Here is a 136,216-nt window from a genome sequence, read left to right as displayed (position 1 = left end):
GGACCCTGGAAGGACGCCCTTAAAATCAGGTTTAGGCTGCAGGGTGTAAAGGGTTAAGGCGCTGCTAGTCAACCCGCATTTCTGTGGCGCGTTTTACAAGCGGTGGAATTCCTGGGGCCACCTATTTTGACCCTCGAGGAAAATACAAATCGAGACACAGGGCGAGCCGCTGTCCTTCTTGCATTTTGACTGGATTTAAATATTTCGCTAAAGTATTTGGTTAATGGATGCGTTGTCTCTCGGCGGGAGACAGGCACAAAGGAGGAAGATGGCCAGAGGCTATAAGGGGGCGCTCTGTTTTCCAGTTGTCTATGTAGTGTTGCTTTTAGAGCAGGGAGAGCTGGTTACAGAGCACAGTAGAACTCGAACTTTAAAACAAAAGTTTAATAGTTTATCAACAACCTTTCCTTTGTGAAATAGCACATTCCTACAACTGGTGGGAGGGGCTGGAATAGATTATCAATTCATTCCGGGAGCTCCCAGGAGAAGGTGAGGGAATAACAGAGTCTAGAGATGGTCACTTTACTACTGGCTTTTGGTCTCAGGAGCACCTCCTCCTCCATCCAGCTCAATGATTTTTAACACTCTCCTGAATACTTTAGGCTGAGTCTGTTGGATAAACAGGCAATGACAAAATGTCCTAAAAATAGACCTCTGGCCCTTGGCCCAGGGTACTTTTATGTTCAGTCTTTGGCCGCCTGCTGCTCAAACCCCTCTTCTGATGTGGGGGGATTCTTATTGCAGAGTTTGGGGGCCAGGGAAGGGTGAGGAACCTTGGGGAACATTCTTAAAAGAGCTGAGTATTTCCAAAATGTCTCCAAGTTCAGTGGACAGAACACCCAGAACAGGAGGGGGAAGTGTGTGTGTGTGTGTGTGTGTGTGTGTGTGTGTTATGCTTGGAATGTCAAGGTTAGTGCTTCTAATGCACTCTGGGATTGTCATCTGCCTGCAAAATCTTTTTCAGCATTTTCTTACAAGCTGCAAGCACTTATTAATATAAGGATCATTTATTATATTTGTTTGTCTTCTGAACATGATTATTTCACCCCGGGGCTTCTTTTAATGACTCTTGTCCACTCGCAGGACTAGCATGTTCTACAGTCCTAACCCGCCATCTCACTCATGTACCACACTGAATTTTACACACACACACACACACACACACACACACACACACACGTGCACACATGCATACATGCATACACATACACACATAAACACACAACACACACACACACACACACACACATCATTAGTTCCTAATTATGTGTTTAGTCTCCGGGTCTCAGGAAAGGCAATCCGTCCCAGAATCCTCCCTGACACCCTAGGGAAGGAGTGGAATGGCTAAAGCCCATCAGGTCTTGAATTCTAGAAAGACAGAAATTTAGACTTAAGACGTTTGTCCAAAGCCGGAGTGCTGGGAAGGCTCTTTAAGTAATTCAATGTTGGAAAAACCCTTTCCCCATTGGCACTGGATAAGGAAGTGAATGTGTGCTTTGTCTGGGGTCTGGATTAATAAAAAGCAGTGGTATAAACCTATAATCCCTGGAAGTCTGAGATCATGAGGTCAAAGCCATCCTGGATCAGATAGGGAGGATACACACAACAAGATCTTTTTTCAAACTATAACAAAGACAAACCAACAAAAATATTGTCTATGTGCTGGTTAGTTTTATGTCAACTGTCTGACTAGCAAACTAGCGTCATCTGAGAGGAAGGAATTTCAACCGAGAAAATGTCTCCATAAGATCCAGCTGCAGACAAGGGAAATTTCTTAATTAGTGATTGATAGGGAAGGGCTGGGTCATTGTGTGTGTGTGTGTGGTGCTATCTCTTGGCTGGTTCTGGGTTCTATGAGAAAGCAGGCAGAGCAAACTCCTCCATGGCCTCTGTATTGGTTCCTGCCTCAAGGTTCCTGCCCTGTTTGAGTCCCTGTTCTGAGTTCCTTCAATGGTGAACTACAATGCAAAGTGTAAGCCAAATAAATAAATCCCTCCTCAATGTATTTTGGTCACAATGTTTCATTATGGCAAAAGTAACTCTAGAACAGTCTCCATGTAAATCAAACACCTTATGCCTTGTAAAGTTGTGTGGTATACACACACACACACACACACACACACATACATACACATACATACATACACACACATACTGATGGGTTTGTTCCTGGGTTTCGGCACTAATAAAGGGGGCATAAAAAGAGAGAGGGGGGTTTAGGGAGTGTGGCAAGGCAGTGTGGGGGAAGGGGGTGCCTAGGTGGGCCCATGCCCAGGTACCTCTTCCCCCTGAGGGACCACACGCACACAGACATGGTATAGAATAGAGTTTAATCAGGGCAGAGGATGGCAGAGAGGATGGCAGGTTAGAGAGGCGGAGATAGAGTAGAGAGTAGAGAAGTGGTGGCCAGCCATGACCACGTGGAGAGAGGGGGGTGGGGAGGAAAGCCCAAGAGGGGCAGAGAAGTGAGAGTGCCAAGAGGCAAGAGCATGAGAGAGAGAGAGAGAGGAGGGGCAAGTAGCCCCTTTTATAGTGGGCCAGGTCTATGGGGCGGGGCATACCTGGCTCTTGCCAGGTAAGTGTGGGGTGTAGCTTAGACAGAATACTAACACACACACACACACACACACACACACACACACACACACACACTTATGAGAGAGAGAGAGAGTCCTGAAATTAATAATATAAAAGCTGGTTTCAAAGTACTGAATTTCCTTAGTCTGTCACTTGCAAATGTAAAACTCAATTGTTCATTCTGATATTTAGCAAAATAAACAATGTCCACTGCAGATGAGCTTAAGAAGACAGAACCCAGGCAGACCAAGTGGTTCAAGTTTTTAATTCTAGGAGGATGGCAAGTTCAAGGCCTACCTGGGCTACAAGGTGAGTTCAGGCCAGGCCTGGTAACTTAATCAAGACTATTTCTCAAAATAAGTTCTTTTTGAGGTGGTGGTGGTATGTAGTTTAATGGCCTTATATCCAATACCCAGAACCACACTCACATAAAAATAATAAGTTTTAAAAAGATAAAAGAATTATAAACCAAATTAGAAAACGAATCACACAAACTTTATTTTTGTAGACCCATAAGTGGAAGCATCAGCCCTGTAAGTCCCTGAGAGGACAGAATACCTTGGAAAAGTTCAGTGTTACAGCTGCAGGGAGCTAGAGCTAAGTAGCAGAGCATCTTCCCAGAGCCGTGGTTAGATCTCTAGTCCTGGGGGAGGGGCTGCAATAGTCAGAATGTAAAGGAAAGGACAGTAAATTTGACAAGCTACAAAGACTCGAGAGAATTCAGTATTTATACTTAAAACTGCTAGTGATAGAATGATTTCCTGTTAGGTCAGTGGGATATGTTGAAAGAGCACAACCCTTGGTTGTCTAAAGCCAAATGTTAATTATGTAAATCCATAGATACAAACAATAACAATAATGAAAGAAGAGGCCATGGTTTTTCAGGAAAGTGGGCAGGGATATATGGGAGAAGTTGGAGGGAGGAAAGGAAAAGGAGAAATGTTAAAATCATATTATAATCTCAAGAAACCCAAAAGTATAAAAATGACATGAAAATGAAATAATTCGCAAAAAAAGGGAAAGAAAGAAAAGTGATAATTTCTCTTATGGGTTCTGGATCAGAAATCTTAAACTAGAGCTGGAGAGATGGCTTCTGCCATTAAGAGAACTGGCTGCCTTTCTAAAGGACCCAGGTTCACTTCCCAGAATTGATATGGAAGCTCACAACTGTCTGTAACTCCGGGTCCAGAGGATCCAATGCCCTATACTGGCTTTCCTGGGGGCCAAGCCACCTCAGGGCAGTCACACATGCTTGCAGAAACACTCACATACATAAGATAAAATAAAATTAAATAATAAATCTTAAAAAGGACATCAGCAAACAGAATCGCAGGAGCTTACAGCACAAACGGATCAGGAGAGAACAGAAAACCAATCATTACAACATATACCGAATCATCTTTAGAATTCAGTGTCCAAAGATAAACAATTACAATAAACAGTGTGAGTCAAGCCAAGGGTGAGGTTTAGCCCCAAACCATTGCTAGAAATCCTGATGATAAATGCCAAATGGGAATACCTTCCTTCCTCCCTCCTTTCTGCCCTCCCTCCATCCCTCCTTCCTGCTGTGTAGGGAGGCTGGAACTGAGAACCCTCTCCCCACAGCCTTTTGAGGACTAGAATTTTAGGCCCAAGTCACCACATACAGGCTTTAAAACAGGTCTCAACATGTGGGTTGGGACCCTGTTGAGGGTCAAACAACCCTCACAGAGGTCACCTGAGACCATCGATATTACAATTCATAACAGTGGCAAAATTACAGTTATGAAGCAGCAGCAAAAAAAGTATATTAAAAGGTTGCAGGCAAGGCAGTGGTGGCACACGCCTTTAATCCCAGCACTTGGGAGGCAGAGGCAGGCAGATTTCTGAGTTCAAGGCCAGCCTGGTCTACAGAGTGAGTTCCAGGACAGCCAGGGCTACACAGAGAAACCCTGTCTCTAAAACAAACAAACAAACAAAAACCAAAAAACAAAAAACCCAAACAAACAAACAAAGGTTGCAGAGTTAATAAGGTTGAGAACCATTGCTCTGGAGGGGGTAGGGAGGTAAGAGTGCTTGCTTCAGCATCATGAGAAGCAGAGTGAGGGCACATATGTGTACACACCAGAACACCTGAGCGAGCATGCATGCACAGGCACACACACACACACACACACACACACACATGTACACACAGGCACACACACATGCACACACACATGCACACACACACATGAACCTGCACACACATGCACACACATGCACCTGCACACACATGCACCCACACAAACATGCATACACATGCACACACACATGCATACACACGCACGCACACAAACACACACATACACATACACACACAAACATGGACAGGTATGCACACACTCACTTACACATACACACACACACACACAAATGGGTCCACACTCTCACACACGAATGCATGCATAGTAGGATGGTGAGGAGTTTAAATCCTGATTCTACATATGAGAGAGAAAATGTGGCATTTTTTTCTTTCTGCACCTGGCTTATTTCACTTAACATGCTGATTTCCAGCCACACCCAGTTTTCCTGCAAACGTTAGGATTTGTATTTCTTTAAGGCTTCATAGAACCTACGTGCATGCGCATACCACTCTCTGTCCATTGATCTGTTGATGGGCATCTAAACTTGGCCTGTGTCTAGGCTATTGTGAAGAGAGTGGTGAAATCCAAGTGTGTGCAAGCAGTTTGCTCTGAGGGAGCCTTTGGGTGTATTCCCTGGACACATCATCAATACTGGCCATTGTTACATCTTTATTTGTGAACATCCAGTTACAGCTTTGCCTAGTGTTCTGGTGTGTGCACGTGTATAAGCTTTTTGTGCCCCCTAGATGCTACACGAAGCCCCAAATTCCACCGTGAAAGGTGACTTGTGACAAACACTGGGCCAACTTCACTTCACATTGCAAAGTCAAGATCACTGGAAATTTTAAATAATTGAATACATGGGGACAGACTTCCTGTTCACCCCCAGCTGTGATGATCCCAAAATGTGGAGTAAAAGGCACAACAACGGGAGAGTCAGGAAGCCAGTGCGAGCTGCTACGGGCCCCTGGGGGTGAAAGGGCACTTGGCATGATGTTCTCAGTCCCTCACCTCCCTGGATTTCACCCTGCCTGGAATTTTGAGAGATAACAGTATGTTCACGGACAGGATGTCTCCCTGGGACATGCTGTTTTGCTGAGACCTCAAAGGTGTCAGTCGGGTGAGATGGATGGCGTGTGTTTGACTGTTTCTTTCCTGAACGTCAGCTCTGACAAACCATTCCCATAGTTTTCAAGACTGCCTGCTGGGCCACAGGGCTGGAGAAGCTGTCGGGACTCAAGGCTACACTGCTGCTTAGACATTAGTGAATAGTTTGGCTCCACACTGGGCATTGTTCTTAGCTCACAGTGACCATCAAATTCTCATAAGAAGCCCATGTAGTAGATAACATGAGATTTTGATTTAACAGTTGAGGAAATGAAGGCCCAGAGTGATTAACTGACTTAAGGTCTCACGGCTAGTAAGAGGGAAAACAAGGCAGAAGCTTGGGCGCCTAAATCTTGTCCTGTATTGCTGCTACATTGTATCTTTTTGTTGAAGTTGCATTGGATTTGTCTCAGTTACTTTTCTATTGCTGTGATAAAATATTATGACCAAGGCAACTTATAGAAGAAAATATTTTATTTGAGGCTACAGTTTCAGTGAATCAGTGTCCATGATCATCATGGCAGGGATTATGGCAGCAGGTGGGCGGGTGGGCAGGCGGGAGGGAAGGTGGGAGGGCAGGCAGGCAGGAGGGCAGGTGGGCAGGCGGGCAGGGTAGTGGAGCAGTAGCTAAGAGCTTACACCTTAAGACACAACCATGAAGCGGAAAGAGTTAACTGGGATCTGGGGTGGGCTTTTGAAACCTCAAAGCCTGCCTCCAGTGACACACCTCCTCCGGCCTCCTGATCCTTCCCAAACAGTTCCCCCAAAGGAAGACCAAGAGTCAAACCCATGAGCCTATGGAGTTATTCTTATTCAAACCAATGTAAGAATGTGCCTTTTCCCCTCTAAATACACATCTGCACTTAACTTCCACAAGAATCAGTTTCTAATAGGTAGATGAAGAGTGGTCAAACTTAAAAGTTTGTTTTTTTTTTTAAACTTTACAGCTCAGTGCATTCCTCAAGGTAAGTATGTTATAATTGAAAAAACAAACAAACAAACAAACAAACAACAACAACAACAAAAATCCCCCAAACAAAAAACCAGGAGTTTTAAAAGACTTTGCTCTATGTGTTTTGTTCATTTTGGTTTTGCTTCGATTTTCATCTTTTTGTTTTTAGGTTTCTTTTTCTTTTTCTTTTTTTTTTTGGAGAAGCTGCTGATTTGATTTACTTGGTGATTTTGGCATCATGTGTGCTAGATAAGAATTCTACAGTGAGTTATAACAACATTCCTCTTCTGTTTTTCTTATTATTTTTAATTTTCATTATATATTTTAGTTGTATACACTAATTCACATCCAGCCCCCATTCCTGCCCCCACTGCTCCCTGACCCCACCTAGATATCTCCCTTCAGGCTCCATTCTTCCACTTCCTTCTTTCCCTTCTCTTCTTTGTAACCCATGGCGTCCACTTAGCACTGCCTGTATGTGCATGTATGCAGCCATCCACTGAAGCTTGGACAACCTACCATGGGCCACAGCGCTGAAGAACTCGGCAGCCTTCACCTGCCAAAGGCTCATCAGTTGGGGTGGGGCCCTGAGCCTCTCCCTTGTCCATGACTGAGTGTCACCTGGCTTAATCTGGTACAGATCTGCGCAGGCAACCAGAGCTGCTGCGCACCAGCTGCACCATGTTTAGAAGACAGTTTCGCCCAGTCTCTAACCCTTGACTCTTATAATCTTTCTATCACCCTTTCCATATGTTCTCTGAGGCTTTTAAAAGGAAGAGGGGATGATTTAGGTGTTGAGAGCCCTCCATTTTTTTTTTTAAGTGCTAGCCATGAATCAAGATCCACTCTTTGAAAAAACTTTAGAAGAAACTACCTTTCTAGCTCACACTTCTGTTATAGAAGTGTTCTGGCTTGTATGTTGTTAGCTTTCTATAACATTGTAGTATACTCTGCTTGGAGCAAGAAAGAACTGATGGGTGGATTCCATCAAGATTATTCTCCTTCACGAATTGGTATGTTGGAAATTAAGGAAAACCTTCATTCCCTCATTCATTCTTCAATCCATTCATTTCACAGATAGCAAATAGTCTATGCTCAGCATTGTGCTAAGTCAGGAATTAGATGGCCGACCCGACTCATAGTATCTCTTGTTTTTATACACATACTCTTACGGGCTCACAGCCATATCATTCCTTGCATGCTGCCCACGGCTCCTGTATAACAGTGGTCTCTGAGCACTTGCTACAGAGGCCGCATGGCTCTTCATTCGTCAGTTTTCACTGAGCACCTATGCTGTATTCACCTTCTAAGCAAGACAGAACTGCTTCTTACCTTCAATAAGATGGACACAGAAATGAAATGTTTATTATATCGAAATATTGATACTTCGGTTGGTGTCTGTGATGCTTTGTATATGCTTGGCCCAGGGAGTGGTACTATTAGGAGGTGTGGTCTTATTGGAGTAGGTGTGCCACTGTGGGTGTGGGTTTAAGACCCTCATCCTAGCTGCCTGGAAGCCAGTCTTTTCCTAGCTACCTTCAGATGAAGATATAGAACTCTCCGCTGTCCAATGCCTGCCAGGACGCTGCCATGCTCCCACCTTGATAATGGACTGAACCTCAGCCCCAACTAAATGTCCTTATAGGACTTGCCTTGGTCATGGTGTCTGTTCACAGCAGTAAAGCCTTAACTAAGACAGTGTCCTAGGATGTACTTGAGCATGGTTTTGTTACCTACCTTAAAATTCTTAAGTCGGGCCAGGCGGCACATGGCTGTAATTTCAGCACTTACAGAGACGAGTCAAGAAGACTGTGAGCTGGGGGCTACACAATAGATCTGAGGTCAGCCTGAGGAACAGAGGGAAACCCTGTTTCAACCACACTTAGATGTTTATGTTAGAATAGCTTTCCACTTTCCTCAACATTAATCTCTAAGGAGTAATTAAGGTGCCTGAATGTATAAGATAATCCTACTTCCCATTCATTTGTCTCCTGTGCATTGAAGGGTTGGGGGTGGGGTGGGGGGATATAACAAGGTGGAAATAAATGCCCAGCTACGGCCAATGCATGGACACAGATCATCAGGTCTCCTAGTTGCACATGGGAAGGGTGGCTAAGTGGGAAGACTTCTTGGAGGTAGTGACAGAAGTCTCTCCCTCTCTCCCTCCCCTTCCTTTTTCCATCCTTCTCTCTCTCCTCCTTTACCATCCTTCCTTCCTCTTTCTTTCTGACAGGGGTCTCCCTAGGTAGCCCAGACCCACCTTAAGTCCCTACTTCCTGCCTCAGTCTCTACTTACTGGAATTTCAGGTTTGGTCACCATGTCCAGATTCAGGACTGTGTACTGAAAACTACTAAGTGGGTGGTGACACGGTTCAGTGGTAGAGTGCTTGCTTAGTATGCCCAAGGCCCTTGGTTAGAGTCCCTAGCATAAGTACGAATAAATAATTGATTAGCTGGACAATGAAGGCAGCGTGGGAACTGTCATAAACAGGGTTTCAATGGCTGTGGTGACCGGAGAGCAAGCTGGGGAGGAAAGGATTTATTCGGATCACACTTTCATAGCTCCGTTTATCACCGAAGGAAGTCAGGGCAGGATCTGAAGCAGGGCAGGAACCTGGAGGCAGGACCTGATGCAGAGGCCATGGAGGAGTGCTGTTTACTGGCTTGCTCAGCCTGCTTTCTTATAGAACCCAGAACCACCAGCCCAGGGGTGGCACCACCCACAACAGGCTTGGTCCTCCCACATTAGTCAACTGAGAAAATGCCTTTACAGATGGATCTCATGGAGGCATGTTTTCAATCGAGTTTCCTTCTTCTCTGATGTCTCTAGCTTGTGCCAAGTTGATATAAAACCAGCCAGGACAAGATCTATCTATGTAAATCCTGAAGGGGTTTGAAAGTCCTTTCAGCAGATAGCTGGAATTGAACCATCATCAAAAGTATTCATGTTTGAATATAACTTTTCTTTTTTTAAAAAAAAGATTTATTTATTTTATGTGAATACACTGTAGCTGTCTTCAGATACATCAAAAGAGGCCTTCAGATTTCATTATGGATGGTTATGAGCCACCATGTGGTTGCTGGGATTTGAACTCAGGACCTCCAGAAGAGCAGTGAGTGCTCTTAACTACTGAGCTATCTCTCCAGCCCCAAGTATTCATGTTTTAACTTAAAAATGTTGCTTATTTACTTACAGTGGGTATTTTTTGTGGGGTGCCAACCTGGTCAGCCACAGACTTGGTTTGTGTGAGTCCTCTGTTCTCAAGAAATAGAGCCAAGGCTGGGCAGTGGTGGCACACGCCTTTAATCCCAGCACATGGGAGGCAGAGGCAGGTGGATTTCTGAGTTTGAGGCCTCGCTGCTCTACAGAGTGAGTTCCAGGACAGCCAGGGCTATAGAGAGAAACCCTGTCTCGAAAAGCCAAACCAAAAAAAAAAAAAAAAAAAAAAAAAGAATAGCGCCTATAACTTTGGCTTCTTGAGCAAGACAAATGCACCTGAATAAGCTGGCCTAACCAGTTGTACTCCAGAGTTACCTCACTTGAGGGAGAACAGCTGCTGAGCAGCTAGCTGCATTCCAGACAGGTGACATGTCCTGGTTCCAAGACTACTCTCTCCTCCTCTGGGGCTAGGGAGAGCTATTTTTTTTTTTCAGGGTAAAAATGATCAGGCTCAGTGGCTGCTTCCACACTCCTGCCGCCTGCCTCCTGACCTTCCCGTCTTCCCCATATATCTGTCTGAGCCTCACTGCTTCCTTAGGTAGCAAGCGGGGAGTTTGTCTGCGGACCCTTTGGGAACTGATGTCCGACTCGCAAAGGATGTTCTGTTAGGTTAGGTCTGCAGCGGGCTGGAAAGGAGGAGATTAAAGAAATAAAATACACCACGCACAGTTTTGGAGAGCACTAGCCAGCTGGGATTTGCCTCTGTCATCTAAGGTGACCAAAGGGTTGGCTGATAAATGATAACAATTTTCTGTAACACATGGGCTTTTAATCTTCCCAATAGCCTGGAGGAAAAATGTTAGGCATGGCAACCGGAGCAGTTCTTACCGTGTCACCGAGGGCCCAAATGTAGCTTTGGATTCCACAGACAGTAAATCCAGCAATTTGGGAAGAATGCCTGTGTAAACAGGACCCGTGACAGTCAGTGCTTGTCTTTTGGAGGGTGGATCATGAGTCTAGGCAATGAAACTCTCTCCATTTAGCTGAAACAAAGAAAGCAATATTGTTGGGGCATCTAACACATCAACAGAACCCAGGAAAGCAGGTATCGCAGGGCCTCCCTGGGACCTGCTGCCAGGAATTGAAGAGTTGCCTCTCCCATCAGCTCTGTGGAACCTGTGGCTCCTCCTCCCCCTTCCTCTCCGTTTTGGGTGTTTTGTTTGTCTGTTTTGTTGTTGGTCGAAGTTACTTGTCTAAAGGAGACGTGGACTGTGTAGACGCTACTCTAATGGCCTGCAGGACTTGTGCGATCCACTGAAGAGTGAGTTCCAGGGGCACGCCATGGCTTTGCCTTTCAGGCCAGAAAGCTGCAAGAGCCTCTGCTCTTCTACAGGTTTATTTTCTTGTCTCAATGGGTGTCACGGATGAGGTCAGCACCCTCCATCATGATAAATACTGCCATTGCAGCTGTGCTATGCACACAGCTGAGCCATCCGTCCGTCCGTGGAGGGCGCTATGAAGAGGCTGTTGTATTCGGGTTTAAGCAAGGTGCTTTGCAGAGGGATTACATCCTGTGTCCACATCTGAGTTATCCTGCAGAACAAACAAGTCTCTAGTCCTAGAGTCTGTGGCAATTTCTCTGCTATTCTCCCACAGCTCTCTACCATTCACCCCTACCCTCTAACAAACAGTGTCTGCTGGTTCCTGATAGGAGCCTTACCTTCTTCTTTTAAAAATTATTTATTTTATTATTTATTTATTCGTGTATGTGTGTGTGTGTCCACATGTGTCCTAGAGTCCATGGAGGTCAGAGGCCTCAGATCCCCTGCAGCTGTAGCTATAGGTGGTTGTGCTCCTCCTGATGTGGGTGCTGGGAACCAAGTTGGTCTTCTGACAAAGCACAGGGTCTTAAGCATTGAGCCGCCTCCGAGTCTAAGATCCCATCCTTTTCGCAGGAGGCTTTTTGCAGCTTTGTCTTGCCACGTGTCCATGCTACTTCCCATGTTTGGATTCCTTCTATGGCCCCACTTCCATGTCTCTGTCCGTATTCTTTAAGTTAGACCTCAGCTCCCATTCCTCAGACCTCAGCTCCCATTCCTCTCAGTATCCTTCACTTGCATTTCTGAGAACTCACCGCCATTCACTCGATACTTGCACTGCTGCGTTCTGATGCTTACTTACCCAGCAGTTGCTGGATACATTGTTTGCCAGAGCTACCTGTCTCTCACCCTAGTCAGCTGGGAATTGGCTTTGTTGTCTAAGAGATCAATGGGCCCATATATCAGACTGCCTAAAAACCAGGAATTTGTTTCTTCATAATACTGAAGATTAGAAGTCTAAAATAAAGGTGTCAGCAAGTTTGCTGTCTCTCGTGGACTCTTTCTTGGTTTTCCTGTATGTACTTGCTCCTGCTTGTATAGCCAGATTGCTTCACAACTTCAAGGGCCCCACCTCTAAATGCAATCTTGTTCTTAACTATAAGGTATTAGAGTGTCAACATGATCTTGTGTGTGTGTGTGTGTGTGTGTGTGTGTGTGATAATTCAGCCCATAAACCCAACCCAACTGAGTATGAACCTAGCAAGGTCTCCATGATAATCTTTGTCCTTCAGATGTTCAACTGCCTTGTGAGGAAGATGGGCATTAGCCATTCACACGATCAGATCATCTGTTACCACTATGAGATAGTCTAAGAAGTAGAACGCAGGGGATGGGAATTCTTGCCAGGAGAGAATTCACTGTGGATGTGAGATCTGAAGGAAGGAGGTGTTGGAACACACTAGCTTGGGATTGGGGTGGTCCCAAATTCTAGGCAGAGAAACACCGAGAGTTCCGCACTTCACATCTTCAAGGAACTAAGGTCAAAGGTCCAAGGCACACAGGGCCCTGGCGTCCTTGTTCCATGTTTACTAGACCTACTCTTGACGGTTCTGAAGAACCTTTTGGGAAGGAAGATGGACATGCATTTAGATTTTCATTGTGTTCAATTGGGGAACTTTGGTTCCTTTTGTATTTTTTTTCTTTCCCCATATGCAGTATAGGGCTGGGCACACAGTAGGTGTTCAGGAAATAAGTATGCACAAGGAGGAATGAGATTAGTACCCGTGCTCCTTTGGGTGCTGGTCCTCCCGGCTGTGACCGGTGAGGACTCTCTGTAGTACGATGCCATCTAGTGGTCTCTTTGTTATTGCAACAACTCGGGGGAGTAGTGACTCCAGTTCCCAGGTCAGAAAACGGGAAATAATTTCATTCTATCATTGTAAACAGAATTGTTCAAACGTCCATTCATCCATCCATTATCCATTTTCCCACCCATGTTGATGTTCGTTTGGATCTCACGTTATGATCTGAACACAGCACATGTCCTTCTACCGCATGGGAATCCCTGACTGACCACTTTGTTTTCCCCAGATCATAAATCATGTTGTCAGAGTAACATGCCTACAGCCCCCGGAGTCCCTACTGTTCTTTCTGTGAGTGTGGTGTGCCTGAAATCAGGACTTCTTAAAAATTTCTACTCATAACCCCAAGAAAAATTTATAAATCCCTTGGTATGTAAGTGTAAAAACTAGGTGTACCTGTCAAACATTTACTGACAATGAGTCAAAAAGAAATTCATTTAAAAATATTTCTGAAGTGTGCTTTTAGTTTTACCATATTTTAAAGGCAAAAACAAAATTGCATGCTTTTTTATTTTTTGCTAAATTTGACTAACATTTGATACTGGGAAGGATATAAACCACCTTCAGTGTTTGTCAGAGTTGATTAATATTCTGGTCTTATTAATCACCAATACCTAGAATGCTTCTAAACATACATTTGAAGTTTTTAAAATGCCAAAATTTTGTTATAAGCCACTTAGAACATTGCTGGGCAATTCTGTCCTAATCCCAAGTCAAAATTTACTTAATAATTTTAAAAATGAAACTCAGGTGGGCAACTCATATAGCAATTTTAAAAACCAGACATTCTAACACAAAGAAACATTAATGTGATACTTACATGCTGAGAAATGCTGACAGGGAAACATTAAAATTATTTCCCATAATTATATCATTATGTTTCTTTAAGAATGGAAAACCTTGTGGCCAGGTAGGTGTGTGGTGAGCATCTTTAGTTCCAGCTCTCAAGACAGAGGGAGGTGGATCTCTAGGTTGGAGCTCAGCCAGGTTTACAGAATGAGTTGGAGACCAGTCAGAAATTCACAAAGAAAAACAAACAAGCCTTGAAAAACAAACAAACAAAACAAACAAACAAAATACACTAAAAACAAAACAAAAAAGAATAGAAACCTTCCATGTATAGTAGAAATCCTGCAGTGACGTATAATAATTTTGAGTCTGAGCAGATATGCCTGAAGTGGAAACTTCAGCGTTCTTTGGCAAGTCAGTCGGATGGTGTTTTGCTGGGGCAAACACGTGAAGGAATATTTAGCTGAAGTGGACACAGGCGAAAGGCTAAGGCAGGCTTGTGAAGGAATGTTTCGCTGAAGCAGGCACAGGAGAGAGGATGTTCTGCTAAAGCACGCATGCGAAAGGACACGTGATGAAGGCTTCTTTGTTAACGATGTACATGTATTGATCCGCCTTACATTGCATAGTTGAACTGCATTTGTTGGGACTCCATAGAGAGAAACACACCAAAAAAATACTTCTGGTGGTGTGCTGCAGTTTCTTGCTGCTTCCGTGGACTTGGACTGATTGGCAGAGTGATGCCCTCTGAGACAGACACATGTGCTGAGGCTGGACAGGTAGAGGACACGTGACAGCTGGAGGGTAGACATAGGTCTTGATAGACAGTGATAGAGGCTGAGCTAGGCTTGCTTATAGAGCACAACGCTTGTGGGTCTCATGTCTCCGATGGTCTTTGATTTGCTGAGAGAGGCACAGCTGGGAACGTCTGGCATTCCTCCTGGTCCTTCCTGCTGACTCGAGCTGAGGCCAGGCTGTCTCTCTTAGGCCGTGCCTCTGATGATGATGATTCCTGGTGTTTGCTATCCCAGCTCTACCAAACTGGACCGCTGGTGTATCCATGAAGTGTTTGCAAGTGGATCGAGCTACCACTGCTGACCTGTGAACTGAGCTGCCGATTTCTAGACAACACAGACAGGAGTTGCTCCCAAGAACCTTTCTAAACAGGTCCACGTCCTCTGTATCCATTCTTTCCCACCTCCCCTGGTGGGTGGTGGACTAGCAGGGAGGTCAAAGCATTTAAGAACCATCATCAAAAGTAGGTTTTTTAAAAATTAAAGTTCCACATGCCTCATGCTCTGTGCTTTTGCACTTCATTGATGCGGTGGCATCAATCATTCATTTAGAACCAAGGCAGCAGCGAAGCACGTGAAGCAACCCAGGTAAACGTTGCCAGAAGCAACTCAGTCCGTCACACGTTTGCGGACGGGTTTATTTTTGGCAGTGTGCATTTGAAACCTTTTACGGTTGCTGAGATGTTGTTCAGTTCGACACACGAGCGTTCACATTGTACTCAGAGTAGCTGAGCCTGCTCACTTCCGTCCCTTTTCCAGTGCCAGGCTGGCAGGTTTGAGAACTGCAAGCAAGAAGGAGGTAACTTGGCGAGGCGTATAGAGCAAACTGATGGAGGAAAGAACAAACAGACAAGTAAATAGAAGGGGTGAAAGGGTAAAGAGCTAAGCATCGACAGTTAGGACTACGGTTCCATGAACAAAAATAAAAGAGCGATTTTCAGCCTTTGACGGTAGGCTCCTGTCTGGGCTACATAAAGACGCACTGTGAATCAAAACGAAGAAGGAAAAGACATAGAAAAGTGGGGAAGATACAAATCTCATCACATAACCAAAGTCGATGTGAATGCTCAGTGGACTTTCATCACTCCTACCCACCCTGTCCCCCCACCCCTACCCCCTCCCACTCTGCAATCTAGATGGGCCTCAAACTCCAGTGCTTCTGTCCCAGTCTCTTGAAAGTGCAGTGATTATAGACACGTACCTCCATTCTCCATGCCCTCTCCAGCATCTTTAAAAACTGTTAAAAATTTATTTTTAGTCTGCGATGGTTTTGCCTGTGTATATGTATGTGTACCATATGTACACTGCTTCTGGTCTTTTAAAAATTATCTTAATGTGCGTGAATGTTTACTCACATGGATATCTGTGCACTGTGTACATGCCTGGCACTCTCAAGGACCAGAGAGGTACCAGATTCCTGTAGCTGGAGTTACAGATGGTTGTGAGTCGCAGTGTGGGTTCTGGAAATTAAACTCGAGTTTTCTGGAAGAGCAGCCAGTGCTGTTAACCTGAGCCTTCTCTCCAGCACAACTCAATGGTTCTTTTCAAGACTGACTGAAAGAACGAAATACTGTGGTTTAACATTTTAAGTGCGTGTCTGTGTGCGAGAGCACAGTAGCAGATGCAGACATGTGGAGGAGGTCAGAGGGCAGTGTAGGGAGTGAGTTCTCCCTTTCAACTCAATGGGATTTTGAAGATATTCTTAAGTTATCTGGCTTGGCAGCAAGTACCTTTACACACTGACCAATCTCACTAGCCACAGAGCCAAAGTAGCAAACAAACCCTTTTAGGCAGATGCAAATGGAGAATTTTTACAATTCAAAAGGTGTTATGCAAATGAGTTTTACCCTCTTGATTGACATAGATTTCTAAATATTACTATAAAAATACTGTATTGGCTGGTTTTGTGTCAACTTGACACAAGCTGGAGCTATCACAGAGAAGGGAGCTTCAGGTGAGGAAGTGCCTCCATGAGATCCAGCTGTAAGGCATTTTTTCAATTAGTGATCAAGCAGGGAGGGTCCATTGTGGGTGGTGCCATCCCTGGGCTGGTGGTCTTGGATTCTATAAGAGAGCAGGCTGAGCAAGCCAGGGGAAGCAAGCCAGTAAGAAACATCCTTCCATGGCCTCTGCATCAGCTCCTGCTTCCTGACCTGCTTGAGTTCCAGTCCTGATTTCTTTTGGTGATCATGTGGAAGCTGAATAAACCCTTTCCTCCCCAAGTTGCTTCTTGGTCATGATGTTTGTGCAGGAATAGACACCCGACTAAGACAAATATGCATTACTATAAAACTTAAAAAAAAATCCTACTTTAAGTATCCCCCAAATGAATGTTTATTGAAACATCCAAATAAAGAAAAGTAATTTTTCTATGCTATTTTATTATTTTTATTCTTTTAATTTTCAATAAATATGTAAAGGGAAAATGTTGACAAAGGTGATGAACAGGCAACTCACAGAAAGGAAGCCCAAAGTGCCTCATGTACATATGAAGAAATGCTCAATTTCTTTAGTGGAAGAAACTACAGTAAAAGCAAAACGTGCCTCTGCTTCTTCCAGCCCATTGGCAGAATTAGAAAATTGCCTAATTAGACGAACTAATGTTTGTATAGCCCTTGCTTGGTGCTCAGTAAACGCCGGATGGGTGCTGTACCTGGGACATACACTGTGGTACAACATACTTTAGAACAGAGGCGTCCAGTGACTGCCTTCCACTAGATTAGCACGGACTCCACCTTTGCAGTTGGAAAGCGGAGTCCACTTTCAGTCAGGTTAGCGAGGAAAAGGTACAGTCTTCGGATAGTCACGTGCTCACCGCGTCCCAGGTTCACGAGTTCGCTACGGAGCAGAGCTTTTACCTATGTATAGTTGGCCACGTGGAAGAATACATCTTACAATAGGGACGTGCAAAGGGAGAGGAGAGATTGTCTTAGCCCCAGTGGCCCTTCTTTTGCAGGACACACATGTATGTTCTATTATGATGTCTCCAGATTCTCCTATGCACAACCTCGCTCATCAATATCCCCTTCAGGGGAATTTACATATAGGTCCGTAAAGTACGCATCAGACAGCAATGGCCATGGTGGTGATTGGTGAACTGGAGGCAACCTTGTTATTCAACATTTGAGGAAGAAAAGGACGTGTCTTCAGTTTGAAATGCCAAGCAGACATTTGAAGTAATGGGCACAAATGCAATAAAAATAGACCCTAGGAAAGAACGCCGAGTGAGAATAGAATATACAAGATGATTTTTAATGTTCATTAGCATATTAAATTAAAAAACACACGAGAAAATGGGATTGATTTAAAAAAAAACACATCTGAGCACACAATCACTTCTTAACAATCTTTGTGGCTGAATTTGAGGGTTAGGAATGGGGCTAGCGATAAAGAGAAAGAAATAAAACCACAGTTCACGAACAAGACTAATTATCCCAGCTCAATGCATTCGCAATGCATTGTTTTCTTCTCCCAGGTCTGGAGATTCTGCTACGCCTCTCAGGGGCGCGGTTCCTTGGCTCCACCCACTTCAGGATATATTTGCATTTTCCTCTGTGGACCACTGCCCGGGTACTGACCTACGGGGCTCCGCCCCTTTCGAACTTGTGCCTTGCATCAGCAGCAGGGGGCGTGACGGTTGCCAGGCGACCGAAGACGCGCCGAGCGCCGGATTTCGGCGCCGGGGCTGGCAATCAGAAAAACGTGTCGCCCTTTTAGACACTGGGGGCAGTGCACAGCCCCTTCTCCAGACTCCAGCCCAGTTTTCTGATCTCCTCGGCAGCCTTTGAGGCCGCCTTCAAAGAGCGTCAGGATGACGGAGGTCAGGAGTCAGCGCCCCTCTTTTCTCCTTGTTCCTCTCCCTGTCACCTCTTTCCTGCTGGAACTCATCCTTTGTTACACTCACTAATTCTGATCCTCCCTCGCCAGCACCCTCGCTATATGCATCCTCACGCTTTTCTCCTGTGGCTCTGTCCCACCTCCCCTCTCTTCATGGATTCTTAGACCGTGACTTGCAGTCTGAACTGCAGACGATGCCTCTGCAGAGATGTTATTGAAAATGTCTCATCGTCACCTTCCTCACTAACCTGTCCACCTGTCACGCTCTGATCCCCTAACACATAATTACCAGCTGTCACACTTTCATCAGGGTCCTCCAGCCCATCGCCATTGCCCTGTGTTCTCATTGACCCTGTGTTAACATCCCGCAGCCCCGTCTCTCTGCCGTATTGCAGGACACTTCATCTTCAGCTGCACTGATGAGGGCTCACTTCTGCGTCCTTCAGGAACCTGTCTGTTCATTAGTCCTCTCATCTATAACCTCGACAGCCCTACATCCTTGCCATCACTTGACATGCAGAATCTTCATTTATCCCCGTCTTACTTAAATTCTTCACTGATCTATCAGAGCGCACCCCCACCTTACCTATTATATACAATTTCCAGCCAGTATCAGCTGCATAATTTGTGAGTTCCAGAGTAAAGTGAAAAGCTTTTTAAAATTACTAAGACTTTTAAGATGTGACAGTAGAGAATTTAACCAAGATAGATGTCTTCTGAAAAGTACTAAGTCTTGTATGACTGAATGGGCCCACACCCGTGAAACCAGCCCTGGTCCCAGCATCTCCTAGCGCCACCGTGCCCCACCCAATTGCTTCTTGTCTTCTCTACACCTCTGCATCTCCTCACCATCCCACCTTCTCCACACCAGGTCTCCCTTCGTAAGTTCCACCCCCATGGTTCCTGTACCGCTCCCCCACCATCCTTGCTCCCAGGTTCTTGGGGCCACATCGCTGCTCCCCACTACCTGGTCTCTTTCGTGCCTCTTCCCTTCCCGTCTTCTCTTCTTGGTCCTGCTAGCTCTCATACCCTTCATTCTTTTGCTTTGCTTTGTGCTGTCTCCGGTTCTCAGTGTCTCTTAGTTCATTGTTCTTCACTCTCCATGAATAGCTTTTCCTCCTTACAAGCTGATGACCCACAGAGCCCAGAGCACTGCACTGCATGTGGTAGACACTCTGGGTAGAGGAACGGTGGAATGCACTTCTTGCTGATCTCTCTGTAAATACCCACCGCTACACTTGGCCACAATGTAGAAGATACCAACTAACCAATAGCTTTGCCTTCAATAGAATACTTTTTGAAGCAACAGCAGCAAAATACATCTCTTTTGTTCACAAAAGTTTCTTTAAAACGTTTCTTTGAAATTTTTCCATTCCTGTACTGTGTGCCAGGTGTACAGGGAGAACTGGGTGCAAACAAACCATTAGGCTGCTGATCAAGTGTTGACATTAATACCACTTTCCAGGCTAGAGCGCAGCACACTGTTGCAATGAATTCGTACTTGTGACTCAGGTTTTGTATCAATGAGAAGGAGCAGCAGCAGCACCACATTTGCTTAATAGGATTTTTCTTGCGTTTGTTGAATCATGTTCTGCGCAATAATCTGCTTTTAGGAAGGAAAACTCTGTTGGGTTTAAAATAGCTCTAAAGCTGTTACGCCAAGTGTTACAGGCACCATGCCTATTTAAAACTCTAAAAGCCATGTTTTGCTTGCGCGTCATGTGTAGGGATTTAATTAACAGTGCAAGATTTTTTTCTTTTAAACTGAGATTATATAAAGTTTCTTCATACTGAGCACGCTATGCTTGTCGGGAGAAGAGGCAAACTAGTCTACTTAGAATCCTCAGGGCGGATTAGAATTTATTATTATTGGGATGAAAGATCATCTTATTTGGTTTCATTGATGAGCAGTGGGTGGCTGTCATTAAGGCCTTTCCGGTGTAGGCTATCAAAGTATAATGAGGAAAGCGTAAATAAAGTCTGCAAATCCTATCTACTCTCAGAAGCTCTGAGAGCATGCATCCACTCCCCTCAGCCCCGCATTCCGTCCCTCTAGGCTGTCTCTGCCTCTTCTCCTTGTCACTGACTCTCACTCTCACGTGTGGGCATTTCAGGCACTTGCGTGGCGGTGAGTTTATTATCCTTGGGCATTGCCAGCCGCAGGGAGTGATCTCTTCTCCAGGGCCACCCGTGAGAATCCTTTTCTTCCTTCTAGTGCTCTGAGTACCACTTCTTTCACCAAGTGTCCTTTATTCTTGAAGCTGGGAGGAAGTCTCCTTTTATGTGTTCTTAAAACACACAGAATGCATTTTTATGGCAGGGACTGAATCCTCTATTTCCGTGACCGCAGAACATACTCCACCAGGTAGTAAAACAGATACATCCCCTGGATGGGATGTTTGTTCTTTATCTTGGTTGCCTTTACAGGCGCCATCACCCTATAGAAGGTGGTGAATAAACGTTCCTTGGATGGATGAATGAGCGCCTTAGCCACACCTTTATCCTCATTAGTGCTGCTGTGCAGTACCTGATAAGTGGGTGCTCATTTTCCAGAACATCTGTAACCAAGTACCACAAACCAGGTGGCTTAAAAAAGAAATTTTTTTGTCTCCTGGTTCTCAATACTGAAAGTCTAAAGTCAAGATGTTGGCAGGGTCATGCTCCCTTTGAGGCTGTGATTAAATCTGTCTCTTCCTTGTCTCGGTTATGGCCAACAATGTTTAGCCTTCCTTGTATTGCAACTGCACCGGTCCTAGTCATCCTTACAGTCTCACTGTGTATCTCTTTGTCTTTGCTAAAATCTGCTAAGTATGCCCATCTTATTGGAGTTAAGGCTTACCTCACTTGGGTATAATAACCTCATATCAACTAATTATACCATATATGTATGCATATGTACTATGTAAGTCCTTCAGAGGTTGAGAGAACCTTCTCAACATATAGTTTCAATATTTCTGCTAGCTGGTGGCTTTTGCTTTGTGTGTTGTGTGTTCTGGGGTACCATCAGCCATGCACACGAGAGTCTTTCATTTGGGGGCACCAGCAACTATGTGTGTGTGTGTGTGTGTGTGTGTGTGTGTGTGTGTGTGTTTTATCCTGGGACACCAGCAGCCAATTCTTGAGGTAATGGAGCAACACCCCCATTCTTTCTTGCAGGAAAAGGCTGAAAAATTAGTGCCGGAGGAAACTGCATTTGAAGAAATTGAGAAAGATTTTCAGGAGGTTCTCAGTGAACTTTCAGGAGACAAAAGTCTGGAAAAATTCAGGATTGAATATGAGAAGCTCCACGCCATCATGAGAAAGTCTTATGACAATGAGAAACGTCTCATGGCCAAATGCAGAGAGCTGAACGCAGAGATTGTGGTGAACTCCGCCAAGGTTGCCACAGCCCTGAAGCTCTCTCAGGACGACCAGACCACAATCGCATCTCTTAAGAAGGTCAGTGATCTAGAAACATGCACTCGCATTTCAGACATCACTTAGCCATTATACTGACAGCCCTCTGGCTGGCTGGCAAGGCATGAGCTATTAGATAAAATGCATGTGATATAGATATTCATTAAGCCTAGGGAACAGTATTCTTTTAGAAAGAAAGTAGTTCACCCTGGTGAGGTTTACCATGCTGAAAGCAAATGGAGAATGTTACAACATTTTGCTGCCTAGTTTCTGTAAAATAATGGCTTAGCCAAAAGATTTAGAGCTACGGCTCAAAGTTCGGAGCCTCGTGTTGTTCTCTCTGATGCAAGATGAGTACACACCTGACACCACTCTGTGTGTGTGTGTGTGTGTGTGTGTGCATGCGTGCACATGCATGCATGTGCACAGATGCATGTATGTGTGCACATGTGTGTGTACAATCATGTATGTACTCATTTGGAGGTCGATGGTTTACTGTTGTTTCTCAGATGCTGTCCACCTTGTTTTTAGTAATAGGGCTACTCTTCAGCTTGGTGCTTCCATATTAGACTAGACTGGTTGGCCCGTTTAGAGCCACAGGTCCACCTGTCTCTGCCTCCCCAGCACTGGATTGAAGTTCTGCTGTCAGTAGAATCTGGGAGCATAACTTAGGTCATTGTCCTTTTGTGGCAAGTGATTTATCCACTGAGCCATCTATCATCCTGATATCCTGTTAAAAGTATATTTTACAGCTCTACTTTTCCTCTTGCTCTAGGAGAGATTGTTTTGAGAGTTCTCAGGGAGTTATTTTCATGACCACTCTTCTCAGTGCCCTTTTCCATGTCTCTTTGTCTCCCTAAATGCTCTTGTAGGAGAGCCAGGGACCCAGTGTGGGGATCTGGAGCAAGCCTACCTTTGTTCTACGCTGTGGTTCTCATCCTTAAGAGTGTTGCGTTTTTTTGAAGATAAAACATCAGTGTTCCCTGTTGATCTCAAAGTCATAAGAGGTTGAGATATATCAATTTATAATTAAATCTCTAGCTCTGAGAAACGATTTGTGAATGTTTTAGGTAATTTCCTTGAAAGCAAGAAATCAGATGTCACCCAATTTAAATTAACTTCCAAGACCGGTACAAGATAGGGTTGACCCGCTTTCTTAGAAACTACTCTCCTGTAGCATGACTTTCCTCTACTGTCATTTTCTTCTTTTTGCTGGAGACGTAATATAAGGAAACTGTAATTCATTTTTTTAATTGGAAAAACACTTTTCATTATAAACTTTAACACTGGAAATGAAAGTCACAGACTGATGAAAATCTAATTAGTGAAATTGGTTTGGCTAAAACATTATGCAATCATATTCTCAATTTAGATATCCTCACTTGTTTTGCCCGGATGTGCGTGCGGCCACTCCACCAGGAGGGAGCCCACAAATTGACGTTTTGCTTTGAGTCACTAAGGGGCGGGCTGTGGTTACACAAGAGGACTCTCTGTGTGTTAGAAGAGCAACCTTGAGTTTGTTCTTCTCCATCCATTTTCTTCCTTGTCTACGTAAAAGCTAAATATTTTCACCTAAACTTTGCAGGTTTTATTTATATAAGGAATCCAAAGTTCTATTTGATAAAAATGTTTCAAGATAGTGAAGTGGCAGGACAAACTCAAGGTTGTTGGAGACAAATGCGCAGGACATTCCTCTACTCAAACAGCAGTGATTCACCTCTACGTGTGTGTGTGTGTGTGTGTGTGTGTAAATAGTCTGTGCGGCATTCACAACAGTAAGGATGTCAGGGCCAGATAAGTCATAAGTCCATTCCTGGCTATGGGGTTTATTTTCCATCATGAGCATCTGTTTCTAAGAAAACAAGCTATCCTGAGACACACGGTGAGATTTTTTTCGAAATAAGCCAAGGACCAAAGCACTCGCCTAACATGCATTTGGTGAGGGTCTGGGCTTGCTCTTCTGAAGATGGGAAGCGCTAAGATTGCTGTGTATACCCTGGTACCAGCAAGGAGAAGTGACCCTACGCAAAGTTCTAAAGCTGACCTTGCAGTTCAGGTGCTCCTCAGGGTCCTGAGGACAAAACACATGGGTGAACACACATATACATACAAACAAAAACATGCGCACCCACCCACACACACATATGTAATAGAATATGTGTGTGTATATAATATATAATATGTGTGTACGTTTGTTATGTTAATGTGTATATATGTATATGTGTATGTATGTATACATATATAAAATGTTTCTAAGCTGGCCTTGAACTTGCTACGTAGCCCAGGTTGGTCTCAAACTCACGATCCTCCTGCCTTTACCTTCCTGGTGCTAGGATTACAGGCAGGTGTCATCGTGCCCCACTAAAATATATTTTTTACTTGAAAAATAATTAAGAATTTTTCTATTAATTTAAGGATCGGATCATCTTACAGAATGAAGCCATTTTAAATATTTGTTAGACATATAAGCACTCAGTTTATAAGAAATAATCCCTTGCACAAGGAAAACCACGCCTTGAACTTTGCTTGCTCCTCCTTGTTGGCTACTCATGCTAAACAATTCAGTTAGTCCAAACTCCCTCATACTGCATAAAACATACCATTCTTTTCCGGTAAGTGACTGTCAACTGTAGTCACAGGGCTATTCCCTGTGCTAGTTCTTTGTGCATCTGGAATCCCATTTGTTTTTTGTTTGTTTGTTTTTGTTTTTGTTTTTATTTTTGTTTTTTTGTCTCACTGATGTTCTCTGGCCCATCAGGAAATTGAAAAGGCCTGGAAGATGGTGGACTCGGCGTACGATAAAGAGCAAAAGGCCAAGGAGACAATTCTTGCCCTGAAAGAGGAAATAGTGAACCTGACCAAACTAGTTGAGCAGGGGTCTGGACTGTCAATGGATCAGGACAGCAAGTAGGTCAAAATCTTCTTGATAGTGTGTGAACTTACCTCTGCCTTTGCAGTGTGCCTCAACCTGGTGCAGGCTGGCACCGTTAGCTGGGATTAAAGGCATGTGCCCCCTGCTGCCCGACTCCTGTCTTTACTTATATTTAAAATTTTATTCGTATAGGTGTTTTGTCTGAATGAATGTCCGTGCACCGCTTACATGCCTGGTGCCCATGGAATCTAGAAGATGGCATCAGATTCCCTGGGAATGGAGGAATGGGTGGTTGTGAGCCACCATGTGGGTGCTAGGAATCAAAGCCAGGTCTTCTGGAGGAGCAGCCAGTGCTCGTGACCACTGAGCCACCTCCCTACCTTTTCTTTTTAAGACTCCCTTTGTCCTCCCCAAAGAGTTTATTACATTTCTTTCTTGAAAAGAATTGCTACCACAGTTTTTGAGTAAGAGGTTTTAGGCTTATCTTTCTGTTATTTTATCCTCTTACTCTTCAAATATTGACATTACACACACACACACACACACACACACACACACACACATTTATAGATGTAACCTGCTGAGTTCACTTAGTGTTGCTTATATGTATATGTGTTTAGGGCTGAGCACTTGGCATCGGATAACCTATCAAGAGGCGTCTACCAGAAGATTGATTCTCTCAGCAACCACTGATCACCTGCAGATCTTCATCTAGGGGCGGGGCCTTGTGAGATTTTCCCCATCTATGATAGCACGGCTCAGGGCGCTGTCATTTTTAGGACTCGACTAGGCAGACGTATTGCTGGTAATTCATGGGTACAGCTTCCCTCTCACATACAGAAGACACTATTTTGGCGCAGACATCCTAGACCTCTGGCTCTTAGACTCTTTCTGCCTGCTCTTCTGCAAGCTTTCTTGGCTGGTCCTTCAGGATAGAGTGGAGTTGTAGATGTGTCAGTCGGAATTGGAACCCCCGTGGCCAGGTGTTCTTTGCCTTTTGTCCGGTGGTGTCCTTCTGTACTGGACTCCCTCTGCTACAGACAAAGTGTCACCGACGAGGGGCGAGAGCTACACTTACCTGCAGTGCAAGGAGAAGAAACCTAGAATGCAGTCTCTTAAACTTGTATAGAGTGGAACATTGGCCTCTCTGCCCCCTGCCAGCACTCTCACCCATCCTCCATGATAAATCCCCATCTTTCGTACCTGCTAAGATCACAGGCAGGCACGGGATGCTCTTCCCCCTGCCTCTTCTTCATCCCTTAAGCTTTGTCTTGTTGATGACTTGGCTTCCAGTGGCTGGTGCTGCTGCCCGGCCCGCACCCCCACTCTCTGCTGGCGCCGTCTACAGCAATACTCTCTCTCTCTCTCTCTCTCTCCATCCTTGCAACCTGAGGCATGTTTCTGAAGCACACAGGTAGCCATTGCCCCCCATTCCTGCTTGTCTACCTATACGAAGAGGAGAGAGGACAGATTCCTTAACATTCCCTTCATGATGGACTGCAACCTGAGGGGTTTCTACCCACAAGTTGCTTTTAGTCACGGTCGTTATCACGGCGACAGAAGAATAAACTAGAACAACATCTTTACCTACTTAAGCTTTGAGATCCCGAAAGAAGAGAACTTTAGAAGCCTTGCAAGAATCTACCTAGCAGGACATGCAAATTCTCACACCAGAAGCAGGTGCATGTCCTTGGCCCTCTTAACAAAACCTAATGTCGCTTGCTCAGTTTCTTACATTTTCTTGCTCTACTGGTCTAACTTTGATGTGGTATGTACAGGCATTGGGGGAAGGAATCGGGAAAACAACCATATGGTCTCTGTAACGATGACTCATGGAAGATCCACTGATGAGCCCTGTGAGGGAACTGATGGAGACAGAAGTGGAAGAGGGTGAGGACTGTGGTGTGTGGAGCAGGTGCCGCTTGGCGTACGAGCCTCAACAGTGCGCTCAGTGGAGGCTCGCTCTCTTCAAATCAGCCTTAAGGGTTGGCGTTTCATTTCTGCTGATGCATATGGCATAGGTTTGAAGGTTCCTTACGAAACACTTACGTCATAGCAAGGGAACCGGTAAAATGAGTGCTGTCAAATTCTTGTGTTTTGAACCATCACCTGATGACCATCAGCTGCAAGACTGCGGGGCACGGTCTTAGCTCGCTGCTGCCGCCCTTCCGGTTTGCCCTGCTGCAGAAGCCCCTTCAGAGGCAGAGTATCACACTCAACAAGCATTCATTCCATGGGAAGCCATGGCCAGTCAGATAGAATGGCTTTTGTAACGTGGAGCTATTTGGCTTACAATTCAAATCAAGGAGTATTATCACAGGCTCTTCAAAGGCTGTCAGCATGCCTGATTTTCTAGTTTGTTCTGGGGAATATTTTTTCTGGGCTTCACCCCTTGGGATAAATTAATTTTGTTGGGTGGATTGGAAGAAAGCAGGCGATGCATATAATTTATATTATATATAAATTATATATATATATTAATATAATATCTGTGCTTTATTTTACACATTTTTATCTGTCACCATAGCCCCCAGTGGGTACATGAGATAACTAATTCCCTAAGTTGACATCTCTGCAGGACTCATTGTAAGAGTTGACAATAGCAACATGGTCTTATTGTAACAGATCCAGGTAACACAGAGGTACAGGAAGAACCCACACTCCCAACATTTCTACCCGGAATTCCTGATTCTCAGAGATAATTGATAACATGATTAGTATCTGTCTTTTTAGAAGTGTCTATAACACACACACACACACACACACACACACCCCACAGTAGCAGACAGTATACGTTACTAAAAACAAAAAAAGATCTTATCGTATTTATTATTTTTTTCATTTCTTTTTAGCAAACACTTCACCACCAGCTGCCATTCTTGTCTCTTAAGGCGTGAACAGTAGCGTGCACCACGGACCTCCCAGGAAGCCAGACAAGGGGACAACGGGATGGACCCCTAAACAAATGGCTACTTAGTCTGACTCCTGTGTTCTTCTTGTTCAGCATCCGAGATTTACTGAAGTTCAAAGAAGAGGTGACAAAGGAGCGCGACCAGCTCTTGACAGAAGTGGTGAAATTGCGGGAGAACCTAGCTCAGACCATCGAAAAGCAGCAGGCAGCAGAGCGCGCCAAGGAGGAAGCAGAACTAGCCATCAGTCAGGTCTGCATACCACTTCCGCTTCCGGAGGCGTCGGTCTTTCCTGCCTCTTTTCCCATCTAGTGCTCTCTCAGAAATAACCCCTTAAGTCCAAACCAAGTGTTCTCTGTCCCGACTTGTTTCTCTGGCCCGGTCTCTTGATCACTTTATGCCCAGGTTTCTGTCTGAGCAGTCATTAAGGGCGCGCGTGGCTCTGCTTAAGGTTTGGGCTCAGGCGGTGTCCCCGCACCAGACACAGAGCAAAAAATTCCTTGACTTTCCCGTATATAACTTACAAGATAAATCACAAGAGCAAACTCTTACAAGAAAAGACATTCTTGAGTACAAAATAACAAAAAGGGCTTTCCCAGGGCTGGAGAGATGATGGCTCAGTGGTTGGGAGCTCTGGAAGGTCTTCCAGAGGTCCCAAGTTCGATTCCCAGCAACCACATGGACCATCTATAATGGGATCTGATGCCCTCTCCAGCACGCAGGTCACAGGTGTACATGCAGAGAGAGTATGCATGCATATGCAGTAAATAAAATAAACCTCTTTTTAAAAAGAAAAGAAAAGGGCTTTTCATAGGTTTTGAACATCAAGGTATAACCACAGTGCTTGGTTTAACAACACCCGTGGTCAAGTTACACAATTTTTTGTTTCTAGTAACTGGCCCCTCCTAATGCAAAGCTGGATAGCCTTCTTATATTTAACATCCTTAGGACTGAGTGTTCTGCATTTGGTTGATATTTATAATACCATCAGCGAATTTGTTGCCTGCAGCCAGGGTAGCCCTTTTAGTGTCAAGGTCCTGAAAACCAACACAGAACATCTCTGAACCTGTGAGCTTTGGCCCCAGCATGCCTGTCCCGCAGAGGCTGTACAGTAGAAGCATGCTGCAGGCCAGATGCTGCGGATGCAGGGCGTGTCTGATGGAGACCCGCTGTACAGTAGAAGCATGCTGCGGGCCAGATGCTGCGGATGGGATGCAGGGCGTGTCTGATGGACGTGTCTGATGGAGACCCGCCAGAGGGAGGGTTCATCTCTTCTTTCCCTCTCCCTGCCTTTTCGCGCAGTTCCAACAAGAAATTCAGCATCGTCAGAACGAGGCTTCTAGAGAGTCTCGGAAGAAGGAGAAGCTGGAGAAAGAGCTCAAGCAGATCCAGACGGACATGGACGGGCGGCAGTCGGAGATCAAGGCCATGCAGCAATACATGCACAAGAGCAAGGAGGAGCTGCAGCGGCTGGAGCAGCAGCTCAAGGAGCAGAAGGTGATGTGGCCTCCTTTCTCCCCTCCTCTCCTCTGCTCTCCTCCCCCACTCCCATGCTCCTTCCCTCTCCTCTCTTCCCCCTCCCTCCTTTCTTCCCATTTCTCCCCTTCCCCTTCCTTCCCCTCCCCTCCCTTTCCTTCCCCTCCCCTTCCCTCCCCTTCCCTCCCCTCCCCTTTCCTTCCCTTCCTTCCCTTTCCCTCCCCTTCCTTTCCCTTCCCTTCCCTCCTCTTCCCTTCCCTTCCCTCCTCTTCCCTTCCTTTCCCTTCCCTTCCCTCCTCTTCCCTCTCCTTCTCTCCTCTTCCCTTCCCTTCTCCTCCCCTTCCCTTCCCTCCCCTTCCCCTCCCTCCCCTCCCCTTCCCTTCCCTCCTCTTCCCTTCCTTTCCCTTCCCTCCTCTTCCCTTCCCTCCTCTTCCCTTCCTTTCCCTTCCCTCCTCTTCCCTTCCCTTCCCTCCTCTTCCCTTCCTTTCCCTTCCCTCCTCTTCCCTTCCTTTCCCTTCCCTCCTCTTCCCTTCCCTTCCCTCCTCTTCCCTTCCTTTCCCTTCCCTCCTCTTCCCTTCCTTTCCCTTCCCTCCTCTTCCCTTCCTTTCCCTTCCCTCCTCTTCCCTTCCCTTCCCTCCTCTTCCCTTCCCTTCCCTCCTCTTCCCTTCCTTTCCCTTCCCTTCCCTCCTCTTCCTTTCCCTTCCCTTTCCCTTCCCTCCTCTTCCCTTCCCTGCCCTCCTTTTCCCTTCCCTTTCCTCCTCTTCCCTCCCCTTCCCTTCCCTCCCCTTCCCTTTCCTTCCCCTCCCCTTCCCTTTCCCTTCCCTCCCCTCCCCTTTCCCTTCCCTCTTCTTCCCTCCCCTCCCCTCCCCTCCCCTTCCCTCCCCTTCTCTTCCCTTTCCCCCTCCCCTCCACTCCCCTTCCACTTCCTTCCCCTTCCCCTCCTTTCCTCTTCCCTCCCCTCTCCTCCCCTTCCCTCCCCTCCCATCTCCTTCCCCTTCTCCTCCCCTTCCTCCCCTCCCCGCCCCTCCCCTCCCATCTCCTTCCTCTTCCATCCCTTTCCTTCCCTTCCCCCTCTCTTTCTTTCTGCTAGGTTCTCATGTAGCACAGGCTGGATTCATTATGAAGCTTAGACTGGCCTTGAACTTCTGATCCTCCTGACTCCCAACTCCAAGTGCTAGGATTACTGGCATGCACCATCACACCTAGTAAGTTTGATGCTGGGACAGACCTTAGGCCTTCTTGTATGCTAGGCAAATCCTCTACCTACTGAACTGCAGCCCAAAGCCTACATTTTTTTTGTGTGTGTGTGATTTTTTTTTTCCTTCCTGGAAAATAGGTACAATTTAGTGGTCATGATAGTTGCTGCTTATTGGTGTAACTGAGCTTTGAACAACAAGTTTTGTGCTTGTGAATGTTTTGCTCACATGTATGTCTGCATGCCACATGCATGCCTAGTGCCCTCAGAGGCCTCAGAGAGTGCGAGATCTAAGAGTGGAGTTACCTAAAGCCCTGAGCTGCCATGGGTTGTAGGAACCAACCTGGTTCCTCTGGGGAACAGCCTGTGCTCTCTAGTCGCAGAGGCAGCCTCTCTCCAGTCTCGATGAGATGCTTCCAATGGGACGTTTATGGACCATTTGCTTGCTCCCAACCCCCACAGGTATTCACGGATGGCCTTTTCCCTTCTCCTTTTTGAATTCTGGGGACTGAGGATAGGAGTTTATGCACAGCAGCCAAGCACTCTGCCAATGAGCTGTCTCCCACCCTTCATTTTTTTCTATTGTCATTTCTTATTTTGAGACAAGGGGTCTCCCCAGGCTGTTGTTGATCTTGGACTTACCATTCCCCTGCCCCTTGCCTACTGAGTAGCTGGGGCTAGAGATCTAGATCACCATGCCTGGCTTTATATTAGTTCCCTTGAAACCTTTCATGGATGGACAGTGTACACACACGTAGACCAGCATGTCTGTACAAGTAGGCACCTGCACGGTCCTGCCTTGTTCACTTGGAGTCAGCTCAAGAAACTGATCTCCCAAAGCCCCCAGGCCTCTCTCCTCCTCTGCTTTACCATCTCTGAAGCTCTGAGCAAGTAAGGGGTTTGCCTGAGACAAACCCCAACCTGGGCACATCCTCCGTCTTGCTTGGGCGACATCCTGTTGGTTACGTGGTCGCGGTGTAGCGATGGGCCTGAGGTGTCCATTGGGGAAACCATCAAAGCACACGGACTGTTCACATTCACTACTAAATGTAAGTCCTCTTTGTGCCAGGGTCGTGTTCGGTGCTCCGTGTGCCCTGTGGGGACAGTATCAGCTCAGACAGATAAGCCTGACATTATACCTTCATGGTTCCCATGGACCGTTAGTCCTCAATGCTGTGGGATGAGTGGACGGATATACAGCGTTCCTTCCTTCCTTCATTCATTCAAGTTGAGAAAGCCGCCCTTAATCTTTATGCATTCGAAATAGAGTCATGTTTCTAATGTCCTCCCTCTTGTGGCCCTTTAAGACTATACAGATATTAATGATTTTAATCTGTCTTTTCTCTTTTTCTTCTCCCTCCCTCAAGACACAGCTTAGCCTAGGCTAGCCTTGAACTTGCAATTCTTCTGACCCATCCTTCCAAGTCCTGAGATTAGTCCTGTATCCCCTCCTTTTTCATTCCTTAAAGAGACAATACATTTAGTTAAAAGAGTCTGCCTAAAAGTATTTTTTCTCTTACGAAGTTGTTTCTTAAGGACTTGCCAGGTCACACAACACTTTTCTACTTAAAAAGAAGATATTAGAATACATTTCTTTGTCATTTGTGCCTTATTAATTTTATATAAAGCCTGAATTCAAATGGATAATACACAGTGCACAGTCTTCAGGAGGGAAAAATCTACAAGCCTTCTTTGAATATGAAATTTAAAAAAGAAGAAAAAAATCCAACTTTGGGCGTCTAGGTAAAACAAAGGTTTTATATAATAGTGTCTAGGAGCACATAAAACAAAATTTCATCTTTAGCAAGGTGGCGCCATTTTGTTTTGTTCCCAGGGATAGGGGATTGGATGTCTCTTTCTGTAAGTTGTTTTCACACACAAGGAAGGGATATTTAAAGCAAGTGCCTGGTTTCTCCCGTCTTGCTTCTCGTTTGTTATCCTTCACATCCTTAGAATTTCCCCAGCAGAAATTGCGTTTTCAGATAGAATCCTTTGTTGTTTTAAACCGCGCCTGCGCAGAGCAGGCGCCAGGCCCTGCAGCACTCCACCGTTGCGCCCGGTTGGATTAGAGGGGACTTGTCCCTGGGTTGGTGTTGGGGACCCTTTCTGCTCAGGAAAATGATGAAGGCATGTTAATGCAGGATTTGCTTCTGAGGCCGCAGCTTCAGAGCCCCAGAGCTGACAAAACCCATTGAGTCTCTAGCTCATTTGCAATGATTATTGAAATTGTTGCGTATGCAAAGCCTGCCAAACCGCAAACAGACATTAAAATATTTATCCACCACCTGTGAACAAGACTTTCCAAAGGCTCGCAGGAAAAAAAAAAACAAAACATGATCACTGTGTTATTCATTAGAAGCCATCAGGTTTCCTTAGTCACTTAACATTCATTATATTTGAGTGTGTCAGTGCTTTCACTGGGCTAAAGAAATTTTCCTGTAAGACGAAAAGGACCGTGGTTGGTATCTTCTCAGGAGGTTGTGGGGCCTCCCGTGTGCGTTTGCAGACACAGTCATCAGGTTAAGAGGCATTAACCAGCTCCCTCCCTCCCCGCCTTTCAGATACTGAACGAGAGAGCCGCGAAGGAGGTGGAACAGTTTCAGATGCGGAACGCGAAACTCCAGCAAGAGAATGAACAGCACACGCTGACTTGTGAGCAGCTGTCCCAGGAAAACCAGCAGAAGGCCCTGGAACTCAAAGTAAACCCCACGCGCATTCCGGTCCCTAGCGCTTCTGTTCTCAGTATCTGTGAATGAGAGTTTGCCTTGGCCATTGGAACCCGTACATTTAGCCCGAGGGGAGCCTCGGTTCAGAGAGACACTTGCAAGCCCACAGTGATCACCTCAGGCCTGGAAACCTGCAGTCTGATGACTTCCTCTCTTACAGAATTGATCATATGCGCATGTAAAAGGGTTCTCAAGCAAGCTCAGATGCTCACCTCTGTAATTAGCCCTGCAAGAAACCAGTTGCCCAGAGCTAGGATCCGTTCACTGCTTGCACAATAGAGAACTCAGCTTAGAGTTTATTGTTTGTAAAGAGAAGGTAGCCTGGGAGAGCTGGGCCAGAGGCTGGCACTGTTGGGTATTCCAGCAATGTAGAATCATGTTTGTTTTTGTTTTAAACTACTGTCTAATGCATATTTCAAGCAGTTTTCCTGTTCTCCTTTCTTTCAGTAACGAGTGCTTGCACATGAACTTTGCATACACATTTGACACTAAGGTCTGTATCACGTGCCTTTGTGATTAACAGATAGCTCTACATTTTTCATTTCCGTTCTGAAAGGAAAATCAATATTCCCTATTTTTATTATATCTGGACATTGGGCATAAAATAAATGGCCTACTAAGAATAGCTAGTGTATAAATGTGAGAAATGAGCCAGACCATTTTTTATATTATAGTCTCTGTGGAGAATCTAAAGAGGACACACACACACACACACACACACACACACACCATGGATCTTGTTTTAAGTGTATATCCCAAAGAAGAGATTTTTTCCCCCCAGGATTTTCTGAAGTGTAACTGTGGAGTCTGGATTAGTGGCTATATAATTAGAACACCACACCATTGAAACAGCTTAAAGAGCAGCCAACTTGAGCCTTCTAGGGTCCAAGGCAAAGAACATTTCGAAGAGTCTATATAGTGAGTAGATTTGAAGTTTGGTCTTTATGACGCTGTAGTAAGTTGGAGCAGACCTGAGATGGCCACTTTAGTCAGAACAATGTTAGTTTCTGAGGTGAAATTATAGTAAGAAAAAAATGATTTCAATAGTTCTGTTCTTTGATAACATGAATGAGACATCTGGAAAGGTGGACTACTTTTGTTACATCCTGAAATTAATGGAATTATGTTTCTAGTAATAACCCAGAGGTAACATGAGTAGCTGAATTCTCTCTTCCTTCTCGAGAGTTAAGGTGATTGCTGTAGAAACCTGAACTGCCTTTATCATCATTTTCCTAGTTATTTAAAATGGGAAAAAAAACTTTTAAAAATGATATTTTCTCTGCATGTATGTCTGTGTACCACATGCATGTCTGATACCTACAGAGGCCAGAAGAGGATGTTGAATTCCTGGGACTGGAGTTTCCCTGTGGGTGTTCAGAATCAAACCTGGGTCCTCCGGAAGAGCAGCACGCGCTCTTAACCACTGAGCCATCTCTCCAGCCCTTGATAGCAATGCTTCTTTATACAGTGGATTTAATTTTAAAGAAGAAAAAGCTCCCAACCCTGGAGAGTTCCTTCGCTATGGTTCTCTCCTGACATCTCTTACCAATGTGTTGATTTCCTTATCCGTGCTACCGATCCTGGCCACTGGTCTGTTTGCACACCTATAGACAAACACACTCTGAGTAAGGACCCTGTGGGTCCAAAAGAATGTTTAAATATTTTATAGCAATTTAATAACCTTCTCAGAGAAATCACTTTGTAAGCTCATGAAAACTGTCAGTCAAATCCAGCCTTTGCATGCAGAACTCATATATCTGTGTGCACATAACTCGGTATTCTTGCTTAATTTTATAAATAGGTGGCAACTTAAAACATCAAGTCTTTTTAAATTAGCCTTTTCATTATTTTTATTTTATACACCACGTACTTTAGTCATAGAACAGGGGCCTTTAATTTCTCTAGAAACTGAACAATGTGTATACTTTGATCCAGTTCCATGGACCAACTACACTGATACAGAAATCTCTTCCTATTGGCTCCGAATTTAGTCTGTCACTGGCTCTCCTTTTGTTCCGCATCCCCGCTAACTCTCTCCCCCAACACAGGCGAAGGAGGACGAAATCCACCAGATGCGCCTTGACCTTGGGAAGCTTAACAAAATCAGAGAGCAGATCCACAAGAAACTGCACCTGATCGAAGACCAAAAGGCAGAAGTGGAACAGCAGAAGGAGACCCTGAAGAATCAGATCCTGGGGCTAGAGAGAGGTAACCAACTAAGCATGTAGTTATCAGTATCTCATCGGTGACTACACAATTCACAACCCGGGACTCTGTGCAAGGGAGGGCGATTCTCGCCACGTGACATCAGACGTCGTTCCAACTGGAACCCAACCCCACCCCCATCCATCCATTCCCCCTCCCCTTCCCTCTCCCCCTCCAGTCTCCAATACCTTATTCTTCCTTTACTTACCAAATCCTTCCGTAGGTTCTGTTGGCACCATGTGGGTCTAACCTAAAGTAGCGTTCAATATTTGCCACTGAAATAACATCTAAACTCTTAGGTCTTTCCGTAGAAGACGAGGAATGTGTTGAAATGAATGTCCTTGATAAATAAGATCTCGGGTTGCTTGTCCTTCAGAGGTATCCAGCACAGAGTTAAGAGCTTACTAGACGCTTCACGTTACCTTTCTGAACAACAATTAAAAAATGTGGGACACTGGTCAAATCCCGTGTGGCAGAAACAGCTCTGGAACCGTAGAAAGAGACTCTGCGTGTGCATTCTGACTGTGTGATGTAGGAACACAAGTTTTTTTTTTTTTTTTTTTTTTTTAAACACATGTGTCTTTAATTTCTTTACAGGGTGTTGTGTGCCACGGATAGCTGAAAGATACTCACAAAAGCATGCTTTGCCTTGTTGCGGGAAATATTTAAAAATGAGAGTTGGCCTAAACCCGTAATTGTGCGGGCATGGCAACCGGAGAGTCTCAGAGCTCACGCTGCCCAGACCACACCTGTGTGTCTCACTCAGGGGTCCCTCCCTCCCATCAACTCTCTGGCCCTGTGGGGCAACAGGACCCCCACTGGGCCATCTCATTCGGTGGCTCTCTACAACCATCTCTCCAGCATGTGTGCAGGGGCGAGTTTATCTAGATACCAGGCAACGTCCGCACACCCCAGGATCAGCCATGTCACCACCTAATTTCCCAAAAGAATCAAGACTCTTAATGCTTAATTAACCAATCAGATTTATGTATAAATAATACTACAATTTATAAGATGTCAACACAATAATATTAGAGCCAATTGATAATGATAAAAGCTTTATCCTAATATTTCATCGGAAGCCATCTTGGCTATCCCCTCCCTCCACGCTCCTTCTCTCTACCACTCTTAGTTCCGCCCCATTTTCCTGTCCAATCACAGACCTTCTCTGCACTAACGTAATTAGACAGGGAAAATCCTGTGACATTGCCTCTCTGCAAGTTATAAAAAAAAAAATCTAGATCTTTAGATATTGCTATTAGACGTACTTGTCAAGTGAGCTTTAGGGAATTCAGTTACTTTTTCCTTCCAAGACAGTGGGAGGTGATATTTCATTGAGTTGTAGCTGCAGGTTAGCTCAGCAACTTCTCCATGCATCTATTCTGTAAACTGGGACAGACCATGAGCCAACACTGGGCATGTGGAAGACCTTACTTACAGGATGCTCACAGGGTAATGAGGATTTACAGCCTAAAGTCTTCCATGGCAGAAATGAAGAGTAATGGAACCTTTAGAGCACACAATTGGCCAAATGAGACCAAAACAGTTCCATGTTTTAATTTTCCTATTTTTTCCTTGCCGTAATTGAAAGCTTTGAGTTCATTCTATTGTTCTGTCTCTGTTTCTGTCTCTGTCTCTCTCCCTCCCTTTCCCCGATTTGACTATATGTATATACTCAGTTATTTAATGTTTGTGTTTTACTTGAATGTCTGTATACCATGTGGATATCTGGTACCCTCAAAGGCCAGAAGAGAGCATTGGATCTCTAGGACTGGAGTTACTGACAGCTGTGAGCTGCCATGTAGGTGCTGGGACTTGAACCTGGGTCCTCTGAAAGAAAAGCAAATACTCTTAACCACTCAGCCATCTTTTCAGTTCCCCCAGAGATATTTTTAATCTATTGAGCATTGGATCAAATTCTTTCTCCATTTATGAAATCCAGTATGTTTCCCTTTTTGGTTATTTCATATGTACTATTGAGAATATCCTATCTTGGGGACTTTTTGTTTCCTATAACATCTTGCCCAGGAGAGTCTTGAATTTCTGGCTGAAGCAGGTCTCCAACACGCAGCCTCCCAAATAGATTACCGGCGTGTCCCTGTGAGACCTGTCTCTTTTGATGCACCTAATCAAAGAGCAGTGTTAGCTATATTGGTTAGGAGCATGGGCCAATTCTATTTTAGGATTTCCTACAATAACATCCGAGAAATGATCTGCAAACTTTCTAGAATTAATAAGAGATTTCAATTAGGTAGTAGGCTATAAAATATATGTAGCTGCCAGTAGCATTTTATATATAAAAAATTAGCTAGACTCTTCTTCCACAGCAGTAACTAAAGTAATAAAATATCTATAAACAAAGTTACAAATGTGTCTATAAGACCTATATATAAAAAGCTACAGAATTCCACCGAGGGGCATAAAGGAAGACTTGGCAAATGGAGAGATGTAACAAGTTCTAGGTAGTTACATTTTATAATTCTACCTACAGATATAAGGAAAAAAGATCTAAACAGCTCAAAGATTTTCTGCAGCCTGCTGGCTCAGGCTTTTAATCTCACCCTTGCTAACCCTTGGCCCTGTGGCTGGCTTAATCTCTTTCAGTTTCCTTTCCCATCTCTTTAGTGGGACCAGAAGATTCTCATCCTTGAGCTAGAGTGAAGGTCACCTGTCACTCAACTCAGAGTTGCCCAGCTACAGCTGAACGCACCAAATGATTTTTTTTTTTTTAAATCACTTTAGCTTAGTTTCATTCTCCCTTGGAGCCACTCTAAATTCATTACTGTTTTCCTGCCTGGCAATTTAGAGGTGGAGTCTTCAAAGAAGCAAGCAGAGCTTGATAAGAAGGCAATGGAGGAGCTTCTGAGAGAGAGGGACATATTGAACAAGGTAAGCTTGTTTCCGCAGTGCTGTAAACGGCGCCTTCCTCTGGGTTCCGGATCCGTGCAGAGTTGTCAGGGAAAGCCTCTCTGGAGCAAATAGCAACGGGCTAGAATAAATAATGCCGCTTCAGTTTTCCTCTGGACAGCTGCTTGCATCCCTCCGTTGTTTGGCCTGAATTGAAGCTGCATTATCACCGCCCAGCACAAAAGGGCTCTGGAGAATTAGCATATACACCGGCAGGCATTTCAGGGTGGTTTTGGATTCACTTCTCATTGCTGCCGTGTTTCTTGGCATTCTAAATTTCTTAATTTAATATCTATAATCTAAAATCTGACTAATCCGCAAATTACAGGTGTGAGTGTTAATTGTAATATGCCTTTGAGGTATTAGGTGAGAAAATGACTGAACAAGGTAAGTGTAGCCTTCCTTCTGCCTGTCTTTTCAAAATTCTACAAACTTATGCCTAGGAAAATACTCCACTGGATTTAGGCCCCCACTTCCGCCTTTCTTGTGGATCAAGTGATTGAACCCCCAGGGTTTCATATACTACATAGGATTTGGTTTGTTTTCTCACCCTTGTCTTCTGTTCCCATGAGTTCATGGAAGTTTGAAGCTGGGGCGTGTGTAGGGGATTGGGGAAGGTTTTGCAGACTTCGAATTTCCCCACAAAGGCAGATTTTCTCTGCTACCTTCCTTCCAGAGCGTTCCTTCTTCCTGTGACAGACTTGTGAGGGTTTTATCTCAGAAGGGAGACGTCACAGGCCAGGATGGAAGGGCCAGACTACTTTCAGATAACAGGATGGATGGATTTAGCTCAGGGACATGCGTCCATGTGTTCTCAGAGAAGAATAAGTTTTAACAAATGAGCTACATTTTCACTTGACGTAGACTACAGAATCTTCCGGAATGGACAGAGTAGATGTTTCTAAGGAAAAACATTCAGTAAGAAAATTATTGAAGTCTCTTCCCGATAGGCCTATAAACTATCCTTTATCCTGCAGACTCCTGTCTAGGAGAATATCCCATTGGATTTAGTCACCCTTCCCACCTTTCTCCTTTCTTACAGTGCTGGAAATGGAACTCAGGAAATGGAATTGAGCTGTGCAAATGCTCTACCACCAAGCCACATTTCCAGCTCTAGATTTAGTTTTTAAATTTATCTTTATCTCTCACACTGTGCATATCTTTATAAATAGCTAGTAGGTTTTCTGTCACAACGGGGCATGTGGCACAAAGGTCATTCCACATTTCTTCACTTCGCTCGATTCACAGCCCCTTCTTCAGGGCAGGGTTTACGGTTCAGGATTTTCCCAGACCAGTGCCTGCATGGGGCCCAGTGGGCATGCAATCAACTTTATTGATTAATGAATTCTTTCCTCACTGACTTGAAATGCCAGTCTTCATGGAGAGAGAGAGAGTGAGATTGTTTGGATGGTCAGCATGGAGCATCTATCAGTTGAGTGTTGTGTGAAGCGACATTTATAAATAAATGCCTCACCCAAGTGCTGGAAAACCCACCTGACCTTGTGTGTTCTCTACATCATTGCCCAGCTAATGTTTCGTGAGCATTTTACATGTTCTAGTCCAGTGCTTATTCAGACATAATTGCACCTTGGGTTCCTTTAGGGATTAGAGAGGACACTGTCAGGCACATCCTGGAAGCCCTATCCGGCTCCCAGAAGGTATGAGGGAGCTGCTGGGTGTTCTCGGGATGGAGGCTTCTTTGCCCACCAAGCTCTCATGCTGGCCTTTGCACTGGGGCCCTGGTGACTTCAGGGAAACTTTAGGCTGGCTGCCCAGTTTTCATTGATAGACTGTGAATAGATCTTCTATAACACTTTTGCTTTTATTAAAGTAAAGGCTTATTTTACTATTAACTTCCATGTAATAAATTACATATCTTACTCCAGATACAGAGGGATGCTTTGTCCATCCATACATTGCCCTATAATCAAGGCAGGGCGATTAACGTGCTTACCATGTTAATGTTAACATTAATTATCTCTTTTGTAGCAAGAATGTTCATATTATTCTCTTAGTATTCTCTCTGTGCTTCCATTTCTTTTAGCAGTGATGTAAGAGTAGATTTGATTGGTCATTAGTTAGTCAAGGCATTTGCATATTATTTGTTTATTTATTTTGTTCTTGTTGTTCTTGGGCTTTTCCAGTGCTCTGGATACATTGAGCAAGCACTGTATCATTTAACCATGTCCCTAGTCCTTGCATTTTCCTTTGGAGACAGGGTCTCACATAACCTACACCAGCCTCCTGGAGCTCTCTGCCTCTGAAGTCATGATCTTCCCTCCTCTGCCTCCTGCCCGGAGCTCTGGGGTCACAGGTCTATGTCAGTACTGGGCTCAACTCTGCACTCTTAGCGAGATAGTTTTATTCTACATTTGTGGTCAAAACCCAGTTTAGGTGCTTAGGTCTGGTGGTTCAGTCTTCACAACATAAAGGTCAGAGTTGGAATGGAGGTGGGTCCCAATCTTAGCTCTGCCACTTCCCTGTGGTGTGAGCTCCCTGCCACATACCTTTATCCTTCGGCTCTCTGTCTCTCACTGCTACACAGGGAACAGCGCCGAATACATTTGGGGTGTGATGGTTTGTTAGTGCCTGAAAATGTGCCTTATGCAAAATTCACAGAATGAACTCTTTATAATCACAGTGCAATGGATACATATATAGATAAATGGATAGATAGATAGATAGACAGACAGACGGACAGATCGATGGATGGGTGGATGGATGGATGGACAGACAGACAGACAGAGCGATAATTTTGATTCATACCAAAAGCAAGGCATCTGGTTTTCTCAGAGATCGGGGCTGGGATAACCCGAACCCCAGGTTCTCATACAGGTGAGTGAGGTGCCCGCTCTTTCGCCATTTTCTTTAGAATATGCTGAAGGCAGTCAGTGCGACTCAGAAGCAGGTGGACCTGGTGAAGCTCCATGAGCAAGCCAAGAGGAACCTGGAGGAGGAAATCCAGAACTACAAGGACGAGGCCCAGAAGCAGAGGAAGATCATCTTTCAGCTGGAAAAGGAACGGGATCGGTACATCAACGAGGCCAGTGACCTCACCCAGAGGGTAAGCCACACAGTGGTGAGCTGCTGCGCTGTTCTGCATTTCTGGTCACCTCGGTCTGTGGTGGGACGGTTTGTTCAAATGTTAGCCTACGGTTTGCATTCAGATTTAGGTCTTGCTCCAGAGCTGATCCTGGGCCAAATTGTGGAATGCACCATGCTCCTGTTCTCTCTCGTTTGCCTTTGCCCTTTGTCCTCTCTCCTTGCGGTTTCCTTGTGGCTCTGCTGTGTAGAAATCTAGTCTCCCCACTGCCCCGCCCCATCCCTGCCTCTCCCCCTCTGGCTCTCTCCCTCTCCCCCCCCCCCCCATAGCAGCATCACGTTTCTGGCATTGTCTTAATTAGGGTTTTCTCTCTGTGAAGAGAAACCAAGACCACAGCAGCTCTTACAAAGGACAACATTTAATTGGCGCTAACTTACAGTTTCAGAGGTTCAGTCCATTATCGTCATGTCCGGCAATATGGTGGCACGCCGGCAGACATGATGCTAAAGTAGGAGCTGAGAGTTCTACATCGTGATCTGCAGGCAAGAATAGGAGACTGTGTACCACACTGGAGGTAGCTTGAAACCTCAATGCGCGCCCCCACAGAGGCGTGCTCTCTCCAACAAGGCCACACCAGCTTCTAATAGCATCATTCTCTGTAGGCTAAGCATTCAAACACATGAGTCTATAAGGGTCTTACTTATTAAAATCACCACAGGCACCAATATTTTTCAACCCTCTAGTCTCACCCTGTGTCTGTCTGTGATATACTTTGTCTCATTAGAACATAGAGGCTGAGCATATTAGGAGAAAGACACCTAATTACCCAATGTCAAACTAAGTCGTGAGTCCCTCTTGTCCTCAGCGCCCCCAAGTCACATCTTCAAAAACCCATTTTGATTTTAGAGGGAGGGTGAACCTCTAACTCTACTGGTGGAGTAGCCGGCTTCTAGATGTCTCCTTGTGAACCAACTAGAGGTAGAAGGACATATCAACACAAAGCATCAGAGATTTGGGCTTTGTTTTCTTAGCACATAGCTGGCATCAGATAAGGCCAGTTAAGCAGTGGCTGTCTGCAGTGTACTCTCTGGTGAATGGCCTAGAGCAGAGGTTCTTAAATTATTTACCCTCGCAAAACCTCTTTGCCCAAGAATTTTTTCTTGAACCCAGCTACATAGAAATATAAATAAGTATGTAAACCAAATATTGACTGATAGTAAATCATGAGTGCATTTCAAAGCAGTTCATTGGTATACATGGATTGTTACCATTTCTTAAAGGTGAAAGCCAATTTGCATGCTAATGAGATGGATGTACTTGCTTAGTTTAACATACAGAATGAAATCTTAGTTGAGTATTTAATACTGTAGAACATAAAGCATCCTTAATTTTTTTTCAAAGTTGGTTGCTATTTTGATTTTCATAATTGTCAAAGCTGGAAATGCCACCTCACATAAATATGTCATATAAAATGGCAGAAATATGTGTAAGGTCATTTCAGAAATCGTTGGAAACTCTGTCCTAATCCTAAATCGAAATTCATGTAATGATTATTTTTAATGAAATTCAGGTCAGCCACTCAAACAGTAATGTAAAAAACAAAAACCAAGCATTCTTACAGTTCACAGATGTATTGCTGCTTACATGTTGAAGAGTATAGAAAAATATCAAAACTCTTTGTTTTCCATAATTAAAAGCATTCTTTTTTCTGTAAGGCTAGAAAAGTTTGTGTGCACTACACAGCAAAAGCTGCTGGGGGCAGCCTGGGCAGGGTCAAGCACTGAGATGGGATGCAGTGTCTGGTGAAGGTCAAAGGCTGGTGACCTCTGGCTTTTAAGTCTCTCTCAACTGTTCTGGGGGCCAGAAGCTGATGACTTTTGGTAATTTCACAGAGAAAGAAGAAGGAAAGAAAGAAAGGCACACACACACACACACACACACAGACATAGACACATACACACAGACATACACACAGGCACACGCACAGATACACACACATACACACAGAGAGAGAGAGAGATACACACAGACACACACCACACACATTTGGTGGATGGACACAGCCCCAATGGCCACACTTTATTTCTCCTCTCAGCTTTTTTATATTTTCTTAGACAAAAGTTCTTTATAAAATTACCTCACAGATAAAATGTTACACAAAAGAGGAGCTACAGAAGGGTTTTGATAGTAAGTTCACAGCAGTGTTTCATTCTACAAGCTTATTATAAGTTCAAAGCAACAGTTTTACACAGCCTGGCTTTATCATCGCGCACACCTGTGGCCTCATTCTTGGACCTGACCTAGAATGAATGTTTCTCCATGATCACCAATTTTTCACAAGCCTATTTATCTTCTTATTGTAGTTTATGAAAGCTCATTTCATTCCTCATTATGTATCCTTTACTTACTACTCTACGAGGAAGGGGTACATTCTATTCTTATTTATTTATTTATTTATTTATTTATTTATTTATTTATTTATATGAGTACATTGTAGCTGTCTTCAGACACACCTTCAGAAGAGGGCATCAGATCCCATTACAGATAGTTATGAGCTATCATGTGGTTGATGGGAATTGAAGTCAGGACCTCTGGAAGAGCAGCCAGTGCTCTTAACCACTGAGCCATCTCTCCAGCCCCACATTCTATTCAGGATTCTAACTTGACTACATCATTCTGGCAAAACAACTGATACCATCTCCTTACACTTTCTTCCTAAAATTTTTTTGAGTTCTCTAGGGTCATTAAATCATCTGAACAGCATTAATTCATAAAGGTTGATCTTCACGTTGATCTATAGGAAATTTGCCCAATAGGGAGGGCTGGTGCCCAGGAATCCTTAGACTATGAAATAGTGGCAGGAAAGGAACATCAGCAGCAGGAAGCAATCTTCCTCACGAAGTCTCTGGGGCTGTGCCTCTCCAGAGTATACAGCTATGCAAATGGTGAGACATCTCCAGGAAACTTGCCTGCCATAGCCTTCTTGATAGCTTCTGTCAAAAAGCTCTGCAATTTGTGGCACATCAAGGTTTCAGATCTGAGCGAAGAGGCGCCAATCAGTGTTCACTGGTGCTGAGGGCCCCCCCCCCCCACATGCACAGTGCAGAGTGCGCATGCTCAGAACTAAGCCTCCAGCGAAGCTACAAGATGCGTCATCACAGGCAAGCGCTACCCGAAGCACCCAAAGCCGTGCCTTTGATTGCTAATTACTTTTTAAAAAAAAAAAGATTTATTTTATGTGTGTTTTGTCTGCACGAATGAGTGTACCATGCCTGTGCCTGATGCCTGTGAGGCCAGAAGAGGGCATTGGATCTGCTCAAACTGCAGTTATGGATGGTTGTGAGCCACCGTGTGCATGCTGGGAACTGAACCTGGGTCTTCCGCAAGAGCCACACGTGTTTGAAACCACTGAACCCTGGGTTTCCCCATACCCCTCTAATAATTTTGGTTATTGTGCTCTCGGAAACCTTTTGTTGTATTGTTGTGTTACTCCCCTTCCTCTGCTATCCCCCTGCCTCCGAATTCCATACGAGTTTGACCCACAGTTTTGCAAGACTGTCTGGAACAGAGGCCCAGGGACGGGGCAGGAGCTCAGAAAGATGCTATGATACTAAGAAGAAAATTTGGGGAAAACATTCATTTAATCTTTTTCCCCTCCCCCCAGCAAAATGTTGCCTTCTATAGAAATGCTAGCCCGTTTTCCCGCTTGTCAGTCAAATCCACTGAGAATTCTACAGTGTTGACCAAAGTGCTTGAATGTTTAAGCTTTGTGTTGTTTGCTGTTTGAGTGAACTCTTAGAGACGGTAGAAGGACAACAGCTGACGCGTGAATTGCATACACAGAGGGGGAAACAAGCACTGGAAATAGAAAATCAATTTTCCCCATGGAGAACAAATGGAGATTTGCAGAGGCAAGTCGAGGAGTACCAGTGTAGTTGTGGCCAGCCCCGGCAGGCGCCCAAAGGACACTCACACTCCTGAGCTGGGGTCTTTGGAGTAGAGCACGCATCATTTCTGACTAATGGTTGGTCCGTTTACCTACCCTGCGCAGAAACATCGCCTGTTGAGAGGTGGGAATCGCACAGTGTAGGCTCCGTGTTTCCATTTGTTTCCATCTGCCCCCACACACTACGGCAAATCACCCCTGCCAGTCTGCTCCGCAGCAACAGAGATCTGCTCTTCAGTGAACTCTGCGAGGGTCAGCCTCAGCCCTGCACCGCAGGAGGATCCTGTAGGGATTCTCTGGCCTCTCAACCCAGTAGACCCCTGGAATTCTCTCCAGCTTAGGCTGCCAAGGGTGGGGGTGGGGTCTGCCCATTGGAGCGGGAGCTGGGTTGCACCGAAGGGAGGCCCTGTGGGATGAGGCAGTGCCCAGACTTGAACATGAGAGATCAAGGATCACAATTCTTCCTTTGTGGAAAGCTCTCTCTCTCTGCTCCAGGCTGTCACCACCACCCCTGATCAGAGCTAACTCTGAGTTCCTCCATGACTTCAAAAAATATTTTTAAAATCTTGAGACAGGGTCTTACTGTTCTTTACTTCCAACACCAGGGCATAGAGGGAGCACTAAGCAAGTTTTAAATGGGTACGTGGTGAGTTTTCTTTTTCTTTTTCTTTTCTATTTTTTAAAAATTTACTATGGTTTCCATATAGGGTGGCATGTTTTTTCTTGGCTCCCCTGAAAAGGAGGATTGTTGGTACTGAGATTTGCTGTCAGCTGTTTTTCACAGTTTCTGGTGTTTGAAGTAGATGGAGTTACACGAGATCTCACCCCAGCAATTTCAGTACAAATTCTTAAAATGCTGCTTACCGACTACAAGCTTTGTGTGTCTAGCTTTATTTGTCTTCCAACACATACGGACACATAGCATTATACACCCTCACTGACAAACACGAGGCTCTCTTCCATGCATTCTGTTTGTAAGGCATTAGGAACTAACACCCAGGGTTGGAGAAAATGCCACATAACTGGACATTAATGTTCACTAGAGCGATTACACACGTGCTCCAAGAGTATCATCTCGACTTGGGAATTTCTGCTGTACAAACCAAATCTAAGGAAAAAGAAGGATTGGGAGGAGTTTTATAAAAGAATATTCTTTGTGGTATAATTTAGAGTAAAGAAAGATAGAAACCGGACCCCGAGATGTTAAACAAATTGTGCTGTGCTTATCTGATAAAGAATTAAGAGGCTGTTGCCATGATTGTATGTAGATTTCAAAAATGGGAAGCATGTTCATCACATGACCACAAGAACAAGGCAGAATTTGGCAAGAGCTTTAATTCCAGTTTTCTCTGTGTGCATATGAGAGGGCTGGGGGCATTTATTCTGGGTGTGTGTGTGTGATTGTGAAGATTAAGTGAAATAGTACTTTTAGAGTATTTGAAAAATCTCAGTGGCCAATGAGATGAGTCCCGTATAAATGATAAAGAAGTGTTTCTTCACAATGGTATTTAAGTGGTGCTATTGTCAAGTTATTAAATGTCCAAAAGGTATAGACAAGAGACTAAGATGAACGAGGATTTTAAGGCCAACAGAGGTGAACTGGAAAAGACCTAGGCCTCCACTTGTGCGTCTTTAAATTTGCATCATCGGGTACATGACCTGAGAACGTGGTCTAGCCTCTCTCCATATTTCTCTTCCATGGCCAGGGTTGGTTCACCCAGGACCCTATCATCGTCTCTCTGAGCCTCAGTCAGGGATGTGGAGGAGGGGCAGAACGAGCAGGAGGAATGTCTAGTGTGGTTATGGAAGCTGAGCCTCCTGTCTGCCATCTGCAGGCTAGGGCCCCAGGAAAGCTAGGGTGCACGTCAGTGTGCACGCGAAGGCCCCAAACCTTTAAGACGAGGGTACGGATCTCAGTGTGGGCTTCCGTCAAAGAGCACACCAGGGTACATCTGACACCAGGGTACATCTGATGCCAGGGTTCTTCTAGTGGATAATAGCCTGTGTTTGGTGAGGTGCCTGATACTCGCATGGGTATGAAGGGTACAGTTGTATCGGTAAGACTATGGGGCATACGAAAACGCATAGGGGATGGGAGGAGCTTGGGCTGTAGACAGCAATGGGAGAAAGTAGAGTAACCGAGAAGAGGACGAGGCAGCAGGAATGCCAAGCAGAGGCTTGGCTCTTCTACAAGAAGAGCCAGGAGTGGGTTGCCAGGGGAGGAAGTCTGTGGCTCAGAAGAGGGAGGAACCAGTTTTGGCCTTAAAAATCTTCGTTGATTTCTGAAGTCTAAGCCCTCAGTGATATCTGCTGTATTAACTCTGTGCCTGCCATTGCACTTGGAGAGTAGGGACTGGCGGCAGACAGGTGTTGGGGAGTACAGGGGACAGACATAGGATTGTGAGGAATACAAAGCAACACTTTGTAGAAAAGCAAAACACCATGCACAAGAGGCAGATGCCAACTGAGATTCCAGAAAGCGTTGAAATTGGGAAACCAACGAATGGCAGACAAGCAATTCCTTCTCAAACTTATTCGAAAACATTGGGAGGGTGTGGAGTTTCCTAGTACGCAGCACAGGGACTCTAGCTATCTTGGTTGCGTTTCTATTACTGAGACAAAATGTAATGGCCAAGGCATCTTATAAATGAAAGTGTTTACTTGGGCTTACAGTTACAGAGGGTTAGAGTCCATAATGGTTAGCAAAGGCATGACAACAGGAATAGCTGAAGTTACACCTTGATCCATCAACAGGAAGGAGAGAGAGAGTGAGTGAGCGAGAGAGAGCGAGAGAGAGAGAGAGAGAGAGAGAGAGACAGAGACAGAGACACAGAGACAGATGGAGACAGACAGAGACAGAGAGACAGAGAGGCATAGGCTCTGAAACCTCAAAGCCACCCTCAGTGACACACCTCCTCTGACAAGGGTACGCCCTATAATCCTTCCCAAACAATTTCACCAACCGAAGGCCAATAATTCAAACCTATGGGCCTGTGGGGACCATTCCCATTTGAACTATCACACCAGGCTGTGGTTATTGTTCAGGACAGAGTGATCTCACTAGGATATAGGACCATTACCTGGGCTATGTGTTCAAGAAGCCATCACTTTTAGGAGAAAACAAAGATGAAGTAAAAACAAAGAGATGATTCAAGAGTTAACAGATGCAAAGAAACTATAAGCCAGGCCACCAGCCCAAATCCAGGGCAGATTTCAGATGTTCTCTAAGGACAGACAAACAGAACCGCCGTCCTGGAGAAGGACCTGGAGTCAGCAAACAAATAATATTAAAATATCTTTCCCTTCCCTCAAGGATCAATACAATTCTAGTCTCACTAAGGTGCTTCGTTGAAAGTGATCGTTACTTTTTCTGGACTCAGTTTCCCCTCTGGTCCTTAAGGAGTCCCATGTTAGCCTTCACAGCTGTCGTGTCTGCCTCAGTGTACTCATTGACTTCTTCAGGAAAAGCATCGTTTGGTTTTGAGGTCTCTGTGAGTTACTTGCTAAACAGGTGGTCACATACTTTTTTTGAGAGCATGAATGAAAAACAAAGTAGGAAATTCCTATGAGCAAGTCAAAAAGCTCACTTTAAGTGTCTAGACTAAATTATTCTCCAGCAATGTACTTAAAATGCTCCACACCAGGGGTCTGCTCTCCCTTAAAACTTGTAGAAAACATGCTACCCTCCTGGGTATCAGGTCTGAATTTTCTTCAGGACTTGCAGCTCTGAGTGGTTCCCAGATAACCTCCCTTTCCTTCTGGGCTGCAAACTCAACATTAACAAGAACCCTCTGTTCCTTTCAGGTTTAAAGAAAGGCTGAGTCTCTAATTCTGGAAGCTCTATTGTATATTTTTATTAATTTAACTTGGCATTTGCAATGACAAAGAAGATCCCCTACAGTGCCAGAATTGGAAACTCAGCATCCCAAGCCTTTCCTAAGATGTTTACCTCCATCAAAATCTGCCATAAAAATGTTCCATGATATACAAGCAGAACTCTCTCATTTCTCATTTCTTACTCAGTCTTATAGTGGACTGAGATTGTCTCGGACTGGTACAGCCTGGGGTTGCTTGGACATGGCTCTGGAATGTAGGCTTGATCCTGGTGGGAGCCACATGTGTATCTTTTTTTTTTTTAAATTTATGTGTTCTTCACATGATAGAAGACATGCAAAGGATACGGGATCGTGCATGCTCCCTTTTCTCTCTACTGCCGTGATAACCATTGGTTATAACAAGCCACATGACAGAGTCTAACCTCATGCATAAGAAAAAATACTTGTAAGAGTTTGTGGGACAAGGGGAGAGAGGGGCTATTTGAAGAACCATTAGATGTTCCACTCCAGGGTCTTTTCACTTGTAATCTTCATTTTTAGTCTTATAACTGGAGGAAGATAACAATCCGTATTCCCCATTTACACATGCATGAGCAAAGGTACTCTCCCCCATACAAGTACAGAATGCATACACTATGCACACACACACACACACACACACACACACACACACACAAAACCCCACACCATAAATAAAAAATATTGTTCATGAAATAGATATCTTCATAATGAAATGAACTACCCCTCTTTGATATTAATTTGCATTTTATATATAGTATCTTTAATTAGGTAGAACCTCAGGGAAGACATGAAGGAGACATACACAAACTGTAACTTTCTATGTGATACTGAAAGAAGTGGACTCTTTATTGTCCCTTTCCTGGACTTAATTCCTATTAAACTCAAATTGATTGCTTAAGTACTTGTATTAGATACACATGATGCAATGTAACTCATCATAATTGTGGGTTAGCATTTACTTAATGGTTGCTGTTGTGTGCTGGGCACTTACAGGATGCCACGAATGTGTATTCTGACGCTGAAATAAAAAAAACAGATGTATCTCTCTAAGCTTGTGATAGAGAATACAATAAGAAAGTAAGAAAAATGAGAACAAATTTGCCTGTTGTTGGGCACAGGTCTATTTTGTTTTCAAACAGAGCATTTCCCAGCTCCATCAGGAAGGTGAAGGTGGTAGTGTCAGCGGGAGAATGTAGACACCGAGACAGAGAAGTTGACTGTACTGATGTCTCATCTTACGTAGGCAGAGGTGTCCAAAGTCCGTGACCTACTTTTTCATCTGCCCGCAGTCAGACTCTTTCTACTGATTTTTATTTCACTCTTATTCCTGTTGGGAGGTCGTTTTAACAGAAAGAGAGGTAGGAGAAGGGGCTTACAGACACGGATTCTACTCCTTTTCTGCACCGGAAGTGTTTTCCGTGCTCCTCTGAAGGGGCCTGCGAATACTGGCTGCTGGGATTCCTTGACTGTAATAAAACTTACTAGACTTGAATGTGACTGATCTCAGGAGTCGGTTTGGGGCATCTGAGAGTGTAATCAATTAGCTAATCCACAGCCCCACAGCTACCCCCTAGCTTCGCTAACAGGCTGATGATGAGAAGCTGGGCTGATGTATAGCATCCCAACACATTTAATACACTTGGGGGTTATGAACTTCTGCGGGACATTGGTTTGAATGCTTTGCACCAGAATGAATGGATTCTCAACACTTACAGATAAATTGCTTTGCAAACTGTCTTCTCCCTCATCCCCTCGCTATGCTGACGGATTCCCGCGAGTCTTGGCTTCAGGACTCCAGACGTGAACTTGCGATTCTGTGCACTGTTGTGTGCAGAATGATGGCCGTGCTACTCCGATGCACAGAAAAAGAAATGTCCCTGCCAGCATCCTTTCTCTGGAGCATTATTCTGCCTGTGCAAAGGACCGTTCTTGTTATAACATCTCTCAAAGTGATTGAACAAGCAGGGTTTTTTTCTTCTTTCCTGTTCTCTGATGTGCTGCTAGATATTCTGAATGCTGATGACACGGCTCAAAGCAGTTTCAATCTTTCCATTTCACTGACCCAGTGAGAATGATGTCTCATCAGTAAAGAGGATAACTTTCAGGGTCTGTCTGTCTGTCTGTCTGTCTCCCTCCTTCTCTCTCCTTTCTCTTTCTGCCCTTCCTGTCCTTCCTTCTTCTCTTTATCCCTGCTCTCTCCCTTTTCTTTCTGCCCCTCTTTCCTCCCTCCTGTTCTTCCTCCCCCTTCCTTCCTCTCTTTGTCTCTTTCTTTACCTTTCTTTCTTTCTTTCTTTCTTTCTTTCTTTCTTTCTTTCTTTCTTTCTTTCTTTCTTTCTTTCTTTCTTTCTTTCTTTCCTTCTTTCTTTCCTCTCTCTCTCTCTCTCTCCCCCGCCCTCCCTCCCTCCTCTCTCTCTTTCTTACAGTTAGATAACAGATCCACCGATGAGTGCCTCGTGCAGCTTTTATATTTGTTCCTGACATATATTCTAATTACCAGGTTGATATCTTATAAAGATTGCTCCTGTTTATGGATAAGGATCCAGCAATGCAGACAGTGGCAGACTGTAGCAGTGCTGGATGAAGGCACAGAATTTCTTCTCGCCGTGGACTATCCACACACCTTTCCCCAGACATCCTTGCCTTCAGTTTTTATCTCTTGCTCCTCTAAGCCCCAACAAGACATCCAAGCCACTCCCCTTGGGCCTACATATATTTTTAGTCTGGCCATTTCTGTCTGCACCAACTGAATGATAGTAGTGAGCAACAGTAATAAACAATTGCAGGATTTTATCAAATGCTTTGCATAACCCTTAATTACACGCAGCTAATTCTTACTTTATATAATTATAACAATAGAAGCTGTGATTAGTGTATAGATCTAGGAGAAACTGCTACTCATGCACTTGTGTAATTTTAGGGTGATGGTGATAGTTACTGCTTTACTGATGTAAAGCATTGCTTCCACAGTGATTGTGTACAAGGTGAGTCGTTGGGTGGGACGGCTGAGAACTATGAACAAAAAGTCAACTCTCGTGAATTATACAAACCACTAATATTCCCTGCTTGGAAAGATGCATTGGTCTATCCTCAGAGATTATCCAGAGGCTCTCTAGTGACATGTCCCAATCACTGACTTTAACCATTCATTGATTAATTGATTCACTCTACAGTGGGGTCACTCACTAGAGGTAAGCTTCAGGATTACTGCTAGTAGCATTTTGTTCCTCTTTGTAATGATCATGTTTTTATAGCACCTGCTATAGTCACGTCCTCAGGCTGTGCTCATTGAGTGAATGAGCAAATAGGCAAGGGAGTGAATATGTGAATGAATTAATGAGTATGTGGATGAATTAATGAGCATGCTAATGAGTCAATGAGTATAATGATTAATGAATATGCTGTCTAGTTAATGCATATGTTAATGAACTAATGAATGAATGTGTGAATGAATGAAGAGGTGAGGGAACTAATCAATAGGTGCATGAGTGAATGAGAGAGGGGATGAGTGTCAGAACACGGTCACGTTCTGATGCACGGTGAGCAATGCCTTGGGGAGCTGTGAGAGAGGCCCAGGAACGAAAGGCATGTTTATTCTTGTTGGATGTTGAAATGCAGCCACAGAACCCAATCCGGAGAAAGGATGTGCTGTGTGCTGTGCCCAGTGTGCCCTGAACCTGGACATGGCCTTCTGCCTTGCTTGCATGCTTTCCCAGATATCATGTATAGCTCCTGCCAAGCAACTGTGCTCAAGTTGGCCTGTCTTGAGAAAGTTATGGGAAAGGGCTGCTCTGTTAATATTTATCACGTGCTTACTGGCTTTTATTTACTGTTTTTCTGATCATGAACATGTTTTTCTGAACTCAAACAACCTTTTCTGGATAATTGCTATTTTTGTTACATTCGTGTACAAAAAGCAGATGACACTAAAGTGAGACTGTAGCATTAGACTGTAGTCCTCCCTATTCTTAAGTCCCCAAATCTCAGGTCTCACAGACAGATCTACACAGATCGAGAGAAATAGACAGGTGAGCACTGAGTGAATAGGCCAGTAAATGAATGAATGAATGAACAGGTGAATGAATGAATGAATGAATTGGTGAGTGAGTTGAACGTACAGAAGGGCTTTTTCATTTGCTTTCTGAAACTAGCAGATGTTGAAATTGAGTAGAAATGCTACAGGCTATACCACTTAAAATCCATAGGTAGGGTCCTAAATGAAATTTTAACAGACTAAACTCAATAGCACATTGAAAGAGTCACCTAGTCTGACCAAAGAGGGTTTCTTCTAGAACTGCCAAGGTAGTTTTCTATTAAGGTAAGTGGTGCTGGCGGCGTGGGAAGGTAGAGCATTACAACCATTTTGGAAAGCAATCTAGCAATATGTATTAAAGTTAAAAATATATACGTCTTTCGGGTCAGCTATGCCACTCCTGGGAATGTGTTCCCCAGAAGAGAGAGTGGCAGGGTATGTGAATCCTCATGCAGAGTGGTCATTGCTGCCTGGGTCCTGGCAGCAAAAATTGCCACTAGTCACAGTTGGCTATGTGACGACGCAGGCATGCGTGACTCAGGATATTCAAGAGAATGACCAGAGCCAGTTAACACAGTTTTCACAAGTAACCGTCATGTGCTAAGAAGCGATGGTCATGGGGCGCTGTACAAAAACATGTCCTTAGCCTAAAGAATGAAAACAATCTCCCAAAGCAAATAATTCAAAATGGCGGGGATCCCCTTGCTACAGCCTCACTGGTTGGATCCATTAGGGAATATTCCTTCTTTGACCTCATTTTTTTTTTTTTCTGATTATAGGACATCAGTGAAGATTAAATGAATAAAAACAGGCAAAGTGCCAGGGACATAGAAAATAACAGATAGCTGTGAGTTATTACTACAGCTGTTTTCATTTATCTGTAGACCCGAGCAAACCTGCATGCAAAATTCAAGGGAAAACACGAGAGACACACAGCAGGTCACTAACCTCCTTATGTTTTGTGGGGACAAGTGGCTGACGAGAGACAGCCCAAATAAAGAAAGAAAAAAGTGTGCACCCCACGTTTATGAATCGAACGTAAATGATAGCGTTGGGGCTATTACAAGGAAATTCATTATTTTCAAAGGAGCACTTTATTGATAAGTATAAGAAATGAACTGATCCTGGGAAACCACCTCGGACTTTTGTATGCAGAAAGGCAAGTAGGAACGCTCACCTCACCTTAACTCCCTGCAGGAAGCTCTCAACAGGCGCCTGCATGTTTTAAGCAACAGCTACTGTTAGGCCTGAGGGGAAACACTTACAGAGGGGCTTACTGGAGTGTATTTTCTGAAATCCTAATTCCACACTGGAGCATAAGAGGGGAAGGAAGTATCCATCATGCAAAAACTTGCTAATATGTTGGTCACAAAAAGCACATGTCTGGATCTCAGGAACATGTGCCTGGCAAAGGTATATGGTCCTGTCCCACCTTTAGGTCCTAACAAAAATATGGCTTCCACAGAGGATCCTTCCAGGTTCATGTTCTTGGAGCACACCCCCACCCTCCCTTTTCCTGCCCTTTCACTGTGAGCTGTGACGGCGGAGAGCCGGTCACTAGAATGCTGTGATAAGGTCAAACCTTTGTCTACTTACATGCTGCTGTTCATTCACGTTGTAGTTTAATTGACCGTCTTCCCTCAGCTGAAAGTTTTTAAAGGCATTAAAAATGACTTTTCCTTTAAAAAGAGTCAGTTTCTGGGGTCATTGGAGTGGAGCCCTGATTAGGGAATTTCTTCTTCAGGAACTGGTTATGGAGAGAGATTGGATCAGGCTGGGGCGGGGGGGTCTCAGGTCTTTGATTCTCATCCTTGTGAAGGGAACGTGGTGATGGGCCTCTTGTCCTTTCTGGAAGTGTCGTGAACGTAGTAGTTGATTGCATTTTTATAAAGTCTACCTAGCTTCCCTAATGGAAAGGGCTTGACCTTAGCAAGACTGAGTCAGATGGCTATCAAACAAAGGTCGCTTTACAAAGAAAACCTCACAGTGAATTTTGAGCGGGCAGTCTTGAAGCAACTAAGGTCTCTCTTATCTTTCCTAACGCTCTACATCTTAGAATCTGTTAAACCCATGTCCCTCTACCCTATTTTTGTGTGTGATGATCAGTAGACATTTCCAGAATGGAATTACTCCCCTTTTTATGATCTTTGAAAATATCTGTGTTAAGGCTTTATAATTGAGCACTAGTGTCATGTGTGTAACATATGTGGCTCTAACTGAACTGCCTTCTTTTGTGTGAGTGTGTGTTGTGCCAAAGTGGTAATGGTCTCTCCAGTTTTCTGAGTGCTGGCATCTCTAGCAGTGACTCTTAGATAAAAAAACAAAACAAAACAAACAACAAAAAAGCCTCATTTCTCCCCAGCCCGAAGTACAGCTGGGCTGTTTAACTGAATTCAAATGCTTCCTTCTCCCTCAGGTCCTTGCAAACATGGAAGACATTAAAGTCCGAGAAATACAGATTTTTGACTACAGGAAGAAAATCGCCGAATCAGAGACTAAGTTAAAACAGCAGCAAAACCTGTATGAAGCTGTGAGATCAGACAGAAACCTGTACAGCAAAAACCTGGTGGAGGCTCAGGTAAACGCTGCCTTTGTGTCTCTCTATTTTGATTTGTCTCCATACTGGGTTTAAAGCACTTTCTGTTGTTCTTGTGGCAATACTAGACAAGACTAAGAAATCCTGTTCGATCCAGCTGAAAAAGCATGAGTTTATACACACTGTTGGGTTGCTGGAAATGGGAGTGACGTCACTCAATGGGACACGGAGAGCTCAGCCTCCTTTAAATTGTCATGTAGGCCTGCCATTGCACTGTGGGTAGGCCTCGAATGCTTGGTGGTAGCTGCCAAGGCTCAGACTGCAGTTGTACATTTTCTTTGTTTAATTGCAGAATTTGGCTCTGGGATCTTTTTATAATCTTTATAATTACATGAGTATATGTACATGTATGTGTAGATGTAAGCTTGTGTGAGCACATGTGTGCATGTGTGTATGTCTGTGCTTGCACATGTGTGCTGCATATGGCACTGTTTATATGCTGTGTGTGTTTCATGAGACTATTCTGTGCCATTTCTATAAGTTACTTTGATGACGCTGGGCGGAGGAGACAGAGGAATTGCCTAGTCAGACTTGGTCAAGATGTTGTTCTGAGAAAGCTCTTAAATAAACAGTGAACGTCCGTGTGGAGGGTGGCGTCTGCTCATCTGACTTTCCAACCCCCCCCCCACTTCTTTTGTTAGGATGAAATAACAGAGATGAAGAGAAAGTTGAAGATCATGACGCATCAGGTGGACCAGCTGAAGGAAGAAATCTCTGCCAAGGAGTCTGCACTCGTGAAGCTGCATCTGGAACAGCAGCGCATCGAAAAGGAGAAAGAAACACTGAAGGTGTGGGGCTCAGAGCAGAGCAGCAGCTAGGGTGGGCATCTTCCACAGCAGGAGGCAGGGAGGGCGAGACCATCCGCAGAGGTGGTCCCAGTCGAGTGCGGGATGAGAGCTGTGGAGATGCACAGCTCCTAGCACATTTATTATGCCTCAGTGGGAGAGAAGGTAGCAGGTTGGTAGTGCCCAGGAAGTCTGATCTCACAGGCCAGCTACCACCCATTTGCATTCCGAACCCATGTCTGACACTCCCAGACTCCACTCTGGATATTTGTCTGTCTGTCCCCACTCCTCTGTGTGCAGGTGTCTTTCCTGTCTGCAGGATTGGCACCCACTAGAGCTTCCTCCTCACTTGATTTGCCCTGGACCTGGTTCACAGCTGACTTTGCATCTGGGAGGTCTCAGACATTTGCCCCCTCTCCCTCTGGGCACACCTGTCTCCACAGATATCACTAAGACCTATCTGTTTATTTATTCACTTTTTTTTATGAATCTAGGGATGAACCCAGGCCCCTGTACATCCAAGACAAACACTCTACTACTGAGCTTTATCTCTAGCTTTTGATGATTTGAGACAGGATCTTGCTAAGTAGCCTAGGCTAGCCTCAAACCCACGAGTCTCATGACTGTACTTCTTTAGTTTGGGCTCTGCATCCTCCTCGGTGGGGCTTTTAAACCTACAAATTTTAGAAAACTGTGTGTATTCTAAGACAATGTAAGAGAGATTTCCCTTCTACTCCACCTGACCAAAGAACTAAACTGAGGAGCATCTAAGAGTGGTGGAATTTTGATGTAAAAATATATATACAACGTAATACAGTTGCTAAAGATTCACCTGCCTCTTACAGTAAGTCAGAGACAGAGTGCCATGGTTTCTGCAAACAGTAGTTTTCAAAGGTAGACATGGTCTTGAAACTGCATCCAGCATTGCCCAGGTTTAGTGCCGTGTTTCCTTGACTCTTAAGTTGCCATAGTCTGAAATACTCAATTTAACAACAGGCTCGGCACCCTAATGATAGGTTTTCATGGGAATGGGACTGTTGCATTACATTAATTTAAGGGACAGTTAGCCCGAGAAAGATTAAGCTATAGCAAAAGGGCCTTTGTGATAACTGATGTATTTATCCGGGGCTTTCACTCCATCATTCCAGCTCATGGGAGAGAATGGAAAACTCTTCACCAAACTTTATTGAGATATAAAGAACTTTACAAAAGTTTGAAACTACCCGGCATTTTTGTATTGACTCTTGTCCAAAAGTAGTTTAGATAGGGGTGGGGTGGGGGACAGTCTGTTTTATCCCAGAGTCAATGGCAGAATGGGGTTTAGTCACTGTTAAACAAATGAGAAAAATCTCATTATAAACCCCGCTGCACCAGGGCCTCTTGGACATTAGCTTGTGTGTAATAAGCCTTGCTAATTGGTGTATCATCTTTCTCTTGGACGATGAGTTGATTCTCATCTCTGCTTCCCAAGTGGTACCCAATTCCGGAGATTACCCATCAGCCCACTGTGGAGTCCAAGCTGGAACTAAGTGCCTCCCACAGACTCTCACTCCTGGATGAACAGCATCCCATATGAAAGATAAATTACATCCAGTTCCTTGGAGTTTGTTGTTAGATAGTGTCATTTCAAAGGTGTCCCCCCATCATGAGGCATCTTCAAATATCAGAACAAAACACAGGGCAGTTGGTTATGTATTGCTGCATCCCTAGGTGAACAGCGTTGGTAACCAGTAGACATGGCAGGGTAAGTGAAAGGCTTCTGCTTTGGAGGTGAACTCAAAATGAGGGTGAGAGTTTTAGATATGTTGCAGAGGTGGGGTTACCAGCTTTTCTCACTGAGGTAAGGACGAGGACCAGAGACAGAACGCCTGTTTGATTTCCTATCTGAGGTTATCCGAGGGTGACTTGTCATGGTGCTGTGCATATGGCTAATTCTGGCCCAGCGTTAAGCCTGTTTGACCTCCTTTAGAACAATATGCAGCTCACACGCAGAGTCCCGGCCTGTTGACTGGTTACAATGAAGAATTGGAATCACATCTCCACAGGTTTCTGCAAGTATCTTCGGTTTGAGAACTAAAACCTCAGAGGAAAGAACAGATTTTCTAGTAACTCTGATCCCAAAGATATTTATGTTTTTATTCTTTAAAGCTACATTGGCACATAGTCCCTTTGGAGGGGCCTGATGGACTCAGTGGGTCACAAGATGCAGTTTTATAGGACAACCCAGCCCACTGCTCCCAAAGCCTCCAGACAGACAGTTGTTATAGGGGGGCATCCATACCCCCTCACCCCCCTCATCCGAACAGTTTTGCTCCTTGCATCTTTCTTCCCCTTTTCTGTTGTCATCGCTCCCCACCGCCTCAGGCTCACAGCCACTGTCAGCGCAGCACACCTCTGACAACACGCCAGAGATCTCTGCAGCTTGGGCTCTATCTGGACCCCTCTGTCTGTTGGGGTCCCGTCTTGTTTCATCCACACTGAGGGAGCCACCCCATTTGGAATGTCTGTCTCCCTGTCCTAACAAGGCTCAGACGCTGTCTCCTGTCTCGCCTCTTCCCAATCATCCCGCATCTGTTTGACAGGCGCTTTGATTCTCCGGTGAATAATGCAGCAGCAAGCTCTCTGCCGCCAGAGCTCAGTAGCACGTTAGTGACTGGCCTCAGGGTACTGCATCCTTCCTCTTAGTGATTCCTTCCCAGGACACGAATGAGGAGCTGTCATCCTCAGGGGCAGGAAGAAGCCTCATTACACCAGTGGCTGAAGACTTCAGGTGGTTCATGCAAGAGCCTGTAGACTCCTAAGTCTGGCACTTGAGATACTATTTATGCCGGGAGTCATATTTGATGATAATCAGTCCATAAACACCAGTTGCTACATTGTATAATCCCGAGGGTAGCTGCTGAAGGGTGTGTCCAGTCATCTCATTATATTCTCCTGTCACCGGTAACACATTTGGCAGGTGCAGAATCTTCTAATCCTACTTAGGACGTAGCCTGATGGGTGTATAGCAGTTGGGTATGTAGCAGTTGTCACCCTTCCTGAGAGGTAGTTCAGATTTATAACCGCTAAATGTATCAGGCCCTGGGTATTTTGTTGATGTTAACATTTGCTGCCAATGCCTAATGCCACGTCTTGTTTACAGCCCATAAATTTATGACATAAGGAGACCACTCAGAATTTTGATCTATTACAGGGGGGAAAAAAAAAGGCGCCCAGCAGTGCCAGGCTCACGGCTGGCTTTGCATTTCAGACAGATACTTTTACACGCCACTGATTGCGTTTTAATATAACAAGGGTTTCATTTTGTTCCGCTGATGGATTCTGATCCGCTCTTGGCGCTTGGGAACAGAGAAAGTGAGTGTGCAGATATGGGAAAATAAAAGTTTTATGAAGGGAGGTGCGAGCCAAAGAGGTAATTCATCGCTGTCTTTGCTGCTGCCACCTGAAATGATTATAGAACCAGAAAAAAAAAAAAAAAACAAAAAACAAAACCAAACCTGGTTCTCCACTCTCCTTTCTAACAGGCGCTCCCCCTGAGAGGTAAATACAGGACCAGCATTTTTTGCTTATCCCCGAATCAAAACATATTTCATGAATGAACACACAAACTGTCATCGAAGAAATCCCTGGTTTTATAGGGTCTGGTTGCACTTCATATACACCATACATCCAGTAGTAGGCGTGTGGCATCTTAGTGCTGGGGCAGCCTCAGTATGGAATTCTGGCCCTCATGGGCTCGAATCAGGCCTTGATCTCAGCTGGGTTGCTTCGCAAGCTTCCCACTATCTTGGTAAGATCAGGTGTGGGGGTCCCAATAGTTACCTGAGGGGAAAAAATCACAAGCCTTTCACACTGCCATTTGCTTTAAAACCATACACACACACTCTGGGGGCCTCATATCACCCCATCTCTACCCTTGTGATGTGATCACGGGGGCGCAAACCCCTCCTCATTCCTGTCCTCTGTGCTAAGTGGTCAATGGTTCCAACTTGTCTTTCCTAGTCTAGTATGGAACCTCCCTAAGACACACCCTTCTTTTCTTTAGCATAGGAATGCACAATCTCCATAGAGTATTCAATCAGAGGACCCCTTTCCAGGCCTGCCCAGCTGTTTGTCAGCCTCTCTTCTTCCCACCCCCAATCTATCCCTTTAATCCAGCCCTGTGGGGCGCTGTTGTGTCAACACAACACACCAGATGTTTCCGTTTGCCCCAGCTAGTTCGTATACCATGACTGTTGGACGCCTCCAACACACACTTCTCCAGCTGGGTGTCATCTGTCACCTGCCAAGGACTTGACTCATTCTTCCCTGTCAACCTCAAGCAGGGTATAAACTCCTTCTCCCGTGTGCTCCCGCCCTTGTCTACGGCAGCAGATGGCATGTTCATGTTGTTCTTGGTTACATCCGTCATCTTCTGTGGGTAATGAATACTGTCTTATTCATCTTCCATATTTGATCTGTAACTCCAGGATGCAGGCAGTCGACAGAGCACAGGGTTTCACACTGAAACATCGTGCTTGGATAACTAAACATCACTACTTACTGACTCAGTGAGGTTGGCTAGGTGATGTGCTTCCCTCTGCCTCCGTGTGGGACACACCATATCATGCCTAGGATACTGTAAGTCACTTACAAGCTGGGCAGTAGATAGAAATGGCTTTGCAGGGAGAAAATTTCCTTTCTAGCTTAACAGCTGCTTTCTCCATTTTCCTGTATTTCTAGTTAACCTCACCTTGGTCTCCAGTTAACCTTGACTCAGGAAGCATCCCTGAGGTCTCTGTTCAGTGCTGGCATTTTCTTTGGCTTCCTGGAATATCAATTTACTGTCTACATGATACAAAAAAGATACACGTGCGCATCTGTGAGCGCGCGCGCAGCACATGCATATGTGTGAATGGTGGGGCAGGCTTGGGAAATAGTCAGGGAAGTGTTTCTTGTGCGAGCATGCTAGTTTGATCGCTAGCATTCATATAGAGCATGGGGCAGAAATAGTAGCACACACATATAATCTCAGTCTAAGGATTTAGGAACAGGTGGATCTCTGGGGCTTGCTGGCCAGGTAGCCTATTAAATTGCTGAGCCCAAGGACCCAGTGAGAAACCACCATATGACATTGACCTCTGGTTTCTACACAAATGTGCATCTGCACACACATACACACATCCTAAATATTCACAGACACACACACACACACACACACACACACACACAAGGTATATATGTTATTTGCATTCTACTTGTATAGCATATCTTCACTCTGCATTGGAGTTGTCTCCAACTAGTTGTCTTAGAATGTTTTCTACATCATAGCATCCCTTTTGTCCTATCAAAATGTTTTACAAGAGAGATGCTTTGTTGTTATTTTTTGACTAATTTAGTTCATCCCCCCCCCCAATGGACCTTCTTCTAGCAGTAAGTGTACTGGTTGTGGTAGGACCACTAGAGAAGCTGGTACGTGTAGGGACCTCCCTGTTCCCTTCTTGAACTGTTCCTGGTTAACTGTGGCTGGGGCAGGGGGATTCCAGTGAGATCCCTCATCTGCTTAGTCAGAGGACTGGTAGGACAACCAACCCGAGGGCGCCACTTCCAGAATGAACTGGATCACTGTAATCGGTATTGTTGATCTGTCGGTTTCTTTTCCTTCCTTCCTTCCTTCCTTCCTTCCTTCCTTCCTTCCTTCCTTCCTTCCTTCCTTCCTTCCTTCTTTCTTTCTTTCTTAATTTAGATATTTTATTTATTTATTTATTTTTGGTTCAGAAAACTTCATTTTTTAATTTTTATTAGATATTTTCTTTATTTACATTTCAAATGTTATCCCCTTTCCTGGTTTCCCCTCCAAAACCCACCTAAACCATCTTCCCTCCCCCTGCTCCTAGCCCACCCACTCCCTCTACCCTGTCCTGGCATAATGGGCAAGCACGCACGCACGTACACGCACACTATGCTTGTTTGGGTTGTGATAACAAGACTGGAATTCTGCTCAACAAGACAAGAGACAAAAGCATGAGAATCATGGCCGCGCAGCCAAACCCAGCCCAGTGGTCCTGTGTGGCTACTCCTGAATGCAGGAGATGTCTGACTCATCTGTTCTCCCTCAGGCCGAGCTACAGAAGCTGAGGCAGCAAGCCCTGGAGACCAAACACTTCATTGAAAAGCAGGAGGTGGAAGAGAGGAAACTCCTGCGCATCATTGCCGAGGCTGATGGGGAGAGGCTGAGGCAGAAGAAGGAATTAGACCAGGTAGAAGCTCCTTGCCGCCCTCACCCCACGCTAGCAACCACAGCAAACATGCCCTTTGCAAGCCATGTTTGAAGATGAACAGCAGAATCCTGGGCTGACAGTAAAACTGTCGCCCATTCCACTCGGTCAGGAGCACTTCTTGGCATCAGTTACTCATCTAAGCCCTGGGGACTCCCTGACCGATAAAACCACAGGGCCTTGTGTTCAGAGAAAAACAGGTCCTTAAGCGCCAATATAATATAGTTGTTCATATGTAATTGCTGTATATAATATATGATATAATTAAATGATAACATATATAATATCATATATCATATATAATTAAATGATAGAAACTCAACTGTATAATTTTGGGATTGGAAATTTTTTTATTTTTTAAAATAGTCTTATGTAGTCCAGGCTGGTCTTTAATTGGTTATCCTTCTGCTTCAAGAGCTGGCCTACCATGAAAGCATTTAGATTTAAACATTTTTTTTTTAATAAAAAGTGGTTGGGTGTGCTGGAGCAATGGCTAAGAGTATTGGTTATTCTTCCAGAGGACCAGGGTTCAATTCTCAGAACCCACATATTGGCTCACAACTGTCTAACTGTCTAATCCTGGGGGATCTGATGCTCTCCTCCCCTCTGGCCTCTGAGGGCACTGCACACACCCGATAAATGGCAGACACGCAGGAAAACACCTACGCACATAAAATAAATAAAATAAAGAAAAATAGGGCCGGGAAAACAAACAGAAGGACACCACTTCAGGCCAAGCATTACTGGGTTATCAGACCGTGGCCATGGCAACCGGAGGAGTGCCATGTTGACATCTTATGGGATGCTTCCAGTTTGTGGGCGAAGTGGATGCTGTTGTCATGATGAAAAGAGAGACTTCCCTTCATTCCAAGTGACCATGTCTTTCCAGGTCATCAGCGAGAGAGACATCCTGGGGTCTCAGCTTGTTCGGCGCAATGATGAGCTAGCCTTGCTCTACGAGAAGATTAAGATCCAGCAGTCAGTGCTGAACAAAGGCGAAACCCAGTACAACCAGCGGGTGGAGGACATGCGCATCCTCAAACTGGAGATCAAGAAGCTTCGCAGGGAGAAGGGGATCCTCGCCAGGAGTGTGGCCAACGTGGAGGAGCTCAGGTAAAAGGAGGTCAGGGGTCTGTGGGGAGCCCCTATGAAATGCCTTTCCATAAAGTCCCCCCACTCCCGGGCTTATGCTGGGTCACAAAAATGGGCCAGTCTCCTACAAGTGTGTGTGTGTGTGTGTGTGTGTGTGTGTGTGTGTGTGTATGGGGGGCGGGGAGCAAAATAGTAATTAAAACACCATTCTGGTTCTTTTAAAAGGAAACTTCAAATCAAAGTGTAAACACAAACAAACCATTGACAATCCAGAAGTTCTTTTAAGGAAGAGATGGAGCACCAATATTCAAGTGCCATCTTGCTATTGTGTGCACAGTTTTTTTTTTTTTCTGGAATAATGTATAGACTGGAAAGAGGTGGAAAATTTAATTCTATTACTTTCTGAAAATCTGTTTCCTTATGAGGTGGTCAACTTCCTGACTTATCTTTTGCCACTTTCACTTAGTTCACTGAACTCCTTTTAAAACATGCACCACGCGGGGTCTGCTTTCTCTTTGGGAAAACATCACGTTTCATGTGGGCCACCTCCTTGGGCACTCTCCTGATCACCCACTGACTTGTACCTTGGAAGAAGGGTGCAGTTTGGATCTGCCTCTTGTACCAATTAGAAGAAAAGGTGCTTCTGATGTTCAGACGCTGGAGTTGTGAGTCCGCCACTGTCAAGGATGGATTAACCCTTTTGGTTTGGGACTTGTCTTTCAGATGATAAATGTAGCATATCTTCATTGTAGAAAATGCAGGAAATGCAGAAAATACACAAAGATGGGATTAGGGATACCACCCATAACTGTATTACATAGAGAAACCATCATTGATGTTTCGGAGAAAAACGGGCTCGTTCTAAGTGGCCACCTAATAATCTTAAGGACCATATATTGTCAGCCCTGAGTTATTTTTATGACACACAAAAGGGCTAAATTTGATCCATTCCTAGTCAATATTTTTGTTTTTGATAATGGATATTATTTCCCTTTCCAAGGAGAGGAAGGTCTCATAAAGGAAGGAGGCAAGCAGCCTCGCTGTCTACCAGCTGTGTGATCTTGGGCAAATAGCTCAGTGTCTCTGAGGTCTGGGCTTGGAGTTACCGAAGGTGGAAACAAGGGTCATTTGACTCACGGGGTCTCCTGAACAGCCAGTTCTCAAAGATGGCAGCACGTACTTCTGCCTTTTCTTCCAGCAATGCACTAGAAAAACAAAGTGTTAAAAATATGCTTTCAATTCTAAGCAGCTTGTTCTGCACTCCCCGTTGAGCGAACATCATGCAGTTAATTCTAATGGTTTGTCTTGTTAATGAGGGGAAGTTGTATTATTGGTTTAAATGAAGCAATTAAGTAAAAGAGATGGCTTCATGTTAGTAATCTGCACACCCACAGCAGATGAGGACAGATAGTAATGTCTTCGTTACGTGAGTCAAAGCAAATGTCTGTCTCTTCTCCTTCTCCCAACAGAGGTTCTGGTGAATGGGGGTGACTCGGGGTGCTGAGCATGGTCGTGACAGTCTACCCATGAACTAGGGGTGCCTGAGGATTTTAGAGATGCATCTGAAACAAATCTGGGGTTACAGGACTGTTTCAGGCCCCCCGTGCTTGGTGGCCATGGGGCATAAGGTGCTTCATATCTTCAAAGTTCCAAACTCAGCATCTTCAAATCCTCTTGCACATCAGAGTGGCCTGCAGGCATTTTAAACCTATGAAATGCAGGCTGTGCACCAGATTCCACAGAGCAGAAATCCTCTGGGGAGTGGGTCCAGGCGAAGGGATATTGTGTGGTGAAGGCGGAAGGTGGCGGCCATAGCTGGTGCTGGCTTATTGCCTTTACCTGTGCCATGACTTCCTGTCAGGCATGGAGCTTGCAGTGTAGAGTACTCACTGACTGGTTCTCCGGAGACAGTTTCACAGAAACACTGAAATGTGTCTTGGAACTCTGGAGACTCACTTCCCCACATGGTTCCTCTCACATGCTTTTAAATTCCTTGAGCGTTCAGAACCAAGAGTTTAAAGGCTGCTGCTAAGGCTGTTCTTGAGCTCCAAACGAATTAGCATCCTTTGCCACCTGCCTAGGTTTGGGAAGCCGGCCTCTCTCAGCGCTAACAGGTTTCCTAGTTCTAGCTTTTTATACCAGATACACTGTGTCCACAATAATCAATTTATTCACCTTTGCATGGGTATGCATGTCATATGTATGCATGTGTGGGGCACACACGTGAGTGTGCACACATGCTTGTGGGGATCAGGGTCGGTATTCAGTGTTTTTCTCTGTGGGATTTTACTTTATTTATGGAGATTAGTCTCTTGCTTGAATCTAGAGCCCACAGATGGAGCTTCTAGCCAGCTGATCTTGGGGGAATCTCCTGCCTCAGTCTCTCCAGTGGTGAGATTACAGATGGGTCACCATACCTGGTTGGCTTTTACGTGGGTTTTGGGAATTTGAACTCTGGCCTTTATGGTTTCAGGGCAAATGCCTTATGCCATGAGCCGTCTCCCCAGCCCTCTTAGCAAAGATATCACATTCAAGAGAAGTTCTTTGCAAAATCAAGCTTGTCTTTTCCAGGCAGGAGCTTTACCACATGCAAAGAGAATTCCTGAAGGAAAGGACGAGGTGCCGAGCCCTGGAGGAGGAGCTGGAGAACCCCATGAACGTGCACAGGTGGAGAAAGCTTGAGGTAACACCTGCTAGCACATCCTTCCTGTCCCCGGCCCTCTCCTCCACCCACACAAGGCTCCCAACCTAAAGCACATTGAGAAGTCCCTTATTTAATTTGATGATATGACAACTGTCACCTACAAGGTTAAGACTGGATCAAATGTAAATTGGGCTGTTTTAGAACCAGATGGTTAATTTGAGTTTGGCTTTTAAAGTCTTAGACAAAAGTCCCACCTGCCCCCCTCCCAAAAGACCCTGTGGAACCTTGCTTTCATTAATGAGTACACATTTTTGCTTTTCAGGTAGTTTTGGGGTTGCATTAACTATCAATTACCTTTGTCAATGTCTCCCACTAATATCTTAGCCGTCTTCCAACTGGGTTTGCATTCTTCCATTTCCTACAGGAAATACGGTTTTGAGACCCAATCTTTTTAAAAATCCTAGTTGTGTTAGCCAAACCTTTTCTCTTAGGATCTGGGGACACAGCCAAAGTCCCATTGGAGAGGATGGATAATCAGCTTCTGGTTTTATTCCGTGGCTTCCTGTTAGTCATCACTACCAGCTCTGCAGATAACAGTGACAGACAAACTCTGCTTAGTCAAGACAATGATGGACCTCTCCTTTAGTTGTACATAGATAGTATCATGGGTATCAGAAGAGACTTTGGGTAACTGACCAATTACAATGTTCAGATATGTAAGTCTACAGCACAAGAAAGTTCAGGGTAAAGCGGAAAAATCATCCAAATAGCATTTTATTTTTATTTACTTTTAATGAAGAAAGTATTAAAGATAATGCATTTAAAATTGTGTAAACACAAGGCCTGAATTTTAACAACAGCCAGGGCTGCCAAGTGAATGTGTGCCAAATCCTGTCCAGTTATACTGGCATCAGCCGGTGCTGTGTAAGCAGAATTGGAGCCATTGAAATAGCCTCTTTATTCCTCTGCAGTGCCCAAAGTGGTACAGCTTCCTAACCTGGTGACAACATGGGTCTGCTGGGAGGTGGAGTTAAAGTCTCCCACCTGCTTTCCACCACATGACTTTATCCCACGTGTTCAAACATAGATCTTGGAAATTTCCAACTCCATGTCAATTTCTATTTTTTTTTAAATGAAGGGCTCTGGGAGGTGGTTGAAAGTATCCAGCTGCTAGATTAATTCAAAGTGTCAGTGTAGCGGAAAGCAAAGCTTTGGCTCCAAGTCCAGAGGACAGATGATCAGCTCACACCTGTAGCTCTTGTCTGAGTAGAACACCCACGGCTACTGAAGCAGCAGCATCAAAGCTGTTCCGGTTGATGGTTCCATTTGAAAGCTAAAGGCCACAGCCGCGTTCGGCTACCTCCTGTCCCAGATGACCCATCCTGGAACCCTTCCCCGTGGTGTGCTGTATTGAAATCTTCCGGTTGACAATGGCCAGAGGGGAATCCCAAGGAGGCGGGGGCGGCATCTTTCAGCTTGGACCCTCCTGAGCCATTGCAAATGGCTTCTCTGCTCCCAGTGCTCCCAGGTTCTGTCTGCAAAAGGGGAAGGCTGTCATGGTCTCACTGCTGCTGTGTGATGTAAAATGTGATATTACATGGAAAGCACCAAGCATCACTAGTGGTTGCATGATGAGTGAGACCATTCTCTCTGACGGAACAAACACACTCACTTTCCACCTGTGGGTTAATCAGAGCCGTGGTGAAGACTGCGGGAGACAGGGGTCTGCCTCTGGGAGCTTTATGGCTGGGTCATCTGCTGTGCCTTTTCTCTTTGGATTTAATTCTTGATGTGCTAGGTCTTCACGTGGGAAAGGCGTTTTAATAAAAGAATAATTATTGCACGCAGACCATGGTGCTTTGAAACTGATGCTGTCTCCCGCTGTTCTCCTGGGACAGGCCAGCGACCCCAGCACCTTTGAGCTGATCCAGAAAATCCACGCCCTGCAGAAGCGACTCATCAGCAAGACGGAAGAGGTGGTGGAGAAGGAGCTTCTTCTTCAGGTAACACTTTCAGGGCTCCCCAAGCAAGCCCTGAGCTCTCCAGGATCCTCAGAAGCGGTGATTTGTAGTGCTGCAAGCCCCATCTTAAACTGTAGATGGCAACAACGACTCACACACGGAGAACAAACAGCCTAATTAATTGTTCTTTTACTCTGCGATCACTGATATTTCAAGAATCCTAGGAAATTAAGTTCAAGGCCAGACTTACCACAGTGGGGTAATGTGAACTTCCCCCCCCCCCCCTTTGCTTCTCCTACGGTCCTATTTGTAAAATTATTTTAACTGCCTTTCTTCCTATCTTCATGTGCTGTGAAGCACTGTGATCTCAATCTTGGAAACAGTTTTCGTATAGCGCACTCATGACCTGTCCATGGGAAGATCTGTGTGAGCGAAACGGAAAGACGTGTTGGAGGGGGTGGGGGTGGGTATGCACAGAGATGAGGTGTGGGCACACTAGCGCACGCTCATGCGAAGGCCACACGAGGATGCCCGGCATCTTAGTCATCCACCAGAGTCTCTAGAAGCAGGGTCTCTCAGCAAATCTTAATCGTGCCTCTCTGACTCGATAGGCTGGCCAACAAGCTCCCGGCACCTGCTCACCTCAACCCTCTCAGTGCCGGGTTGCAGGTGTACGTGGCGGGTTGCAGGTATGCGTGGCGGGTTGCAGGTATGCGTGGTGGGTTGCAGGTATGCGTGGCCTTGTCTGGGTTTTATATAGGTGCCGAGGATTCAAACCTGGGTTCTCACACTCGGATGATGAGAGATCTTACCCACTGAGCCATCAGGTCCCAGTGCTGCTTTGAGAACTCTGGGAAGCAAATTCCGGCATTGCACCAGTGGTTGCTGGAGCTGGGGTGACGTAGAAAGGCAAGGCTGGCATCAGGTGGCCGGAACTGGCTTTCTGCTTCGCCTGGCCTTGCAGCTATTTGATTTTGAGTTTTCTGCACCTGAGGTTCTCAGTCTATGCTAAAGACAACAATAGAACCCATGAAAAATGCATGCTTTGGAGGCATTGAAAGACCTCCGTATTATACTCAGTCCACAGGAAATATCAATTCCAAAGCCTGTGACTTTAACTATTGGGTGACCGTTAGTAGGGGTGGCAACTTCTGCACATGTGCAAGAGGAGCCCTACACCCCTCTTCTACTCTGTGTTTGACCTTAGACACATTTTTCCCTAATGTTGGCTGGACAGTGCACCACACAGCAACACAGACATCCCTGCCTGGAGTGGGCTTTGTATTTTCTTCCTCTGCTGGAGACGAGCAGGGTGATGGAGAGGGCAGGTTTTGGAGTGAGGTAGCTCTTCCTAGTTGGTGGTTCATCAGTCGGGGAGAATCACAGCCATTTTTCAAACATTGGTTTCCCTTTCTGTAAGGCAGCCATGATAGCGCCAGTTCTCATTAAGGGAACACGCCCATCTTGACGGGCCTCACAAAGGGACCCAGTTAGAGCACAGGCACTAGGGACTCACCAGGGCGTGAACTGTGAGTCTAAAGCATCATCATGGCGCACCATCCCAAGGCCAGGGAGTGAAGGCCTGCGACGCGCGCTCTCAGGACCCACACCTCTCTTAGCCTCACTTTCTCGCCTGTTCTGCCACTGGTGCCACTTTGTAAAATATAAAGAGAATCAAATCTTATGTTTTATCAAAACCCAGATTTTCAAATGATTTGGTGTTTACTTCATATAGAGTTGGTCCTCTATTGTATTTGGTGCCATAAGTAAGAAAATGTGCAAATGTGTGTACCTGTGTGTGTTTACGTGCACCACGCGAGTTCAGGTACCTGGGGGGGCCGGAAGGCTCTGATCCCCTGGAAGTGGAGTTACAGGCAGTTGCAAGCCCCCTGATGGGGCAGCTGGGACCCCAGCCTTGGTCCTCTGCAAGAGCAGTAGGTGTTCCTAACCACTGAGCTATCTCTCCAGCCCCTGGCATCTAACTTTGTTAATTCTTTCCTTCCACACGCTTGGGTTTTCTCTGTTCTACTGTGTTCAAGCAGATACACAGTTGTGGCTCTCCCTTACCCTCCCCTCCCCCTCCCCCTTCCTCCTTCTTATCTCTCTTCTCTTCTCATTTCATCTCCTTTCTTGATGTTGAGGACTGAACTATGCTTATTTGAGAAAAGAATTCTGTCACTGAACTACCCACAGCCCTTTCATTTTCTAATACAAGCATTTGAACCTGTGAAGCATGTTTTAAGTAACATTCGGGCTGCCCCCCACAGGTCTTGATATAGACAGTGGTTTCATTTAGTTGTAAAGCTTTTCTCCTTTAAGAATTCCTCCTCCACTGAGAAGAAGTCTGAAGGATCCCCACTTCTCCTCTCACGAGAATGAAAAGTATACTCTAGGGTCTTCGGATCCGTGTGTAGCTGGGTTAAACGCTCCCTTATGATCCCTCCCTTTTCATTGAGGCCTGCGGTAGATATGCTCTTTAGAATCCAAGCCCGGCTTTGAGCATAAGCGAGCTCTTAGAAGTATCCGATCCTTTGTGAATGAGTTACCTCACTCAGGATGATATTTTCCAGTTCCAACCATTTGCCTAAGGATTTCATGAATTCACTGTTTTTAATTGCTGAGTAGTATTCCATTGTGTAAGTATACCACATTTTCTGTATCCATTCCTCCATTGAGGGACATCTGGGTTCTTTCCAGCTTCTGGCTATTATAAATAAGGATGCTATGAACATAGTAGAGCTTGTGTCCTTATTGCATGCTGGGGAATCCTTTGGGTATATGCCTGGGAGTGGTATAGCAGGGTCCTCCGGAAGTGTCATGCTCAGTTTTCTGAGGAACTGCAAGACTGATTTCCAGATTGGTTGTACCAACTTGCATTCCCACCAGCAGTGGAGGAGTGTTCCTCTTTCTCCACATCCTCGCCAATACCTGCTGTCTCCTGAGATTTTAATCTTAGCCATTCTGACTGGTGTGAGGTGAAATGGAATGCACTCACTGATAAGTAGATATTAGCCCAGAAGCTCTGAATACCCAAGACACAACTCATATATCAAATCATTCCCAAGAAGAAGGAAGGAGAGGGCCCTGGTCCTGGAAAGTCTTGATGCTGCATTGTAGGGGGTTACCAGGACAGAGAAGTGGGATGGGGTTGATTGGGGAATGGGCAGAGGGAAGAGGGCTTATGGGACTTATGGGGAGGGGGGAACCTGGAAAGGGAAAATAATTTGGAATGTAAACAAAGAATATATATATAAACTGATCCCTGGGGTTAGAAAAAGATATGAGCGTTTTACATGTTCTAAACTTGCAGAGATCCACCTGCCTCTGCCACCTGCCTCTGCCTCTCCAGTGCTGGGATTAAAGCTGTCATTCTCAGCTTGACTTCTTACTACTATGTATTTTTTTTTAAAACTTCAAATACATTTTTCATATGATCATAAGTTGAGCAAAAGAGTGTAGATTTATTCTTCTCTGGGGGAATTATTTCTTCAGTATTATATGGAAACTCTCACAAGAATGCTAAAATTCATCTAATATTAATATAGCCCTACTAGCAAGGTTCTTTAAAATGATATTTTTATATTTTTTAATTTTGGGGGGTTCTTTGTGTTTGGGGAAAATCCCTTGTTTAAAGAAAAAAGTATCTGGCTCTTGTTTATGTTTTGGCTGATATTTTTAGTTCATTAGTGTTTACCATGGTTCCTTTCTGTCTGCTTGTTTTGCAGTATTTAATCTTTATTTATTTTTAGTGTGTATGTGCACATGTGCATGTGTATGCTTCATGTATGTGTGAGGCATGTGTGAGGCATGTATGTGTGCGTGCAGGCAGTCGCGGGACAGCAGGAGGCTTATTCTCTCCTTTTACCATGGGATCTACAGATGGAACTTGGGTCATTTGTTTGGGGACCTACATGCCTAAATTTGTTTCCATTGGGTTCTCTAGGCAATGTCACCTGTTTAGAGTGATATCTTCATGTCAAGCTCCAAAGTTGGGGCTCTTTGGACTATTTAACACAGGACGTTGTTGGGATCTAACACGTGTTGGGATCCCAGACTTGTGACAGGATGTTGCTTGATTTCCATTCCCAGAGGAACTATAGTTTTTCCAAGGAGAGCCCAAGAGATATGGATTTCCTTGTGGTTTTCCTGGCAAAAGTGGGACATTTATTTATATCTTTTTGTTTTTGTTATGACTCTTATAGGAAGGGGTCTTGACTTTGTTGTTGTTGTTGTTTTCGAGACAGTTTCTCTGTGTACCCCTGGCTGTCCTGAAACTCACTCTGTACACCAGGCTGGCCTCGAACTCAGAAATCTGCCTGCCTCTGCCTCCCATGTGCTGGGATTAAAGGCGTGCGCCACCACTGCCGGACTGGATTTTGACATTTGACAAACCACAGACAGACTGCTTTGTGGTAAAAACATGAGCTGCTTTGTTTAGAATGTCTAAAGTTTTATAAACACCAGAGTTCAAGATGTCAGATTATTTTTTGGTATATAGTTTGATATATGGTCATCAATAGGAGCTGTGTTGGTGCGTGTGAGAAATGTCCCCATAGGCCCAGGCATGGGAACACCTGGCTCCCAGTTGGCGGCACTGTTTGGAGCGAGAGGTTTAAGAGGCGCAGCCTTCCTGGAGGAAGTACGTCACAGGAGGCGGGCTTTGAGAGCCTGCTGCTTCATCCTACTTCCGGTTTTCTCTCTTGGCAGCATGCTTGCAGGTGGAGATATGATATTCCAGTTTCCTGAGCCTGCCTCCAAGCCTGTTGCCTGCTGCCATGCCTGCCAGCCATGATAGACTCAGCCTTCTGGAGCTATAAGCCCAAATAAACTCTTCCTTCTATAAGTTGCTTTGGTCATGGCCATAGCCAACAGAAAAATAAGTAATATAGAAGGCTCAACTCTTTCCCATATGTAAATCTGAGGTAATAATAGGTAATAATAATAATAACAACAACAATAGTAATAATAATAATAATTTCCCACATCCAAGTTGAGAAGAGTGTTCAGTTATCATTAACAATAACATCGTTAATACTGATCATTAATAATACTGATGTCTGTCAGCAAGCAGTTTTTATAGATCTCTAAAGTCTCACTTTCTTTTTTCGAGAAATCTCTTATTTAGTCTTTTATGATTGGCTGTTACAAAGTCCCTTAGCAGTCATGTACCCCAGACAACAAGACTTGACATTCTGGCAAAGCAGAAAACTCCAAGGATTGGTCATACTCTTAGTTTTATCTGTTTTCTTAACCTATTAGAAAAGTTCTCAGCACGTATAGGAGAAATCCTTTACAATTTCGAAGATCTGTGGTTGTGGGTTTTTTTTGAGTCCCAGAATAACTTTTAGGTGATGATTTTTCTGTGTCATGGCAGAGAGAGGTTCCACAACTTCTAAGCAGCAGATAAAATGGAAGACATTTTCCCTCCAGCTAGACTGAGGAGTCCCTTAAGAAAGGCACTTCCTATTTATCTCCCTGGTTTCTCTTTCCACTGAGAACTCTGTGCACACAAACATTTTTAGTCATTAGTTCATTGTTTTTATAAAATGCCACAATGTTGCTCTTATAAAATATGTCAGTGTTGCTCTTATAAAAATCTACAACAAAAGCAACTTAAGGGAGAAAGGGTTTCTTTTGTTGTTGTTTTCTTTGGCTCACAGTTCAGAGGGACCTAGTCCACTTTGGGGATGGTGGTGGCTGGGGGCGTGGCAGTGGAACTGGGATATGGCAGTTGACAGGAGCAAGAGGTTGGCTGGTAGCATTGCATCAGCATTTAGGAAGCAGAGAGTGAAATGGGATGGAGTCAGGCTACAAAGCCTCAAGGCTTGCTCCCAGTAACCCACCCTTTAGTGAGGCTCCACCTCCTAATGTGCCACAGCCTTCCCAAACAGTGCCTGACACAAGATGGCGTCTAAGAGTCCAAACATCTCATTTATAGAAGACATTTCTCATTCAAGACATAAACACCCAGCTGACCCCTTATCCTTGCATTATCACTGTAAGCGGCCATTTCCTCTTGATGGAGCCCTCTTCTTAGGTTAGACGTTTTTGATGAAGTTTGATCAAGATGCCTTCATGTCCTGTTCACATCATACCTATAATTGATGAAATCACTGTAACCGTGCTTTGTACTTACGCTTGCATGTCTGTTCATGTATGTCAGCATGTGTGTGTGTGTGTGTGTGTGTGTCTGCAGGTATCTGTGGAGGTCAGGAGTCAGTTTTAGCTATTGTCTCCCAGGCACTAGCTGCTGTGACTAGACTTTCTGAGTAGACCAGGGTGGCTGACAAGAGAGCTCCAAGATCCTGCTGCTCCCTTCCAAGTACTGGGATTCTATCCGTATGCCACAGCACTTGACTCCTTCATGTCAGTTCTGGGGCTTAGACTTGTAGGTCCTGACGTTTATACAGCAAGTACTTTATCAGCAGAAGGACCCCTCTCCCAGCCTACCATCATGCATTTGACACTTTCCTGCTAGACTGTATGCTCCACAAAAGGCATCTGTTTTTCTTCCAAAGGTGCTCTCTGTATCTGCCTGTTGATTATCACAACCCTAGCATTATCCCTGCTGATAATGATCTGTCCAGTGACTGACGCATGCTGGAGGCATGGCGGCTCTCTGAGAAGCCATTCAGCTTACAGATGTTGGGTTCTAATCTTGGGCCAGTGGGACAGGGACCTATTCTTCCTATTGTCTGGACACTTCATTATTAACTTTACAGGGGTTTGGGATTGACTTTTGGTTTATGGCTCTGTCTGCGATGCCTTTGTGTGCAGAGGCAGGCTGACTCCCGCGGGTGTGCTCAAACTCCACTCCTTGTTGTGGGTCTAGCTGACAGTGGTTCTCGGGCCTTAAGTTACAATTTGCCGGGAAGATGGAGAAGTGTTGGAAACTTAGGCATGGACGGAAAGACCCGCTTGCTGTTGTCTACCAGGCTTCTCTCCCACTTACGGAAGCCTGTGCAGTTGAAACATACTTCCATATGCCATTGGTGTTACTCCACTCAGCCCTCCAACCTCTCCAACCCACAGGATTAATAACTGTTCCCTGTGAAGACATCTGTGGGATCATGCTAGCATGTGTGTGGTGATGGCCGTCATTACATCATCGCTGCCATCATCATCATCATCATCATCATCATCATCATCATCATCACCACCACCATGCACTGTAATAAGTAATGAGCATATGGCAAGGTGGTGTGAGTACAGAAGGCCTATCCCTTTGCTGGAGGCACTTGCGAGTGTCAGGATCACTTAGAGCAGCTGGGATTTTCCCCCCTCAGTGCTTAAATATTTTGTTTTCAGAGTCAGGCAAGAAATGAGAAAGCAGTGAAGTGAGCTTTGCATATTAGAATCAGAAATGTCCATTGTTGTTGCTCTCAGAGTCAGAAGCAAAAGGGAGCGGTGGGGCCCATGGCGCAGGGCACTGTGGGTCCCGTCTCTGGGAAGCCGTCAAGTCCAGGCTTGTACGTCACTTTGTTTTTCAAGGATAGCTAGAAATGCATTTGATATGTGGATTATTATTCATCATCAAACCTGAAAAATACCAAATGAGCCTCTGAAAACCCGGTCTGGAGAGGTGGCTCAGTGGGTAAGAGTACTGGCTGCTCTCTCAGAGGACCCAGGTTTGATTCCCAGCACCCACATGGCAGCCAACAGCCATCTGTAGTTCCAGTTCAAGAGGATTTGATACCTTCTTCTGGCTTCCATGGGTACTACCTGTACAAGTTACACACACACACACACACACACACACTCACACACATACTCCATGGGTACTACCTGTACATGTACACATACACACTCACACACACACACACACACACACTCCATGGGTACTACCTGTACATGTACACACATACACACACACACACTCACACACACACATACACTCACACACACATACACACACTCACACACCCACACACTCACACACACATTCCATGGGTACTACCTGTACATGTACACACACGCACACTCACACACACACACTCCATGGGTACTACCTGTACATGGTATACACACACACACATACACTTACACACACATACACACACTCACACATACTCCACAGGTACTACCTGTACAAGTTACACACGCATACATACACACACACACTTACACACACATACACACACTCACACATACTCCACGGGTACTACCTGTACAAGTTACACACACATACATACACACACACACTCACACACATACTCCATGGGTACTACCTGTAACATGTACACACATACACACACACACTCACACACACACACTCCATGGGTACTACCTGTACATGGTACACACACACACATACACTCACACACACATACACACACTCACACACACTCCAACGGGTACTACCTGTACAAGTTACACACACACACACTCACACACACTCCATGGGTACTACCTGTACATGGTACACACACATATACACACATACTCACACACACACATACACACACTCCATGGGTGCTACCTGTACATGGTACACATACACACACACACTCACACACACTCCATGGGTACTACCTGTACATGGTACACACACACACACACACACACACACACACACACATACACTCACACACATAACACACTCACACACATTCCATGGGTACTACCTGTACATGGTTCACACATACACACACACACTCACACACACTCACACACATACACACACTCATACTCACTCCATGGGTACTACCTGTACATGGTTCACACATACACACACACACTCACACACACTCACACACATACACACACTTACACACACTCCATGGGTACTACCTGTACATGGCACACACACACACACACACACACACACACACACACACACAGGCAAAGCATAAGACTAAATGCACACAACATTAAAAATATGCTAAAGTAAAGTAAGCCTGCCTAGTACTGTTGACAGACAGGTGGTTCGTCACCCCCGCTTCAGGGTCTGGATAGAAGAGATATAGTCACATGCTCAGTTTTCCTTGTTTTGATCTCTTTGATCTCATTCGCTGGTTTGGGTTCTTGATGAAAATGCAAAGCCCAAGAATTGAGAGAAGCACGTCCACAGGGCAGGAGGAGGCACACCAGGCTGCAGCAGCGTGGTGGCACGGGCACCTGGAGGGATTGTGGAGTCCAGTGACAGGGGCAGCAAAGAGTGGTTTCTGGTGCAGGGTGCGTGGGTCCCACGAACAAGCAGACTTCTTAAGCTGTCTCTCCCCCGTCGCCGATGAGTCTCGCTTATTTCACGGACCTTCCAATGCAGAACAGGATGTCCCGGAGCGTTGCAAACACTCGCAAGGATGGCTGCCACCCTTTCATGAAGGGGCAGTGGAGAAACACAGCTTGTGTTTGAGGGTCCAGCGTGGCCAGCGGGTTCCAGGATGGATGGAACCAGCTTCATCCTGATGTCAAGAGACCTCGGTACTGTGGTTAGATGCTGTGGGACTTACTTGGACGTGCTTTGGAGTGCGCAGGGTTTCAGTGTGGGCACCTCAAATCGGATCCTGAGACAGATACTGGACTACAGCAGTCTGGAGGGGAGTTAGCAGCTGGTGTAAAGGAGTTGGAGAGGAAAAAATATTAAAAGAAGACAAAGAAAAACAAAAGAAAAGAAAAAAGGAGTTGGAGAGGAAGAAGGGGAAGAGCAGTTGGCCTCCATGGGGTGTGGTGATGGGAGGGAGAGTGGGAGCTGGTGGGAGTCCCAGTGTTTCCTGAAATTCCTCACAGGGATCACTGAAACCTTAGAACATTGCCTCCTAGGGCTGAGAGGCCTTTGCTTGTCTCTAGTATCTCATCAGAGGAGACCTGACTGGAGGCAGAAAAGCTGAGTCTGTGCTAGAGGCTGGAGTTAGAAGTTAGATGTTGGAGTTAGAAGTTAGATGTTGGAGTTAGAAGATGCCAGGCTTTTTCAGAAACTGATAGACACCCCAGTGTATCAGGCATGTCACCTCAAAATTATGGATTCTAGGATGTTGCAAGTACAAGGCTTGGGTACCAGAAATGACTACAGTATGGGATCTGGTTTGCTGGTAGGTCCTGGAGACCATTGGCCTGCAGACTATCCCTGACCATTAGACCATTAGCCTGTAGACTACCCTGAGCTGGGTGTGTGTGCATGCGCATGTGTGTGTGTGTCTGTGTTTGTGTCCGCTGTCCCTTTGGTTGTCATCATAAGCCAAGAGGAGCCAGTATCATTATCTAGCATAGAGGAGTGAAGACAAGACGCAGAAAAGCTAAGACACTCTCCCAAGGTCACATGACTGGAACCTGGTGGAGCGTGGAATTCTATGTTGACCGAAGTCCCACAGGCCCCTTTCTGCCGTGGCATGCGATGTCGGAGCACCACAGGCACTGAATTCGCCATGTGCAGACCACCCCAGGTGCTCCTAGAGCAAGCTCATCTTTGTTATAGCATCTAGAGACATGCTACTCCAGACACAGTCCTCTGGTCAGGTCATCAGCACTGGCACCCCCAGAGACCTTTGCAGAAATGCTGTGTTTCAGGGCAATCTGGGGCTCGGAGAACCAACAAACTACCCAAGTTAGCGGGAGCAGTCTCAAGTGTTTCTTTATTGATGGAGACACGATGGCCTTTGACCCTATTTGCTGGCAGCCGGGATAGAGCTGGCAGAAGCGACGGAGAGTTTTGAAGAGCAGCAGGCACCACTTGAGCTTCCCGAATGCTGAGTGGGTGTCTAGCCTCTTGTGCTGACCATTCTGTTCTGGCCACACCCACGGCAAGCTCAGATAGGGTAAATGCTGCTGTGTTTATTCCACAGGGGAGGGAAGCGAGCTTGGCCATGAACTTACACAGGAGGGGAAACAAAACCTGGCCGACTGTTTACTGCCCAGAAATGCCAGAGCTCTGATTATAACCTAAGGTTTGGGAAATAAGGAAAACATGGAAGTGGGCTGTGTCTGACCCATCACCCATTTCTCTCGGGCCCTCCCACAGAATGCTATTCATTTATGTGAAAAGAACAATACTCTTAGACATGCGAAAAACTCTATGAAATCCAGGACCCAGTGTCCAGAAGTCAGGCTTTATTGATACACATTATTTGCATACTGACCATGGTTGTCCTTATGCTCCCGAGGTATGGTTGAGTTGTGAGGGAGACTGAAAGGCTCATATGGCTGTTGTATAGCACTTACCATCTGCCCCACACAGCAAATGCTCTCTGACCCCTCTTACAGACCTTAGTCATTGGAATTCAGAACACAGCCCCTAACTGCTATCCTCTATTACCTCCACATCACTAAACATTTCATTTCTGGGATGAGTTCCTGCCCGCCCCATTCCAAAGTAATTGTTCAATTATTTAACAACCGCTTTAAGATTTGGAAGGCTGAGTTCTAATATTGTGCCCCAGTGGCTGGTGGTATAGCCCACACCAAGCATCATGCTCGTTTGATCTGTCAGTGTATGAACCAGCCCACCCTGGAGCTGAACTGAAACGATTGGAGATGCTCTCTCCCCGGAAAGGCCGAGGCGGGGGCGGGGTGGGGGGCAGCTAGCACTCAGAGGAACCGTGTGAACCGAACCCCTGGTTGGTGAGTGTTTGTTCTTGAATAGAATGAAAAGAGAAAAGATCAGCATGAGAGAGACGTAGCAGCTTATTTGGAACCTTGCTAGTCTGGCCAGAGGACATTAGAAGGTTTAGCCATGGCTGCCAGCTCCTCCCCAGCTCCCCAGTCTCCACCTCTCCTTGGGGCTTCTGAGGGGTGCTAGCTTTCTTCTATAGGTTTGTATGTGTCTCTCTATAGGAAGAGGGGAGAAGCAAGCTGGACGCGACATCTGACATTTTCCTCGAGTCCCCAAATAACACTGTGAGCAAACATGGGGGGGGGGGGTCACAGTCTGTTTCCCAAGAAGCCAAGTTCAGTAGCCCATCCTTGAGAAGCCAATGAAAACAGCCACACTAATAGTAAAACACAGGGAAGGGAGGTTTTCAGTGTCCCCCACTGGGAAGAGGGGCAGGGACCTACTAGTGACCTACTCAGTCTATCTTTGAGGTCCCAAAGTGAGATTAAAGTTTAGCTAGGGGGGCAGGGATATATATGAACACCTAAGATCCCTGGTCAGGGTGTGGTCTTGCCGCCAGTGTCCTGTTGTCAATGTTTGGGCTTCAGGCTCACAACCACAGTGGCCTGTTGTTAGAACTGTGTTGTTAGAACTGTTTTAACCCCTCCAAGGCACCAGCATTCCCAGCCTGCTCTTTGTCCCTGCATGCCACTCCTCAGGGAAACTCTCCCTTCTTGGAGTGTGTTACTTCAGCCGGTTTATAGTCAAAATGGGTGTTGCAAGAATCTCTGCAGGACACCTTCATTTTACCAGGATAATTACAGCATCACGAGTGGGAACCAAGCACCATCCAGCGTGATGGTATTTAAGTCACAGCGCTGTCCATCGTTCCTGGGTTCTTAAACAGTTACTTATTGTTATTAGACTTGCTTGCATGCGTGCCTGTGTGCGTATGCTGGAGGACCACTGGGCCACAGTGTGCCTGTGGAGGTCAGAGAACAACTCGGTGGAGATGGTTTCCACCTTCCATCGTTATGTATGTTCCAGGGAACACATTCTGGTTGTCAGGACTGTTTAGCAAGCATCTTTACTCACTGAGCCCTGTGTTTGTGTGTGTGTGTGCCTGTGTATGTATGTATGTATGTGTGTGTATATGTGCGTGTATGTGTGTATGTATGTGCCTGTGTGTCTATGCATATGTGTGTGTTGTGTGTATGTATGTGTATGCATGTGTATGCTTGTATGTATGTGTGTATGTGTGTATGTGTATATGTGTGTATATGTGTATGTATGCATGTGTGTGTGTATGTGTATGCTTGTGTGTATGCACCTGTGTGCATGTGTGTATGTATGTATATGTATATATGTGTATGCATATATGTGTGTGTATGTGCATATGTATATGTATGTATGTGTATGTATATATGTGTGTATGCATGTGTGTATGTGCATGTGCATGTGTCTATGCATCTCTGTGTGTGTATGTGTGTGTATGTGTGTATTTGTGTATATTTATGCATGTGTACATGTGTATGAGTGTATGTATGTGTATGTGTGTGTATGTGTGTATGCCTGTATGTGTGTGTGAATGTGTGTATGTGTCTGTGTATGTATATGCGTGTATGCGTGTGTATATGTGTGTGAATATGTGTATGTGTCTGTGTATATATATGCGTGTATGCATGTGTGTATGTGTGTGAATGTGTGTATGTGTCTGTATATGCATGTGTGTGTATGTGTGTATGTGTATATGTATGTGTGTATGTGTATGCATGTATTCATGTGCGTGAATGTGTATGTGCATGTATATGCATGTGTGTATGTGTGTGTGTGCACGCGCACGTGTGCATATGTGCATGTGTGTGCATGCATCTGTGTGTGTGTATGTGCATGTGTGTATGTATGTGTGTGTGTATGTGTGTATGCCTGTATATGTGTGTGTGAATGTGTGTATATGTCTGTGTATGTATATGTGTGTATGTGTGTGAATGTATGTGTCTGTGTATGAATGTGTATGTGTGTGTATGTAAGTATGTGTGTGTATGTGTGTGTGTACATGTGTGTATGCATTTGTGTATATGAGTGTGCATGTGTATGTGCATGTGTATGTGCATGTGTATGTGTGTGTATGTATGTGTGTATGTATGTGTGTATGTATGTGTGTATGCATGTGTACATGCATCTGTGTGCATGTATATGTGCTTGTGCATGTGTGTATGCATGTGTGCATGTGTGTATGTGTGTATGTGTGTGAATGTGTGTATGTGTGTGTATGTTTGTGTATATGTGTATGTATGTGTGTGCATGTGTGTCTATGTGTATGTGTGTATGTGTATATATGTGTATGCATATGTGTATGCATGTATGTACGTGCATGTATGTGTGTACATGTGTGTATGCGTGCATGTGTGTATGAATGTGTATGTATGTGTGTGAATGTGTATATATGTATATGTGTGTATATGTCTGTGTATATGTCTGTGTGTGTATGTGTGTGTATGTGTGTGTATGTGTGTGTATGTAAATGTATTGCCCCATGTTTATGCCTAGTGTTCTAAGAGTCCAGAAGGGAGGATCATATCCTCTGGATCTGGAGTTACACTAGAGTGTGTGTGTGTGTGTGTGTGTGTGTGTATGTGTGTGTTTAAACCTAAAACTTAAATTGGCATGCCTGCTGTTGCTTCTAAGACCTAGGGTGGGGGTCAGGATTATATAGGTCGAAAACATTTACAATCCAGGAACTACTATTTCATTTCCTGATCTAACAGCGACTGTTCAACACCGACCAGGCCATGTTGGCCCAGAGGGATTCATGTGCCCTCAGAAGCCGGTTCCTCCAAGGCTGGCAGCCCTAAGGGAGGCACTGCAGGTTGCCACAGGCTCTGAGGTTGGATATAGACAGCAAGTGTTCAATATGCAGATGTTTGGAGATTTTCTTACAGTCCTGTTCAGCGCCATTGGAGCTGAATAGTTTTTCCGCCTGTGTCTCTTCCCACTTGCCCAGGAGTATTTCATGTGCACAATTATCAAACCCTTCTCATATTCTCTCCCACTGCTTCTCCATAAATGGGCCAAGAACAATTCCCTGTAGCATTAGTGTTTCTTAAGAGGAGATTGGCTCTGCTAGGCTCAATTAGGCAGAAAGAAGTTAAAACCAGTTTATGCCCTAAACCGTAAGGGCCTTAAACACTTGTGACCCACAGAGACAGAGACAATGATGCTCGCTCCGTCTCTGGCTGGGTTAGCAAGGGTCGTGCTCGCCTGGTGCTTTCAGAGGGGGCCATGTTCACTGAACCCCTGCCTTCGCCCACATTTTCACTTCAGCTGAAGTTCAGCAGGTGCGAGTCTAGAAGTTTGATTAATAAAGGGTTCACATACACTAAGTGAGCAATAGCTGGGAGCCTCTGTTTCTCCACTCAGCATTGTCTGTATCCACAGGAAGAAAGGAATGACCCCCTCCCTCCCTCACCTTCCAATGAGTGGGAAGGGAGGAGGTGCAGGTTGGTTGGCTGCATATTTATTGCTGATGGGTTGGGCATTGTGTGGAGAATATTCCCTGGCCACGTGCCAAAGCTCTCATGCTTCTGTCCTGCTGCAGGGTCTCTGCCTGTCTGAGTTTCCTCGTATGCTTTTCTTGACTATCTAAGAGACAAGGGAGAGGAGAGAGTAGACTTTCTGGGCCAGACAACCTCCCTGGCCAATGGACAGGAGAGGCCTCCTTGGGGTAGTGTCTGCTAAAAGCAGAGGTAAGGCAGAGATCAGGCCGCTGAGCAGATCAAGTTTGTGAGTCCCAGCTCACTCATAACGCCAGGCCGACTGCCGTTGTGTTCAGCTGCCCCCAGGCCTCGGCTCTGAGACTGTAAATCAGAGATGGCAGTGCCGTCTTTCACAGGAGGGCTCTGTGTAGAGTGAACAAGGTCGCCTTGGACAAAAGAGCTTGGCGTTTGTGGTTAGCACAAGCCCATGCTTATGACCAAGGCACTGCACTTTAGAGATAGACTCCAGAAGGGCTTCCAAAGTAGGGCTTCATAAAGAGCTTAGCATATAGCTCAATATTTCACTTGCAATCTTCCTTTCAGGAATAACTGCCGAGACCCACCCATTAATGAGGCAGTGTCTCCCTTTGCTTCTGGGGGAGGGGTAGCCCCATTCATATTGGGCTTGCAAGATAGTATCCTACGATGTCTCAGATAGTTAGCTTATGCTGTAGGGTCAGTGCTGTAGGGCTGACCCTTCCGCAGCTCCTTGGTTTAGAGCAGCCATCATTTTACCAAACGCGATTCTGTAGGCTGGCAGTTTGGGCAGGGCTCAGCTGGTCTGTTCTGTCCTCGTTCATGCTTTCGTAGCCTGCTGCTCAAGAACGGGACGGCAGCTGGGTGGTCTTCACCACCACTCCGCATGTCCTGGGGTTGGCACTCGCAGTTGGCTGGGGTGATGGGAGTGACCGTGAGCTTCAAGTCCCCACCGGATTTTCAAGGTTACAACCTCAAGGTTTCCAGAAACAACAAGGAGGTCCAAACCTCACCTCAGTGGTGTCAAAGCAACTTTTGAGTTTTTCTGTGTGTGTGTGTGTGTGTGTGTGTGTGTGTGTGTGAGAGAGAGAGAGAGAGAGAGAGAGAGAGAGAGAGAGAGATATGTTTGCTAATCTCCTATTGGACAGCGCAGGTCATGTGACAAAGCCCAGCGTAACCATGGGGTCTTTAAGGACCACAGACACAAGTGGCTCTTATCACAATGCTGTGCCACTGTCTCCATTCTTTGGTGACTTTCAGCAGAAACACTTTTTAGTTAAGCATCTCCAACTTAAACACTTGTGATACAAGCTTTTCTTTTTTTTTTTAAACCTTCGTCAGAGATGGTATTTTAATACGCCTGGCATCTGGTCGATACTGTTGCATTCTATTGCTGACATGTTTTTTTCTTTCCTTTCATCTTTTATCCCCTTTATTTGGGAAATTATAGTTTGCCACAGGACATGGATCTTTTTATAGGAGAAGCAGCTGTGATGTCATAACTGAGCATGCACCCCCCCCCCCCACATTTGGAATGCGATCTACAATCCATTTGTTCATTTCTATTTTGGTCTCTGACTCCATATTGGATCAGGGAAAACATGTGAGCTAAAACTGCAATAGCTGATAAATTAATCTTGAAAAAGAAAAGACCCATTACCAGTTTCTATTTTCTTTTTTATTTCTAGTTATTGAGCTATATAGTAGATGTTAGGATACTTTGAAAAGTTACCATTTCACTTCTGCAAGGATCATTTTGAATGGAGTTGCACAGACCCAGGTGAGAGAGGCAGAACAACAATTTTTGGCCTCAGAAAGTGTTCAAGGTTTTTGCAAAAGCAGTGTCCAAACAGGAAAGTTCTGGAAAAACAAGTAGCAACAATGTGAACCATAACCGGAAAAGGGGATAAATAGATTACAGGGCTCAGACGTTTTCAGGAATGAGTTCCTCAGTGGAGTGTTTAGCTTCTTATTGAATTTGTGTACAATTATGTCTTATTCCCCAAACAAAACAAATTTTCCTTGATAAATGTTTTCGGACAGCAGCAGGATTCGATTCAGTTCATTTCAAGATACAGATCTATTTGGGAAATTAGAAGAAAATAGTTGCCTACAAGGACCTGGGGGAGTCCTGACTGTCCTCAGCTCCTTCAGCGGTTGGTATTTCACCCAAGATATCTTAGGGGTGGAAGTGCTTCTCACAGGGATGAGAAAAACTGCAGCTGGAGCAGAAATTAATTTGTATTTATAGTGTAGATACCTACATGAATCCTTAATCTGCTTGCTTTTTTTTATGGTTTTAGGGGGATTTATAGAATCGTTTAGATTGGAAGAAATCTCCAGTGGGTCACCAAGCTCTCTCTCCTTATAATGGCCGTTGTGGTTTTATTATCCTTAAAGTTGCCCTGATAGATGGGTGTCAAGCCTGCCTCATGTTTCATGCATTTAAAGATGCACATTCTGTACCCCTGGTGTATTTAATGGAGGAGACAGACTTGAAACTGCCTATATGCCCAGGAGACCATTTTCTGAGTTCTTGACACACACAGTCTCTTCTGGAACAGATGCCAAGTATGTAGCATATTAGGCATGATAGTGAGGCCATCAAACCTAGTTTGCTTCTGGATTCTGACAGCTGGGAACAGGGACTCGGTGTTCTCTCTGTCTGAGACGCCGATGGGGGTTTTTACATTGCAGTCTATGCATCTCCAGCGATTTGCTGGGCCCACAAGTAGGAGAGCCTGCTTAGAAGACTATGACTCAAAAGGCAATTTTGGGGGGTCTATCTTGCCCCAGAAGTTTATGAGACACAGAGGAATATAAGACACAGTCCCTGCCTGTAAGAAATTTATAGCTTATTTGAGAAAACTCCTGAGGTGTCTCTGGGAAGAAATGAGATTGGCGTCTAAGAGCGGTGCACGAACATCCAGATCATTACTTTGTGGTTCCGTTTAGTGAACAGTTGTGATGACAACTGTTCACATTATACTGGATACCGATGATAGTGAGTACCTACGGGTCAGAGTTTCTGCTGGGACAGCAAAAAATAAAGTGTTTGCCGTACCAATCAGCCATCTGGATAAGAAGGATCAGAGAACGGGAGAGGAAGAACGGGATTCCTTAAGGATGAAAAAAATGTGCTTGGACTGGGCTCTGAGTGTGATAGTGGTTCCTCCAGCCATTTCCTAAAAACATCTACTGTAGTATAGTGCCAGAGCAGAAGAACTCAAATGCAGGTCTGAGTCTTGGCTTTATCAGAACCAATAGGTTAGGGTGGAGTAGAGTGGGGGTAGAGGAGTCTTATCCTTACTAGAAATATGTACTCTTAAGAGTAACCCAGTGACTGATTTGCATGGAGATTGTTAGCTTAAAGTAGGAAAGGTAATTTTACGTGTCCAGGACAAAGCCAGACATGTTGGGCTGTGACAGCTCAGGGGTGGCTGATGGAGGCCCAGACCGAGAAGGCACTGCAGAAAACACAGATAGAGGAAGGAAATGGAAGGAAATGTTTGCTTGAAAGAGATTCCAGCTGGAAATAAATGCAAAGGGTTTTTCCAGCTGAAGAGAGATAGAGTCACAGTTCTGAGAGGGTAGGTACAGCTATTGTGTGGGGTTGTGTTTTAGTTGGCTATCTTGTGCTAGGACATACCTTGGGCTGCAGCATAGGAAGCCCATATATGGTCTTCGAGACAAGCAGGGGCGTTAACCTTGATCTGTGAGACTACTGTGGACTCCATCCTGACAACAGCCTGACAACTCTTATGGTTGCAGTTACAAGTTTGAATGCTTTTGTGTTGTTTGTCCCCACTCCTGCGACGTCCTTTGTATTATAGCTACTGTGTGAATTATCATTACAGTCATTTCTATTATTAGCCCATTGCTGTAAATAAGAAAACTGAGGCTCAAAGTCATTTAGTAACATGATCAAGGCCTTATAAGTACTCAGTGACAGAGTTGCGGCTGACACCCCTCTAGACTGCCATCAGAAGTGTTGCTTGGCCTTCTTAGCCTCCATCCTGTATGTTATTAATTAGTTCTGGGAGGGACACAGAGACAGTGATGAGGAAGGAAGCCTGAATGGATGCAGAGATCAGGACCAAGGAGGGAGAAGTAGCTAAAGAAAAGTTGTAATTGGCCCAGGCGGCAAAGGTGATGTTGAGGGGCAGGCTCTGGGATGCAGAGGACGAGGATGCACATAAGACGTTCAAAGGACCGTGGTGGGAGAGTACAGGCAAGGACTCTGTGGAGGACAAAAGGCAAGGGTGGTTTCCATTTTCTTCTTGATTCATGATGTCTGTAAAGTTGGCAAAGCTGATAAGCTGCCTTGAAAGCCCATTATCCAGAGAAGTAGCCCATGGCGCATGCAGCTCTCTCTCTCTCTCTCTCTCTCTCTCTCTCTCTCTCTCTCTCTCTCTCTCTCTCGCATGCACACATTTTAGTATGTGTATGAGTGTTCAGCATGCGTGTATGTCTATGCACCCACCTGCATGCCTTTTGCCCACAGAGGTCAAGAGAGAGAGTGTGTCAGAACCCCGTGAACTGCAGTTACAGGCAGCTGGGAGCTACCATGGAGGCACTGGGATCCCCTGGAAGAGCAGCTAGGGCTATTAGCCACTGAGCCATCTCTCCAGCCCCACTCCACCTCCCACCATTTCTTAATCACAGAACATCTAGAAACTCCAGAAACACTTTTGATCATGCTTCACAATTCCTAATGACACCTCTGGTAAGGTATAGGCAGTTACAAAGAACAAATCTTTTCCTATTGTATAATCCACTGAGTTTCTATGGTTATGTTGGGAACCTCTTCCTTCCTTCCTTCTTTCTTTCCTTCCTTCCTTCCTTCCTTCCTTCCTTCCTTCCTTCCTTCCTTCCTTCCTTCCTTCCTTCCTTCCTTCTTTTGACAAAGTCTTTAAAATAAAAATATTTACTTTATTTATGTGGATGGGTATGCCTGTGAATGGGTTTGGATGTGTGACTCTGGATCCCTGCGGAAGTCAGAAGAAAGTTCTGGATCCCTTGGAGCTATAGTTGTGCATTGTGAGTTGTGAGTCACCAAAGTGTGTGCTAAAAGCCGAACTCAGCTTCTATGGAAAAGCAGCAGCAAGCATTCTTAACCACTGAGGCACTGAGAAGGCAGCTGGAGACAGCCTCTTTGAGACAGGGTCTGGCTGTTTGATCTTGGCTGACCTGGAACTTGGACCAAGCTGGTCCCAAACTTAGCAGAAATCTCTGTGCTTCTGCCTTTCAACTTCTGGGAGGACAGACATGTGTTATTGTTCATGTTTTCTATTGGGATAAAATGCATCCATGGGAGAAGAGAGTTTGTCCTACACATCCAAGTGATAGTCCTTCACTGGGGAAAGTCAGAGGAGGGACTCAAGGTAGGAATCTGGCAGCAGGAACCATGAAGAAACACTGTTTGGTGCCCTTACTCTACACAGGTGACTGTAGACAGCGTCAGTGTTGACAGCTGAACCTAACCACGATACCCATCATGCTCTGCTCCTGTGCACTTATTTGCATGCAGACTGTGCAAATAAATATCTTCTCATGATAAATACCTTCTCAATCATCTTTCTGAGGTCCCAAGATACACAAATACTCTTCTTAATGAGAAGCGATGATTTATTAGAAAATAACATTAGAGTTGTTTCTATCTTATGGTTTAATGCTTTTGTTTACTAAAACCAGCCATTAAATATTAGCTGGGAGAGCAAAGATGATGATATTTCATAGAGATTTTTATGAATTCTTTGAGAATTTCCTTCCATGTGGTTGATCATGTGAACATCCCTTGCCTCCCCCATAACTATTCCCTGATCCACTCTCAATTTCCTACCTCTCCAACTTTTGTGTCATTTCATTATATATATATATATATACATATATATATAAAATCAGTCGAGTCTCTTCTGTGCTGCCCACATACTTCTGTGTGTGGGATCATCCACCGGAGAGTGGGAAAATGAGAGCCACGCCCTTAAAGAAAACTGACTCAGCCTCCCCCGAAAGCCACCAACTGTCCACAGATCCGCTGCTGGGATCATCAGGGTCATGAATACATATTTCCCCATTCTAGGATGTGGATTGGCTTGCTCTTGTGCAGGTCGTGTATAAGCACCAGCTGCTGTGAGGTCACGAGTTGAGCAGCCCTGTCCCGTCCAGACGGCAGTTTTTTCTGCCCTCAGCTGGAGACTGCCTAGAAATCAGAGGGACAAAAGTAACAGCCAGGAAGTGACTGTGGGGAAATTGTTTTTTATAATCCCTTAGGAGATTTAAATGAAAAAGAACATAGGTGAAAATTGTGGGCAAAAGACAACTGTCAGAGCTCAAACCAAAGTCTGGGGGCCTAATGGGAAGCCATCAGGAGCTTGACCGTGTTGGTAATAGAGTTTGAAGCTTACTGAACTTTGTACATCTGAAAAAAAGGTGAACAGGTAGAAACTAATTAGAATACTCAGTTGATAAACAATCCCAGAACATGGAGTCAGAAGAAATTAGCAGTTATCTTCATTTTCTCCAGCTTCCCCACAGTCTGACTCCTGGTCTAGCTACAGGCAAACTATCACAGAATAATTACAAATTATAAATGTGCTCTCAGTCGACAAAGCAATCGCATGTAGATTGTCTCACTTGGTTTTAGCAGCTCCATGGGGCGGATGGAGACGCAAGTGTCCAACCTTTGTCCAGCACGCTGTATTTGTGAAGCATTTCTGCATTTGCTGCTCCCACACGATGCTCACAGCCACTGATTTCTAAGTACGCATTTAAGACCCGGATGCTGCCTTGGTTCTCCTGCCTATTGCTGGAATGAGATCCCTTCTCTCGGGAATGCCTGGCTTGCTGTCTGTGAGTCCTTATTTAGGTCAGACCTTGATGTTGAGCTTTTCTAACGAGGCAGAAGCTGTGGGGTAGAAACAGGGAGAGGAAGCTGGGCCTAGGTGGTTCAAGAAGGGTGGACCCTGTCTTGTGGCCCTCGGTGGTTTACAGAGACAGAGGGTGACATACATGCCCACGGGCAGCACTGGAGGTTACAGAAACTTTGTATCGACCTGTAATGGCGACTCCGGGTGGGAGCAGGCAGTGTGGCTGAGGGCACCACCGGACTCTTTTGAGGATGGCACTTCCTCTGCAGTGCACATGGGCACACGTAGACTCTCCGTATCCTGTAGCTACCTTTGTATAATACCCCTTGCTGAGATCAACCTGCCCAGCATCCTTTATCTTAGGAGACAGGAGGGTAAAGGTCTTTGGGAACTTGCTGGGTCTTTCATGGGAGGCTCCTGAGTTTGCAACGAAGCGTTAGAAGGCAACGCCACAAAGGGCAGGGCTGGGGGAAGAAGGGAAGATTCCAAGAAGCCAGCGTCTCATCTCTGTCAGGAAGTGGCCAATGAACGGAACTGAGGCAGGGTGTGACCACAAGGTCACCACAGGTGGCCTTGTAGAGCCCAGTTATAGATGAGAATTGGGTATAGAAGCTTTGCTGGCAGGGGCTCAGAAGGGAAACAAAGTTGGGGAAAGGGGACTTCTGTTTCTTTGTTACCTTGTACTAGCTACGCAGGTATGAAAGAAAGAATCCAAGGCAAATCTTAAAAACATAAACACCACAGATGTGATGTCTTGGAAGCTGAGGTGAAGAGCGATACAGAATAAGCCATGCCCAGTGTCCAGTCTATACTTGCATGAAAATGTCCTTGTGTAGCACAGCACCAGGTACAATAAATACACCCAGTGGAGACAGAAGGAAGCACAAGCTGGAGAAGAGATGGCCCCGTCAGTAAAGTGCCCGCTGTGCGAGCTTGAGGAACAGAGCTTGCAGCCCCAGTACTCACGTTAAAAAGACAGTTATGGAGATACACGCCTGTGCTCTAGCACTTGACTGTAAAGTTGGCTGTGAAGACAGAAGGATCTGTGGGTCCTTGCTAGCCAGCTGGTCTTCTAGAATTGGTGAGATCAGGTTTACCCTGTCTCCAAGAATAAAGTCACGAGTGACGGAGGAAGACACCTGACATTCACAGTCCCTGGTTCACAATCACAGGCACATGCACATATGTGCACATATACCCACATGTGTACATAGACACACACAAACACGCACAAACATGCACACACACACACAAACACACACAAACACGCACACACACACACACAAACACATGCACAGGTGGCACTGTGGTATGCCTACAGCATGAGAGGGTTGAGTGTTACACGGGGCACTGGGAAGGATTCCTCCATGGAACCGAGGAAAAGGAAACAGAACAACAGAGCCAGGAGGTTAATGGACTGAGTGGAGGGGGAGACAAACTCACTGGGCATGGTTTGTGTGTCTCAACAAACACAGTAAGCAGAGGAGGTGGGGCAGGCAACAGTGTCCAGAGGGGCACGGAGTGCTAAGGAGCATTGCTGAGCGGACTCTCAAATTAATGACATTGGTATCCAGCTGGCTAGGGAACTGGAGAGGTAATAAATTTGTCCACCAGATAAAAGCAAAAATAATAAAAATATACGCTGTAGCCTCCCGGAGCACAGCAGCCCCAATCCCCCAGAACTGCTTAGCCCAATGTCTTTGCTATTTAAGAGGTCTCGATGAGCATCGCCCGTGAAATCGATGTGTCCAAATGGCACCCATATGGGAAAAGCCTCCATCCCTCTTTGATATCTAATACACCTATCACTCCCTGACTTGTGAAGTCTTTTTCATTCCACCAGGTCTGAAACAGCTTGAATTGCTCCTAGGTCAGAAATGACTCGGGTACATCTAGACGTCATGCGTCCCTCTCATTTCGTGAGCTTTTGAGCTTCCTGCGTTGACCCCAAGGTTATGATCATACCCAGTCACTTCACTGTCCCACTCCAGGTTCCAGCTTTGGCCGACTACACAGGGCGCCAGACGATAAAGCACAGCCTTTGGTCCCCTCAGCAGGAGAGGGCCAGGACTCTGCGCTCCAGACTAGCTTCCCTGCTCGGCTCAAGAAGGGTCTAGCCAGGCTAGCGCAGTTCTCCTGGCTTTCAAGGTACACGGGAACAGGGAGGGGCAGCCTCTGAAGGGAGGTTTGCAGGACATTTGAAGTTGGGAGTGTGGGAGCAGATGTATTAAGAGTGGAGGTGGAGTTTTAAGTAGGTGGATCGGGCATCCCGTTGACATTGCCGAGACATTTGTTAGTCTTTGCCCACGATAGCTCTGCCATCGGGTTGGGTGGCTCTTAGTGTCTAGGGCTTGCACTGCGTAACTCCAGGCCGGCGTAAATCACACGAGCTGCAGGGATAATCCGTCCGTGGGCTCCAGTAGCCCGAGCACAAAAGCCGCCCTCCTCTGTGGCTGTTTTCTATGCTCCCTCCTCCTTATGCTGTTCTTTTGGAAACAAATCTACTTTGCATTACAGAACTTAATACACAATTTTCCACTTCCCTAAAATTTTATTAAGTGCTTTATGGAACAATTTGCACAAGGTCTAATTTCCCAAGTTGTCGGCTGTGCGGCATAATGACCTCATACTTTTTCATCTAGTTTCCGTGCCATTATTTATATAAAGAGGGGGCTGGTTTGCATTCAAATTAGGCACATGTGAAAACTGGATAGGTTTCTTCTATAATTTTAGATGTGAGGCAATATTGTTGCTCAATTTCAGAGCTATCCAATAAATTTATAGTGTGAGCCCTTTCCAGGATGTTAAATATCCTGGCACCCACAACGAGAAAGTGTGGAAAGAGCAGGGTGAAACTGACTTTGATAATGTATATTGATTAACTCAATTTATTCAAACTAATACCACTTCAACATGAAATGAACTTTGAGTTACCAACATGTTATTTTACATCATTTTCTGGTACCATAGCAACAGAGCAGAAAGTGTGTAGCATCTGATGTATATTAAAACTTACAATGAATATCGGTTCAGACTATGAACAATTGAAACGCTTGATAACTACAAGTGGCTAGTGACTGTCACACCAGCTAGCATGGTTCTGTTTTTTTGGACATTAATTACACATCATCTTGGCTATAAGTTCTTTCTGATTTCCCAAGATTGTTTGATGTAATCTCAATGAGGTTCTTCACAGGACTTCAGAGAGTTGTTTATTCATATAGTGGAATCACCCATCCATCCATCCATCCATCCATCCATCCATCCATCCATCCATCCATTTACATATCCATCTATCCATCCATCCATCCATCCATCCATCCATCCATCTATCCATCCATCCATCCATCCATCCATCCATCCATCCATCCATCCCCCAGTGATGGCAAGTCTTACTTGCCAACTTGATAGCATCTAGAATTATCTAGAGGATGAACCTCTGAGCATGCCCGTGGTGTTATTGTATGCTGGCAGAGGTAGGAAAATGACACACCCCGGGCAGCGCCATCCCCTGCCTGGGTCTTGTACCATTCATGGAGAAAAGGAGCTGATTAGCACACATGCGTTCCTCTGTTCCTGGTTATGGATGTGATGTATCCTAGTTTGTTTTCTGTTGCTGTGACAAAACATTGACAAAATGCGACTGACTTGGGGGGTTGGAAAGAAAAGATTTGTTTGGCTTACAGACCCATCGCTTCAGGAAGCCAAGGTAGGAACTCAAGCCTGGAACCTGGAGGCAGGAATGGAAGCAGGACAACATGAGAGGAAGCTGTTCATTGGCTTACATTCAGTCTCTCTCTCTCTCTCTCTCTCTCTCTCTCTCTCTCTCTCTCTCTCTCTCTGTCTGTCTGTCTCTTTCCCATTCCTCCTTCTCTCCTTCTCTCTCTGAGATAGGATCTCTTTGTGTAGTCCTGGCTGTCTTGGAACTTGCTATATAGATTAGGCAGGTCAGGAACTCACAGTGATCCCACTGCCTTCTCCTCTGGGATGCTGGGATTAAAAAAATGTGCTAACATATCCAGCCTCAGGTATCTTTCCTATGCAACAAAGATCACATGCGTAGATGTGGCACCACTTACAGCCTGAATCTTCTTCCTTCAGCAATTAGCAATCAAGACAGTGTGCTCCAGAATACTCATGAATTATTCTTATAGATGCAAGTCCTTAGTCAAGGTTCCCTATTCCCAGGTGACTCTAGTTTGTATCAAATTGTCAGAATCTAACCAGGATAAGATGTGACCAGCTCTCTGAAGCTTCTGCCCCTGTAATATTCTCTTGTTGATAGTCTATAATCAGGAACTTTGAGACATATTAAACATTTTCTCTCTTAAGTTGCTTTTGTCAGGTTATTTCATAATAATAAGTAAAGAAACTACACTGTTCACCTGTCTATTCTCCATCTACACATCCACCCACACATCCATCTATCCATCTACCTATCCATCCATCCATTTACATATCCATCCATCCATCCATCCATTTATATATCCATCCATCCATCCATCCATCCATCCATCCATCCATCCATCCATTTACATATCCATCCATCCATCCATTTATATATCCATCCATCCATCCATTTATATATCCATCCATCCATCCATCCATCCATCCATTTACATATCCATCCATCCATCCATTTACATATCCATCCATCCATCCATTTATATATCCATCCATCCATCCATCCATCCATTTACATATCCATCCATCCATCCATCCATCCATCCATCCATCCATCCATCCATCTGGCCACTTCATGTAGTCACTTATTTAACAAACAACAAGAATGGTCATGTGCTTATTGTACAATGTAAAAAGCACAAAATGGCCCTTAATTTGGCCTGAGAAAATCTACTGGACATGAAGGGGCTGTAAGCCAACAACTACAGTATAATATAGAAACACAGACTGATAGACAGTGTTAGGCATTTATGATTGAAAAAGTTAGGTTAGGTTCCTTCTGTATACACAAACAAAAGTTTGAGAAATATCACAAAGGTTCTAGAATAAAACACAAGTGAAATTGTATGTAATCCTGGTATTAGAGATTCTCTCTCTGTGTACATGTGTGTGTGCATGTGTGCATTTGTTTTGTTTTCGCTTGAGATACAGTGTAAGTACAGATGAGCACAACACACGCACACACCTTTCATTCATTCCAACTGGCAAATTAAAAAAAATATTTTCTTTTTATTATTTTAAATTTTTTGCATGTGTGTGTCTGGATGTGGGTATGTGTGTGTGAATGCAGGAACATTTCAAGGCTGTGGTGTTGGATCCTCCTGGAGCTAGAGTCCTAAGCAGTTGTGGCATGTTACTAAGAGTGCTGAGAATTTAACTCAGATCATTTGCAAACCAGTGAGCTCAATGAATGTGGAGCATCTCTACAATCCCCTAACATTTTTGTTTTCTTGAGACAGGGTTGGTCTCACCTCCTAGCTGGCCTAGAACTCTCAAAGTAGATCAAGTGGCCTCAGACTCACAGACATCTGCCTGCCTTTTCCTCTTGAGTGCTAAGATTAAAGGTGTGTGCCACCATGCCTGGCCCCAAGTGTCAAATGTTAACATTGGGTCATACTTGCTTCTGATTTTAAATATTGAATAGATTTTTCAAAATCAGGTGAAGACTTCTTTATCTCTCTTTCAAAACCTCATTTCCCCCTGCCTTTCCTACAGACAACGGCTATCGTGAATTTGATGGGTGATCCTTCTATATATTTTGGTACGTTTACTGCAAATGGATGTACCTACCAGCAATAGATAGGATTACTTGATGTATTTTATATCTGCACATGGTATTATATGACACCCATTATTATTCATTTCCTTTCATACCCATTCCACATTATATTTCTGTGATCTATCTATATGAATACGCTTCGAGCTGTAGATAATTTCATTGTATATCTCTACTAAATCCATCTTTTTAAGTGATGTGATTTAGTTTAGTACATTTTCTTTTCAGTTTTCATGACTGTAAAAAATTTCAGTGGGCATTCCTGGGTAGGTGTCCTTGTATGATAGATGAACTTTTCTCTAGGAATAGGAAGAGGTCCAAATAGCATAAAAGGGCAAAAATCACAAAGGAAAGATGGTGGTACAAGCCTGTAATACCAGCAACGTGGGAGCTTGAGGCAGGGGGATGACAGGTTCAAGGCTTGTTTATGTTTGAAAGTGAGCTCCAGGAGCAATGGAGTTAAGGCCCCATTTCAGGATAGCAATATCTCTAGAGTTTGATACTGTAGTAGCTCAGTATAGAGTACTTGCCTAGCAAATACAATGTTCTGGGTTCAATTCCCAGGAACTCTTCTGTTCTCCAAGTCGAAGCGGTGTCCTGGGTTCAGGTCTTCACTTTGTAGTTTATAGACATGTAGTCTTGGACACATGACTTAGTCTCAGTGAAATCTGGTTCTCTCAATGACCAAGTTGATGTGAGAGGCTCACATGGATAACGTGCAGGAAGTGCTTTCTCCTGAGCTTATGGCCAGTGATCAATACAGCTTAGCTCTTATCACAATCACCATTTTAAAGTAATTGGTATCAGCTTGTCTTTTATTGGTCCCTAGGGGATCGTTTGTATCAGAGGTCAAATTAACTATGATTCTAGAGTTTCTATCCTGTTTCCTACTTTAGGAGCATCTTAGAGAGAGGAAGCTGGAGTTTACCGTCCCGGCTGACCCTTGACTCCAGACTTAAGAGAAGAATGTACGAGGCCTGGAGGTATACTCCCAGTGTAGAGAACTTAGGCAGGGCCAAGAGGAATGCATTTCTTTTAGGGCCAAAGAATCTGAGTTTGAATGAAACAGATCCCTTGACTATCTCTCTCTGGAAACCCAACAATGCACGTGCAACCTGGATTATCTTACTCCTGTACAAAGTACCCAAACCAAGCGTTAGAGAGATTGATTCAGAGGAAAAGCGATGTGTGGGCCCAGCCAGGGGATCTTTGAAGTGGACTCTTGTGTGCTCTTGGAAAGTGATGGCGTATTATGGGTGATGGAGCTCCTGGGGCCTTTTTCTGTTTAGAAATGTCCCTTCTCTGATTTTAAGGTCATTTTATTATTGTCAAGAACTCCCCTTATCACAATGTACTCTGGAATCATTTGTCTTTCTCCTCCATTAGACTCTAAATTCCTTGAATCACAGGAAGGAACACGGTCTCTGGGCACTAACTGGGTTAGTTAGTTCCCTTCACAGCCTTAGGACGAGTGATCTTCAGGACATAGCTTCTTATCAGTGAGGTGAGGCTAGTGAACTGTAGACTCTTTGAAAGAGATGGATACTATTTGTAAAAGGCAACATGGGACTGGCCTGTAGCAGTTGCTTAGTTAATGGTATCTGGTGACTTGGAGGGTAGCTATGGCTGCAGAGACAACAATGCTGGCATGCTGCCCAGTGTCAGGCTCAGAACAAGTGTGTGTGTATGTGTGTGTGTGTGTGTGTGTAAGAGTGCCAGCGAATAGAGGAGTGTGTGCATGCCCTCCCCAGCTAACTCTTCCCTTTTCTTCCTCCTTTGCTTTCTGTTCCATCTCGTTCCTATTCCCCCAGGGGTAACCACTATCCAGGTCACATTCTCCAATACTGCTTCTGTTTGCAGAGATCTCATTACGTGTGAAGGGTTGAGGTAGCACCTTCATGAGGGTGAAAGTCAAGATGATTTTTCTAGATTCTTCTGACCCCGGACTTAGATTCCTTAGCACTTGCATGACGAAAGGATGTCCTATTGGTTCTTTCATCCAGGGCAGCCTCTTCTTCTTGGCACTGCTGTGAGCGTTTATGGGGTGGTAGCTTCTTCTAAGATCCATAGGTTGAAATGTGAAGGCAGCTTTGACTCTGAGATCCTCTTCCATTCCAGTCAGGTGCTGACTGCTTCGGTACCATTTACACAGACCCTTGCATCTGTCTCCAACTTTTGGCTCTGTTCTGTCTGCTGTCACGTCACTGGGCGTTGCCTTCATTCAGATCCTCTCTGTGGTCTGGGAACACCTAGGACAACCTACTCTGTGTTAGAAGAAAATACAAAAACATCTGGATGTATATGCATTTTAATCTCTCTTTAAAATGCTCTGATTTATATACATTTCATGATATAAACAACTCATTAGGGTACCTAGATAATATATCATGCCATTAACATGATGGTAATATTAAACTCCAAGAAACTCCCATAGCTTACTATTGCCTGGAATTAGAGACAGACTCATCTGGTGTCCTTAGAGACACATGCGTTCCTCCTGCCTAGTCTAGCAAGCTGTTAGAGCCCTTCTTGCACACCCGCTGCCTCGAGCCACCTTGGATGCTTTTTGGAGGCTCTTACAGTGTCACATTCTCACCCCTGTGCCTTGCCCTGCATTGTTCTTTTTCGTGTAGTGGCCGAGAACAAGGAGAATAAACATTCTCAACCCAGTCCAAACCGCTCCACTCAGTCAGTTACAGGCTTGGCTCTGCCCCTCAACAGCTTCACTTGGGAAAGGCAGTGACAATCTGAGCTCCAACCTCCTTAGCTGGGACACAGTGTCCAGTTCGTGCACTAGCACACACCCGAGTATGTACTGTGCCTGCCATGTCTACAGTACCGCTTCAGTGTGAGGCGTGAATTGCTTCTCTTACTTTCTCCACCCTAGTATGCTTTGTTTTCCCAAATTATGATATTGTTTAGGGAATTGGGCATGCCATGACTTGCAGGCAGTCATGAAGAAGCTTTCTGTTAGCGTGGTCCCTGCTTACCTGTGTCTCTCTGCATCAGTGGCTTATGTTGACAGCACTAGTATCTGTTCAGTGGAATTATCCACCCACATTGAAATCCAACAGTACAATGAAAATACAGTGCAAGGCATTTGTAAGGTGAAATTATAACCTTTACAACAGATGTCAAGAGCCACGATGCCAACAGAGGTGGCACCAGGAAAATGTTGGAATCATATTCAAAGTCAGTGACAAAGCAGAATCTGGTTGGAAGAGAACAAGTTAAACAGGCAGACGTGCAGATGGAAGGTAATGTTAAAAGATCCAAGAGGTGTAAAGAGATTTGCAAGAAATTAATGAAGCCTTTGCATATTTCTACTGAAAGAAATCTTTTAAAAACACTCAGCCAGAGTGCTTAAATGAAACACAAAGAGCATTAACCATAAAAGAAATTATAGCTAAATCTTACTACAGTAAAATTAAGACCGTCTGTTCCTTCAGGGAAATCATAAAGAAAGTTAGGGCATAAAATTTATATCTCCAGAATATATAAACAATTACAAATCAATAAGCGAAAAGCTAGTCTACACTAGAAGAGAGAAATGGCACCTGAAGAGACAGTTCTCAGTGGCGTCCTATTGCCTATAATTGAGGACAGAGTCACCTGTGTGTCCCTAGAGATAGCTACAGTTCTCCTGTCTACTACTGTAAGGCGAGAAGGAGGAGGAGGAGGAGAGAAAGATGGAGAATACGCTTGAAAAAATGTTCAACATTGTTTTATACTTGGGGAAATGAAATCTAGGCCCACATTAAGGTATTATTTTGGGGGATAAAAGTTAAGATGTTCATTTTAGTTATCTATAGATACATTGGAAATTGCTACAAATATCTAGTAGCTTAAAATAACACAAATCTGATGACTTCATTGCTCATAATAACTACGCTATGTGTGTATATGTTTGCATGTGTGTATGTGCATTATTGTAACTATTAGTAATTGTCTTACTTGTTCCAAGTCTACATTGCTAAAAATTCAATACAAATTGTCACGAGACAGTTTTTAAAATAAATTTTAGTTCAATTTTTACAGGGAAAACAAGTCTCATCAACAATTATTTTTAAGGCTAAGATTTGTGGCACAGACCTGAGTCCCAGGAACTTAGGTGGTGGAGGCATTTGGATCTGGAATTTAAGGCCTTCCTGGGCACATTAGTGAGATGATGTCTCAACATAAAGGCGTACAAAAGATGGCCAGGCTGTGGTGCCGCAGCAGGTGCTTGCCTTATGTGTTTGAAAGCCTCGATTCGTGACTTATTTAACCCTTTCAAACCATTCTGATGTCTACCACATGGGTAGTGAGGGTTCCTCAGCTTCCTGCGTCCAAGTCCAGGGTCAATTCCGTCTTAGTCTGTCCTGAGTTCATCTACCTGCTGGTTTACACCCATCTCCTCAGCGGTCCGGCTCCTGCACCACTCACCATTTCCCAGAATCCTCTCTCTCCAGTGTCCCACTTCCTGCCTCATTTCATTGGTCATTTTTATCAAGACGTGATGCTTATAAGAGATTCTCGCTACAAAAAACATTTCTCTTCTACATGACAGGGTTTTTAAATTCATTTCAGTAGATTCTTTGAAAACATATTTGTAAAGTAAAACAGAAGCCGGTGGGCATATACATTCTTTAGTTTCAGTTTTGTTTCCTCCAAATGGGTAAGTGACTTACTGTTTTAAACAAATTCTTTCCCCTTTAGATACTTCTTGTCTGTCTGTGCTGAATCCCCTAAGGGGATGATTTCAGTGCAGATCTTCAAATACTAGTTTTATTCCATTAAAAAAAAGTAAAGTAAAAAGTATCACAATTCCAGTGTGACTTTGAAGGGCTTATTTGAGAGAGAGAGAGAGAGAGAGAGAGAGAGAGAGAGAGAGAGAGAATGTATGTGTTTGTATGTGTTTTTTGCATGTATGTTTGTGTGTGTTTGTATGTGTGTGTTTATGTTTGCATGTGTGTATATGCATTTGTGTGTGTGTGTGAGAGAGAATGTATGTGTTTGTGTTTTTTTGTATATATGTTTGTGTGAGTGTGTATGTGTGTCCTTAGAGGCCAGAAGAGAGTGTTGGATCTCCTAGAATTGGAATTACACTCAGTTGTGAGCTGTTTATCATGGGAGCTGCTGGGATCTGGAAAAGCAAGTGCTCTTGACCTCAGAGCCATCCCTACAGCACCCAAGGGAAATATTTTAAACCATCACTTAGGTCGAACTAAAACACAACCCACATGATCAAAGACACCCCATGTCCCTCACTTTCAGATTTCCCTCTGTCCCTGGCCATCTTTCTGGCCTCACTTTATGCCTTCTTTCTAAAAGCCCACGGTGTTCCCTCAGCGCAGCCAGTGCGTGTGTGGGGGCAGGACCTCCTGAAGCACAAGCAGGGACCTCAGCCCCAAAGAAGGCTGAGGCACGGCCTCCCAGTAACCGTCCATTGCCGCCAGCAACCTGAACATATGAAAGCCTCCCCACCAAACACTGAGATGAGTCTGCCAAAACATCACCCACTCCGGAAGACCGAGAACTATTAAAAAGATTCCACGTTACTGGGGCAGAGATCTGTTCTAGCCTTGGCAATCTGACCCTCATCTAGGAATCCTTTTTGATTCTATAACCCCCACTTCGTGTTCGGAACCCAATGGTCCAGCTATGAGGATTGGGATACAGTTATCTAGTCTCAATAATGCCAAGCTTTATAACAGCAAAATTGCCAAAGAGGAGGCACCGTGCCCACGAGGTACTGTCTTACCATCAAAAATCAAGCAAGCAAGCAAGCAAGCAACCAACCAACCAGCCAAGCAACCAGAGTGCCTTATGAAGAAGAACTGTGGGCACTATTTGTGCAGGATGGTGAGCTTGGATGGCCTCAGTCTAACCGGAGCATTAACAATCACCACCTTCTCTGTGTCAGATACCTGCATGCCTTCTGGGTACACTTGAGAAGCCCGATCCCTAGGAGACCATGGACAGATTTCAAGTGGACAGACTTCAAGGGCTGTTCCTTCGATAGAATCTTTCCTTTGACAGCAAAGATGTTTTCTGGCCCACAGATGCAAATATTATTCCTCCGACTGCTGTTATTATGGTTACTGATCCACAAGATATACCTGGTGCCTCTGCTGTGGCCCACCAACTGGACGCCATCTCTGCTGCTGAGGCCGCCCATGCTCTGTACATTATACCTTCCATGCCTTTGGGGACCTGGCAGACTTTAATCTTTATAATGAGCTCTTTGCTTTCCCTTTACCGGACGGTAAACTTCTTTTTCTTTTTTTATATTTCTTTTATTAATTATTTTTATACATTCCATATTTTATTCCCCACCCCCACCCCTGCCCACTCTGCAACTGTTCCACATCCCATACCTCCTCCCCTCCCCATGTCTCCACATGGATGTCCCCACCTCCCACCCCACCAGACCTCTAAACTCCCTGGGGTCTCCAGTCTCTTGAGGGTTAGATGCGTCATCTCTGGATGAACACCGACCCAACAGTCCTCTACTGTATGTGTGCAGGGGGGCCTCATATCAGCTGGTGCATGCTTCCCTGTTTGGTGGTCCGGTGTTTGAGAGATCCCTGGGATCCAGATTAATTGAGACTGCTGGTCCTCCTACAGGGTCACCCTCAGCTTCATTCAGCCTTCCCTAATTCAACAGCAGGGGTCAGCTGCTTCTGTCCACTGGTTGGGTGCAAATGTCTGCATCTGACTCTTTCAGCTGCTTGTTGGGTCATCCAGAATGCAGTCATGCTTGGTCCCTTTTTGTGAGCACTCCATAGCCTCAGTAATAGTGTCAGAGCTTGGGGCCTCCCCTTGAGCTGGATCCCACTTTGAGCCTGTCGCTGTACCTTCTTTTTCTCAGGCTCCTCTCCATTTCCATCCCTGTAATTTTTTCAGACAGCAACAATTATGGGTCAGAGTTATGACTGTGGAATGGCCCCCTTCTCCCTCATTTGAAGCCCTGTCTTTCTGCTAGAGGTAGGCTTTGTAAGTTCCCTCTCCCTTCTTAAAGTTTCAGACTTTCTTTCCTTTGTGTGAACCTTACATAGATAAGTACTCACTTAACTTGGATTTCTCTGGATCTGTCTCCTTAATGGTTTCAAGAACTCTCCTGATTTAATAGGAGCAAGTTCCTCATCACAATTACTAAGTAAGGTTCAACGGTGACTTGAACAGTAGTCTCAGCTACCTAAGGGTAGGATGGTCTAGGGGGTGAGCCACCTTGTGCAGCACAACTTCATAAACATTTGCTTGTATTTTATAAATAAAATCCCTTTAAAAGAATAATCCTGTTTGAAGATTTGTATTGATTTAGTCAGAAGCAATTTTCTTATTGTTCCAAACACGGTGAAGGTCAGAGCACGCAAATCCCTCAGGTGCCTCACAAAGTATTTAATCATCTGGATGTGGGGCCGAGACCGAGTTTCCTGCTCAGAGCAAATGGGCTGAGGAACTCTGGGTCCCTAGTTCTAGCATCTCACACTCTCTCCAGGGGCCTTTGCCACTTCATGACATCATAAACAAGACAGGCCCAGGGTTCAGTTTTGCTGACATTTTCCTTATAAAGCCAATAAACAAGACTGCCTCAAGAGAACAACCATTATTTTTCCTTTTCCAAAGCCATGTAGAAATGCAATTAGTTTACAGAGCTTATGATTCATTTTTTTTCTGCTAATGAAAACAGGCATTTTTAGATACATTAGGCTGCATTCTGGACTTGCCTTCATATGAGGGGTGGGGAGTAATCTGGGTAAAAATTAAATCTAACTTTGTATTTTATTAAGAATTATAGATGGGGTGTGAGGGAGATGGAAAAATAACTGAAACTAAGCCAAGAGGCAAAAATGTATGTTTTCTTTTAATTCTGGAAAAGAATTATGGGTGCAATCAGGATTTCTGTGTTTAAGAACATTGTTAAGAAGCCAACACATTACTTTATTGGGGAAAGCAGCTTAAGACTTACTCCTGCATCTCCACTGATGTGATTCCTGTGCGCATGCACCTTTGAGTAGTGACGGAGCCAATCAGTCTGCATACATTTAAAAGTCATATGAATTTCAAAAATATGTCTGGAGCAGAACTATTAGAAACCCCTGAAAACGTCTAATGAGGAGATCAAGGCTGCACACCAACTAATTTCCTGAGCATGAACAAATAAGACACAATGAAAAAAATTAAGTTCAAAGTGCTGAGGCTCACGGCACAGGTGGGATTATCAGCACAAACATAGCTGCTCCTCTGTCTAAGACTACTATAGAATATGGGGGCACAGAGAAGTGCCACTGTAATTGCAATTGGAAAAAAATTACCAAGCACCTAAAAAACACAACTGGAACACAATAATAGGTGTGAGGAATATAGGGAACTTTGTCATAGTTCTGACCCCAAGTTCACAGAGTTCAAGTGTGGGAGTTAGGACCCTAGGGCATGCCTATCGGCATTCAGGAAAATCAACATTTCTGTATATTGTGTGAAAGAGGTGTTTTTAGAAGCGGTGGTTATAAAAGTTATAATTCTTAATTCACTGAATTTCCTATCCACCCAGGCAAGCCTAGCATAAAGAGGAGACTGCACGGTCATTTTGGAGGACTGGTATTCAGGAGTCCATGTGGGGGGTGGGTGGGTTTTGCCCCGGTAGGGCAGGGCGGTGTCTGCAGGCAGGAGGGAGGCTACCCACTTCCTGCGCACCAGCAAGTGTCCCCAGATCTCACCCAGGCAAATGGATGCTTCCCGGCTGAGCGGAATGAAGCACTGGCATTTGCCGAGCACAGATTGGGATGAAAGCAGAATAAATTAGTACCGCGCCGTCAGTTACTGCTTCGAGTGGGCGAGCCTGGGAAGAAGAGGTGCTGAGGCACGTGCTGAATGCGAACTACTTTCTGTCTCCAGCCGAAGATGCCAAGTAAAAGACAGAGACTATAAACAGTGATCATAGAATCACAGCCGGGGAGGGGAAGGCGTCCCGTGGGCAACTCAACCTCTCCCTTCGAATTGTCGCCGCTACAGAGCTCACTCTTATTAGGACACACTGCTCACAACACAGATTTTAGATTTATTGTCAGAGAAAATACAAATACCTGAGGTTTTAAGTGATTGTTTATCTGGAGTTTCCAGTTGAGCTTAGGGACTGCCACCAAGGGACGGCAACATTATTTGAAGTTAGCAGTAGAGTTAGTTTTTTTTTTTTTCCAATTCTTTTCTTGTTCATGTGTATGTATGTAGTGTGTGTTCCTATATGTGTATGCATGTTGAAATGTATGTACACAGACTCATGTGTGCCCAGATGCGTGTGAGCATGTATGGGCATACCTATGATGACCATAGGCTAAAGTCGATGATCTTTCTAGATCACCCTCTGCTGAACTCACTGAGGCAGGGACTATCCCCCGAATCTAGGGCTTCCTGAGGACAGTGTGGCTAGCCACCTCACTCAGCGGATTTCCTGTCTCAGCTTTCCCAGTGCTGGAATTACAGATGGGCTACCAGACCTGTTCTGGGAACCGCTAAGCCATCCATGCCTCCAGCCTCTGTAATTTCTTAACACTGCATCTAGCAGATCTCGGCAATACAATGTGGACAACATATCCACTGTACCTTGGCGCAGGCTCTTGCAGCCAGAGACTTTATGATCATGCCAATGATCTCTCCCACAGAGGGGATACAATGTCAGGGGAGAGAACATCAGTTTTAGCATGGCCTCCGTGTGGTTAACCTCAAGATATACCCAGCCGAAGAGAAAGGCAGTCTTTTAGTGTGACTAGCTTTATTCTTACTGTTCATAAAATAACTTAAAGACTAAAGCATGCTGCTGAGTATTGATGCACAATTATAAAAACTCTGAATAAATAAGAAACTCAAACCTAAAAAGATGCAGCTATTAGTTGGTGAGGAAATAAAGTATTTATGATTTTTCTTATGATATCTCATTGACATACGGCGCTGCTAACCAAGTGACAAATTAATTGACTCGGTTTAAAGAGAAATGGATGTGGCTTAATGAAGAGGGACAGTCTATGTATTATGAGACAGCTGGTTCTGCCGCTGCTGGCTTATGGAGACAATATACATTGGACAGCTAATGAGTCTCTGTTGCGTAAGATAGATTTTCTTTATAATAGAATTGCATGCTTTGTCTCTAAATGGGGTTATTATACACACCATTGCACAATGTTTGAAGAGCCTGGTTGGACCTTGTAGAGGGTTAGGAGAGAAATAAATTGGAAGACAATCGTGCTTAAGACTGTCAATCCATCAAACGCTCCATATTTATCTAAATTACCAGCACGTTCTCCCCAAATACAAATTTGGATGATACACATGGCTGGAATGTTAATGATGACTGGACTTCACGTTGGTTCTCCCAGTCAGGGTTTCCTCTGTAAGCACAAACCGACACTGGCAGTGGGTCCCATCCCACCACTATCTACCACAGCCACACTCCTGCATCCCTCTGTGTCAGCACCTGAGTTTCTTTCTACATTTCTCCCACCCCCTGCAAATGCATATACCACTTATCTTGGGTGATTTAATTCTCAGAACTCTGGTTTTGAATAATTGATTTTAATGGAAATCTCATTACTTTTTTTCATACCTGTGGGCTCCTTGCTGTTCAGTTGCTCAGTTCTTTTTCTATTATCTATCTGTCTGTCTGTTGGCCTGTTTTTACATCTATCTATATTCATCCATCCATCCACTCACCCACCAGCCCCTACCCACCTACCTACCCACCTACCCACCTACCCACCTACCTACCTATCTACCCACCTACCTACCCACCTACCCACCTACCTACCTATCTACCCACCTACCTACCCACCTACCCACCTACCCACCTACCTACCTATCTACCCACCTACCTACCCACCTACCCACCTACCCACCTACCTACCCACCTACCCACCTACCTACCCACCTACCTACCTACCCACCTACCCACCTACCCACCTACCTACCTACCTACCCACCTACCCACCTACCCACCTACCCATCTACCTACCTACCCACCTACCTACCCACCTACCCACCTACCTACCCACCTACCCACCCACCTACCCACCTACCTACCTACTCACCTACCTACCCACTTACCCGCCTACCCACCTACCCACCTACCTACCTACCTACCTACCCACCTACCCACCTACCTACCTACCCACCTACCTACCCACTTACCCACCTACCCACCTACCTACCTACCTACCTACCCACCCACCTACTTACCCACCTACCCACCTACCTACCTACCCACCTACCTACCTACCCACCTACTTATCCACCTACCCACCTACCTACCTACCCACCCACCTACCTACCCACCTACCCACCTACCCACCCACCTACCTACCTACCCACCTACCTACCTACCCACTTACCTACCTTCCTACCCACCCACCTACCTACCTATCCACCTACCTACCCACCTACCCACCTACCTACCTACCTACCCACCCACCCACCTACCTACCTACCTAGCTACCCACCTACTTACCTACCTACCTACCTACCTACCTACCTACCTACATACCTACCTACATACCTACCTACCAATCTATCTAAGGTTCCAGTGCTCTGTGGCTTTGTATACCTGCATATTACCCTTGGCCATAATCTACCATGTGGTTGCTTAGAATTGAACTCAGGACCTCTGAAAGAAAAATTGGCGCTCTTAACCACTGAGTCATTTTGCCAGCCCCTCTATTTCCTTTCTTAAGATTTACTTTAACATCATGTGTATGAATGTTTTGCCAGCATGTATGTAGGTGTCCCATGTGTATGCCTGTCCTGGTAGAGTTCAGAAGCGGGCACCAGATTCCTTGGAAGTGATTGGTTGTAAGCAGTCACGTGAGTGCTGAGTCCTGGTCTTCGGCTAGAGTAGTACGTGTTCTTAACCACTGAGCCTCCTTCCAGCCCACACTCAGCGACTTAGAGCAAATTCACTATACTTAATTTTGTAACGTTGAGAAACGAAACTGGATATGGTGGAATAAAGTGTTAATCACTCTGCATCCAAAGATTAGTACGCAGGTGGGGCCCACTCAGATGCTGTGGAGACGAGATGGAGGGTTTGAGTTGTTTGTTTTTTTTTAACTCTACACATTTATTTTGTGGTGGCTTTGCGTCTGATTTATCTTTTGCTTGACTCTTATTGATTAGTAATTAATTGATTGATTAGGAATTTTGTAGCTTAGTTTGAGCCAGATTCCCTGCTCCTCCACATGCAATATTGGGTCTGAAAGCCCCCTGCATCAGAGGGAGGGTGATTCTTAGGGAGCACAGCCGAATGCTTTGCTTGGGAGGGGCTTTGGGCATTAGTACCGCCCTCTGACCTTGGCAACGCCCCCTCCGAAGCCGGGTGAGAGCATCTGCTTCTTCTCAACTTCCTCCTCTGTGTCTGGACTCCCGGCTGAGCATGAGTCATTGAGACATTACGCTTGGGAAATAGTTCATGGTTCTTGGAGTAAGATGGTCTTTTCAGCCAAGAGATCATCCTGTCCTGAGCCAGATTGCTCCCTCTTCATCACCGGAGGTTCTTTCCTTTTCAACCGTCCGAGTGTCTGTAAGAAAGCAAGGTGAGCCGGGAGAAATGAACAAAACACTTTCATGAGCTTCGCCACACAGGTCTCAGCCTCTCCAAATTGAATCTTGGAGCCCTGTCAGAAGTGTTATTTTTCCAACAGAGACGGCATTAAGAGGCTATAGAAAATAAACTCACCTCCTGATACCGTTCTCTCTGCTTGCTGTATCCATTTACTGCGATGAGTATATTGGAAAGTATGACGGGGGGGGGGGTGTTATACTACAAAGAAAAATCGCCTCGCTCTAATTCTATTTGTCTGTGTTTTCCTTAATATGGGCTTCCGGTTCCCTTATCATTTCTAGAAGGGTGTCCTACCAAGGCGGCAGCTCCTTGTTTGGTGAGTGGGTTTACGGAGACACTTCATCCCACTCACTTCATTCTGAAGCCTCACGCACTGCTCTGTAGACTGAGCTATGGTTTTATAATAAAAATTCTCAAATTTGGCCAGGGGAAAGGAAAACCCTGAAACAAACAGTAACAGTGCCCAGATAATGGATTTTTACGATTTTACAAATGGATTTTATGTGCTCTGGTAAAAATAGATATTGGGTGACAATACCAAGGTTGCATAGCTCTAGGTAGAAATCAGTTTCTGTTTGACTGGATGTTTCATTTCACAAGAGGTTCCGTACTTGTCAGGGTTTCCCCTTTAGCATAATTACCTGCAGGAGATCACAGTGCTCAGAGACGAAGAACATGCATGAGCCTTTATCAATGCCTGCGGCGTTTACCCGACCCTCTGCATATGACGGTCTAGAAATGGGACAGTGATACTGAAACACACTATGTTCAAAGTGCAATGCTTCTAGTGTAAAGATCTGAAAAACCCATCAGTTTTCTAACCAGTGATTAGAATCTAGTCTAGCTATGAAAAGCTGGCGTTCTTCGGATTCCTGGGAAATCCTTTCTCTGAGTCCCATAAAGGCGCCTGCCCCAGTTTCCCTAGGATTTTATCCATCCCTGGGCCATTTCCTGTTTCCTTTCTTCCCACATCCTCGTGCTTCATGAGGTACTGTCTTCTGCGTGTGTTCTTTCGGATTCCCATATGTCACTGAAAGCAGCCTGAGGGAGGTGGCCAATCAGCTTGTCCTCGGCCGCTTTTCCTTTCCCTCCTTGCGGGCTACATTTCTCCTGTCTCTAGAGCCTCTGCTTCGTTTTGCCTTGAGGCACTCTTGAGTTGTTCCCCTTCGGACTTTTTCTTACTCTCTTCAGTACCTACCCGTGCTGTGCTAATTACTGCGGGGAGCCGAGCGCGCACGAGAGCTGTGGGCAGCCGAGCACCGCGGGGTCCTGCTTGCTCTTCCGCTTCCAGTTCTGGGCTGCATGTTCAGCTCTCAGCTCTATGCCCGGTGGCCCAGGCTTAGTGACCTCGGCCTCTGTCTGCCTAGCCTTTGGGGCTTCTGCTCCTCGCCTGCTTTGCTCCCTCCATCATTGTGGCTTTCCCTTCCTCCCCTCCCCCACAGGGGCAGACGCCAGAGACTCAAAAGTCATTGGGTTCCTGCCTTCCACACCTGCCTGACCACTCAGCAAAACCCACTGATTCCACTCCAGTGATATCGTCCCATCTGCCTGGGTTCCCCCTACTGTTTCTGAGATTCATCTTTCCTTGTCTTTTGTCTGTATGGAGGCCCTGGGACTGGTCCCCCTGCTGCAAGTTGCTTCTGCTACTCCATTATTTCTGTGGGCAGCCCAGGCATGCTCATTCCTGGCTCCCAACTGCCTGAAGAACCTGGTTCTCAATACAGCGTAGACTCACACCATGATCTGGGCTCTTCTCTCTTCTTCCTGACGCGTCCCCTTGATTCGCTGTTGCGAGACAACTCCTTCACAGAACCCATGGACTCTTAAAGTCACACCCAGTTCCACCATGGAATTTTGGCCTGTGGTCTCTTCTCTCCTTGTATGGGGAAAGTGGCCACTCATGCTTGGAGAGGACATTCACATGGTGTTTTTGCACACCTTCACCCACCTCCTCTGGTAATAGTCACTGGACCCTCCAACACCGCCCTGTGATCATCTGTCCAGATAGAGAGGACCTTTATCTTGTTTGTTTGTCTCATTCCTTGTCACTTGACTCCAAGTGCTGGGCGCATCCTAGGACTTTGACAGGTGCGGATGTGACTGCTACCCAGTGGATGTAATAGCTGCCAGGCAGCTTAGAAGGCTCCGGAACCATGGGGCCCTGTGGTGCCAGCTTGGGCGGGTTGTTTAATTTCTGCTCCTGTTTATGCCTTCCCCCAGGAGAAGGAGAAGCTGTATGTGGAACTGAAGCACATCTTGGCCCGGCAGCCTGGCCCGGAGGCTGCGGAGCAGCTGCAGATCTACCGGCATACACTGCGGGAGAAGACCAAGCAGCTGAAAGTAAGCCTCTCTCTTGGTTGCTAGCATGGCTGCCTTGAGGGCACTCCTGCGCTGCTCAGTGAGTCAGACTACCATCCAGCCAGCTTATCTCGGCGTTCACTAGACTCTAATGATCCCAGAAGGAGGAGAGTGAGCACCAAGAAAAGAGGGAGGAAGGAAGGAAAGAAGTGGTATATTGGAGGAAGGGCTTGTGGGGAAGGCCGCAGAATGGTTTAGACAGCTCAGATGGTAGAAGAGAACACCATTGCACACCATTGCCAAAGCAAAGTACATTACCACACCAAAGGTGACACCATTGCCAAAGCAAAGCACATTACCACACCAAAGGTGACACCATTGCCAAAGCAAAGCACATTACCAAACCAAAGGTGACACCATTGCCAAAGCAAAGCACATTACCAAACCAAAGGTGATACCATTGCCAAAACGAAGCACATTACCACACCAAAGGTGACACCATTGCCAAAGCGAAGCACATTACCACATCAAAGGTGACACCATTGCCAAAGCGAAGCACATTACCACACCAAAGGTGACACCATTGCCAAAGCGAAGCGCATTACCACACCGAAGGTGAGACCATTGCCAAAGCGAAGCACATTACCACACCAAAGGTGACACCATTGCCAAAGCAAAGCACATTACCACACCAAAGGTGACACCATTGCCAAAGCAAAGCACATTACCAAACCAAAGGTGACACCATTGCCAAAGCGAAGCACATTACCACACCAAAGGTGACACCATTGCCAAAGCGAAGCACATTACCACATCAAAGGTGACACCATTGCCAAAGCGAAGCGCATTACCACACCAAAGGTGACACCATTGCCAAAGTGAAGCACATTACCACATCAAAGGTGACACCATTGCCAAAGCGAAGCACATTACCACACCAAAGGTGACACCATTGCCAAAGTGAAGCACATTACCACACCAAAGGTGACACCATTGCCAAAGTGAAGCACATTACCACACCAAAGGTGACACCATTGCCAAAGCAAAGCACATTACCACACCAAAGGTGACACCATTGCCAAAGCAAAGCACATTACCACACCAAAGGTGACACCATTGCCAAAGCGAAGCACATTACCACACCAAAGGTGACACCATTGCCAAAGCGAAGCACATTACCACACCAAAGGTGACACCATTGCCAAAGCAAAGCACATTACCACACCAAAGGTGACACCATTGCCAAAGCAAAGCACATTACCACACCAAAGGTGACACCATTGCCAAAGCAAAGCACATTACCACACCAAAGGTGACACCATTGCCAAAGCGAAGCACATTACCATACCAAAGGTGATACCATTGCCAAAGCAAAGTACATTACCACACCAAAGGTGCTTCCTGCTGTTCCTTTCCACCCATAATAATCATTTGCAAAGCACCAACCAGTGCTCAGGGTTTTGCTTCATTTGAATTTATCACATACATAGCCACAAAAGTGAGATAAAATCGTGCAAAAAATTTCTTCTTGGCACAGTCCCCTTCCCAGTGACATAAGAGCCTCAGTCGGAGACATGGAGTATTTTATTATTCTGTGCGCCTCTTGGGAAAAGCTCTACATCTTCAAACCATCCTTTTAGCTTCTGAGCGAGCAGTCACTAAGAATACCAGAGATATTTTCTGCTCACACACACATCCATGCAAATCTCCTCAGGTCACATGACTTCTGGCACTCGCTCTGCCCAACCAGGGTGCAATCCTACCCTTCTATTTGGAGTAAACCAGATGACACCCTATTCGTATAGACTTGACCTCTTCATAAAAGGGACATTATTACAGTGCATCCTTTTAGGTGAAAAGGACACATGCAGCCAATCTCATTAGAACATCAATTTTCAAATTACTATGAGTGTTCATTTCACATGAGGACCCTGAGACACAATTTGAAGTTTGCAAAAGGCACACAGTCTTGATTACTTTCGTTTCTTGAAACAATAGAATATTTCAAGCCAAAAATAATCTTTCCTCCTCATTTTCTCATGGTGAGTATAAATTAGAAAAGCTAGTGCCTCCTTTGTCTTCTCCACAGTTGGCTCTGGAGAGTCCTCAATGGCTCCCTAGGGGGCATCCTGTTACAGCAATCCTTTACCTCAGGAAACCCTTGTCTTCAGCTCAGAATAAAATGAAACACCTTGCAGCAGAGGGATGGGGACTTTCTGAGCAAGTCCCACAAAACCAAGCCATTATCTGGATTCTCAAAACAGGGTCTTTGTTCCTAAGAATCGAGCCACTGAGACAGGTTTTCTTTCAAACGAGAACATCATGTTCTTTGGTGCAGCCAGCATGGTCATAATCATATTCACAGCAATTAAGAGAGAAGAGTTCAGAAGCAGACAAGCTGGCAAAGCGATGATCATGCTTTTATGACTATCCTCAAAACAGCAAGTGTATGCCCCCTAGAACAACTGGCTGCCCTTTCTTGCCTGGATTTTGGTAGGGCGCACAGCTTAGTTCTGGCATACTTCATACCCTGTTTGGAGGAGTAAATTTCTGCTCTAGTACAGCTTATGTCACATAGCACTCATTGAACCCAGCCATGGAGGGAGGTGGGAGGGTCAGACTTCTTATTACAGCATCTCTCTTGCATTAAGATCTCCAAGGCACAAGCTCCCTGCTTTTTAGAGATAAGGTATCCCACTGCTGAGATACACAGAGAGCCCAAGAATAGTCTCAGAGAATGAAAAGGATGATAGACATTTAGCAGAACAACCACCCTGGTGCACACATCCATACCTTCAAAGCCTAGTTTGTGGTAGTGGGGAGACACTTTCAGAAGGGCTTTTACCATAATCCTCAGACTCTTACTCCCTAGCGGTATTTTCTCTTGAATGTATTTTTAAAAGGCCAAGAGCTATTTTAGATGTTGTGTCTGCGTTCTGTCTCCACTTGTAACATTCCCCCCGAAAGGCGTTATGAATAGAGTCAAATGGTGGTCCATCTGAACTCACTCCAATGTTTCTGCTGGCTCTTCTTTTAATACAGGATGATATTTCATTTATGTTTGTCACTTGGTTATGAAGTCATCAATTCTCAGCCAGATTAATAGCCAGGTATGGGCCCTGAGCCTGTGTAAGCATGTGTAAGCGTGTGGAAGCATGCTGTTGTAGTTTGAAACCCAGACTGGATAGTGGTCTGAACCTTCAGCTCCTGGGATGAGCGGTGGCAAGTTAAATATTTCAGGAAAGGATAGCATCGCCCTGCACATCCTTCACTAACGCTGTTTCACGGGTTGCATCAGGTTCTGTCATCGGAGCTGAATATGTATGAGTCACAGAGTCAAGAGTACAAGTTTGAGATCGAGAGACTTGGCAACGAACTGGTGTCTTTAAAGAAGAAATACCTGGCTCAGAAACGCAAAGAGCTCATTCAGAAGTAAGACTCAGCCCAACGTTCTAATCTCGTTCTAACCTGGTATCTGATTGTAAGAAAATATTTGAAATGGGGCCGGGAGTGGTGGTGCTTGCCTTTAATCCTAACATTCAGGAGGCAAAGGCAGGCAGATATCTGTAAGTCCAAGGCCAGCTTGGTCCACAGAGAGAGTTCCAGGCCAACCAGCGGTACACTGTGAGACCTCTATGTCCCAAAAAAATGTTGGAAGAATTTCTCAGAGCTGCCAATCTCAGTAGGGTAAACTGAGTCATGGGTCAAACAACCAGAACATAACACATTAAAATTCATGTCTTTTCTAACATTGATCTCTCCTCTCTTAGAGACTTATCAGGGATTCACCAACACCTGCTCATAGGTGGACTGGACAGGGCTGTCTGGTTACACACACTATCCTCATGGCTTGCCAACGGTCAGGTCATAACTGTTTGCAGATGAGACTCAATCGCCAGCCTTCCCTGGGCTGAAGGATTCCCACAGTTAAAACCTGTGGGGGGAGGCAGGGCTTCCTAAGGCTTTTGTAAAGCAGTGACACCGAGGTGATTGGGAAGACTTCCTATGTGTAGACATGACTGACTCCCAGCATGCATGTTTGGTGACTGACTAAAGCATCCGTGGTGGGGCATTGGCCTCAGCTCCTCTTCCAGGAGATAAAGATATGAAGATGCAAGTCCTGAGGTTGACATTTTGGGTTTGGGGTGCCCGAATGTTGGAAGCAGGTGTTCCCTTAGCTTTTCTTTACTGCTGTTCCCCTGTTCCCAGAAGTGGAGCAGGAGACCAGTTGAATCAGGAAACTTGGTCTGATTGTGTGGCCTTGCCAAAACTGATCCAGCTAATCCCACAATGACTCCCATCACAAGCTGAAAGTCATATTTGGCATTTCATCTGCATGGACACCTCAGGGACAGGCTGAAATATGGTTTGAGTGCATCTGCCTACAATCCGTTAGCAGCAAACAGCATATAAAGTAACTGGATGCAAATTCATTTGCCAGTAAAAATCCGCCCTTCTTGTAAATCAGAATATTCCCCTGGTCCACATTTAGATGGCGGTTCCTCGGGTGGAGTGAAATACTGCCGTGATTTAGAGAAGTCTGTTTTAACGTGTGGGGCTTGTGGCTGTCTTTCTGAGTCTGTGGTGAGGTGGATAAAGCACGCCATTTCCAAGGCCCCATTTCCTGGTAGCCAGACTCAGCCTCAGGAATTGGTGACTTGAAGCTTTCTGGGTTGTTTTCAGTCACACTGAAGTTTCAGAACCACTGAGAGAGAGGTGGGAGAGAGGGAGAGGGAGGAGAGAGGGGAAGGGGAGGGGAGGGTGAGGAGAAAGAAGAGGGGGAGAGGAGAGGGGGGAGGGAAAGGAGGATGAAGGGGGAGGGAGAGGAGGGGGGAGGAGAAGGGGAGAGGGGAATCATAGGTACAGGAGTGGAGTAGAAACACTGTGTTAAACTAAGTAGGTCACAGTGTGTGCAAGTGGAGGGTCACATCACCTCTGCCATCTTGAGGCCGCACTGATAATATATCATCTGGTTTCTTGTGAGGGAGGTGTTGAGCTCTGAGACCTTCCAAGTTTTTGAGTTCACATTCTGAACAACAAATGATTCTTGACATCATTGCTCCCCTCGAATGTACACAGACATGCCTTTTTTTTTTTTTAATGAAAAATGGTATTTAGACCCACTTCAGGTCCACCTGCAGGATATTTTAATTTGCAGGCTTCAGGCATGCTGTCTTCATTTCGTAATGTTATGTGAAACATAATGCTTAGCTTTAAAGAAAAAAGCCCGATTAGACTCTGATACCCTCTTTCCATGACGGGGACCGCCCCACGTGTCTCTAAGGCTCCATACACTCCACTTGAAGGTCATTGTGGCATAGTTTACATAGCTCCAAACAGCTAGCATGGTTAAATGGTCAACCATCTTCCTATTACACAGCTCCGTACAGCTAGCACGGTTCAATGGTCAACCATCTTCTTAGAACCAATTCACCTCTTGCTGTAGCTCTTTGGCTTGCCCTAGCCTCCTTTCCAAAAAACATGTTCAAGTTGCATATATTTAGTGTGTGTGTGTGTGTGTGTGTGTGTGTGTTTGGCTCTTTGCTTTCATTAGCTGCATTTAGAGTGTCGCCTAGGTAGTGGTGCACACTTGGTGGCGAGCCGCTGAGCCCTTTTGCTTGATTCGGTGGTATCTGTTTGTGGTTTTACTGGTGATTCCTTTCAGTCGAGGCGTCCTAAGCCGGTGGTAGACTAGGAGAAGAGATCAGAGAAGCACGGCCAAAAAAAAAAAAAAAAAAAAAAAAAAGATTAAGGCGCTGAAGGAGATATGCAAAGGCAGGGACAAAAATGCTGAGATGGTGTAGCCGGGGAGGGCGAAGGCTGCAGGGAGCCGTTATAATGGTCTATAAATACATTAAACAGATAATGCAGAGGAGACAGCATTCCCATTAGTCAGCTTAGACCAAGCCAGAAGCTTTAAGCCTAAGTTCCTTCAGAAGGGAAAATTCAGGTTATTTAAGGCAAGGAAGTGCAGGGAAGGGGGAGTGAGGGCTGCCGGCATCTCACACCAATCAGGAGCTAGACAGAGTTGCCAAAGAGGGGGAAGGAAGGAATCCTCTTTGCTGGATCCACTCAAAGCTAGAGCCTCTTGTCCTCTTTATGAGGATGGGTTTTCACAGAAATGAAATCAAATCTGCCAGGAGCAGCTGAGGTGGCTAAGCAATGCTCTACAGGTTCTTTCCAAATGGAATAATCTGGAACCTCCCCTGCGGGTGCTTGCTCTACACACTGTTTAGAGACAGCTACTCGGAGCATTTTTGCCTTTTGGCTTCTTTCATTTGTCTCAGACACACTCTTCACCAGCCATTAGTTCCACCTACATCCCAGCCACATCCATCCCACATCCCTTAGAGGGATCCCTCCACATCCCTCCACAGGATCCACCCACATTCCTCTATGGAATCCACTCACTCACACCCCTCCAAGGGATCCCTCCATATCCCTCCACAGGATCCACCCACATCCCTCTATGAAATCCACCCATATCCCTCTATGGAATCCACCCATACCCCTCCAAGGGATCCATCCACATCCCTCAAGGGATCCACCCATATCCCTCAAAGGAATCCACTTACATCTCTCCATGGGATCCACCCACATCCCTCTATGGAATCTACCCATATCCCTCCATGGGATTCATGCACATTCCTCAAAGGGATCTACCTACATCCCTCCATGGGATCCACCCGCACCCCTCCAAGGGATTCACCCACATCCCTCCATGAGATCCACCCACACCTTAGCCATATCCATTCTATATCCCTCCACTGGAATCCTCCAGTCTTCACTTCTTATGCTGCTCTGTACTTTGCAGGATCAGGTGGGCTCTTTCCCCAAAGTCAATATTCATTCCTCTAAGATCATTGGGTGTAGTTGGCCCATCTAATTGATTTTGGTCTTAGAGTTTGCTTAATTTTTACCTTTTATAATTTAAAATAGGTAACTTGTATGCTACCTCTGCAGGAAAGGGTTATGTGTGTGTGTGTGTGTGTGTGTGTGTGTGTGTGCGTGCATGTGTGTGAATATGTATGTATATGTATGTACACACACGTGTGAATATGGGCATATATGTGTGCATGCATGTGTGTATGAATATGTGTGTGTGTGTATGTGAATGTGTGTAAAAGGGAACCATATAGAAAAATATATTGCAGATTTGTTTTAGGCAGAATTCCTTTTTATTTATTACCAAAATACCATCTTTTTTTATCTCCCCACGTTTTCTTGTATCTTAGACTGTTTCTAGTACTTTCTGATGCTTGTCCGGAGTTGTATGAAAGTTTGTACATTATAGATGTCCAAATTTGATAAAGACACTTTACATGGAGTAAATATTTCTAACGTTTCACAAGAATTTGGAAATGGACCAGGTGATAATCTACTAATTAGTCATTATATCTAAGCCAAGAGGAAGGCTCTTCTGACTGATCTTTGGAATTAAACAACTATTTTTAGAATAAGAAGATAGTGACAAGCCAGGAAGCCAGTGTCTGAACTGTATTGAGGCCCTCTGTCCATATTTGGACCACCAGTAGAGGCAAATATTTCATATCTAATTATCTCCCCATAATTCTATATGCTGTCAGAAAATACCTAATCAGATTTCCACCACAACCTTGTCTCCAACCAGAACCTCTAATCAGTTGTTTTTGGTGGCTAACTTACCCTAGGAAATTACAGAATATGAAACTCAGAAGAGGAAGGAAATGTTGGGGAAGCTAATCATGTCCTTTCCCTTACAGAAACAAGGACAGGATATCTATGAACAACATCTTCTCAGAGCCCAAGCAGTCTGTCCCTCGATTTACTGGGGGCGGATTTCCCCTCAATCAGCCATCCAAGGTGAAGTTGTAACTGGAAGCTGCCGGCTGGCTCAGGCTCAACAGCTCAGGAAATTTGTGCTGGAACATTGTGGAGGAATCGCCTTCAATCCCTCAAATCATAGATACATAGAAAAAGCTGGGGCCCAGCTCTTCAGAGTTGGAAGGGATGGACAATTATCAGTGTCTTGTATATATACAGGTGATGATGTCATACCTGAAGCATATGGACATTAACAGACTGTGATTGTAGCTCTTTAATTAAGATGGCCCTTGGCATAAAGCTGATCTTTTGTTATAATTGCATTGACTGACCAGAAATGCACTCGGTTTAGAAACTCAGGGTGGATGAAGCTTTGGGTATTAATTTTTCTATTATAGCTATATGAGCACTTAAAGGTTTTTGTATGCAAAAAAATATTTTATATGTTAAAACAATGCAATGCATGCCCTCACATCTTATTAGTGAAAATCTATTTTAATTACTCCTCATTAACAAGTCATAGCATGGGATGGGAAAACAGGACACTTGACTGGGATTTCAGGAAGAGTATATTGAGAGTGATTTCCACGTGGGACATCGTTCCAGGCCTGGGGTAGGAAAAATCTGTTCTGAAGAAGAATATGCCAATAAATACTTCATCATAAAAAAACTCTTTGTAAAGATTTTGATCTTTGCTTTGGTAGAGCATGTCATTAAAGTTTAAAATGACTGTGAGAAATGTTTAACATAAGGATTTGAGTCAAAGGATCCAAGCCAGTGAAATGAAAGAGGCAGCGGCCGTGTTTCAGAGGCCTTGTGCTTGACAGCGGAGTTGTTTGCCCCATGATCGCTTGGCTCTCGGGTTGCCAGATAGCATTTTGAGCCACAGAATCCATTGTGAGTTCTTTTTGTTGAAGCCACAATGACGTGGACAACAGTTCACAGTTACCTTGTTAAATGTTCATCTAGCAATGCTAGGAGCAAGCATCTCAGCGATGAGCAAAACAACGGGAGGGAAACGTTAGAATGTTCCATTTGTGTTCAGTGACCATGATTTTCCATTGTTGGGGGCAAGGGTGTTGGTGATCCAAGATGTTTGTCCAGACTCTATAGGAAAAAAATAGCTTAATGGGATTCTCTGGATATCCTGTGTCCCCACCTCAGTCCATTGAGACAGAGGCTATTGCCTAGGTGAGATTCCCCAGAAGCTGACCAATGCCAGAGAGGTCCATGAAAGTGATTTTACTTCACAAAAGCAGGTATGAGGATACAGAAGGGAAACAGCGAAGGGAAGGCAGCCAGGCCAGGCCAGGCCATCAGAGGATGGTGTGTGGAGTCAGGGTCCACGATGGGGGACTTCGTCTGGATTTGCAGAGCGACTCTGAAGACCTGTAGCTGCTGCTCAGAGTTTGACCACGAGAAACGAGGGGGCTCGGGCGTTTATATCTTCACACTGTTAGCTGCCAGCCGAAGGCTGTTCCGAAGGCACTTCTGGTTCTTTCTGCCTGTCGGCAGTGCAGGCCCTTGCTACTCAGTGCCAGGCCTTGGGCACAGAGACGGCAGGTGCTGACTGCTTGCATCCTGTGATGATGCTCTCTCATTTGAACGAGCGTGAGAATGTCACAGGTAGAAAAGCACCTTAGTGTCCGTGGTGATACTGTGGTGAGGTATGCTCCTAATCGCTTTGAGTACCTTACATAAGTATAGAAAATGAACTGTCTCCTTGAGAAGTCACTGAGAGCATTTTAAATCCAGAAGAATCACAAAGGGAGCCAGATGTGGGTGGGGAATGCTTTATCCCAGAGGAACAGATAGGAATTCAAGGACAACCTTGACTACGAGAACAGTCTGATTTGAACCTGGGCTACAGGAGACCTTGACTCAAAGCAAACAAAGGACTGTGAATCCGTGGTTAGGGTATGCATGCCTGCTATGCCTCCTGTTGGTAGGTAGAGACAGGAAGATCACAAATCCTATTTCAGTCTGGACAAGAACAGGCTGAATATAACTCAGTGTGGAGCCCTTGCTGGGGTTGTACAGGGTTCTATGTTTAATACCCGGTACTTAAAAAAAAAATCACAGCGGGAATGACATTTTCACTTCTAAAATGTTGCTGATGAGATTTTCCCTCAGAGCAGCATGTTGTGTAGACAAAGCCAACCCTTAGGGCTTCCCATCCACGCAGAGACATTTTCTGGAGAGCAGCCAAGACCAAGTTCATTGAGTTGGTTCAAGGGCACTATAAAAGGGTCACGCGTGATTCTTGATCTATCCCAGAATGGCAAAGACTCTGGGGACAGCTTCCGGGCTCACAGTCTGACTCCTAACGAATGAGCTGTTTTGAAGAGGGGATGAGTTCAGTCATGTAAGATTAGAGTATTGTCAGGCATAGAGTGTTCAATATGTATATGTGTGCTTATATATGCATATAGCTATATACATTTAAGAGATAGCCAATGTTTTGGAATTGGAGAAGAGAAGATGCTAGATAATTCTTAAAAACTATAAAGGTGATTTTAAAATGCTAGTACAGGGTGGATGTCATTCAACTGTTTGGATGAAACTTGATTTGGTAATGTAATTTATGACTGAGTATCTTCTAAAGCGCCACATTGGGTGCCTTATGAAATCTTTATGTATTATTATTAAAATCTGGGGGGGAGAGAAAGTGATATAAAATAATAATGTATCTCATAATAAATTTACACACAAAAGTAAAAAAAATGCGATAAGGATAAAGTGACCTTTCATCTTTAGAAGTTGGAATTTTTGTCGTCATCCAGTAACCAAAGGGAGAGTCCCAGTGACCTCAGCTGCTCTCTGCCCTCTTCTTCCTGGATTGTCAGCACTTATGACAGGGATCCTATGATTCAGGACTGAAGAGGGCTCTGGGAGCTGTGTGCAGACCCATTAGATGGTGTGTATGTATGTTCAAGTGGAGCAGTGAATTAGGCTGGAAATAGTGGAGGCCCAGTATTGTAAGCGCTATCTATTTAGGTGCACGGATTTCCACCATAGCCACCGCACAGTAATGGACTGTTAAAGACAAGCTGTCCAAAGGATTAACAATGACTGCGAGCTCACAGTGGGCTTGGTGCTTTTAAAAATCGCAAATCTGCTCTGCATTGTAAAGCAACACGAAGAGATGGTACAGCTGTGTGATTTTGCCCTGGGAGATTTCTGAGTTTCTGAGTTTGAGAGAGGAGTCCTGTCATTAAACCATGAATGACTTCCAACTGGGAAGAAGGGGGGCAGTGAGATGGTTTCTCTGTTAATAATAGGGAGCATGATCCTAGTGATTCCCTGGCCATCCTTTCCTGATTGGCACTTCTCAGCCACTATTCTCCAAGCTGGTTTTAAAAATTGTTCTTGCTTCTGAAGAATGGTGCAGAGCAGAGGGTTGCTGCTGTGGTCTGCCATGGAGAGGGTGTTAGCTGCACTGGGAAGACATGGCAGCAATACCCCTCCTCGTGGCGGTAATTCTGCAGGAAAAATTTATCCAGGGTTGATAATTCTCATTTGATTTCCTGACTAGCTCTGAGTTTCAAGTTTGACCTGGGCCACGATCCCCATAGGAAAATACTATATGGCAAATTTTGAGTGGAATGGCATTTCAGAGGCCTGACAATCTGAAAACAGGGTACCTTATCTTTGTTAAACATAGTCTCTTACATGGCCGCCTACCTGCTATTGGAGCAAAGGAAGGGTGTGTTTAAATATTAAAATTGTAAAATAACTTAATATGTATCTCATCATTCTCTTTGTAGTAGATGGAAAATATTTTTATAGCATTATCCATTTTTAACTTCTAATTCAATGCTGTTTTAGTATACCATTCCTCATATCTATTATTTAAAGGTTCCATTAGGGTTTTGAGATCCATTAGAATTTTATAACAGTAGGAAATGTCATATCAACAGGATACCATTCTTCTTTTTTATAATTAAAAATAGATTTTCCTCTTATTTTAAAGTACCCCACTGTAACAGAAAACCAGGAAGTAAGGAGAAGCAAAAAGGAGGCTCACAGTAATTCCCATTCCCCCATCTCTTTCACCTGGGGCTGTAGCGATTACTTGTGTCTGCCATTTGTCCTGACTGGGGAGGGCTCAGGATGCCAAAGTGATAAATATTTTGAACACTGTCCATAAAACACTACTGCTGCATACTTCTGAATGGATCTTTCTGCATTTAAAAACCATTTGATTCTATATGTATGGGTGTTTTGCCTACATGAATGTCTGTGAGCCTTTTGCACACCTGGTGCCCACAGAGGCCAGAAGGACTTTTCTAGATTGGTTTTATCTTTTCTATAATATCCTGAGAAGGGAGCACACACAGTGTATTCTTTTGGGCTTGGGTCTGGAAAATACAGGGCAGTACATTTGAGATGGGCCATGTGGTTGTCTGTGGGTCTTCATACCAAATTGACTCACTATTACTGCATGGCGATATTCTATGTTATAGAAATGATGCGATTTGTTTGAGTTGTTGATGGGAGCTGAAGTTAACATCTAGGTTTTAGCTTGTATGAATAACGTTGCTACAAAGATTTATGTATGCGTCATCATGTGGCCAGACATCTTCATTTCTCTTGAGAGAAGCAGTAAGGAATAGAATTGCTGGATCTGCACAAAAGCATTGTATTTTCCTTGATGAGACACCGTCAACGTGCCCCCTACACTGCATCAATGTACCATCCTAGACACAGTGTGTCTGGACTCTGGTCACTCCACATCTTGGTCAATATTGTGCACTGGGGATACTTTTAAGCCATTCTATCCTACAAACAGTGATGTCTCTATGTGGTTCATTTCCAGATGACTAATAGCATTGAGCTTCTGGTTTTGCCATTTTGCTCATTCATAAAGCCGTCAGACCTTAAGCCCATTTTATCTTCTTACTAGGTTGTGAAAATTTTCCCGTGCCATATTTTGTTGCTGTTGTTTTTTTGTTTGTTTGTTTTATTTTTCATGAAGTTTGTGCCTCACCTGTTCATTTTCTCAACAATGTCTTTATAGGAACAGAAGTCACATGTTAGTCAAATCCCATGCACCCTCATTTTTCCTATGTGAGTTTTACTTCCATTGCCCCGTCTTAAGTCATTACTGCCTTCTCCATGACAGTATTGAGTTTCTTTTGTCTGTATTTTGCTTTAGAAGTTGTTATACTTTGGATTTTTATGTTTTTATTTATGGATTTAGAGCTGATTTGTGCATCGTATGAGGTTTTAGAGCAGAGATCCATTTTAAAACTTTCTTAATTAAAAAAAATTGAAATACAAATTCTTATTGGTGGTCACTCTGCTGTGAAATAGATATTAAATACATTTTTTGTCCTAGTTGAGACTTTGTTTGTACCCTGTGGTCAGCATCCCCCCTTTTTCTCCCTGCCCCACAGCCCTTATTAAACCACCAGTCTCCTCCCAACTTCCTAGAGTTCAAACTTTGATGTTTTGAGTATAAGTGAGAATTTTTTTAAGTATCTGTCTTTCTGTGTCTAGCTTACAACAATTAGTGTGAAATACCCAGGCTCCTCCATGCGGTTACAAATGTAGGAATTTTCTTTTTTAAAAGGCTTAAGAGTGTCTAGGGCAAATATACCCTCTCTTACGGTGTTTTCACCTGTTTATCCAGGTAGACTTCTGTTAATTGATTGGAAACAGTGCTTCAATGAATATGAGAACCTCCCCTCCCCTCTCCCCTCTCCTCTCCCCTCTCCTCTCCCCTCTCCTCTCCCCTCCCCTCTCCCCTTCCCTCCTCCCCTCCTCCCCTCTCCTTTTCCTTCCCCTCTGCCCTCCCCTCCTCCCCTCCTCCCCTCTCCTTTTCCTTCCCCTCTGCCCTCCCCTCCCCTCTCCCCTTCCCTCCTCCCCTCCTCCTCTCCTCCCCTCCTCCCTTTCTCTCCTCCTCCCCTCTTATTTTCCTTCCCCTCTGCCCTCCCCTCCTCCCCTCTCTCTCCCCTTCCCTCCTCCCCTTCTCCCCTCCTCCCCTCTCCTTTTCCTTCCCCTCTGCCCTCCCCTCTTCCCCTCTTCCCCTCTTCCCCTCCCCTCCTTCCCTCCCCTCCTCCCCTTTCCCCTCCTCATCTCCCCTCTCCCCTCCCCTCCCTTCTCCCCTCCTATCCCCTCCCCTCTCTGCCACTCATTCCTTCTTTTTAAGTTCTCCCCATATAGCCCAGACTGGCCTCAGACTTCCCGACTTCCAGTTACTAAGTGCTGTGATTACAGACACTTGCCATCACACACCACACGCCTCTAAAAGAATCATCTCTTGATTTGACTTTGTACTCTTCCAATTATAGCTATTCGATCTAAGTCAGGGCAAGTTAACTTTCCCAGCCCCCAGGTTCTAATTCACAAGGCGAGGACCTTAATTACACCTGGTACCATCTCACAGGACTCCCAGCTTTATGGGCTGCTGTATTTGATGTTTGCACAGTACCTTGTACATAGTAAATGTACAAGAAAATTTTGTCAATATCAAAAAATCATCTTGCTCCTAGTTGGTAGTTTGACAATTTGAAAAACTCTTTTGAGTGTTCACCTGAGTGGATCGTAAGCGTCCTAGAAACCCTGCCCCTGTTATCTGGGTAGATATAGGGTCAAGAATTGCTGCTGGATTACGAGGCCTTCTATTATGCTCCTTAAATAGACATTAAAAGGTTGAGTGCCTATTAAAGTATATTGTGTCAGTTCACTCTCTCACATTAGTGATTGGTCTTTTTTATACTTCATTTGAGACAGAGTGCCAGGAACTCTTTATTCTGCTTCCAAAAAAAAAAAAAAAAAAAAAAAAAAAAAAAAAAAAAAAGAAAAAGAAAAAAAAAAGAAAGAAAAGAAAAACCCACTGTTCACATCTACAGCTTAAACAGAGGTATCTGCTTGCCTCTCCCCCTGCTGTGATAATACCAGGGGATTTTATAAGGTTAACTGTGAGCAATAACTCCGCGTAACTCCAGGATGGCAAAGCTTTGGCAACCTGGATGACCAGCTACGCTCCAACATGTTTGGGAGATTTCATCGCTCAAACCTAGTTACACTCACAAGTTGCCTAGGGGGAGTTGTCCATAATATTGATGTCCAAGACTCTCTTGATAAGTTAATTTCATTGGCTTGGATATGGTGTGTACACCAGGATCCTTTGAAAGCCCCAACCAGCGATGCCCAGCCAGGCTGGAGTTCCGCATTTGGTGTCTTCTGAGGGAAGCTTCCTTTTATAGACTCCTAGCCTCTGAGGTCTTCGTGCTTAGTTTCTCAGAGAAAAACATGGATTGCTGAGCCTCTCTGATTAATCTCACTGCTTAGTCCAGTCAGCAACTGAGTTGGTCTTGTCCATCTTCTCTCTTCTCCCTTCCTCTTCTTTCTCCTCTCTTCCTGGACCTCTTGTCTGTTATCAGCCTGCCTCCCAATGTCCTCAACCTCTGCTCTGAGCATGGGTTGGTTGCCTCCCTTCCTTGTCCTAACTGAAGTCAAGTTTCATTTTAGCCCTCTTGACTGGCAGTGTTCTTCTTGTTAAATAGCAAATACATCATACTTTCAGGCTAAGGATATGGGGTAGCTGCCATCTTTGCTCTGAAAAATAACGGCTTTCATTCCTTCTTTGTATCTCCACTGTGTACCCAGGCTTTCTTTGAACCAATGGTGATCCTCCTGCCTCAGACTCTAGAAAGCTGCCATTACAAATGTGGTTACTGTCACTCAGGATCTTCTTCCAGGCCCATAGTGGTGTGATCGGCCTGCAGTCACAACAGGTGGATCCTGAGATGGGAAGGTAGCTGGACAGGAATGGCCTGCAGTGAAAAGACCTCAGGCAGAGGGTGAGCACTACTCGAATAGACTCTACGAGGCAGCTTCAGTGAGACAGCTAATTTAATGGGAGAGGGGAGGCTACTTAAACCTTTGTGGGTAGAGAGAGTAGGGGCTATAGGGTGGTTTTGCATTATTGGCTGGGGCCAAGGTTCTGTGGATGTCTTATTTGCATAAAGAGGGGTTCCATAACCTTATAAGGTATACTGGCTGGTTTTGTGTGTCAACTTGACACAAACTGGAATTATCACAGAGAAAGGAGTTTCAGTTGGGGAAGTGCCTCCATGAGATCCAGCTGTGGGGCATTTTCTCAATTAGTGATCAAGAGGAGAGGGCCCCTTGTGGGTGGTACCATCTCTGGGCTGATGGTCTTGGGTTCTATAAGAGAGCAGGCTGAGCAAGCCAGGGGAAGCAAGCCAGTAAGAAACATCCCTCCATGGCCTCTGGATCAGCTCCTGCTTCTTGACCTGCTTGAGTTCCTGTCCTGACTTCCTTTAGTGATGAACAGCAGTGTGGAAGTGTAAGCTCAATAAATCCTTTCCTCCCCAACTTGCTTCTTGTTCATGTTGTTTGTGCAGGAATAGAAACCCTGACTAAGACATAAGGGAAGAGGAAGGTTAACCTGGTTACCAGACTATGTGTGGCCTGCTCTGATGGGGCAAAGGACTACTTGAACTGGGACATAAAAGCCTAGGACAGGGACAGCAGGTATGTGTGTGTGTGTGTTTTATGGGTCCTATTCCTGCTGATCTTAGAATGAGAATACCGAGATTCAGACACGCCTTGACTCCTCTCTTGCGCCAGGCCAGCCTCCCTATTTCTTCAGCTCCTTAGCCCCACAGGTTAGCACTGTACCTTGCCTAATGCAATTTTATTTTTAGTATTAAGGAGTGAACCCAAGGCTTCATGCAGGTCAAATAAGAGGCTTACTGTTGAGGTACATCTTTTTTATTTTCTTTGGGAAAATATCAACATATCTAGAGTTGAACCATCCATCCACACCCAAGAATCCTCCAAATTGCATTCGCCTATCTGTTCACCTGCTGAGCTCCCAAGGCTTTGCTGGTTGGCTTAGAAAACTTCTCGGTACTTCTCCTAGTGCCTCTGCTGTCTTCAGCGCTCTGCGGATGGCTCACACAATGCCCTTGGATTTCTCCATCCTAATGACTTTTCCTCTTACAAGACATCTAGGTCAGTGTCTAGAAATTCCACCCATCATAGCATCCTGACTTTAAATAGTCTGCTCTCTAATAGTGGGTGCCTAATCTCTTAGATCAGTGGCTCTCAACCTTTAAGCCACAACCCTTTTGGCAAACCTCCATCTCCAAAAATGTTTACATCATGATTCAAAACACTAGCAAAATTACAGATATAAAGTAGCAGCAAAAAAATAATTTTACAGTTGAGGTTCACCGGTTCATGAGGAACTAACTGCATTAAAGGGTCTCATCATTAGGAAGGTTGAGCAGGACTGATCTAGAAAATGTCAGAATGGCTAAGATTAAAAATTCAGGAGACAACAAGTGTTGGAGAGGGTGTGGAGAAAGAGGAACACTCCTCCACTGCTGGTGGGGTTGCAAACTGGTACAACCACTCTGGAAAGCAGTCTGGCGGTTCCTCCGAAAACTGGGCACCTCACTTCCAGAAGATCCTGCTATACCACTCCTGGGCATATACCCAGAAGACTCCCCACCATGTAATAAGGATACATGCTCTACTATGTTCATAGCAGCCCTATTTATAATTGCCAGATGCTGGAAAGAACCCAGGTATCCCTCAACAGAAGAGTGGATGCAAAAAATGTGGTATATCTACACAATGGAGTACTATTCAGTCATTAGAAACAATGAATTCATGAAATTCTTAGGCAAATGGATGGAGCTAGAGAACATCATATTAAGTGAGGTAACCCATACTCAAAAGGTGAATCATGGTATGCACTCACTAATAAGTGGATATTAACCTAGAAAACTGGAATACCCAAAACATAATCCACACATCAAATGAGGCACAAGAAGAAAGGAGGAGTGGCCCCTGGTTCTGGAAAGACTCAGTGAAGCAGTATTCGGGAAAATCAGAACGGGGAAGTGGGAAGGGGTGGGTGGGAGGACAGGGGAAGAGAAGGGGGCTTACGGGACTTTCGGGGAGTGGGGGGGCTAGAAAAGGGGAAATCATTTGAAATGTAAATAAATTATATCGAATAAAAAAATAATAAAAAAAAATGTTTAAGCAGAACCAGTGCCACAGGTTTCCAGCATCATCCAGCCCTTCCAAGCAAGAACACTGCTATCTAATCACCCTTCATCTCTTTCCCTCCTCGACCTCCTGGATGGACCATAATTGCTACTGTTCCCATGTAACCACTTAATTCCCTTAAGCCCATCTCTGCTGTGATGGACTAGCAAGACTTCCTTCTTCCCCACCCTTCCTTACCCCTCACCTTCCTAGTTTTACCTCATGTCTTGTTTTGTACTTCACTGAGGATGTCAAAACCCTACTCTTCCCCTCAGCCAACATGACTCACACAGGGGGATTTCCCCATTTCCCTCCCATTAAGAAGTAAGACAGGACCCTCCACCCACCAAAGGCTGGTAGCTTTTGTCTTCCTTGAGGATTTGCTGCTGTGGCGAGTCTCCGTACTTCTCAGTCACTAGCTCTCTCTCCAGCAACCTTCTCACTACCTGTGGGCGTTTATTGGCAGGACTCTTCAAAGCCCATTCATCTTCTGGGCTTTCACTTCCTCTCAGCTCATACTCCAGTTTCTTCCAGAAATCCTTGAGCCCATGATCTCTTCTTGGACCCACCCATTCTTCAACTTTCTCTATTCTAGTTTTGGTCTCTGATCTAGTTCTAGAAACATTTGTGTCCAGCAGAGACTTGTCTTAATCTTATACAGTCTCTCTACATTTGACCCAAAGGGCTGATTTCTTCTCAAAAGTGTAGTCTGTAGAATGTCCTGAGTATGTTACTTGCTGTCTGTGCTGGCTAGCTCTATGTGAACTTGACACAAACTAGAATTACTTAAGGAGGGAACCTCAATTGAGAAAGTGCCTTCAGAAGAGCTGATTGTAGAACATTTTCTTAATTAGTAATTGATGGGGAGGGCCAAGCTCATTATAGGTGGTTCAGCCCCTGGATGGTGGTCCTGGGTTCTATAAGAAAGCAGGTTGAACAAGCCAGTAAGCAGTTGCCCTCCATGATCTCTGCATCATCAGCTTCTACCTCTAGGTTCCCACCCTACCTGAGTTCCTTTCCTTACCCTCTTCAGTGATGGATGATGATGTGGAAGTTTAAGTCAAATAAACCTTTTCCTCCTCAACTTGGTCATGGTGTTTCATGGCAGCAATAAAAACCCTAACTAAGACAGTGCCTCATACGTTGGTTGGAATTAAAGTTTAGTGGCCTTTTGTTTTGTTTTGATAACCGTGGTATCAAAATATCCTTCTAAGGTGATCATTTTAAGGGTGTGTGGTAGCCATATGACTTTATTGGTGACATTCACCTTTATCCTTTTTCTTAGCTAATAATTTTTAGATCTCTTCATTGTGAAAACCTTTTACTCCTTTCCCTGATTTATTCTTTGGAAACAAATCATCAATTCTGGAATACTGTCAACCCAGAAAAAAATAATAATAAGTTCCTCCAAAGAACTTTTTATTGTCCTGTTTCATTTGGGGAAACTGAGGCTCAGAGAGGGTTAAATGATGTTTCTAAGGTCACACACAGACACATGCTGATGATGTTGGCTTACTGCCATGTAGCTAACATTTGTACAGACAACCTTGCATGACAGATAAATTTGCCTGCCGTGCTGTAGAAAAGAAAATTGCCAGGCAAATAAGAATGTTCTCGATAAGACTCTTAATCGTTCCTTCTGGCCCATGGGTAAGACAATAAAATTTTAAAAAGAGACTCCCCAAGATGTTCACTTTTGCAATTGAGTCAATCACTGCTGGTTTGTAGAAAAGATGCTAGATTCTAGCTCATGGTCTGTGACTTGGATTTGGTTGGCAGATGTATTTTGTTTGGCCAACATGGTGTTTTAAACCATTTTCTGTTCTAACCGCCAACTTTCAAAAACAGGAATTGCACATTCAGACCTAGATATTGGTTGGTTTTCTTGAGAGTTTGAAAGATCTGGCGACATCAGGTTAGCATTTGGTCAGTGTCTGGTGATGGTCACATGGCCCAGGCTCAGTGCTGGTTTGCGTGGATGAGCTGCTCTTTGGCTCCCCTCAGTCCCTCGCAGCTGACTGGTGTGGTCTGGGGCTTTTGTGGTGTGAACCCACCCTTGCTGAAAGGTATGAAATCGCTAGTCCCTGGATTACTACCTCACAAGGGGAGTTTGCCTCTTCTGTAGAAATCCTTCAATGAGAACTCATATCAGAGATTAAAGTTGCTGCCTTCTTTCTACCCAGAGTGTAGGAGTGAAGAGAGAACACTGCGAATCAGGCCTATTAGAGGCAAGATCGGGACATTAAAGAAAGCTCTGAGCACAGACGTCAGAAGAAGGAATTTCAACTCCGATATTTCGCAATTACATTTTCTCAAAGAATTAATAAACTTGATAGCATGATAATTCTACTCATAAAGAAGTAATTGTATCTAATAACTGATTATATGGGGAAGTCCACATTAAAGACAAATGTGGGCAGCAGAATTTACAGGAAGCTGAAGTAGGTGAGTTCTAGGAGGTGATAAGCATCCCTTAGATGTGTGGTGGGGGAACAGCTCAGGCACTCCAGCGGTTAGAGGTGTGGGGAGCAGGAAGTTATGCAGCTTGGATCCTGTCTTAAGTTAAAAAACAAAGGCAGAGGAGAGAGGTGCTGGAGGGACATGGGGCAGCATGCACTACTGACCATTACATCACCTTTGCGCTTAGATACCATTTTCTGGACAAATGATCTTAGCTCTCGAGCTAAAAGGGAAAGCCAGGTCCTGTGTAAGGAGATGGTAGATTGTCATCAATATATTTGTTATGGTGTGTTATATAAGCTGATCCTGGATGACAACGAAGACGATTATAACGATGACAACGGTGATGACAATGACAATGATGATGAACTCTCTAGGGTGGTTCTCATATGTACCTGAGTCAGAGCATTATCACTGTACAGCTGAAGATTTTTTTTATTTGATATATTTTTTATTTACATTTCAAATGATTTCCCCTTTTCTGGCCCCCTACTCCCTGAAAGTCACATAAGCTCCCTTCCCTTCCCCTGTTCTCCCACCCACCCTTTCCCACTTCCCTGTTCTGATTTTGCCCTATACTGCTACACTGAGTCTTTCCAGAACAAGGGGCCACTCCTCCGTTCTTCTTGTACCTCATTTGATGTGTGGATTATGTTTTGGGTATTCCGGTTATCTAGGTTAACATCCACTTATTAGTGAGTGCATACCATGATTGATCTTTTGAGACTGGGTTACCTCACTTAGTATGATGTTCTCCAGCTCCATCCATTTGTCTAAGAATTTCATGAATTCATTGTTTCTAATTCATTGTGTATATATACCACATTTTTTGCATCCATTCTTCCGTTGAGGGATACCTGGGTTCTTTCCAGCTTCTGGCTATCATAAATAGGGAGGCTATGAACATAGTGGAGCATGTATCCTTATTACATGCTGGGGAATCCTCTGGGTATATGCCCAGGAGTGGTATAGCAGGATCTTTCGGAAGTGACATGTCCAGTTTTCTGAGGGACTGCCAGACTGATTTCCAGAGTGGTTGTACCAATTTGCAACCCCACCAGCAGTGGAGGAGTGTTCCTCTTTCTCCACATCCTCACCAACACCTGCTGTCTCCTGAATTTTTAATCTTAGCCATTCTGACTGGTGTAAGGTGAAATCTCAGGGCTGTTTTGATTTGCATTTCCCTAATGACTAATGAAGTTGAGCATTTTTTAAGATGCTTCTCAGACATCCGAAGTTCTTCAGGTAAAAATTCTTTGTTTAGCTCTGTACCCCATTTTTTTAATAGGGTTATTTGGTTTTCTGGGGTCTAACTTCTTGAGTTCTTTGTGTATATTGGATATTAGCCCTCTAACTGATGCAGGGTTGGTGAAGATCTTTTCCCAATTTGTTGGTTGCCAATTTGTCCTTTTGATGGTGTCCTTTGACTTACAGAAACTTTGTAATTTTATGAGGTCCCATTTGTCAATTCTTGATCTTAGAGCATACGCTATTGGTGTTCTGTTCAGGAACTTTCCCCCTGTACCGATGTCCTTAAGGGTCTTCCCCAGTTTATTTTCTATTCAGCTGAAGATTTTTATGTCAACTCTGCACAAGTTCAAGTCATCGGGGAGGAGGGACCCTCTATTGAGAAAACGCCTCCATGAAATCAGCCTGTAGGCAATCCTATAGCGCATTTTAAATTAGTGAGTGACTGGGGGAGGGTCAAGCTCATTGTGGGTGGAGCCATCCTGGGTTGGTGATCTGGTAAGACAGCAGGCTGAGCCAGCAAGCCTTGAGAAGCACGCCAGGTAGCACCCTTCCCTGGCTTCTGCACCAACTCCTGCCTCCAGGTTCTCGCCCTGTTTTAGTTCCTGTCCTGACTTCCTTCAGTGTTGGACTACGATGTGGAAATATAAGCCAAATAAACCCTTTCCTCCCCAACTTGCTTTTTCTTCATGATATTTCATCACAGCAATAGAAACTAGTGCAATTACCTTGTGATAGTCTCTGGTGTTAAGTTTGTGCTGCGTTACAGAAAGTCTACCTGGTTTGGCAAAAAGGCTCTTTCTGCTTACAGAACGGGAAAATTTTCCCGAGGAAAGAATTTTACCTCTGCAACCCCCTTTTGTCCAAGAGTATTTGGAATCTCATTTAGAAATTAATTTGGGATGTTGTGCTACTGAGTCCGGACAGGTAGAACGTTCCTGTCTGTCAGGCGGGTTTATCTTCCCAGTGACGGACGGATGATAGAGACGTTAACTTCCCTGGCACCCGTGATGTTTGAGACAAGAAAGGGGTAGTGTAGCCATTCATCAGTCTCTCTGTGTTAATTAACCATGTTAAGTGACAGCTTTGTTCACACTTTGCTGTTTCTGTTAAAGCAAAAGGGAAAAGGACAATTTTGTGCAGTTCTCTGAAGATTTGGAACGGGAATCTTGCCTCAAGTCCTTAACAGATCTCAGGTGGAAATAAGAGGAGAGAGCCACTCCACTCGAACTTGCTGGTAGCTTAATAGAAAAGAAAAATAATGACTTTTCATATTATTTCGGCTCAGACGCCTACCTGAGGTATGATTTGAAATGAATTTCCTATTCTCAACTCCCCTTGTCGAAGACCTGGAGATTTATCAATATCTTGCAACAACAAAGAACACTGCTCAGTGCAATTTGACTCGGCAGTTGCTTTCTTCTCTAAAGAATCGTCACGCGCCTTCTTAACGTCTATAGATTTAAGCAGGATTTATACTTCATAAACCCAAGTGTGCATCCAAATCCTCTTGTTATTGTAAAGAACAACAAAGCCAGCTCTCAATAAGCCAGTCTTTTTATTATTATTATTTTTTTCTTCTTCTGTAAACCTCTAAAGAAAGATTTGTCCTTTCCCCAGTCTGCACCCTAAGAACCCTGCCTGTGTGGCCAGCATCCTGTGAGAAAGCCGCATCTGACTATGGGTGTCCCAGCCTGTAACTTTCCTAGTGGCCGGAGACTGAGTTTGTCACTGGGGCCCCCTTGTTCAAAGTAGACGGAGATTTACATTTACGGCTGCCTTTCTGGGAACGCTGCTGTGTGCTGGTGTTACTAGGCAGAGACACTTTTACTGTTTCCTTATGGGATTTATCACCACGCTGTTTATTTCCCAGCCAGCGTTTAGTGTTATGTTTAGAATTATGCTCCCTTGGCACTGAGAAATTCCCTCTGGAACGGTTGTATTTCAGCCAGAGATGGGCAAGGCTGGTCCAGAGCCTATTGTCCAGTGTGGACGCTCCAAGACCTTTCAGGTTAAACTGGTTTCTGTTATTCAGAATCGGCTCTGGTTTATATTTTTATTTCAGACTTCTTACTTGCTACCTTCGTCCTCTGCTTACATTTGAACTCGTAGAACATGCAGGACACACGATTCACGGGATAGGTACCACATAACCATGTGTACTCTGCAAGGCTGCAGTCTCTCCAAGAAGGCGACCTACGTGTCCTGTAGGGAAGATGGGGTCTCCTTGAGGCTAAACTCTGCTTCTCTCCGTCGCTGGTCCTGTCTATTAATGCGCCTCATTTCAAGGTTGCTGAAAAGGGACTACTTGAAATAACGTGTAAATCTTAGGGGATGAGTGATCAATGCTAGCTTGTTTCTGAGTGATGGCTTTTTCTCCGGGAAGCATATCAGATTTACCGCATGTGTGAGTATTATATGTGCACACAGTGTGGCTTACGGTCATTTTGGTGTTACAACTAAAAAGCAAAAAACAAACAAACAAAAAAAACCCCAAAAAACCCCCCACCAAACAAATGTCCTTTCATGATTTTATTCTTTATCTTGCCAGCAGTTCTACCTTAAAGGTAACTGGGCATAGAAGTATAAAATACTATTTTTTGAATGGCATACTGGTGAACCACCATACCTATGTGACAAAAGACTTCATAAAAAAGGAACTGTATTATACCAAGATCCTTTGATCCTATTCAAAACATTAAGATCTAAGTTTAAACTTTTTCAAAGGTCTGGTAATTTCTGCTTTTATTTCCATTTCTGAAAATGATTCTTATGTACGCCTTGCACCCGCTGGAGCATATCTTGTCCCTGTTCCTAGAGAAGGTGAATCCCTTTCATGTGCAGCCTGGACAGTTGCTGATTGCACCAAGAGACCACCCCCTCATGTGGATGACAGAAAGCACACTGGCTTTTATTTAGCTGCTAATGAGTAATTGCTGTGTGGACAGGCCGTAAATGTAGCAGTCACAGCAGGGTTATTGTAAGCAGACAAACACTCTTATCCTTCAGGTCTTAGGATGTGGCCAGCGTTGGGCCAAGGAGAGGCTGGTTGTTGGGCTAGCACTTTGTGCGTAGATTTATAATCGAGATCTTATTATATCTGAGACCCAGAAAAGAATGTATAGGCTTGTATAGCTGGGCACCATTATTATTAGAAAAAATGATCTGGATAATTCACTTTTTTTTTTAAATTGACTTGGGAAACTGCACTAAGTCCACAAAAGAAGCCAAAGAAACCCCTTAGAGATAGCGATTGTAACCACACTTTTATAGTATCTTTATTGAGACTTGCACGGTCTAGAATTTGAGGCGAATTCTGAAGCCTGTGAACTTGTAAGAGCAACTGTTCTTCAGAACAGGGGCAAGAAACAGAAACATTTCCTTCCTATAAAACCAACTCTTGCTGGACGAGTAGATGGGTGAGTGGGTGAGTGGGTGGGCAAATGAATGAATGAATGAATGGGAAAGAGGATTTATCTGGACCCTCGGAGATAAGCTGGCAGGGTTCATCTGAGTTGGATGACTTTTGAGAAGAGGCAGGGTTTTGTCTGCTAGCCTCTTACTTTGCAAGATCCTCTTTCCTCTTAGTCAGTATGGCCCAGGTGTTAGCATTTTGTCTAAGCTCCGCCCCACAGTTACCTGGCAACAGCCAGGTGTGCCTGACTCACTATAAAGAGGGCTGCTTTTTCCCTCCTCTCCGTCTTGCTCCCCAATCTGTCCTCTCGCTGCCCCTTCC

The 136,216-nt window shown here is 44.8% G+C and overlaps 1 protein-coding gene across 1 annotated transcript; it reads left to right on the top strand.

Moving 5' to 3' along the window:
- Nucleotides 1–18,476: 18,476 nt before the first annotated feature.
- On the top strand, nucleotides 18,477–120,145 carry Cfap58 (cilia and flagella associated protein 58). The gene is made up of 18 exons (XM_052182080.1): nucleotides 18,477–18,485; nucleotides 21,659–21,940; nucleotides 24,657–24,805; nucleotides 27,775–27,931; nucleotides 28,982–29,176; nucleotides 32,912–33,049; nucleotides 35,125–35,284; nucleotides 38,088–38,170; nucleotides 41,061–41,252; nucleotides 55,481–55,642; nucleotides 56,302–56,448; nucleotides 62,544–62,684; nucleotides 63,592–63,815; nucleotides 66,366–66,477; nucleotides 68,337–68,441; nucleotides 110,857–110,976; nucleotides 114,233–114,366; nucleotides 118,677–120,145. The coding sequence occupies exons 1-18, from the start codon at nucleotides 18,477–18,479 to the stop codon at nucleotides 118,786–118,788; spliced, it is 2,622 nt and encodes an 873-aa protein (XP_052038040.1). The 3' UTR covers nucleotides 118,789–120,145.
- Nucleotides 120,146–136,216: the final 16,071 nt, after the last annotated feature.

Source organism: Apodemus sylvaticus, chromosome 1 (genome assembly GCF_947179515.1).
Source record: "Apodemus sylvaticus chromosome 1, mApoSyl1.1, whole genome shotgun sequence".
NCBI lineage: Eukaryota > Metazoa > Chordata > Mammalia > Rodentia > Muridae > Apodemus > Apodemus sylvaticus.
Note: the sequence above shows the minus strand (reverse complement) of the source record. Positions and strands in the feature narration are given on the sequence as shown.

What these genes read in the sequence shown, in the direction of transcription:
- Cfap58 (XM_052182080.1), top strand. An exon ending in CAGAACTAGCCATCAGTCAG is followed by an intron (nt 27,932 to 28,981) that starts GTCTGCATACCA and finishes CTTTTCGCGCAG; the next exon opens with TTCCAACAAGAAATTCAGCA. An exon ending in AGCAGCTCAAGGAGCAGAAG is followed by an intron (nt 29,177 to 32,911) that starts GTGATGTGGCCT and finishes CCCGCCTTTCAG; the next exon opens with ATACTGAACGAGAGAGCCGC.